Raw genomic sequence first — 144,179 nt, forward strand, 5'->3', positions numbered from 1 at the left:
TCAATGCAACGCTTTTGATATGGTCTTTTGTTTGGTGAGTCAAAGCGCTGTCACCAGTCCCTGTTGTTTTAGATTCTCTCTGTAAATGGCAAAGGTCATGGTCAATTGGGTGACCCTGGTTCCCTGCCAGCTGGTCCGTAATTCACGCACAGGACTGATATGTTGGTTCGGGATTGAGGAGGATTCCCAACGATTTAAGTGGCCTCCCTTTGAAAACAAGAATGCCACCAGGCTTTGTCCCATAAATCATGTTCCAAAATAACTATATACATGTACATATAAAATATTAATAAGATATGCATTCCTTCAGGCAGACAGTAGGCATGTGAATTCCATTGTTTTTCTTACAGAGTAAGCAGCTTATTAAGTACTGCAAGTACTTTAAAGATCAAACAGATCTCTTTTTTATATTATTTTGCTGTGCACACTACACGAGCCATGTATTGGATGGACATTGTGTATTCTTGTCTTCCGGCTGCCTGCCTACAGCCAAATAAAACTCATTTATTTGATATGCCCCAGTAACTAATTAAATATTAATAACATAAATTACACAACTGTATAATTCATTGGGATAATATGTGAAGCGGATTTGATGGTTGATTGGATGCTCATCGAGAGTTTAGGAATACATCCCTGGATTTCCATGAAAACAGACACGCAGCCGATAATATACTGCTGTAAAACGTCTGATGGAATCAGTGACTGTATACCAAAGAGAATTCTACAGCGGAGGGATGTACACTCGACTATGCTTTCCATTGATAATTCATGAAAGATTTTTTTAAAGGGTTTTATATTGTGAAATGTGGTTGCCATGGTGCTATTAGTACAAAGCCATGAGTTTTTTTTTCTTTCTTTTTTTCCATTGTCTCTCATTAAAATGTAAACTAGCACACAGGTCTCACAGCTATGAAGAGCTCAGAAGAGCTCTCTATTTGCCATTATGTCCCCTGGATGAGACAGGGCTGAGATCAGCGCGAAAGGTGGCTGGCCCCGGATGATGTGGCTTGTCATGACTTCCTGACTTCCCGTCTCTCTCTCTGGCAACGCGTTTCCTGGATGGCTGTGAACTCGGAGCACGAAAGGTGGATGAGCAATCTATCCGACACGGAGCTCTCTCGGAAGAGGACAAAGAGAAAGGGTCTGGAAAATTGGAGAGTGACACATTGACTTGTAGAAGAGGCACATGAGGATGACGAGGCTCCAGCCCCCACACACACCCATTCTGCTCATATTGCAGTTCTTTTTTAGAGCCACTCTTTACATGCCCTGTTCTATTCGGCATGGTCTACAGATTATATAATATATATTTTTCATATCTATATCAGAGCACATGTTTCCCTCCTGTTTTGTCAGCTGGGCCAAGGCATGGTAGTGTATTTCCTTTGAATAATAATAATAGTAAGTACACACACACGCACGCACACACACGTGTGCCTTAACATGCCTTAAGATACAGCACACGGCAAAAATATTTGACTGCTGAAGCGAAGCAGCCCTGCCGCTAAATATTTGAATACGCTCTGTAAGTATGTCACGACTGAAAGAGAAGTGTGTGTGTGTGTGTGTGTGTGCGTGAGTGCGGCAAACCGCAGAGAAGAGACCCCACCGGGCGAGGCAGGCGTGTCACTGCGACGCTAACGCACCCAGGAGGGGGGCCGATCGGACCGAAGGCAGGCTGAGGCGAGGAGCTAATGCCGCTGTAGCCCCCCCCCGCCGCGCCGAGAGAACGCAGCTCATCGGCTAAGCGGCCAGGTCTGATTATGCCCGGACGGTAAGCGATGTAACCCTCTAACGAGGTGACGGAGCGGCAGGCTTTGTTCCCTGCGAGGGCCCCCCCCCCGGCGCACAGATCATATGCAGATGATGAACACCAGAGGCTGGCGAGAGGAGCTCACACAGCCAAGCTGTCCCGTCACATTAGACGCATGGACGCCCCGTGTGCAGAATCAACCCCATCAAAGGGCCGACCTGAAAGAACGCGCCGTACATGTTTGGGAAATTTAAGAGGATTTGGAAACAGAATACATTTCTTGGCTTCTTGGTGTCAGGGTGGGAGTTAGGGTGTCTAAAATTCAAATGGGGGAAAAAAAAATGAGACTTTTCTATAATATTTAATAATATACATAATTGTCCGTTTTTTGAAGGTTTTTTGTTGACCTCTTTTGATGAAGCACTGCTGAATATTTTGTACTTTCATGCTGTTGATACACCGCAGATTACTGTCATGCCCCTAAGAAATCAGCTTCCATGTCACAGCAAGTTACTTTTTGTCAAGAAAGCCTTCGAAACACACACACACATGCATGCATGCACTTGCACACACACACGCACACATACAGTACACACTTGTAGTATATATACATCTATACAGTATTTAGATGCACAGAAATGTGTATATTTTAGTGTACTTCATGAAATCATGAAATAAATAAGTAAGACATTAATAAATAATAAAATCACGGGGCTAAAAAAAAAAGTTAATCCCGGTGGTTGGTTAGAGGGGATATGATGTCTGAATCTTAAGAGTGTGGGCCCTCATGGTAATTTAAATGACAATTTAATGACCTCCTTGCGTGATGGATTCATAGAGCAAGCTGGTATCTTCCATAATTACCACATGGCATGTTATATTTGAGAGACACTAATGGTGGGGACCAGTTTCTTTCAGAGAAGATCTTTGACACTGCACTTGCAAAGTGCTATCATTTGATTTTAAGTGGAAGCGCAGTTGTGAAAATGGATCCCATAGCAGAGGTAATAGTCTTAATTGGCAGAAAAAATAAGGATAAAAGCAATAATGAAGATCCGATAAAGACTGTTTGTTTTAAACACAACAGACGCTACTGAAAATATCAGGGTCGGGACGACCACTTCATCAGTTTGACGTAATAAGTACACCTTATTCATAATTCCTCTTTTTTTCTTGGGCAAGTACAAGCTTTTCAGGGCTTCCCGGCTCCTGACTTTGCCTGCTGCCTGAGATGCACGTCTCAAGCCATGGTTTCAACACTGAAAAGCTCTCTGCTTCTACCACCAGACTGACACAGTGATACCATTGAACCATTGAGCCCTGTTTCCAGATGAAGCACAGCTGACAGACACAGAGTGTGAACACATCCCCAAAAACTGTACTTCAGAAACACTTTTCATATTCTGAGCTGGTGCAGGCAGTGGAAGAACTGGCACATTTAGATCAACGTTTGGGTTTTTACATTGCAAATACTGTATGTAATATGATACACCTGACCCAAATTTTTCTAAACATCATCATCAGCATCATCAGCATCATCATACTCATCATCAGCATCATCATCACAATCATCACGAATCATCCATAAAAAGCCCATGTTATATATTCATCAACCAATTATCTTTGCAAAATTAATGACAAACAGGGATTTATCATGACTAAAGTATAAGAAACAAAGTTTCATAGAGCTATGCTGATTCTCACGTCTTTTTGCCCATGTTCATGAACATTCTCTTCTGGAAAAATCTGGAAACATGGTGGGAGAAATGAAAATGGCCTGCTTCATAGATTCATTTCTTTTTTGGAATCCAGTGCAGAGGAGAAACACAGAGCACAAGTGAATCCAACCCTGTTGGCTTCATGCACACTGGAATGGCAATGTCCCAGATATAATTTGATTTGATTCATTTGACACTAAGCGCAAACAATTGTATGAAACAAATATAAAAGCAATGTAAGGACTGAAACAAGAATTTTATATATTCAAAAAAAGAACTGCAATGAAGTCAATCAAAAATATAATAAAGCAATTTGCACCTGTTGCAGCATCTTCCAGTTACAATAATTTAAATAATGTCCATACAAGTCATACAGAATGAGCAGTGTGCTGTTATTGTTTCGAGTTATTTTTCCGCATACATTACTGTAAATACAGAAGCAAGTACACAGAAATAAGTCCACACAGTACAAAGCATATACAAATGGCTCCTAGATGACACAGACATACAGACACACACAGACACACACACACACACACACACACACACACGCACACAAATACACACAGTACAAAGCATAGATAAATAGCTCGTAAATGACAAGGACACACAGACACACACAGACACACACGCACGCACACATGCACACAATCACAGTACAAAGCATAGATAATGGCTCCTAAATGACACAGACAAACACACACACACACACACACACACACACACACTTGTTTTTTCACAGAAGTTCTGCGCTCATGAATGCGGTGAGGAGCACTCGAAATGGGTGGGCTGGTGGCCCAGTAAGATTAAAGCAAAGTGCTGCCCACACGTTTGATTAAAGCGCCACTCTCAGATGCAGAAATAACAAACGGCTAACAGCTTCTCGCGGCTCCGCTGCGACGCGCTAGGCCTGCGTGTGAAGCGCCCGTTCGGGCCCCGCCCCGGATCGGCGGGCGGCCTCCCATTGTGCGCGGGCCACAGGCTGTATCTAACGCGTGAGCTCACAGGAGAGGAATCTGGAGAGGGTCAGATCTGCTTACGCCCCGCCGCCGTAAATCAGAACCCACTCTGTGAGTACCCCCCCTTGTGCCCTCGGCTTAAACGGCTCGAATTGATCATACTTTCTGTGCCACTTATCGGAAAGGGTCCACTGAGCTCGAATGAATCTCAGCCTTATTGAGGGCAAAGGAGGCAGCGGCGTATTTGCCTAATAGTGACGGAAAGGCTGGGGTTTTATTCCCGGGTTACGTCTTGTGGTCTTTTTCAGAAGAGTGGAGACTGAAGGTCAGGGCCAATTTTGCACTTTGTAAGGGCAGATTTTCTTTGTTTGCTCTGTGTGTAATTATGAGGGATTTTGACTTTCTGCAGGGTTTAAGCAATGATGTATTTTGGTGAGGTTTGAAGGAAAGGAAAGACATAAGAAAAGGGTGTGCTTTCTCAGAGCATGTATAAGCAGAGTTACTGCTCTCATTGTTTTAAGTGTTGCGCCAACCACTTCAGGAGAGCACTCTGTATGACACCAATGCATTCTAAAGCTAGGATATACCTCCATATTTATCTGCAGGCTCTGCCTGTTGTCCCATGTTTTATTAATGCACTGTACATTTTCCATAGTGGGGCCATGTAGGAAACAGGTGCCTGTTTGTCAGCGAGTGCTGTAATTGGATCCTATTGGTTTCACATCTGTGGGAGTGGATGTCGCTCAGAAGCACATGGGAATTGTGTGCAGTCTAGTTCGGAGTTAAAAAAAATAAAATTGTTGGATAGCTCACGATTTTGGTCCCAAGGGCAGATCAGGAACCAAACAAGAAGAGTGCTGAAAACAAGCCTGACACGTGTCCTGTGTCCTTCCACAGCATGCAACGCATGAATACACTATATCTTCACCATCCTCACTGCTGTATGGTTGCTGGGCTGCTTCTGAGAAGGGCAATAAATAAATGAAAAAGACCACTTACACATTCTTTGGGTACTAATTTATTCACTCACGTCATTTCGTCAAACGCGGCCCTCAATTTGACCGAGAGGATTTATTTTTTTACTTTCCCTTCGTTTTATGTGGAAACTATTTCCTGAAAAGACAGGCAGCCAGCAAATTCAAGTCTGAATATTTCATTTCAAAAGAAGTGGAGTGGCCATGAATGAATGCATGTAAAAGATGTTGGAAAAGGGATACAAGATTTCACCATGTAGAGTATGTTTAATCGCTTGAAACGTTCTTGAAGGGCCACGGGATAAAGGTTTTGCTTTTACGAATTCCACTTGTTACATTTAATGTCATACGACAATTGTAAGCATGGTTTTTGCATTGACTTCACGTGAATGGGACATACGTAGTTAATGATAAATATCATGATTTACATTTGAAAGAAGAAACATTGCCTTGATCTTTGCTTCGTTAAGACACTGACCTTCTTCAGTATTTTGGCTTATTAAAGATTGTTAACGAGTGTAAAACTAATTTATCAAAGCTTCAGCATGCCTCTGGTTTCATATGTTGTGGAAACTGCTGGTGTGGACTTGTATATAATGCTTCTGAGAAAAGCTACTTAGAATCCGCCAAAAAGTGTTTTTGAGATTAAAAAAAATGCATGATAAAAGCTTTGAAAGTGGTTGTTATCACAGTTTCTCACCCATTTTTATTGCGAAGTGTAATAGCAATTTGTACAAGTAGTTCGCAGTGATCATTTACTGCACTGAGAGGTCTGCAAATGAAAGGTTGCGATGACATTTAGCATAATTTGGCCAAGTTCTGCATTACTGAATGGCTGTAGGCAATTACAAATATCTTATGAAGTAATATCTAAAATGTAGGGATTTATCAATCACTCCTCTCAGTAGGGAGTTGTATTACTGGACTACCTGCACATTTACTGATATCAGGTTCTGTATCTTCCACTTGGGTACAATGTAAGTGCTAAAATGGGAATGGGAATCAGCCTTACAGTTACATACAAACCCAGTTTTCCTGACCATAATGCAGCCTTTGTGCCATGCATGAGTTCATATCGCAATGTTTAATACAGTATGTTTTGTGCATAATTTTTTTTTGCATTACCTTAAATAGATTTTAGGTGTATCATCAGAATGCTATCAAAAGATCGGCACTGAACCTTTGTGATTTTGGATTTTCTTTTGCTTTATCTGCCTTCTCTGACTGCCTTTTTGCCTGTTTTCCCATACTTGAGCATTGCCTTTTTGATCTCCCAGTCATTAATAAAGACTTTTAATTGGAAGACTTTCGAGTTCGCGATTGGTTCCTAGTTTCTGCACTCTGACAAAATATGTGATTAGAATGTTCTTGGAAGTGAATATTCTAATGCTGATGTAACAATCGCTACTGGTTAGCATATATCCTGATACGCCATCTTCTCCATCAAAAGCCAAAAAAAGCCAAACAAATCTTTGATTATCATCAATGAAGCAAGCAAAGCCACCAAAATCAACCACAAGTTCAGAACTCAGATCCTATACAGTTAGTATACTACATCTGGACACCAATTTAAAGTTCCACTGGCCAAGGAAAAAGTTTTTCAAAATATATTTTTTTCCCTAAGAAGTGTCCATCATAAACAAATAATATATTTGTACACCTAATTATAATGATGTATTTATGACCGTTAGTCTGTGGTGTGTTAAATGTTGTTTTACCCAAGGTAATGAGCCTGCCTCAAGGACAATCCTGGTAAGGCTTTATTTTACAGCCCGTTAATGACCTACTACTTACTATGTAAATACCAGGTACTTATTAAGTAACTATTTTCATTTCAGAGGTAAGTACTATAGTAATGGTGAAGATTTTAAAAATATGACTCAAGATGTCCTTTTTGGGAGAAGGAAGTTGGATTTCTACATATTATCTATAGATTACATTGCATTAATGGCATTTGGCAGAAGCTCTTATCCAGAGCGACATACAGTTGATCAGACTAAGCTGGAGACAATCCTCCCCTGGAGCAATGCAGGGCCTTGCTCAAGGGCCCAACGGCTGTGCGGATCTTATTGTGGCTACATTGGGATTAGAACCACGGACCTTGCATGTCCCAGTCATTTACCTTAACCACTACACTACGGGCTGCCCTGTAGATGTGTATACAGTGGTTATGGTACAATGACATCTGAATGAAAGTACATCAGTCATAGGACATTCATATATTCTTTTCTGCACATGGGTGCAAATACACTTCTGTTCAAGACTCCCGGTGTGATTCAAAACAAACTAAGCTTGTGATTATGGTGTCATTTGTAAACTGTTTAAAAACCATGTTTCTTCATAACATTAAAGGATTCTGTAAAAGCAAACATTTGATCTGTTTCCTTTGTTGATCTCATTTTACAGTTGTCTGTACGTGAGAGTCAACCAAAAGTTGACTTAATATTAACATGAATGAAAGTAGTCAAATTAAAGAATTTCCTGCTACAGTGTGCAATCTTTTACCAACAGCGGGATCCAAAGTCTGAGACCACATTGAAAATGTGTCCTGTAATGATGAAAATAAAAAAGGAAAACAAATAAAATATAAAAGAACCATGCCCTGTGTGTGTGTGTGGGTATGTGTGTATGTGTGTGTGGGTGTGTGGGTATGTGTGTATGTGTGTGTGAGTGTGTGTGTGTGTGTGTGTGTGGGTATGTGTGGGTATGTGTGTGCATGTGTGTGTGTGTGTGTGTGTGTGGGTATGTGTGTGCGCGTGTGTGTGTGTGTTATCATCACTGACATTGTTTTAATCACCGCAGCAATACTGGAATCATCTGCCAATCCGCCCGTTTCCTTTAAATTCAGCGTGTTTGACTACAGCGGATCGCAGAAATCGCAGAGCTGGAGCAGCACGGGGGATGAGAGCCCTGTCCAACGTCAGCCGGAGCGGGCGGTCCTTTAGTCCTCACACGCAACTTCAGCCATCCCGCAGCAGCCTGTCCGCAGACTCATTCACGGCCGATGATGCCGCGCCTGCCCCACATCGCCCCCCGTAACTGTGAGCACCCAGGTGGCACTGAGCCCCCCCCCCGGGTCCTCCCGGGCTTGTCGGACGGCGCGCACCGTGGAGTTATCGAACCCTCTGAGACACGGGCCCCGGCAGGATCGGCAGGTCTGCCTTTTTCTCCTCAGTCAGAAAGATATTTTATCACACGGCGCTCTGGACAGAGTTACTAATGCGGTTTTTAATGAAATTCAGGGAAATGGATGGATATGTTCCCATAAAAGGCTCATTTGATCTGGATTCTAAATCACTTAATGGGCACGGGCAAAGAGAGGGAGAGCTATGTGCTTTGCATTAATTGAAGCTTTTCAGTATCTTAGCGGGACGATGAAACGGAATAACATTGGCGTGCTTGCATTCCATTTAAATGTACGTGCTGTCACGGTCATCCGGTTTCCAGCGGTAACGTCGATACTTCTGGTCACTGTACAATGATGTGGAAATGTTCAAAAGTGGAAAAGTCTTAATCCTTATACATGTCAGAATCGAACATCAGAAAAAGGCACAATATGTTGACAATATTGTGTGAGTGCGTGTGTGTGTGTGTGTGTGTGTGTGTGTGAGTATGTACGCATGTGTACGCATGTGTGAGTGTGTGTCAAGATTCAGTAACAGTAACATGTAACAGATCCCACTTCACTGTCAACTATCTCTGCTCTCGGGGACCTTATGGGTCAATGCAACTTGTGCGTCTGAGGCGACGACATGAAGCACTACTGAAACATGGCCACACTGTGCATTTCCCATGAGCCACCAGGGTCCTCTCAGGTTCAGTAAGCACATGTCCATACTCCCATGGGGCCGGGGGGGTGGAGGAAGGAACATGCAGAAGGACACACGTGATCTCACGAAAACACACACACTGTATGTGCTCCCAAACACACACACACACACACACACACACACACACAACTGCATGCGCTCCCATGCACACACACACACACACACACACAGACAACTGCATGCGCTCCCAAACACACACACGCACACGCACATGCATTCACACACAGACTGCCCATCTTTTGGCTTTAAAAAGCAAAGCATCCACACTGATCACTTACATGTATATGCAATGCCTGACTGCCTGCCTGAATACAAATGTACATAGAAACAGATCTCTGTGCTCATTATGCACTTCCACAAGATGCAAGTTCTTTCTCAAATAATTATACATATACACACACACCCATGCTCACTCTCTCTCTCTCACACACACACACACACACACACACACACACACTCTCACACACAAGTATACACATCCAAAGAAACAGACACACGTGTCTTTTGGATTCAAAAGCAAGTCACGCACAGTCACATAGGATATCATGTGGAGACACATACACTGTACATAAAAAACGCATGTATATGCACATGAACACACCCACACACCCACACATTTGCTATTGTATACGGATGACATATTTACACGCTCACATTGTTACTCAAATGTGAAGAGATACATACCATTGGACAAACTAGCACACACACCTTATATAAGCAATACACCCGCATATAAATTTAGATATATGCGCATGCACATACCCACACATTTACAGAAATTGTAAGACGCTGTGTGTGTGCACGTACACTACCTGCACAAACCTACATGTATTCACACACACACACACACACACACACACTCCTCCACACCTCCACATAAACACAGTCCATCCATAAGTCCAGATTCAGAAAGTAAAAGTCCTCCCCGGTATTTCTGTTCCATCACCTGCATTTTCTAATTAGCACACTTCTTCAGGTGGGAGGTGGAACTCATTAGCGAAAGCAGCTGGCTGAGTTGATGTGCGGAAGCAACACATGGCAAGACTTTTACTTTCTGACCCCTGGACTATCAGTAAGTATGAGGACTGACAGCTTCATCAGAAGAACAAGGTAAAGAACCTGTGATTAAGGGAATAATTACCAATTACCAAGGAAGTGATTGATCGCAGCCGCGCAGCACGTTTGCTTATTACATCGCCTCTTTTGCACATTTTGCTCAGGCGCTGTGGTGTTTTTATCATGGGGGCAGCCTGTAGCGTAGCAGCTAAGCTACATGACTGGGGCCTGGAAGGCTGGTGGTTCAAAACTCAGTGTAGCCACTACATTCCTACAGCCGTTGGGCCCTTGAGCAAGGCCCTTAACCCCGCATTGCTCTGTGGGGGATTGTCCCCTGTTTCATCTAATCAACTGTAAATCGCTTTGGATATTATTATTATTATTATTATTATTATTATTATTATTATTATGTGCACTTGCCCCTTTCTAAAAGGATAGTCGCTCCCCGCCCCGCTCCTTTGGGTATGTGGGAATACACAGGTGATGTGGGGGGGGGGTCTCTGTGGGGGAGTTGTGAAGGGGATTAGCTGAGGGACAATCTCCACTGGGATTCATAATCGCATGCTGTCAACGCTATCCTCCGAACCAAGCCCCCCCCCCCACACACACACACAAACCCGCCGAAACCACCACAGATGGCATTGGTGCCGTCCGCTCTATAAGCAAACCGTGTACTGCTGGTTTCTATGGCTACCAAGGGAATTGAGAGTACTGTTTGTTTATAGGAGATTAAAGTAGGCAGAGCCAAAACTGAATGGGGGGATTATATAAAGGGGGGAAAAGAGCCCCTCGCTGAATTATTACCAGCCATCGGGGGCTAATTCAAACCAAGAGACTCACCGAACCCTTGAGTCCTGCCAAAACATATTGGACAGTCAAACGCCAATGAGTGAGGAAGCATCAATTACCAGAAAATCATAATTAGCTTTCCATGTCACGTCTCTCTCCCGCTACAATGTGGTAATGATTGTCAGATTGTTTCTTGCGAGCACCAGGAACATCTCTAATTGGATTTGATGGGTGTAGTTGAAGAGCTAATCACAGCTGGATTTTTGGGAGGAAAAGAAAAGCAATCTCGCAGAGGGCAAACCACACTGACGCATAAAAGTAAAAAAAAAAAAAAGAAAGAGAGAATAAAACAAAAATGTCACATTTTTTCTGATTTTTTATTTTTTTTTAAGAGAGAAAAGAGGAAGTCCACTCTGCACCGACAGTGTGTGAGAAAGAGCTGGGTAATGCACTTCAGAGTGCGAGTCAGTCTGTAATGTTCTTTACAGGAGCTGACCTGGGGTCGAGCGGTTCAGGGAGGGCAACACTAAGTCAGAAATTAATAAGGCACTGAGAGCCGGCTTTTCTCTTTGGCCTTTTCATACCATGAGAAAAAAAAGCAGAAGACCAGCTGCACATTTTCCACCGGCGAGAGAATATAAAAGCGTTTGAGGGCTGAGAATCTTCATTTTGCCACCGTTCTATTTGCCTTTAGGCTAATGGCATCACGAGGTAACAAGCCCCATTAATTCTCGCTGTGAATATTTTTGTTTGTCCGTAATAAAGCAATAATAATGCTGTATTGTGCCCACCTCCGTGGTGATGTTGTGCTCATATTTAACAGAGGAGGCCGAGCGGATTTATCAGCCTTGGCACACATTCATCACTCGCGCTGTCCCTCAGACTCAGTCAAACTGGACACTGCTGTCTGTGGTGTCAGTTCTGCCTGGAGAACATTAAACAGGAGATTAAGCGCATTAGCGTATTATAATATTAAAAGAAAACCGCACCCTGCATTATCTGCAAACAAATACTGTGGAGGAAATGAACGAGAGCCGTTATCTCTTCACACGCTGTTCATTTCCTTTTCGCAATCCCCTAAAATTGGGTCGCTACAGCTCATTCTGAACTTCCTTTCTTTTTTGTTTTCTTTTGCGTGGGTTATTAACACACAGCTCAAACGCGCAGACTCTTAGATGCAGTTTGTTGCCAGTTTGTGTTTACTTTATAACTGAAATGTTTTGTTTTGAATTTTTAAGGCCTTGGCAACTCGGGCGAAAATATTCACTTTCAAAGCGAGCTACCGTTTACGAGAAAGTCATATTCTTGCAATTAGAAATTTTAAGTACCATTTAAATGATTGCGAAACTTCAGTGAAATTACATATTGAGCAGTGAATCATACATTGGCCCGATCCACCTGCCATTTTTTGCTCTCCCCTCCAAAATCCAGTACAGTGGAGTCAGCCCGGCTCGCCCTTAACAATCAATGGGCTCTTCTGTTGCCTTAATCTGGAGGAAAACATGGGTTTAAACGAGCCAAGTTGAGATCAAGGTAACAATTTGCTCTGAGAGCCCCCCTGTGACTATCGCAGGCCTCTAACAGTGTCTCAGAGCTGTTAAAAAATGCGGATCGGTAAACCTCTCTGCTGTAACGCCGGTATAGCGGCGAGACCGTCTCCATTTGGATGCGTAAACAGAGTATAAAAAAAACAACAAAAACAGAACAAAAGAGCATGAAACAGCCTTGGAGGGGGAGCCTGGGACACTTAAACCCTCCAAACTACAGTTCTTAATCCAGCCTGTTATCGGGGGCGGATGACAGCCAAGCCGTTTACCTCGGAGTGGAGAGATGGCTGGGTTGGACACGGTGTACAGGTTCTGAGCTATTGTTTGGGCCCGGCAGGGTCCTGCCTGGTTTTCTGGCCATTTAGCTTCGTTTATCTCCGTATCGCACAGCCTCACACTTTGTACTTTTTGCCTCGGATAACTGTTCTGTCAAGATTTACAAAAAAGGGGAAAACTTCAAACAACAACACAAAAACTATACGTTTGTGGGGCACCGGGACTGAAGAACCAATCGCAATCAGGAAAAGCTCCGAATAGGAGTCTTTATTCTGTCCAGAGCAGGTTGAACAAGCAGGGGTCAATCGGCAACAGACAGAGATAGCCGGGATATTCCGTAGTGGGGTTGATGTCACAGGACATAGTTCAAGCAGGCCGATAAGGCAAGGGTACATGGGGAAACCCAGAAATCATAATTCAGTCGACAACAGCAGATCAAAACAAAGACAAAATTCAAGAAACTAAACAAAAAATGGGTCAAAACACAGATTAGGCAGTCAGAAAAATCCTGGAGAGAATGGTAGAAACAGATTACAATCTGGCAAAGAGCTGACAAAAACATACAGGTATAAATACATACAGGTAAACTGAGATGACGAACAGGTGTGAGTGCAGACAACAAATAACGTGACACAGGCAAAACAAACAAATGAAAGGACTACGGAAAGTGAGAGCGGACAAAAAACACCACATGAGACACAAAACGGAAAACGGCAAAACAGAACACACACAGAGAACGACAACATTTTTACACGGAGAGATCAGCAGGAAAGTTTCTCTTTGGCAATTTTACTTCTTTTTTGTTCCTTTTTCATTTAACCTTCAGCGGGCTCGATATGACAGGTGAGCGGTCCGTCAGCGTTACACAATAAGGGGGCTCGCTGACAGGAGACGTGGTGCCGATCCGTGGCTAATTGGCTGTGTTGTAGAAAGCTGCCCTGTCAGTGCTGAAATGTGGGGCAGAATCCGCCGGGGCCCGGTTACGTTCCTGATTGGCTTGGTGTCTAGTCTCCGCCGCTCCCGCCTCTCCAGCGGAGCTGCTGCGCTGTTGTATCAACGTCCCTGGTGCAAAGTGAACGCTTGTCGAAATGTTACGGGTCTAATGCAGATCACAGATCAGCCGGTGGCACGAATCTTTGGAAATGCTTTGTTGATTTTTGTTTTTGTTTGTTTATTTATTTATTGACTGCGACGGGGGGGGGAGGGGGAGGAACCACCTTTAAAAAGGTCCTGTTGTGCAAGCCCATTAGTTTAAGGCACCGCTTTTCAAATCCAGACCGTGCCAACGCCAACTGCGACTGATAGCTCCAAAGGTTGATGTCAGATTTCTGACGGTGCCGCCCAGGGTACAGGACAGCTCTGTAGTTTAGGGGTCTGCATTTCATCCGCGTTTCATTCGTGCTTCATCGCTCTGTAGCGACCCCCACTGGTTGATTGGCTGCATGTGGACTGCCTGCAAAAGCTGCATATGGAATATCTTCTACACTCGTCTACACAAGCTTGGCTGATGGCTGTGGTGTGAAACGGACAGCACATGTTTCGGCAGAGATGTCTACACTCTGCATATGTCTACACTCGCTCGAATCAGCGGGGGGGCGGGGGGGGGGGTTTGAGTATGAACAGGGCTGCAAATAGCAAACAGTCAATTGGAGCGTCCATATTTGAATGGGAATCGGACACATTCGACCCCCACGTTAGGCGCCGCCGTTTTAAGGAATCAAAATAAACAAAGAAGAAAATGTACTGCAGGTTGTGTTCCTCAACCAGCCACTGCCTGACACCGAGAGTGGGTGTTCTGGGCCCATCATAATGACATTTCTCCACCGGACACACTCCAGGTTTGAGAGGAAGCCAAGCGAAGCGGCCACAGCCAAAAAGAACAGCGTCGGGCACGTCTACCAGAGGCAGAAAGTCCAGGGGTCAGAATGTAAGAGTCCCGCCATGTATTTCTAACACCCCTGAACTCAGCCAGCTGATTTCACTAATGAATCATTCCTCAGCTCAGCTGTGGAATGAAATGAGAAAATTAATTAAATAATTGATTAATGTTCCATTAGGCCTGCAAAAGCGTAAAGTGTAAATAAAAACAAACTTTGATTTAGGACCCAGAACCTGGTATTTGCAATAATGTCGAATGGTTAATATTGACCCTGTCCCTACTAAAATGGGCGCGTGGACCGAAATTTGGAACGAAACAGCTCAAATCATAAAGCGTATTCCCCTCTCTCTCTCTCTCTCTGTCTTTTTTCACTTATCCAGATCTGCGGAATTGCCAATCTGTGGGGAGAGCGTTTGCCGAGTCAGCCAATGGCCTCGCTCGGTGGCATTAGCAGGGCTGCTGGGAAACGGGGGGGGGGGAGGCAGGGCCGGGCTCTCGCCTAGGCCTGATTTATCTGAGGGCTCGGGCGGGTGATGGAAAAATCAGCGCGGAACCGCTGAAAGCATACAGCGGCGCGCGCGGTGATTCATTATCTCTGAGCCGCCCCCCGAATCCAGGGGCTCTCCCCGGGCCTGTTTTTCACCGGGCCCGCGGAATCGGCGGCCTGCGATCGCCTGAGAGAGCGGGCTTAAGGGGCGGCCGTCCCAAAACGACGTGCGGCCGGAGTCACTGCGGCTCTCCAGTAAAGAGGCCCGGCATGTCGAGAAAGAACGGAAAATGAATACCGGCGATGGAGTCACACCTGCGGAAAAGGGTGCAGGGAGCGAAAAAACAAAAACAAAAAATCGAGTGAGTAGCAGCTTTGCGGGCAAACATGTGTTGTTAATGAAAGAGATCAGAGGAGAGGGGCCAGACTGGTCAAAGCTGAGAGGGCAGGTGACAGTAACACAAATAACCACACATTACAACAGTGGTATGCAGAAGAACATCTCTAAGCACACGACACATCAAATCTCAAAGGATAGGCTACAGAAAAATTAATATATCTAATAAATACCTAATAAAGTGCACACTGAGTGTATATTTGCTGTATCTTTTTATCTCTGGAGTCCTCTCTAAGGGTTCTTGTGGAGCAGCCTCGAATTATAAGCTGTTTACGATAAATGCACAGGACTCCCATCGAATTCTCTCCGTACTGTAGCTCAGTTCAGGTAGTGAGGTAGCAATTTATTTATTTTTCTAGAGGGCTACACAAGGGGGAGTGCAGTTAGAATAATCAATACAAGCCCCAGTTCTTTTCACTTCAAAATTTGTGTTTTGCGAAAGAAGCTGCTCTTCTACCGCCACATAATCCCTGTCAAACCACTCCTACCCCCCTGCCACACACACACACGTGTATGCATGCACACACACACACACACACACACACACACACACATACACACATACATGCAAGTATACACGCACACACACACACAAGCACACACACCCCTTTCCCTCCAGAGACCCACCCGATGGATTTCTGCTAACGAGGAAAGGAAGTTTTGGCAGTGTGTTATCAGGAGAAGGTGGCAGTTTGATGTGGATTGATGTGAGCAGGAGTAAGTAAGCTCTGCGGTGGGTTCCTCAGAAGCCCTGGGGTGCCGCGGCGCTGCGTCACTCCGTCTTTCTGGCTCATTGAAATTCGCTCCACTTTAATGTGTCCCTGCGCCTTATTTGCTCCTTCCCTCAAATTAAAATAATGGATCATTAGAGGGTGCATGGAATTTCAAAACTGGGCCAGGACACTTACTGGAGTGCTCAAGCCTCTTCTCTTTTTTAGAGGGGCGTAATGGGCCTTTTTAATGGCCACCGGAAGACAAGGTCTCGGTTTGATGTCTTATCTGACGCATGCCTCCGCGTGCGTCACCCTGTCCCCCATACCAGGGACATTTCTTTGTGTCTCTTGGCCTGTAAAAGAATCCGGTCCCCTTGTTCAATGTTCCCCAATTACAGCGAGAGCCAGCCTGTCAGGAACTTAGCTTAAGTGATCTTAAAGAATAATGTGAAATGGTTGCATGGATACTGTTTAAAAATAAACAACCTCTCGCAATAATTTATTGAAAAGGATCAACGCAGAGAGACTAATAGACCCTTGACAGTCTGGCTTTCTTTCCGAACAATGCAGTCATAAGTCAAGCACGCTCTGCAGCCCTGGAATCAAGGTAAGGTGGCCGGGCGATGTCCTGTTCTTTCCTGTTCTCTGAGTGGATAAGTGCTAAATGCCCCAAGCCATTTATATAACTCTTATCACTTTGTAGGGCAGCATGGTGGTGCAATGGTCATAGTCACCTCACAGCAAGAAGGTCCCTGGTTTGCTTGTTTGGATGTTCTTCCTGTGTTTGAGTGGGTTTCCTCCAGGTACTCCGGTTTCCTCCCACAGACCCAAGACATCCAAAGGTCTGAGACAATGTTAAAAATCCGGGATGCAATTTTCATGTAATCCTGGAAATAAACAGAAAGTTTTAGGATTTTGAAAATTTGTAAAGGAAAAAAGGCAAATTAAATTAAAGAAATTGAAATTAAAGCGTTTTCAAGAACTACTTGAGGACCAAAGAAGAGCAAGAAGTGCTGCACAATCCGCAATCGCCTGACCTCAACCCCATTGAACATTTTGGAGGCACTTGAAGACTGACAAAAGTCAGGCATTCAGGAACATCACAAGATTCTCTTAGTTTTGGACATACCAAATACTAAGAAGTTCTGAAATTCACGTACATTTTTCAAAGATTCAATGTTTTACTCAAACCTTTGATAATATAATTTGTATTGAAAAATATTGTATTGAAGTACAAAAGAATTCTAAATAGAAGCATTTTCACGAATGGTCTTTGACGTCACTGTACAAGTTGAATGGTCGGTGATTGGTGCATGTGTGCTTGCTACGGATTGGCGAACTGTCCCGGCTGTATTCCTGCCTGAACTTGGTCAAATACATACAGTAATTTTGGATTCAAATCCTTCTTTACAGTCTGGTGTATTGGAACCTATGAAATACTCCCTAAAAGTGCAAACCCCGCCTTCTGGTCCTCATGGTTGGCTCAATTGCACCAGGCAAGATCTATCCAACACTTAAAGTATTCAAATCCAAAACAATTAAATTTTTCACCCATGTCTGATTCATGCCTCTCGACTGATGCATGCTGGGATGGACTCCAGGCCTCCACAGCCATTATCAGGAATACGGATGGATAGAACTGCACTCTGAGTCGGAGAACAGATTAACTGTGCACTACATGAAGACAAAGTGATTTATTTTCATGCTAAAATGCTCAAATGTTTGCTTTATTTACATGCTGTCGTCTTGTTTTTTTTTTTGCCGAACGGTCTTTGTATTCATTTACCAAATGGCTGAGCTCACGGCGGATGACCTGCCCGTGGCGATGGCACGGATGGCGGGAATGGGCCCGGGACCGCCAGGGACCGCCGCCCCGCAGGTTTCACCCGCGCTGGCGAGCTTTCTCATCCGATGTGTTTCACCATGTCCACTGAACATCATCTCCGCCTCCTTTTGAAGTGCCTGCTCAAATCACTTCGCCCATTTCCTCCAGTGCCTCGGGCGTTTCATCTTCAGCCGGTCCGATGGCGCAGGAATTCAGAACAAAACACTTCAGCGCTGTTTAAAGCAGCAGGCTACACCCCGCACAACTGCGATGAAAGGGAACCTGACGTGCATCCCCGTACGACCCTGTCATTTTTACACCGGGTTTGTTTCAGTAATAAACACATGCATATCGGGAGTAACAGATTAATATTCTATGGGGTTTGGTCCATTTTTCGCCGACATCCGCCTTGGAAATAAGACACTGTAAAGTATTTTGAAGAGGAACAATAGGATCAAAAACTATTAGAGATATCTCGCCGAGGAACATCTCAGGAGACAAATAAAGCTAAAATAAACCAAACTGTAGCAAACAACAAACTGCGGAATAGGGATTTGCATTGATTCATGTATTTATTTATTTATGTATCTATCCATCCATCCATCCATTATCTAACCTGCTTATTCCTGGTCAGGGCTGGTGGGGGGTGGGAGGAGATGTGTGTTCTGGAGCCTATCCCAGCATGATATTTATGGGTGATATTTCATTATTTACTTATTTAATGCATACTCTACACTGTGACTGTGACTATGCTTTAAGTGTATTTCAAAGATTTCAATGGTATGATTGGAAAGATCACCATTGTATGGCCGTTTTGTTCCGTTTGCGAGTGGAAGAACAACAGTAGGTAAGAGTAACAGCACTGCACAAAATGGCGTGCGTCGAGATGTCAGGCAATGAATACCCTCCCACGAGGATTTAAAGTGACTTCAGTTGTAATGAAATAATGAATTATTTTAATTCTATAATAAAACCTCACAGGACTTCATGGGTGTCTTCACCTGAGAGCCTTCTACACCAATTTCACAATTAGCCAAACAAATGACTTTGCAGGAAGATGGTAATGAAATGTAGATCCTGTCACCTAAAGTTACTGCGGCTGTACTTTCTCCATTTCTCTTGCTTTAGCAGTATGCTAATTAGTTCAAGTCACTCTAATCTACATCCCCCCACCTTAGTCTGTTTAAGTTCTCATTGAAAGGAATGTATTGTGGTCGATATGCATACATCTCTACAGATCATACATTTTTTGCTTATGCGTATATGCGTAGATTATGTATAAATCATACCCTGGCAAGCATATTACAAACTTACAGTACAGTACTATTGAAAGTCAAGCAAATTACAAACTTACGGTGCAGCACTATTTAAAGTCAAGCATATTACAGATGTACAGTGCAGCACTATGTAAAGCCAAGCATATTACAAACAAACGTACTATTTAAAGTCTAGATAGCTGGGCATATAGCATGGGTGGCTCACCCTTGTCTAATGATATTTTCAGGTGCTGCTATAACATAATTACACCACTACACACATACTGACATACTGTATGCATTCATTCATCTGCTTGGAAATGCAGAATAAAAATATGTGCTCTGGTTCTTTTTAATCACGAATGCCTACCCTTTCCTTCCTTCCTCGCATCGTTAAAGGCCTTTATGATCGGTGAAAGCAAACCCTGCAAAATGGAGAAAGAGATTTTATGTTCTGAGATTCCACATGCAGGTTATTTTAAAACGTGGCAGCATAATCCATAATTGATCTCAATAAATCTTAATAATGGCCTTTTGCTTTGTGAGTGAGCTGACATTTGCATGCACAATTCAAATGCGAGGCGACATTGGCAGAGCTGGTAAGAGCTGTTGTCTGGCAGTCGGAGGGTTGCCGGTTCGATCCCACCCTTGGTGTGGCGAAGTGGCCCTGATCAAGACACCAAACCCCTAACCTGATGAGCTGTGTGCACGGTGTGTGAGTGAATGGGTGAATGAGAGGCATCATTTGTACAGCGCTTTGGATAAATGAATTCAGATTATGCTGATGCACAATGATCCTGATTCCTGCCTTAAAATGACAGATTGACTTAATAAACAAAGACTAAAATGTCCCCATATTCACTCTACACTTTCCTTTTTACTTTTTCTGCTGTAGCCTTTCGTTTTACCTTGAGAGGCAAACACAGTGTACCTTTTGAATATATATTTTTCCTAATTCATGCATTTAACAAGAGGCAGAAACACATCAAAGTGATTTTTAGTTTTATTTCTTTATAAATCTTTATATTTCCCCAGGCCTGAATTTTGAATGCAGAACATCATGTGTCGAACTCCAAAGTGGTGAAGTCAGATGGAGAAGCCAGCCAGTGAAGGTCAATTGTATAATCATTATTAAGAAACATTACCTGTCAGGTTCCAGTGCCACCAGTGCACCACTGAAGATGTGTTTGTTAGTATTAGTAGTACAATTGTCAGTGATGATGATTATGGTGATGATGATGATGATGATGACAATAATGAAAACGATAATGATGATGATGGTGATGATGATGAAAACAACGATGATGAAATTAAAAGTATTATTTGCATTAGTATGATTTGCAAACATATTTCATTAACAAATTTGCGTGTGTAGATGAGAATGTCTCCGCAAGTCAACCTTATTGCTCTTAGACCCGAGAGAATAAGCAGGTGTACTGCAATTAGAATTTTCTAGAAGTGTGCACCTGTTAGCCGGATTTGGTGCCAGGGTGCACTTGCTGACATTTTGGTCAACTGGAGAAAAATACACTCACTGAGCACTTTATTAGGCACATTTTTATTTTATTACGCCTATTAATTAATGTGATTATCAGGCAATTGTGTGGCAGCAGTGCAATGCATACATGCGTATGTAGATATGAGTCAGGAGCTTCAGAATGGGGATCTTAGTGGCTTTCACCACAGAATGATTATTGGTGGAGGACAGGGTTGTTTGAGTATCTCAGAAACGGCTGACCTCCTGGGATTTCCATGTGCACTAGTCTCTAGAGTTTGCAAAGAATGGTGCAAAAAAACCCAGAAAGAAATCCAGTGAGCAGCAGTTCTGCAGACAGTGTTGTTGTTAATGAGAGCCGTCAGAGGAGAATGGCCAGACTGGTCAAAGCTGACAGGAAGGTGGCAGTAACGCAAATAACCACACATTACAACAGTGGTATGCAGAAGAGCATCTCTGAACACACAACACATCATAACTCTAAGTGGATAGGCTACAGCAGTAGAAGTCTAAAATATAAGTCTAATAAATACCTAATAAAGTGCTCGGTGAGTGTATATGGAGTGCATCTAAATTTCTTAATTGTCTTTCCAACCTGTGTTAAATCCGGTGTCATGGCTGAAAGGAAAGCGTCTATATCATATCCAGAGCAGTCCCACATGTTTGTGGTGAAAACTGTGTGAAATGCCAATGGTAGGTGCTTTTTGCCCAATGCTGAGAAACACCACAAGAGTTAGAAATTAGCAATGTTAAAACCACCATCAAGGTGCATGTTACCTGGCAATGTTTGTCAATGTATGATGCTTTTTAAAATGATACTGCAAATAAAATAAATACATTGGATTCTAATGTTTCTTCCGAGTGCCTAATATACTTCATTTTTGAAAAGAAAATGATCTTGAACTCCTTCGACTTCAGATGGTACAATTCATCACCTTTCAATTCAACTATTTCTAATCTGTCTTTTAGCGCATTCTTTACATTCTATGCATGCATTTTATGTGTGTGTGTATGTGTGCGTCTATGTGTGTCAGTGTATGCGTGCATGAATGTGCGTATGAATGTGTGTATGTGCAGGTGTTTGTGTGTGTGTGTGTGTGTGTGTGTATGTGTGGTAGAGTGAGTCAGTGAAATGTGTGTGGTTGAGTGTGTGTGGTAGAGTGAGTCAGTGGAAAGGTGTATGTTTGTGTGTGTGGGCTTGTGTGTGTGCGTTTGTGCGTGTGTTTGTGTGTGTGTGTGGTCGAGTGAGTCAGTGAAATGTGTGTGGTTGAGTGTGTGTGGTAGAGTGAGTCAGTGGAAAGGTGTATGTTTGTGTGTGTGGGCTTGTGTGTGTGCGTTTGTACATGTGTTTGTGTGTGTGTGTGGTCGAGTGAGTCAGTGAAATGTCTGTGTGTGTTTGTGTGTGTGTGTGTGTGGTATAGTGAGAGACAAGGTGTGTGTGTGTATGTGTATGTGTGTGTGTGTTTGTTTTTGTGTGTGTGTATGTGTTTGTGTGTGTGTGTGCTATAGTGAGAGAAAAGGTGTGTGTGTTTGTGTGTGTGGTATAGTGAGTGAAAAGGTGTGTGTGTGTATGTGTATGTGTGTGTGTGTTTGTTTTTGTGTGTGTGTATGTGTTTGTGTGTGTGTGTGGTATAGTGAGAGAAAGGGTGTGTGTGAGTGTATGTGTGTGTGTGTGTGTGTGTGTGTGTGGTATAGTGAGAGAAAAGGTGTGTGTGTGTATGTGTATGTGTGTGTGTGTTTGTTTTTGTGTGTGTGTATGTGTTTGTGTGTGTGTGTGTGTGCTATAGTGAGAGAAAAGGTGTGTGTGTTTGTGTGTGTGGTATAGTGAGTGAAAAGGTGTGTGTGTGTATGTGTATGTGTGTGAGTGTTTGTTTTTGTGTGTGTGTATGTGTTTGTGTGTGTGTGTGTGGTATAGTGAGAGAAAGGGTGTGTGTGAGTGTATGTGTGTTTGTGTGTGTGTGTGTGCTATAGTGAGAGAAAAGGTGTGTGTGTTTGTGTGGTATAGTGAGTGAAAAGGTGTGTGTGTGTATGTGTATGTGTGTGTGTGTTTGTTTTTGTGTGTGTGTATGTGTTTGTGTGTGTGTGTGTGTGTGTGTGGTATAGTGAGAGAAAGGGTGTGTGTGAGTGTATGTGTGTGTGTGTGTGTGTGTGTGCGTGCGTGTGTGGTATAGTGAGTGAAAAAGTGTGTGTGTGTGTTTCTTTGTGTGTGTATGTGTATGTTTGTGTGTGTGTTTGTTTTTGTGTGTGTGTATGTGTATGTTTGTGTGTGTGTTTGTTTTTGTGTGTGTGTATGTGTTTGCGTGCGTGTGTGTGTGGTATAGTGAGAGAAAAGGTGTGTGTGAGTGTGTGTGTGTGTGTGTGTGTGTATATGTGTGTGTGCATGTGTGTGTGTGGTATAGTGAGAGAAAAGGTGTGTGTGCGTGTGTGTGTGTGTATATGTGTGTGTGTGTGTGTGTGTGTGCGTGCGTGTGTGGTATAGTGAGAGAAAAGGTGTGTGTGTGTGTGTGAAAGCCAGCCGGGCTCCTTCCTCAGCACGGCCCCTGCCTTTCCCCCGTGGTCGGGCCGCAGCCTGCTGTCAGCGTCACGGCCGTGATGAAAGCCAGGAGCCTCAGATGCGAGCTGAGCGGAGGTCCAGATGGCCAGGTACGCCTCCGCGGGCCCTCAGATCCCGCGCGCGCGTGGCGGGAGGAGAGGAGGCCACGGCCCCGGCCCTCGCCCGGACTCGCCCTCCTCAGCGGGGGCTTTCTGATCGAAGGCGCAGCTGAATCTGCGCGAGGACCCGGATCCGTTCGAGTAAATGAACTGCACTCTCAAACCCAGCGCCAGATTGGGGCCTCTGAATTACATTTTGATTGACTGTGCGAATGTGAACTCCCTGCACCTGCCCAGCGTGAAGTCCATTCGTCGCATGTCGAAATGGCTCCATTTCTCTGTACGTGATGAATCTCGAGAGATGTTCGACACTTACTAGATTTATTTTATAATTCTTTATGACTTCAAAAGGAGCACGCATATTTAATCCCGGCAACCGATATTTAAGACACTTGCAATCAACTCCTCTACCTTTGAAGCTATTACGATCCTCGAATTGGGGGCAAAAAGGCTAAATAAAGAAAATCTGTTTGTACGGAAAACTATGGCACTCTGACAGATTAGTTTTGATGTGGGTGAAAAGTCATTTAACATCATCCAGCGGCCATGAAAATCTGTTTCATATCGTTGATGATTGCAACCATAGGCCCAGGCCACCATTAAATACAGTTCCCTGTTTTTATTGAATCGAGACTTTTACCGAATCAATTTCTTTTTTGAAAAAAGCAATAGGGGACACATTGGGGATTACTGCACGTGCCTGGGAGCCAGGACGATCACATGTGTGTGCGTGTGTCTCTAATCTCTTCCCCAAGAAGAGCTCTGTGCCTTCCTGCACATGATACCTGGGACATGCGCTACATGGACAGCTCACCTCCCTGGAGCCTGATGTTCCCGCAGATCCGCGGATTGAAGTCATGCTGCAATGAAAAATTGATATCCACTAAGGTTGTAAGTATTTGTAGAATGCATTCTTGCTTCCTTTTACAAAAAAAATACAGCGCGCTATACAAACAGAACTCAAGGTTAACCTGTTTTTTCAAAGGAAAATCTTGAATTTCTCTCTCAACAATTTTTATTCATTGAGAAAAAAATAAAAGAAATGAAAAATATCCTCAATACCCCATACATATAATAGTATTTAAATAGTTAGTAGTTATTCTAGTTAGTATTCATAGAATAAAAGAAAATAAATTATATTTTATACTAAACTAAGCAGCCATGCCTTTATATTCCACACAAACAGATAACCCCCATTCATTCTATTGCACTTGGACAATGCTTCCTTTTCAAAGGACTTTTACCTGTCTCCTCCAAACCACCTTTCAGAAAGTTCTCATGCAATAATCCAAGCATAAATTGAAGTGACCCGAAGAACTACTGAAAGATTTCAAATTCCAATTTTCTGAATTCAAAAAGAGAGAATGTGTCATGACAATAGACATTTGGACTTCTTTGAGTCCGCTTGGTATTAATGAAAGAATCCTCAAACCCCTGCCAGTGTAGAGACACTGAGAAAAGAGGTTTGTGTGGAAATGTTTTTCCTCTGACCAAGGCTAGATTCCTCCCATTCTTTTTAACCTTTAGATTATCAAAGAGCTCAAAATATACAATAAATAAATAAATAAATAAATAAATAAAGGTTGAGTGTGTTTTAATGGAGATGCACTATTTTAGTTCAGACATACTGTATCTATGGTTTACTTTATTTTATTTTATTTGTTTATTTTTCAGGGACAATGTACAAAAGACATTCATCTCAATGATTAGTACCAGATTCTGCTTTGTACCAGATTTGAGTTAGTGTCAATCTGCAGCCGCAGGGCAGGTGGATATATTTTAAAAAAAACTTCAAGTACAAATACAAATGCAGCATAATAAAATAACAGGGTCACATTCAGGCCCACATTCCCAAGCCTGAACAATATCACATAACCTGTAAACAGCGTACACAGACAAGAGTGAGTGCCCATACACACGCGCACACACACACACACACACAGGCACGCACATCTGTACAGTATGTGGAGGGAATCATGCATTCAAGGTGTCAATGAGGTCGATGTAGACATGATGTAGACATGATTGGTTACTTAGAATACATTTAGACAGCTCTCTGTCGGGATGACACGCCCTGTCCCACTTGTGAATGGCTTTTCTTTAACCCCCCAATTAGGGATCTTAATGTATCTGATCTCCCTGTGGCCGCTCATTCAAAAACATATTCAGAGCACACTTTCCTCACATTAAAAACCGAGATGAGTTCTGTTGCACAGAAAACCCATCAATGCCTTTGTCTACTCAAAACTGGATTATTACAGTGCTTTAACATCTGACTTTGGCCACTCTCGTGAGTGCTACAGCGAGGACCTGGGGGAAAAACAAATCCGGCAAACAAAAAGCTGACAGATAGTCAACTGTCCGATTCTGTCCTCTTTGACTTCTTCCAAATTCTTGGCCGGCTTCAGAATTCTTCTCCTGACACACAAATCATGGCATAGGCTGGTTCTGTTTTACCTGAGTGAGCTCATTACTCCCCATTATTCAGTGTAATCCTGATATAGCCTTACAGCCCAAGGCAGCTGGCTGCCTGCTCATCCACAAAATGTTTAAAAACATTTAAACAGGGGGCCGGGAATTTGACTACAGGGTCCCGACGTCAGGAAAATACTTACCATCTCATCATCTGAGGTATTTAAATCCAGATTAAGAGCTAATTTATCTGGGCCTTTATGGTTAAAGCTCCCTGCCCCATGCTTTGGGGCTGTGGCCTTGCTGCTGTAGTGTACAGTTGTTCCCGGGGTTCATTTGTGTTGCTTTTGGAGGGGCTGAGTTACTCTACTGTAAGTGCAGCGTTTACTTCATCAGAAATCTCACAGCAGATCTATACTTTCCTCCACGTTCAGCCTCTGGTCAGCAGGCAACCACAGGTTGCTCCTCACTCCTACTGTGTGTTCTTCTCAGCGGGTGGTAATTGCCAGTATGGTAGATTACCTTCATCTGTTACAACTCACAACAAGTTTGTTTTCAGGTTATCACAGTTGTATCACCTGCCCAAGTTGGCCAAGTGCATTTTGTCCATTAGGAATCTGGTGCAAACAAACGTCTACGTACATTAGTAGATCATTTTGCTTTTTCTGCATTTCTTATTGATTCTTTTTTTAACAGTGAAACATGATCTCAGCTATTTCAGGAGAACATTTCTTTCAACAGAACAGACCAGTGTGCGATTTAAATGTCTGAAACCAAGAAAAAAAAGAGACATTTTCAAAATAGGTACATCATGATGATTAGTATGTGTTGCATTACTAATACATTTCATGCGCCTACACATTTCCTGATTAGCAAAACAACAAATAGACAGGAATAATGTATTTATTGATTTGATATGCTCACGGTAATAACAGTAAACAGGCTCCTCGTTTAGACTAAACAGAGATTAAATGCTGATTTATAATTAGGATCGCCTGATTGTGAGAAAGGAAATGGGAGGCATTTGCATATTTTGCATGGCTGAGGGCTCGTGCCTCCTCTCTCTGGTCCTTGGGTCCAGTCAGCTCATCACAGCCAGACAGCCACTGTAGCCCGCAGCGATCCACGTGAGCCAATGGCTCCAGCAGAGGGTAATTGAAAGGCGGTAGCCAGGAAACGTGACCCGTAAGCCCGTTTTTACAGAGACAACTCCACAACTGTGCCATTGTATAATTAATCACCATACACTGCCTGGACTTTATTTGTGGAGACTCAAGTTGTGTTGGGTACAAAGAGACAATGTACAGTAGGAAGAAATAATTGGAAATGACCCCAGCCGTCAAAGGCAATTTCTGCTAAAAGATATGCAGATTAGACTGAAAGAAATGAAGAGGAATACGACAGAATGAATTTTGTAGTTTCTTACTGCTTTCAACCAAGTTCTGCCGTGTAGTTTGTGGTTATCTGCGTTTCAATGCAGTCAGTTTAACATGGGTGAATTCTGGGTAAGTTGTTATTCTTCCATGAACAATGAATGACAAAATGTAAATGGTGACCTGCTATTTTTAATACTATTGTTACTACTACAACCGCTGCTATAATAATACCATAGTAACGCTATTACTCCTCTGTGGAAAATGGTAAAACCCACAAAATGTTACTTGTGAATTACTTGTAGAAGAAAAAAAAATCCCCAGTTTGGGTAAAGAACACAGCTACAGATCTGAATTTGGGAACCAGGAGTTTGTGTGAACAGGTGGCATGGAGTCGCCAGTGGGACATCATGAATGATTCTGCGGTTTTTGAAGACTGAAGGTCACCCATGCCAGAGAGGAATAGAGACGACTATTCCCAGCAGGTGGAGCCTCCCCTGGATCTTGTTACTATTGAGCGGTCTCCGTCAGTGCAATAATAATGAGAGAAATATTGTTTTCATTTTGCAGAGGAAGTGGCATCATCCATCTTAAATGGCCAATCAGCAGGCAGAGCAGCTTTTAAAACCTCATCGCCCCAGTGCATATTCATCTCACCTTTCGCTTGCCCCCGCAGGTGCCTTAACTCTGTCTGACAGGTGAGTTAGGTATCCATTTCCATTGAACTTCTCTGCCAGAGGGCAGACATGCAATATTTATTTATTGTTTTTAACAGGTGTGGTTCCTGGAAGGACGGCCAATGCCATGCCAACTCAAAGAAGCAGGAACTCGATGAAGATTTAAAATGATTTTCTGGCTGAGGAAAAACAGGTAGCTTGTCCTATATTGATGAAGAAGTTTCTGAAATATCTTTGGAAATATCTTATTATTATTACTTATTAGTTGTTAGATATTTCCAAGAGCACCCCACCCCAGAACTGGCCTTGAGCCAGAAAATTAGGTTTTCCTTTCATCTTAAAACCAACCTCCTGTTCAGACCCAAAACCCAGGTGAGGGAAATCGTTGTTTAGTCAATTAGTTGATGACTCAACTGTAACATCAACTGCTTCAGTGGTTCAAATGATTAATTGCAGTGCTGAGTAACAACAGAAACCAGCACGTCCTGCAGCTCTCCAGGATAAGGGTTGGATAGCGCCATCCATTATCTGAACCCGCTTATCCTGAACAGGGTCGCAGGGGGGCTGGAGCCTATCCCAGCATACATTGGGCGAAAGGCAGGAATACACCCTGGACAGGTCGCCAGTCCATCGCAGGGCACACACACCATTCACTCACACACTCATACCTATGGGCAATTTAGACTCTCCAATCAGCCTAACCTGCATGTCTTTGGACTGTGGGAGGAAACCGGAGTACCCGGAGGAAACCCACGCAGAGAGGCCCCAGCTGACGGGGATTTGAACCCAGGACCTCCTTGCTGTGAGGCGGCAGTGCTACCCACTGCACCATCCGTGCCTCCTAGCATAGACAATAACGGAAAAAATTGGAATATCATTAAATATTTACAGATGTAGATTACACACAATTGTGAATCTATAAATTATTCATACGTCTAAAATGGGACAAAGTAGCATTAGCAATACAAGTAATTTCACAATGGCCATTGTCCTTGGGACGGTACAAATTTGTCCCAAGGCTATATGTTTATTGTGGTGATTTGCTTTCTATAGAACACAGCATGATAAATATTTAAATTAATATAATTGGTATGCTTAGTCATAATCTTATAGTCATAATTATATAAATAAATATTTCATGACAAGCCCACGTTGAGTTTTATCATCCCTGCACATTTTTTGTCTTTATTAAGGTTTTTAATCCGGTATTTATGTGTGAAATCAAATCATTTCCTGGCCCAATACAGCTTGGTCCATAGCAAATATTTAGGTCATTAGTTTTGAGAGAATGGGAGAAAATGTCCTCTATTTATACTTGCTCCCTGCATCTTTTCAATACTGAACATTAATACCATATTAATGCCTCATTTTCAAATGGAAAAACTACAAAAATGGTGGCCAATGTAGCGGGATGTGCTGGCTGAGTAGACTCTCAAGATCTCAACTGACATTAGCGTGGATTAGTTGAGTTTTTCAGCAGGAGTGCATGATTGCTTTTCTTTCTTCCCAAATGCAGTCCTCATTTTTTGGAAGGAAAATATCAGATGCTACTAGGGGAGAATAATGTGTTTCTGTCGAGGGGGAAGCGAGATATAACATCAGAGTCCTTAAAACAGCCTTGTAAACAGAAGTTTGTCAGCGGTTCGCTCTCAGAGGTCAAAAAGCTCCACCTGTATAATGCAGGGGGGGGCGTGAGTGGCCGAGGATTGCTGTGCCTGGCAGCTTCGGAGCGGACGCCGGTGTTTGCCTGTAAACAACACCTCCGTGGTGGAGTGCAGCCAGACACGCCGTTCGCGCTCCCCTTCATCTCCAGTGGCTGGAGAAAAAAAAAACGGGACATGTTTTCATCTTTTATTTTGAGAGATCGTTGTCTGAGATGTGTTTTACAATGAAATCCGTCCGACGCGCAGCGCTGACGGAGTGGTTGCTCCGCTCCGCACCGCCGTCGAGTGCCCCTCATTGAGCTGTCACACCCAGCTCGGCTCTCACCCTGATATTTCCCTCTCCATCCTCTTCTGGATGCCCCGTTCTATTCGTGAGTCCCGTTCCATTGCAGCCTGATCCATCACGTTAAACACACGGTCTCACCGCATCCCGCCTTCCCCTTTTTCTCTCTCTCTCTCTCTCTCTCTTTAAATTTTTGAATGCTGCAATCTCCTCTATCAATTCCAGGGAGTGCAGGCGAAAAAGCTGCCTCTTCTTATCACACCGCGGTTGTGTCCGTGAGACTCGCACAGACATGAGTTGGAGGAAGACAATTAAAGTGCGGGTTAACAGGTGGACTTGCGGCAATTGACCAGCAGGGGTCACTGGTTCACAGTGGCTTCCTGGCTGACTGATACTCCCGGATTGAACAATTTTGCACCTGACAAAGAACTCAAAGAACTCAAAAGGGTTCCTCTTTTGTTAAGAGTGTAGAAGAGCACCCAGCAGCTCACTGGCGGACATTTTCCTCAGCAGTACACCAGGTGAGCTTATCCCTCAGCCCTTATCTGGGTGAAGTACTGTATGTCACCTGCCCAGCTCAAGCAGATACACTGCAGGTGCCTAACTGGCCAGTGGCGTTTACTGGCAGCCAGTTAGGTCTTTAAACCTGCCAAATAATTACCTCCAGCACAGCCATTTCTATGCCGAACTACGAGTCGCCAGCCTCAACTGCCAATGCCACCTTATGGACCTGGTACCAGACTGTGGGGCCCATCCACACACTGGAGATGGCCCCAACTGGAACAGCCTCACACCGGCCCATATCCAGCCTTGCTCCAGTTATTCTGACACAGCACCACTGTGTGGGAGAAACGCATTCCACCGGCAGAGTGTGATAAAGCAGGAAAATTACACACTGTGCGGACGTGTGTCATGTAAAACATCAATTTCATGCTAATGAGCCCAGCAGTCCAGCATATAGACACTGCTGTGGGCTGAGGATGAAAGAGTCCCATCAGGGCTGCAATGAAAAGGCACGGTGGGTGATATTAGAAGCAGGGGAGCGGACGTCTTTTCACAGAGCTGCTCTGTGATCAAGCGCACACACACACACACACACACACACAGACACACACTCCCCCCCACCACCAGCCCCCCCAACACTCGGAACAGATAGCCGGGCTCCCTGGCTTTCATAGATCGCTCGCTCTCTCTCGCGCACTTATTCAAATGGCCCGCTTCCCCAACGGCTCTCTTTGAAGAACTGCTCAAATTAGAGCGCAGAAGAGCGCGGCCAGCCGAGGCTACAATTGATCCATCCTCGGCAAAATGAACTGTCCGCATTATCTCCGCATCCCCCCGGTATTATTTATACACTGAGGGCCGGACAGGCGGAGGGCCCTTCAGAGACGCGGGGCCTGAGCGGGTGACAGAGCTTATTTCGATAGCTAAGAGCCCCGGCATCCATCTTCTCAGGTGCGGCGGAGGTCGTGGGCTGCATAGTTAATGTCTAGTTTACATTTTATTTAGATAATGACATTATTCTCTCTGACACCCACCGTGGGGGAGGCGGGTGGATCGGAGACAGCGCCACGGGAGCCTTCATGGTGACGTGTGGCCCCACACGCTAGCAGCACGCGCTCTTGCACAAATAACCGCCCCGCCGTCGGATGTTTCTTTTCCCAGAAAATGGAACACGGAACCGCGCCTCCTGGATCACACCAGATTCCAGCTCTTATGGCGCATGATAAATCATACATTTGTTACCCTTACAGACAAAATCTTGAAATATAATACGAGAAAACTCATACACACCCACACACACATAGTAAATTAAAGTGTGCTCTGTACAGAGCAGTCCATAATAATTTGGACGGTGACACAATATTGGTTGTTTTGTCTCTTTGCAAGTACAGACTTTAAACAGTTGCAGGGGTATCAGCATGAGGTGGGTGCTTTGGGGTGCTGAAACAGAACGTTGGAATAGAACTTTGTTTTGGAAGTGAGGATGACTTACTGCGGGTGGCACGGATGGTGCAGTGGGTAGCACTGCCGCCTCACAGCAAGGAGGTCCTGGGTTCGAATCCCCGTCAGCCCGGGGGCTCTCTGTGCGGAGTTTGCATGTTCTCCCCGTGTCTGTGTGGGTTTCCTCCGGGTACTCCGGTTTCCTCCAACAGTCCAAGGACATGCAGGTTAGGCTGATTGGAGAGTCTAAATTGCCCATAGGTACGAGTGTGTGAGTGTGTGAGTGAATGGTGTGTGTGCCCTGCGATGGACTGGCGACCTGTCCAGGGTGTATTCCTGCCTTTCGCCCAATGTATGCTAGGATAGGCTCCAGCCCCCCTGTGACCCTGTTCAGGATAAGCGGGTTAGGATGCGGGTTACTGCAGTGTACACTATGTGATTTAGTGTATGGTCACTCATCCAATCGCAATCAAGTATTCGCCCCAACCCTGGAATATGCACATACAGTAAGCATTATCATTTGTTTCTGCAAATAAGATACCACACAAGCACTGAGATGAAGGCAGCCTGATGGCACCGTGGCGCTCTGGTGACAGAGGACACATTTAATTCAGCAGAAACTGCGAGACGTACAGGCCTCAGAAGGAGAGCACTTTAGCAGTCTTCTGATTTCCATGCTTCCACACTTTCGTGAAGGAGCGTGTTGAACTATTCCGCGGAATTAAGACACAGATGACATCCCTTTGGGGATAATCCATATTTGCAATATTGAAGTGCGACACGGGAATATGAAATGTTTTTTTTTTCTCTCTCACTCTCTCTCTCTCTCTCTCTCTCTCTCTCTTTCATTTCAAGAAGTATTTCTCTGAGACAGCCTGTGAAGCAAAATTTTGTCATCCATAAAAAGTGAAAAGAGGGGTTATTGTACATGTAATGTGATATATCATTGTGCATGGGTGGCGTGGTGTGGGGCTGAAATGAGGGGATATTAAAGTATTTGCCTTTAGGCCATGCCTGGGTTCAGCTCCCGCACTGCTCCTGGGTGCAGGGCTACGCATTCCCGCATCAAATCCTTTTCTTCTCTCCCATGTAACACATAATGGCTTTTATCGACACACAGGGAATAATACACACTTCTTCCTGTTACTTCTGGGAATTCACACTCAATCCCTCCTTGTTATATTTGTCCCCCTGTCCATGTTATTGCATACTATAGCCTCCAAAGATCCAGCCATTTTTGGCCCCTGGAGGGGGGACATGAGTCTCTCTACTTAATCACAAGAACCATGTAGCCTGCTACACTGAAACCTGCTGTTCTATACCGAGGAGATAAACAAATAAAATAAGCAATATTTTTGAAAATATTTTGTTTTATCACCAAAGACACATATATTAAATAAAAGATTTTTTATACTTTTATGCACAGAGTCTCAAAACATATACAGTATGTTCGTCAACAAGCATACAGCTAATGCCCGCTCTCAATTTGTTCAACTTTTTGACTGTTGATTTACATTGAGGAGTTTCCCCTTCATTTCATTTCAAAGGCTTACTTCTCAGTCAAGAAAAACCTTCATTTAGATTGTTCTTGCCGTTGTTGATGTTGCTGTTGTTGTCATCATTATTGTGTTCTTGTGTTTGCATGGCATTCTGATCTCAGTTTTCAGGAAAATGGCAGGATTACTTCAGAAGGTGTTCAAAAATAACTAAAGACGGCGGGCCACATCAGTGGCGTATTCCACGTAGACCAGTGTGAGAAGAACCAGGGGATGTTTTCACATCCCTGACAGAGGATATTTCCGACTGTGATTGTAGTGCTACTCAAATTAACAGACATTCTGTGGTCTGGACCCGAAACCACACCGCGATAAGCAATCCCACAAGCCTCCACGTGACATCACAGACAGTAAACCACATGTGACTCTCACCAATCATACAGCACTTTCTCCTTGTTTAAATACAATACACAGTTACACAGTCAATGGTGGAGTGGCAGTTGAAATTCTGAAAGGAATCCCAAGTTTTATTTTTGTTTGACTGGGCATGGCAAGATATTTGTCTTCAGTTTTTATTTTTTTATTTTTTTTTAAATCAGCTTGAAAGCTCTGAAGAGCATTTAATTAACAATGAATGAGTCTGATTTGTTAAATGAATTGCAGCTGCTGCATTGTAACAACGAGTTTAATTTGTTAAAAGAAATGCCCGTGGCTGCACTGTGATGCAATGATCTTTATTACCTATTCCACCGACCCATCAGCAGAATTACATTGTACAGAGGCCTGTGTGCGACTTAACGGAACGACGCGTGGGACAGGAATTACTGTGGGGTGCAGAAGTTTGGGCACCCCTGCTTTAAATGTCTGTTACAATGAATCGAAAAGCAAACCTGAACTCTAAATGGTACAGTGTCAAACATGAGAACTTTCTGCAAATCTAAAAGAAAGATTGCTTTTATTTACATTTTTTTACTGTTTATGAATGCTAAAAAAAAGGATAAGGGCATTTGAAGAAATGTGTCATGTTTAATGTTGTACCATTTAGAGGTCAGGTTCACTTCTGTTCACTTAGATATTAATTGTAAAAAGCGTTTTGACCAGGGGTGCCCAGATTTTTGCACACGACTGTATCTGTAGATGACCTCACGTGACACATATTATCTAAGAATAAGAGACTAGATACGCAGTACATATCTGCACTGTCCAGTATTCTATGTCTTTTTTTAGGTGAGAGTAATTATAGATTATCCCTGTTTTTTTTTTTGTTTGTTGGTTTGTTTGTTTGTTTTGTGTGAATGCAAAATGACTTTGGTGGTTGTACTTATGTGACGGCGGCACCGAGGCGATAAGCACATTGAGCTCTGGAGTGCAATAACTGCAGCGCCGGAGACGGATGCCAGCTTTTATCCAGCTATGCAAAGCTGCAGAAGAATGCAGTGTTGACAGAGGAATATTATCATTATCTCACGCGTCTTTAAACCAGCGAGGGAGATGTATCACGAGATATGAAACCCAGAAGAGAAGAGTCTTAAAAATGGAGACAAAACGTCTGATTAGCAAACACTGCCACCCCGGGCTCCCCCTTGGCCAGGGAAGCTGATGAATGGATACGATGTTGTAAGATGTGTAAATATTGAAGGGGGGAAAAAATGCAGTGATAATATCATACACTAGTTCTAAAGCTGTAGTCCCAGCAGTAGCAGCAGAAATAATAATAAAGAAATTAATTAGCAGTAGACTCCTAGTCGGGCTTGAAGTCATTTCTAGTTATGGGTGGATATAAAAAAAATATTCTGCCCACCCATCCCCCTCCCCCAAAAAAAAGAAAAAAACCAGGGCCTGTTCCAGAAAGCAGAATTACTGAGATGGATTGCAGCGCAAATTAAAACCCAGAACAGCTCTTTTTTGCTTCAGTCCATGTTCCGGATTTGGGCGGGGACCAGGTTTTACCCAGGGCAGCTATCCACACTGCTGAATGCCCATATCTGTGGGCTTGGCATTCCAAACTTTTTACTCTCCCAAAATAAATAAAAAATACCATCAGTTGATCAATGTCATTTTCAACCTCCCATGAGCAAACACAGAGCCTAAATTTAGCCCCAGTCTACAGTGCCGGTATCTGCTATAGAGGCAGAAACAGAGAAAAAGAATTGGTGTGGGTCAAGCCTCCGCTGGGGCAAACTGCAATAAAGGTATTGTACCTCTATATGAAGTGAGTCAGGATCACTATCTCCTGATGCATTTGGGTGCAATGTCAGTTTGTGTGTGTGTGTGTGTGTGTTTAATGGCAGATCTCTTTCTCACCAAAGTTTTATAGAACCATTAATCCTGAAAAAAGTAGGTTTCCGGCCTTTGTGCCAGGGGTTTGACCCAATAACAGGTTCAGAAACAGGAGAATGACAGGTTATAGCTCTTCCCCGGATGACTGAAACAGTCAGATATGGTCTTTGAACAGGGATAGACACTTTCGCTGCCTTGACATTCTATCTCCTTACTATTGATGTCTCACAACGACCCCCTTGACATATCGCTCACAGCTAGATTCTTTACTGCGGGAGTAACACGAAAATAAATCTCTCGTTTTTGGCCGGTCTGTACATCGAATTGGATTCCCAAAAAGGCAACAATGATTCCTTCATTTTTAAGCCGTAAAAGCCTCTGTTGATCTGCTGAGAAAGCTCTTGTGTCATGTCTGACACATTCGTTTAATCACTGCGTTATCTTCCCTTACCTGCAAACCTTTTGTTGTGGATTAGTGTATTTCTGCAGAGATCCATACCCAGCACTTCAAACACAAACTCGGGGCTTACAGTGGCTGCAACTGTAGCAACATTGCTGCTGGAAAATGGGAAAAAAAATTCTCATTTACGGGCAGACCAACCCCCCCCCAAATACACTCGCATGCACACATTCTCTCAACCCGTCTATACACCGTAAACATCCGCCCATATGTACTGTGCACACAAGCTCGACCTTTGAGAGGAATGTGCGATGACATATTGGAATTTCTCCTGATATTGTGGCCGTCTTTACTTTCCAATATCTGGGCATTCAATACAAGAATGACACAAGGTTCTACTGTGTACCCCACAATAACACAGCCCTGACTGAGGTCCTGTAGTCTCCTGCCGCGGCACATTCGGTGTCTGTCTAAGTTTCATAAAGAAGGATGTTGCTTTTGTCGAAAAAAATAATGACAACAGTGCGAGCACTGTAGTCACGGAAGAATTGTGCCCGAATCCTACACCTACGAAGGGTCCTACACGGTTTAACTGCATCCAAGGATGATTGCAGGAGTCCTCCAGAGCGAGGGACAAATTGCATTTTCAGTCCTTGGAGCCTTCTGGTGCCCTGCGATTGGCGGCCCTTTGCCGGGATGTGAGCTGACAGGAGCTCAGTGAGGGTGGGGTTAATATGGATTTCCTGGAGGCGTTGGTGGGTGGCACGGTGGTGCAGTGAGTAGCACTGTCACCTCAAAGCATAGTCTCAGGCTCAAGTCCCTACGGACCCCCTTCTGTGTGGAGTTTCTTTGTGGCTTTCCTCCGGATACATTGGTTTCCTCCCAACAGTCCAAAGACACGCAGTAGATGAATTGGAGATTCAGTATGAGTGTGTGAATGTATGGTGTGTGTGTGTGCATGTGTGTGTGCGTGTGTGTGTGTGTGTGTGAGTTGAATGGTGTGTGTGAGTTGAATGGTGTGTGTGTGTAAGTGTGTGAGTGAACGGTGTGAGTGTGTGAGTGAATGGTGTGTGTGTGTGTGTGTGTGTGAGTGTTTGAGTTCAATGGAGTGTGTGTGTGTGAGTGAACGGTGTGTGTGAACGGTGTGTGTGCCCTATGATGGGCAGTGACCTGACCAAGTTGTTTGCCAGCTTCTTCCCCATGCATGATGGCCTAATAGATAATGCATTGATCGGTGCGTTAGTCTGAATTAGTCACTCAATTATCCAGGCAGGTTCTGGAGGGGGGAACTTGGGTCTGTAGAAAACATATGTGCTGGGTGAAGCTTGTTTGATATAAATTTCCATTAATGGAAATACGCAAATATGTAAATGGCTTCACAAATGTTCTCTAGAAGAACTGGTGGATACGTCCTCTTGTTGCTCTCTTGTCAGATGTTTCTCTCCGTGAATTCGGCAGAAAGCATTTCCACCTTCTATGTGAATGGACAGAAAGATCAGATAACACACAGACATGCAGGCATGTACACACACACACACACACACTCAAGCAGAGGCAGAATTGACCCATCTTAAAAGGATCCGGGAAGTAAGTGCACTCCAGAGAGAATGATGAGGGAACTGATTATTATTTTGGATCTGATCTCCTGATGGAAAACATCTAATGAAATTACCATGAACCCAGGACAAAACAAATTAAGTCTCCCACAATTACACTATGTGCTTGAAAACACTTCTGGCAGTGGAATTACTCTCTGAAAACCCCCCACTACAACTGCCCGCTGTGAAAGACAACCTTCAGTGAATATTCACAGACCTGAAGGTCATGAGCAGCTTTGGCTTCAGGCATTTAACCATTAAGAAAAAAACTTTAATACCAGGAGGTCATTTTGATGGAGAACATTCCACGCATTCAGGAAACACATTCCTCTCTGCTCTGTTTTAATAATTTAGTGTGGTGAAACGCTGTGGTGGGTCCTTTCATTGCGCGATTGAAAACACCTTTTCCGAACACTACCGGAGATGGGAATCTGGTTTGGAGTAATGAAAAACAAAAAGGAAGCAGTTTGAAAGTCTTGATTATGGCAGCAACAGGCAATTTTTAATTAAAATACATTCTCTGTTGTGTGGCACAAGGACTGAACAGGAAGAATGAAGAGAATCTCTTTCACTTTTCTGTTTCAGTTAATGTTGAAATTTTCTCATCTGACAATATCACAAATAAACAACAGGGGTTCGTTCAGTCTAAGTATAAGCTTCTGTTCTGGGTGGAATTGCATTTTCTGCTGCTTGAAGTCTTTTCAGGCTTGGAGACAGTACATTTAAACGGTAGCAGCCATCCTTGCATATATTTAGCTGTTGCTGAAACACAGCAGAAAATGCCTACACTGAAGAATATAAACTATCAAACACTGTCATTCTTAAAACTGCACAAAAACAAACACAAAAGTAGGATGTATTTTATCATAAAAGTCACAGTAATGTGTTTAAAAAATAGCAAAAATAAAACAAAAACAAAACAGGAAAAGAAAAACAATCCAGAAACAGTCACTAGCTCCAAAATTAGCATTTTATTCAGATTGTTGGGGTCAGAGATGTATAATTTGTATTCTGGTACATAATATCATCCACAAAGCTTCTGACAAAACCTTTCTGCTCTTAAAGCTGATCAGTGATTAGTGCTTTTGGTGTCAGGACACCCCCTTTTTGGTAATATTCAAACAGTTGTGCTGATGAGATACCTCTCTTGCTTCCTCATTCTCATTTCTCTTTTACAAAAAGGCTCTCGTACCTTCTACACATTAAATGTCATCCAGTTGTGTAAATGTAGATTTTCATTTGTAAATAAATTTTGGAAATACCTTTTTTTATAATGAAAAGATAAAAACATGCAAAAAACTTTAATCTGTAGTCCAAATTATACATATACAATTTCTGAACTTTTTGCACTTTTCAGAGACTACGCCAAAAAACATTATGTACACGCATTTTCTTTACAGTGAAGTTAAAACGAAAGCTCCAGAGGATGGCTAAGGCAAATAAAGTGTAGATGAATTAGAACAAAATAAAGGGTTTTTTTTTGTAAAATACTAAACCACTCCAGAGAAACAAAACTTATTCCGCTACAAAATGATGGTTCATGACTCCCTTTATTTGCAACCAGCTGCATTAAGTTTGAAATTTTTAGTGAAAAAAAAAGAAAAGAAAAACTACATAAAAGTCTAGCACACTGTACATTGCTGTTTTTAAGTGTTTCTGCCCATTCAGGCTAACATAAGATACCTTCATTTTCTTCATTTTTCTTTTTCTAATTCACTTAATTATTATTTTTTTTTAACAAACAGCAATATGGTGCAACCAAAGGAAAAGCATGGAGAAGCATACCATATTTTAACATACTTTCTTAATTTCGAAATCACTCCAAAAGTCAGTTCCATTAAAGCCTTGAACATAAAACTAATTATTCAGATCCAAAAATGTACAAAAAGGCACATATAATCCCAGTGCTTCTGTACTGTGAAATTCAAGTGTAACTGAGCGCTCTGAATACCAGCGACCCAAATGGTGTCAATTTACCAATGTTCCCACTGAGCTGGAATTGGATTGCGGCCTATGGCGAAGCTGTCAGCGAGCATAAATGCTAGCAGGCTACACCATTAGGCCCGTTATCTCGTGTTGTTTTCGAAACTGTCGGCGGCGGAGGTGGTGGTGGTGGTCGTGTCGAACTTCTGGTCGCTGTTTGTTCTCTCTCTCACACTCTCTTCGGGAATATCGTTTCGTTATTTTTTTTAGTTTTTTTTTTTAGAAGCTGTCCTTGTCCCATAAAAAAGTGCCACTCCGATGGATATTTTCCCTTCCCTGCGTCCCCTCCCCTCCCCTCCCTCCCTCCCTCCCTCCCTCCCTCCCGTTAGTCGTCACTCCCGCCGTACATGTCTGCCAGCTTCCTGAAGCGCGGGCCCCAGTCGTTGAGGTAATCGTAGTCCTGGTCGCCCCCGCTGCTGGAGGAGTTGAGCGAGCTCAGGGAGCCGGCGGTGGAGCCGCTGCCCTCGTAGTCGAACACCAGCAGGGAGTCGTAGGGGGGAGCCGTGGGGTCGTTGTCCGCCGCCTTCAGTCCCTGCGCGCACAGGAAAAAAACAACAAAGAAGAAGAGAAGATTAAGGAACGCTCCATTGACAGATGCTGCCTCTCCTATACAGATGGCTCCGGCGTGTTATTACATCTTTCGGGTTATTTTTACACCACGTTCCTTATGGGTGAAATATAGATCTAGATCTGCCCCCGCATCCCACTCCCCTTCCGACGAATACCGCATGCTGGGAAATATCTCCACGCCGTGAAAAAGGCAATGATTTCAACAGCACGGTGTAAGTAATCCACGGTTAGAGTGCCAGGCCGACTAAGCGCAGTGTCTCTGACTGCGCACTTTAACTGCAAATTGGCTAGAGTGCTGTCCACCTGCGTGTAACGTAGATCCCTGATTGGAGGAAATATGTCCAGTGTAGGCCCATACCGCCAGACCCCCCCCCGCATCCAGACTTCAGACGACCCGGTGACCAAACACATCAACTGCAGGAATACTGGAAAGGAGCTGTTTTTCCTCTCCATGTCCTGTCCTCCTGGCTGTAGTCGCCGCTTTGCAGCGCTCTCACGGAGGAGCCCGGGGGGACTGAGAGAAGTGTTCCGCTGACCTCCAGCGGACGCTGACGAGGCTGTGATGTGGAGCGGATCGGCGCCCCCCCGCCGCCGCCGCCTCGCCCGCGGGATGTCAGAGGACCGCGCCGACCCGGGCCGCTACGAGCCGCGGGACGCACGGACCCCGAGACAGACAGACGGCCCTGCCGACACCGCCTCCGGGCGGCGTGATACGCCGGGCGTCTCACAGCCAGCAGGGAGGCTCACACCCTGGAGCGGGAGGCTTCGCTGAACGCAGGCCGATATCCAGGAGCGCTTTCCACCTACGCGTCGCCGCGTTGGCATAGGTGAGCTTGCGCACTCTCAACTGCATTCTCGCCGTCATTCACCGCGCCGTGACAAGCTGTTCCAGATGGTTATTGATTTTTACGAGGGCAGCAACCGCTCATAATAGATTTCTGAAGTAAAGGCAGATTTCTGAACCACGGCTGTGAATAATGTCTGCTCAGGGCACGCACTGTTTCCAAGGACACCGCTTCAACGAATGTTCCATGTTCTCACTATTGGTGTTGAGCGTTGCCCACACAAACATCCTCAGCTGAGGACAGAAGAGAAATAATAAGACACTAGCAACAAACAAAGAAAGAAAAAAAGAACAAGGGCCTTCAAAACAAGAACCGTTTACAAAGTAATTTATTTGAACGTCATTTTGATAGTCTTCATATGCAACTGCTCTGTAATAATTATGAAATAGGAAAATGGCCTCGGTGAAATTATTTTCCTACAGCTAACCCTCATTACGTGTTTGCTTCAGGCAGCGGGGCTAATGTCTCCATCCACAATGTAACTGTCAAATCATCCATTATGACTCAAGCCATGGTCGCTCCTGCAGTTAAATCGTCCTCCATTGTTAAATGTGGCTCAACATCGCTCCGCTGGTCAAACATGGGCTCTCCGAACGAGGTTTGTTTCACACACCCTCCAGAGTTAAACAAGCGCGTAGGACGGAGTTCTCTCAACACGGCGCTGACGTCCGTCAATGAGCCCAACATATAATAAAAGCCTTGATCACAATGCTATTGACAGCAAGTAGCTCCACTGCAATTTAGCCCAGCAACAGACACATTACTCAATGGAATTAAGTGCACGGAAATACTTACTGTATACCGATATACAGTACAACAAAGGAACTGGTGTCATTCAGCACAAAGACAGCCTAAATAATTAAAGGCGCCTTGTGAAGGATGATGGAAGGCAGTAGGGAACTGTAAATTCCCCCACTCACCTTGGAGAAGACTAAAAGGTGGGGACTGGGAACACAACTGTAAATAACTGCTTAAACTTCAGACCTGAATTATTACAGCAAAGGCACATCTTTCAAATGCTTCATGGGGATACATGGAATAAGCCTGAGTAACTGCGCTGGGGTGAGTACACATGGAGTCACCATAGGCACTGACAGGCAGACCGGATATCATGTCCCCTGTGGTGTGTGTGTGTGTGTGTGTGTGTGTGTGTGTGTGTCAGGGGGTGGATACAGGGGTCCTAGGGGGCAAAAAAGTTTAGAACCCCTGCCCTAATGCATCCAATAATAAAATGCTAATAGTAACAGGGAAAAGGGTTTCCATGGCAATTAAGTAGTTGGCATTAGGCTTCAATTAAATTAGATTCATAATTCAGGTTCATTTCATTAAATGCAATTGGGTTCCAACTCCAAACAGACCACTGTTCCAGAGTTAATCATGTTTAAATTGCTGTTGACCAAATGTTTTAAAATTAATTCAGACTTGACCACAAGCCCACATCAAAGTATCCAAATAGATTGGATTTCCAAATGTGTGAAATTTGAATACATTGCGGTGTTTTCCTTAATTAATGCAAAACTGATTATAGTTATTTATTCTGGACGCAATCCTGAATGTGGATTAGATGCCTGCTGTTTCGAAAATTCACCACCTTCTCATACAACATCCTATATAGCGTTAAATGTTCCAGCGACTTTACAATATTTTTAGTTGCCCCAACCAAATGGACCAGTTTCAATGGACCATTCCAACAGCAGACATACTCATATAACTGACTGGGTCCTCATCAGAATCACATGAGCCTTCTGAAAATCAGCTCCTAAAATCTACTAATGATGCTAATGAGTATTACTAATTATACTAATAATGGGCACATATGTGATTAAACATGATTACTACACTACATCGTATATTGTGTCTTACAACAGGAATATTATTTTCACAATAAAAGTCTTAAAATGAAGACATCCTACGCACAAATATGTAGGGCGTGTCACAATCAAGGAGCCTTACTTGGTAAATAAGCAAGATAAACTCAGAAAACGCAGTCACGTATGGACGGTTAAATAAGATATAATGTTTAGTTTAAATCATGGATAATTACTTTAAGTTTTCCTGACAAGGATAGCGTTTAATTCATGACCAATTTAATTTAACTGTGTTCCCCGCTAATCTAATTTGAGTTCAGTGTGGCCCTATTTGAGATATTAAATTCCCCTGCCGATGGTTTAACTAGAAAGGAAATGGACGAGCAACTGAAAGAATCCATTGTAGAAGGCATACAAGACGACAAATTAAACATATCAGCTACTAAATAAACTCATTCAAAGTTTTGCTGTTCTGTTGCATAGCACTGCTTCATGATTTGATTCTATGGGCCAGTTGTTCTTTTTCCTTGGCTGTCTGCGTACTGTTTCCTGGGTACAAATTTGCAGCGATGCCTTGATTTGTTTTCACCCCTTCTCTTCCCGTCTTGAGGAAGAGACCAGACAGACTGAAAACCAGTACACAACAGTACATGGTACAAAAAAGTAGCTAAAAACATACAGTACAAACGCTTGTCGCTGGGGCATACAATTGCACCGCTAGCCACAATAATTTCGTACCTTTTTTTGCTTGGAAAACAAACATCATTTGTACCTTGCTGCGGCACTTTCAGGGTACACTTGGGAAATTTGATCCTTGAAGAACAGAAATGGCGCTCTGCGGTGGAGTGTAGCGGAGGAATGGGGGCGCGCGCCGGTTTACCTCGTTGATGAAGTCGCCGATGTCCCCCGGGTGGGGCGCGGCCGATCTCAGGGGGTACTGCGGCTCGGGGTGGATGGGTCGCTCGTCCATACGCCGGATTCCCACGGGCTTGATGGCGTCGGGCTCCACCGTGTCGGGCTGCTGGAGCTGGCTCAGGTCGTAATCCTGCGGGACAGATGGGAGTCAATCCCAGGCCACCTGGCCCCCGCGGGCGGGAAGCTTACGGGCGGGGGCGCGGGGGCACGCGCCCCGCCCAACGCGGTCGTACGGGCCCAGGTCGGATAAACAACAACAAACAACAACAGAGCACCCGTTTCAGAGGACTCGCTCATCTCCCCAGCAGACCTGGTCTCGCTGGCTGCGGAGGCGCTGATAATGGCCCGCACGTACCGGACTAAACGGATTGAGCGCCACCGGCCCGTTTTTCTAAAAACAAAAACAGAACAAAGAAAGAGTGGCGTGAAAAGTAAAGAGAAGAAAGGGCTCCTTTTGTCAGAACAAGATTGTTCCAATCCTTGTTTTGTTTGTTAAAAGTCAAAGGACAATTTCATCCAACAATGCAGCCGGGATTCAAGCGGCGAAGGTTTGGAGCAGAGAAAAATGCTGTGGTAAAAGGCGCCATTGTTCGGCGACAGCAGAGCCCTCGACAGGCAGCGGCGGATACAGGGAAGCTGATGGAATCCTATTTACATTTTCCAGGCAACCTGTAATTCGCGCATATTCTGTAACATGACAGCTTCAGAAAGAATGCCAGGGGTAGAAATGTGCCTCCTCTTTAAATGGTAGGGCTGAACACAGAAAACTGAGGGGGGGGGGGGGGGGGGGTGACAATGGATTCTAAACTGAAATATAATCGCTGAACAAAAGACGTGTTTAGCAGAGGCAGAGAATCATCGCCATTCATAACAATGTGTGATTTATGGCTCCTTTTTATGAGATCTTCCAAAACAACGTACAACGTCAATCCCCCTTCCTCCCGCACCTTCTGACTCCCCCACCCGCCCCCAATCCACTACGCCGAGTCACACACACGCACAAACACACACACACATACACACACACATACACACACACACATACACAAACACACACACACACACACACACAGACACACATACACACACACACACACAAACACACACACAAAGACGCTCACTGATAAACATACCCACATACATGTACGGACATAAAAACATACACATACACACATACAGACATGCACACATACATGGACACACAGACACACAGACACACAAACAAAGACGCTCACAGATAAAACACATACACACATACATGTACACACATTAAGGCATAAACATACACACACACACACACACACAAACACCGCAGAACTGTCTGTTGCTATTGAGTTTCACAGACACTGTTGCCCCCGGGCTGGGAGAAGATGGACAAGAAGATGGACACATTCTTCACAGCAGTACTGGCCTTACAGTGTGCTATTGGCTGTGAGCTAATAGGGCCGCGCAGTTTGGACACGGAGCCACGAAGACTCGCAGACTCCCAGAACATCCAGAGGGAGGACCACCGAGGCCCAGGGGTCAGGCCCTGGAGAGAGCCATGTGTTCCAGCCCAACAGCCGCTCAGGCTAAGCTGCAGTCAACTGGCTGGCCCAGGGGATCGGGGGAGGGGGTGCGACCTTTTCGGTTTCATAACTCCGAGGAAAGTATTCTTCTGGAAAACATCCCCCCCCACCCCGCCCCATTCACGCTTTTCCTTTTTTTTTTTTTGTATGGATGATTAATTTACAATCAATTCAGTCTGACCTCTTTTTCCATTATTTCGAGAAGCGAATTTCACAAAATGTCATTCGCCCCCCCGCCCCCCCCGCCCCCAACCAATTTTCTATTATCTTTTGGTAGTTTACATAACAAAAGAATCCAGCAGTCACATTTATATTTTCTTCCTTGCGCAGTGTCAGGACCACACACACACACACACACACACACACACACACACACCTCGCTCCCCAGTTCTATTCCTCAATTATCTTTTGTTCGTTTACATGACGGGCGGATTCACGACACCGCGCGCGAATCTGAAAAACACGTCACTTGAATTCATTAGCGGGAGATAAGGGAGGCGGGCTCCGGATCGGACCGGACCGGAACCGGACCTTTGCATAAGCTGACCCCGCCGCCAGACGATTGCAAATGAAAGACTTTGCGATGTATGCAAAGCGCACGGAAACCCGCACGGCGAACCCGAGCCACAGGCTCATTTACATATTAACTGATTGTCCCCGCCCTTTGTATCCATGTTTCCACAGCACAGCCCTTTCACCCGGCCAATAAAGAGGCTGGAAATCCCTCACCCGCAACTACAAGCACAGCAGACCCCGGAGAGAGAGAGGCTGTAAAATCTACACCAGACTGGCGAGGGGGGATAAATCACAAGCAATATCATGTTGTAAAATATCATTCCCTGACTGTGTGAATAATGAATTTGCTCTTTTTTTTGGGAGGGAGTTAATATTACCATAAGGTCATATCTCCAGTATGGCCATTAGACAGTTTCGATCTTAACATCGAGGTTACGACCTCAAAGCGGAAATAAATAAAAATGCATAAAAAAGTCTAAAATAGGTGCATCGGGGAGAAAAGGGAGTCCTGCTGGGTATGAGCGGAAATGAAATGGCGGAGAGCTCCAGGAGGAGGTAGGCAATAGGCAGGCGGGCCACAGCGGGAGCGATAAGGCCTCATAAGGGCCGCTCCGTGCCTCTATGACTCAGCGCTGTTCATTCGGCCGCGCACCTCAAAGATCCACCATCCCAGACGCCACAATTTCCTGCGACGGTGTAAAATGCGGCCCGTCCCGAAATGAAAGAGCTCGCTCGCGGTAAATCTTCCTCGCGTCAACGGCTATTGATGATAAACGGCTATCACGGGCTCTCGCGGATCCATTTTAAATCACCGTGGCGACCGGGGTCCTCCCCCCATCTCTCTCTCTCTCTCTCTCTCTCTCCCTTTCTCTCTCTCGCTCCCTCTCCCTCTCTCACTCTCTCTTTCTCACTCTCTCACTCCTCCCTCTCTCTCTCTCTCCCTCGCTCCCTCTCCCCTCTCTCTCCCCCTCTCTCTCTCACCCTCTCCCTCCCTCTCTCCCCCCTCTCTCTTTCTCTCTCTCCCCTCTCTCCCTCCCTCTCTCCCCCCTCTCTCTCTTTCTCTCTCTCCCCTCTCTCCCTCTCTCTCTCCCTCTCTCTCTCTCTCTCTCCCTCCCTCCCTCTCTCTCTCCCCCTCTCTCCCTCCCTCTCCCTCTCTCCCTCCCTCCCCCCCTCTCTCTCTCTCCCTCTCTCCCCCCCCTCTCCCTCTCTCTCTCTCCCTCTCTCAGGGAGGCAGTAACCGGTCAGCCTCCATCTCTCCGCGGCGGCAGAAAGGCCCCTCGCTTTCATCCCCGCTTATGCCCCGTGAAATGTCCGTCTAAATCAAAATGTAATTGGTAAACGGCAACATTTGGATTGCGTTAGCAGCGCAATTAACAACATTACAGGCTAATTTAAGACTATAAAGAGGAATTGTCCCAGCTTGGTGCAATGGCAGTGCTCGATCAACACTTGGGGCCTCTGGCAAGAAAAGTCCATTTGCAATATTGCTTTGCCTTGCTTTGCGAAATCATTCCCCGATATTAACTCCTGAGAAAATGGAAGAGCTTGATTAGCGTGAAGGCGGCGGGGGGATGCTGGGATACCTGGTCCTCCTCTCCGCCCCCCTCCTCGTCGTACTTCAGGATGTTGTCTCGCACGTCGTCCTCGGGGTCGATCAGCAGCTGCTTGGCCTGGCGCTCCTTATCCCTCCTCTTCATCCACACCACGAACAGCAGCACCAGGACTGAGGGAGGGAGAGGGAGGGGGAGAGGGAGGGGGGAGAGAAAGAGAGAGAGAGGGAGGGGGGAGAGAGAGAGGGAGAGAGGGAGGGAGAGAGGGAGAGAAAGAGAGAGACAGAGAGAGGGAGAGGGGAGAGAGAGGGAGAGAGAGAAAGGGGGGAGAGAGAGGGAGAGGGGAGAGGGAGAGAGAGAGGGGGGGAGAGAGGGAGAGAGGGAGAGAGAGGAGAGAGAGAGGGAGAGAGAGTGAGAGAGGGAGAGAGAGACAGAGAGGGGGAGAGAGAGGGAGGGAGAGGGAGAGGGGAGAGAGAGAGTGAGAGAGAGACGGAGAGACGGAGAGGGAGAGAGGGAGGGAGAGGGAGAGAGGGAGAGGGGGAGGGGTAGAGGGAGGGGTAGAGGGAGAGAGAGAGAGGGAGAGGGGGAGAGGAAGAGGGGGAGAGAGTGAGAAAGAGAGAGAGGGAGAGAGGGAGGGGGAGAGCGAGGGAGAGAGGGGAGAGAGAGAGAGGGAGAGGGAGAGAGAGAGAAAGGGGGGGAGAGAGAGAGGCAGAGAGAGATTGAGAGAGAGGGGGAGAGAGAGGGAGAGGGAGAGAGCGGGGGCATGGGGAGAGAGAGGGGGAGAGAGAGAGGCAGAGAGAAAGAGTGGGAGGGAGGGAGAGAGGGGAGAGAGATAAGAGAGAGAGAGGGGAGAGAAGAGAGAGGAGAGAGCAAAGAAAGATGGGGGATGATGGTACAAGAGAGAGGGATGAAAGCAGAGACAGAGAGAGGGGGGAGAGAAGAGAGATAGATAGAGTGGGAGGGAGGGAGAAGAGAGAGGAGATGATGGTATAAGAGAGAAGGATGAAAGCAGAGAGACGGAAGAGGGAACAATGTGAAAAAGACAGGTACGAAAGCAGACAGAGAGGGAGAAGGAGAAGAATGGCGAAAGAGCGGGGAGGATATCAGAAACAGACAGACAAGACACGTTATTACAGGAAACGCACGGGAGTGTCCTTAACCGAACGTTGACTTCGAATTCAGAGAAAAGGGACCGACGAAGCCGGGTGTGTGACTGTGCGACTGCGCGACGGCGTTCCTCGGCGACGCGCGCCCTTACTCAGGAGGATGATGATGCAGAGCAGGATGGCGATGATGGCGCCCGTGCCCAGCCCGGCGGCGATGATGCGCTGCACGTGGGTGCACTCCCCGCTGCGGTCGCACTGGCACACCTTCACCCGCAGGTACGAGGTGTTGGACAGCGGCGGGTTCCCGGAGTCCGTGATCACCACCGGGATGTCGTAGATCCCGCTCTCCAGGAAGCTGATCTTCAGCCCCAGCTGGGCGTAGTCGCCTGGGGAGACCGGGCGCGGAGAGTGTCGGTTACGTGTCGATACTACGCATCAATTGTGCCGGGCGAGGGGGAGGACTCGGGTCACGTGACACGCTGACTCACGTGACCGCACATTGACGCACATCGACCGCACATAAACACAGGTAGTTAATGGCCATTCGATGCCAAAGGACAGAATTATAAACTGCCATTTCAGGACGATACTGAGAGATATATTACACGCTTAATGGGTACTTCATTCCAGAAACAGCATAACCGCAAATAGCATAACCGCCAAATTAAAATTAAATAAATTTTATTTCCCCACGCAGAGGAAGCAGTTATTAAAAAGGAACTCAGGTGACCACCGCTCACCCCTGTCCAATCACAAGCTACTCCATACTTCCATGTCCTTTCCTCTTCTGCAGTCTTTTTTTATCACTTCATGAAACCAAAAAAATAATAAAGCTAAGAACACTTATAAACATCAAGCCATTAGCATAATCAATTCTCAGTTGCGTCAGTAAATAAACCAAACAAACAAATAACAAAAAATGGCTCAACTCATAGGCATGACTCATTAATGCATGCAAATCGCTTAATCTATTCTAATCCTTTAAAACGTCTTTTTCCCCCGGAAGCAGGCCTTCCCTTCTCGCGGCGCAGCGGTGGTGAATCCAGTTCCGTCAAGTAAAAGTCCTCCACAATATTTTATTCAAATCACCAAATCTTCTGTAAGGAGGTAGAACTAATTGGTGAGATCACCTGGCAGGACTTTCACTTTCCACCTCGGGTAACAAGCATTTAACAATCGTTTTAGCCTTCAAATCGTATTTTTATCTCAAGTAGAAAATATTAGCTTGTTTTAAGTTACTGTTTGCTTGACAAGTGAAGATTTCTAACCCCATTGGCAAATCTTGAAATGTGTCAAACCGTATCACCTCATGGGCAATATTTTTGTCCTATTTAGCAATCAAGTAATAGAAATAAGATTTGAACACTACAATGAGGTTACATGAACTGGCATTAACCAATGTATCTGTTAACATGAATGAATGATATATAAATGCATCAAACACGGAATTAACTTGTTATTAGTCAGTAGTTAGCAAATACATAAAGAAATGTATTGGTTACATTAATATTTATACATTTGCAAACCATATCACTAACTTATAATTAACTAACCATTAACAAATACAGTAACTTTCTTCATTCCAGAATTCATGATGTACACATACATCAGTGGCGGCCTGTAGCGTAGTGGTTAAGGTAAATGACTGGGGCACGCAAAGTCGGTGGTTGTAATCCCAGTGTAGCCACAATAAGATCTATGATTAATGCTTCATGCAACCTGACAGTGAAAGTGTTTTAGTTTCAGCGGCGGGGCCAGTGGCTGAACGTACTGCTGATGCGGGTGAGGCTCCAGTTCTTGCGGACGGCCGAGGGCAGCTCGAAGGCGAACGGGCCGGCGTTGCGGCTCAGGTCCTGGTCCTGGGCGGTGATGTTGATGGCGTTGGGTTCGGGCTTCTCGCAGATCTTGGTCTCCTGCGGCTGGATGTGGGGCGCGTTGTCGTTGATGTCCATCAGGAAGATCTGCATAGTGCCCGTCCCACTGGCGGGGGGGATCCCTGCGGGGGGGATGGGGGGGTCAGCGCACCGCAGGTGGCTAAAGTGTGTGAACGTGACGGCGAGAAGCTCTGGGAACTCTGCTTCGAGAGAACAGCGCGGGAAAATGGCTCATTACTTCTGCATTATGTATTTTATAATCAGGCTCCGCGCTTAGCCTGCGCTGCTAAAAATGCAGCACTCACAGAGGCTCCTAATGAGCTGTCAGCACGCTGCTGTTACCTCCGCTGTACCGCCCGTACAAACCGAAGGGTCTGTTTAATGTGCTCCTGTTGTGCGCGTGAGCCACACCTCAATACGCCGCGCAGGTAAGTAAATAAATAAGTAAATAAAGAAATAAAAACAGATCATTGAGGCTTCGTAGCGAGATTGTGACGGATCTGAGTGGAATAGCAGTCTCAGGGTCTCAGCAGGCGGATATGAAGGTGTGCGCAGCGGTGAGGGAGCTACGCGCCGCGAATATTAAAACGGCTTCAATAAGCGGACCGGCAACGCGCAGCCCAGGCCCGTGCGCTCACCAGATAAGCGTGTTTTTCAAACGAAGCCCACAGCTCAAAGGAGCCAGTCGTCCCATTCTCAACCGCTAACGACTTTAAACAGCCTATAGGAAATTTAACCCGCAGTTCTTCTCGTACATAATGACTGCAAACTGAAGGCACCTTCATAAGACAGCACAGAAACACGCGTACCTTAAATACAGAATACAGTGATTCATTGACTTTATCCTATTGGGGTTTTTAGTTTAAACACAACACGTACCGTTGTCCGAGGCCAGGAAGGTAACGTTGTACATATCGTTGTTCACGTACGGCGACTCTCGGTCCAGCACGGCGATTGTCGTTATTCGGCCATTTATCGGGTCGATTTTCAGCCAGTTTGCAGGATCGTAAAGCTTCGAGTATCTAAATATAAACATACACAGGAAGGGGAAAAAAAACAAGTGTCATAAAATCCCACATATACCATGCAAATGCTCCCGGACTGAACCTAAGCAGAAAATAAAAAGTGATTTCAACACTTGATTTGAACACCCACCAGTAGGTTTTTTTAAATATTTTTTGAACTGGATTTCTTTTTTTAATTACTGAACTGGAAGAGGCTTCTGGTCAAAATAAAAACAATGTATGCATGTTCAACACGTAGCGATCTACACTGTTGTGTAACCCGTCACCACTCGTGACAGTTTGATATCTTCACTTAAGCTGCCCAGGTGTCATACTGGTCCAGTTATCCCACAGATTCCATAGATGCTAGATACCTACACTGTAACAAAAGTCTGTCTTAACAAGTGTGTTTTTAGTCCTGTAATGAGAGTTCACTTATTTCAATGATAAGTGAAATTGCGTTACCCCATTGGCAAATCTTAAAAACACTTATTGTCAACTTATTTGGTAAAAAAGTCTTATTTATTTTAAGTTTAAATATAAGCATAAACTATAACTCCACCATCATAGTACTGAAATCTCCGTCTCCCTGCCACTGAAGAAAAAACACTTTAAAACAAGGTTACATGAATTGGCATGAACTAATGTACTGTGGTTGTTAACATTAATTATTGATGTACAAACACATGAATTATGCATGAAATTAACTTTTCACTAGTTAATGTATTTGCGAACTACTAACTAATATACATTAGAAACATGAATATTTATATATTAGCAATACATAGGATTGTTAATTGGCATTAACTAATATAGTTCACATTAATGATGTACACAATAAACAAAGCTGTACAGATTAACTTCTCAGTCGTTAAATAATTAACAACTACATTATTTAATGCTAATTCATGTAACATTATTGTAAAGTGTTACCAACATTCATATCTATTGCAATTTAAGCATGTTTATTAAGGGGCGTGGCCAGGGGCAATGGATTTCCGGTACTTTTACAGAGCAGCAGCATTTATAACCATTGCGGGCGCAGAAAAAAGGGCTTGAAATGTACGTACGCCACTTTGAAAGCATAAATTGGGATTTATAAAATAGAAAAACTTGACGCGGAAATTGTCGTACATTTACGTAAACTTTGATCCAAGTGTACGCACATTATGGAGGCAGAGGGAAATAGCGACCCTGCAGGCAAAGTAGTCAAATATGTTCTCATGGCTATTTCACTTAATTATTTTGACTGCTAATAATATCACTTGTCAGAAGAAAATCCATGCCTGAGTAATTATTTTGTAACTAATAAAGCACATAACCTAAAATAAAAGAATTTTCAATTTATTTTCATAATGGACTTGGGGCATCAATTCTGTTGTAGGACATTGCCAATGGCAGGCTTCGGATGGAGATGGAGAGGGTGTTCAGGGACCACATGAATTTTCTGGCCCATGATGATGGCAAATGGCTGGCATTTATATAGCGCCTTTATCCAAAGCGCTGTTCAATTGATGCTTCTCATTCATCCATTCACTCACACACAAACGGTGATTGGCTGCCATGCAAGGCGCCAACCAGCCAGTCAGGAGCATTTTGGGGTTAGGTGTCTTGCTCAGGGACACATCGACACAGCCCGGGCGGGGATCGAACCGCCGACCCTCCGATTGCCAGACGACTGCTCTTACCGCCTAAGCCAATGTCACTCCATGATGACTGGCTTATGAGCCAATTTTGATTCCCAAGAGCAAGCGGCCAACCTCCAGCCAATGCCAATAAATGTACAGATTTTCCAGGGTTTCTGGCAACTGGAGCGTTCCAGAGGGAATTGGTGGACACAGGTCGGGGATCTCACAACCCTCACTGAGCCTCGTGATGCCATCCGTGTGGGAATGACCCAGCGATACATACGGTTTCCTTACATCGTGGGTGAACAGACCAACATCAAAGTGCAATTCGCAGCGACGTCCGCTTCCCCAAATGTAATTGGTGCGGTCGACTGCACTCACATTGCAATAAGGGCACCACACAAGGACGAATTCGCTTTTGTGAATCGAAAGCATTTTCATTCCATCAATGTCCAAATTACCTGTGATGCAAATCTGATTCTGATGAATGTAGTTGCTGGATGGCCCGGCTCAGCCCCTGATTAATTCATACAGAGACACAGCAGGGTAGGGCGCAGACTTGAGGCTGGAGCTGTGTCTGATGGTTGGCTGCTTGGTAAGATAAAAGCTTATAGGAGTCTGTGCTTTTAGGAGTCTGTGCTGGCTCCTCACCCCATTCCCCAACCCGCAGAGCGCAGAGGAGAGGCACTACGACAACGTCCACAGTCGGGCACGTTCCCCCGTGGAGCTCACCATGGGGCAGCTGAAAGGGCCATGGCCATGCCCGGATGCAACAGGCGGCAGGATTTTGTACCACCCGGCAAAAGTCTGCCGCATTGTCAGGGCATGTGCTGTCCTGCACAACATCGCGCAGAGAAATGGACTCCCCCATCAAATTTGCCCGATGACCCTCACCCTCACCCTCACCCTCCCTCACCCTGCTCTGCAACCGCGTGTAGACGGGATGCATGGCCTGTGAAATAAAGGCCAGGCTGCCATGCATGGTATTGTGAGTGAGTGTGAAAATAAACCACATCGGGGTTTTGAGAGAATGCTGGATCGATTTATTTTCATCTCACGTAGCGTTAACAATTCGGTTAGCTCCAAAAGTAAGTAGCTCATTCAACAGGAATAATAGTCTTCCAACACGTCATGACATGCCGCGACTCTTAAAGAAACAGTGGCCACAGGTTTAAGCGAATTACACCATTCTTAACATCGTGTGCTCACTCGCCACGGTATAAAATGTTTATTTTCTTTACGAGCTCTTTGAGAGTGGATCTAATTTCGGACAACGCTGATCTTATTTCCCTCAGTTCCAGTGTGATGTTGGCGATGGCCGTGAGCGTGTCAGTTTGCGTCTGCAACGCAGCAGCATCAGTCAGGACGCGTGGCGCACAAGGCTGGCTCAAGGGACGGGAGGCATTGGAGTCGCTGGGAAAACAAATGTCAAACGTTTAGGTTTGGTGCACTACACACGAAGCCTTGGACTGTTTACCTCTTCAACCATGTCCGTGTCTCCCTCCGTCTCAGTTACCACACCGGCGACTGGTGATTCCCCAATAACTGAGGCCCTGCGCTCGTCAAAGAGAGAGAGGGCTGGTGTCCCCGTGCCTACACCAGTGGCACTATGCAGGGCGATGCGTTTTTTAGCGGTAACTTTGAGGTCGGACCACTTCTCCTTCACCTCGACGTGGATCGGCTTTCAGAGCCGGCAGCACTGACTGCTGCTACAACATGTTGCCACTGCATGAATTTAATTTAGTTTGAAATGCCAGCGCTATGGCTACCAAACAAAACTTTCATCCTGGCCTCAATCTCCCCCACAAGCGTTTCAATCACACAGTCTGAGAAATTTCTCTTTTCACCTTTCTGCTTTGTGCCATTTTAGCATAGACTTTGCTCACATAGGGATTATCAAGGACATTTAAATGCTCGTCAATATTAATTCAGGGCGTTTCTTTAACCATTTGTGGGTAATTGTGGGAGTGAACTAGGCAGTGTGTATCAAAGGATTTATCAAAGGAAATTACGCACTGGCAGGCATAGGCAAGGTGCTATAGATCGCAATATTATTTGGAGTACGTACTACATTTAGTGTGGATTCGACGCAGAGTTTTATAAATGAGGCCCCAGAGGAGGAAATGCATCACTAAGAAGCAGCAGAGCTCACCGTCTGGGTGGTCTACAGGATCTGTGGTCGTACTTTCAGTCGTCTACAGCCGACAAGATCTGGAGGTCACGTCAGAGTGAGTTGAGTTTACCTTATTGTTTGATCCATGAAGCGGTCAGGATCTTGGGCAGTGTAGGCTGTCAAAATGGTTTGAGGCGCCACCCCCTCTTCCATCCTGAGAGTTTTGGGGTTGGGGTGGAAATCGGGACTCTCGTTCACATCGATAACTTTAATGGAGACGGTCGCAGTTGACTGAGGAGGGAGATGAATTCCTCTGACCAGGGGCAGTTCGTTCTCCGCCACCACAGTTAGCTCAAATGTCCTACTCATCTCATAGTCAATAGGCTGTAAAAAGAGAAGAGGAGGAACAATATCACGCTTCAGAAGGGGAACAAATCGGTCAATACCGTCATGTTAGAACTATCTACCAAACACAACGTCTCCCAGTAGACTGGCAGTGATGTTTTACTGAGAAAATATGGTGTAGGGTAGTAAATATTGGTCAACAGCCATACATTACAAATCTGTACCATACACATGCACCACAGCCTGGCGGTAGAGTTTTACTGGGTAAATATTACATTCAATTGTGATCGCTTCGCAGAAGCCTTTATCTGGAGTGACTTACAGGAATGGAGAACACCAGTGTTAATCTCAGGAATTCTAAACTGCCATATCACCATGAAGGTACAGATGCCCATTTATGGTCATAAATGTTGTCACAGCAAGCACTCTAAAAATATGGTGCATGCAATAATTTAGTGTCTAAAAAACAGCACTTTTCTCAAATGTTTGCATTATACTGTCTTATAATACTGTATGTCATTACAGAACATGTGAAAACTGCCTTTTAATTAGCCATTAGAGAATATAATAAAACAAGCGCGTCTTTAAGAAAGAGGAGAGAAACAGGTAACTCAAGACATCACGACGTGTGGGAAAGGAGGCCCGCGCCTTACCTTGACAACGGTAACGAGGCCCTCGTTAGTGCTGGGGTCGGTAGGGACGCTGAACATGCCCAAGGCATCCCCTCCAGTAATCTTATACACTGCATTCCACATCATAGTGTTGGGCTGGTCCTTATCAGTCACCGTCAAGTTGGCAACGATCACATTTATCCTATTCTCTGCCACCTCCCCATAGAACTGCATGAATACAAGAGAAGAAAAATAAAACCCCACACTCACAGTCACCACACACACACACACACACACACACACACACACATACACACTTACAGTTAGTACACACACACACACACACATACACTTACAGTCAGCACACACACACACACACACACATACACACTCACGCACACTCACAGTCACCACACACACACATACACACACAAAGACGCTCACTGATAAACATATACACACATACATGTACGGACATAAAAACATACACATACACACGCACACACACACACACACACACAGACATGCACACATACACACACACACATACACACTCAGTCACCACACACACACACACAGACACTCACTCACCACATACACACACACACTCACAGTCACCACACACACACACACACATGCATGTACACACACAAACACACAAGCAATTACAAACCATGACAGCTATCAGATAGGCCTCTTGAATATTTCCTCTCATTTAAAAGCTTTGCTGCAACACTGCGGTGGCCCATTACAGCAGGAGTAATGGCGTTTTTAAAATAGCAGAGTTATTTTGGTTTGACTCAAAGCCCTGAGCCATGACAATGGATGAGCCTCACAGCATCCTGAATGAGCGCCACGGTGCAGGTGTGCAAAGTGTGCCACGTCAGACCCCGCGAAAAACCTCTCTCACACCGCCCCCACGCCCCGGCCAATGGGAAACGGGGGACACGCAACACGAGGGGCCTCTCTTTGCGTTACGATAATGCCGTACATCCACGCACAACGGTATGGTGGATAAAATCTTTTTTAATGCGCAATTCTGTTCACCGCCGCATGCCTTGAATAGTCGATGTGTCCCTGTGCGGGGTGCGTGTACATTAAATCAATGATGAAGTGATGTAGCGTACGCGTATTCACTCCGGCAGACTGCGCTGATGCAGTCCTAACGCCGAGGGTTTACAAACGCTCATTAAAAAAAAAACAGCAGCAAAACATGTTTAATTAGGAAGGCACCCGTCATAATGACAGCTTTCATCCGTCTGTTTTCAGTGCGAGTGCGCGACGCTTGCCGAAGCAGGGAGATGCTGATTCTCAAGCACCCAGGAGTGTCATTAATATAAAAAAACCCAAAAAAGGCGCTCCTGAAAGCCGTACTTACGGTGTCGGTGGTGAACTCTGGAGGGTTGTCATTGACATCTGTGACTCGGATGACAGCAGTGGCGGTGTTGGAGAGCCCATATGTTGGGTTTCCCTCCATGTCAGTCGCCTGAATTATTAAAGTGTACCGCTGTACTTTCTATGAAAAAAAAAAAACATGGAGAAAAATCACTTACAGCATTAACAGTAAAGACAACATGAAGTCTTCAACAGGCACGCACCCACCCCCGTGCACACCCACGGTGAAATTCCGTAACCCCCACACACACACACACACACACACCATCCACACCGCTCCACTGAACGCCTGCGATGTGGATGGTACCAACAAAAGAAAAAGAAGGAAAAAAAAACGATGAATAGTTCAGCTTAATAACACCTTATCTCTCCGCCGCGTGACTGTTAGGGCTTTTGACCCAGCGCTCTGTGGCTTAGGTCACCGGCAGACAGACAGACAGACGTGCCCGTATTACCACAGGGACATAGCGTGTGAGGGTCACGGTTCTTAATATCCTGGGACCCACTGGGCGTCCGACCCTCTTACAGATGCCTCCTTTTCAGTTGAAAGACGGGAATTTCGGTACCATAATGGGAAGCAGACGAAATTCCGTAACCCCCACACACACACACACACACACACACCGCTCCTGGCTCACGCAACGGGGTGCAGCCTAATTATCAGAACCAGAGTCACATACACATCTGCCTCACCCCAAGTTACCCCCACGGTTCATCCGCTTCAACGTTTCACTCCGCCTTGATGAAATGAAATTAATTGAATAATGAAATTTTCAAAAATGTAATGCCTGGCAGACAAATTCAAGGCTGAGATCCCGGGCGACTCACAGAAGGGAAAAATAAATAAATCAATTAATAACATTCGATTGTTGAACCGATCTGACATCGTTCTCTGACACCGATCTGGAGGAAAATAAACGAGGTGCGGTAGGGCAACGTCTTCATTTACCGGGAGAAACGGGAGGAACCGTGAAAAACTCTCACAAAAAGGCGCGCACACCACCGTTTCTGATTCCGACAGAAGAGGAGCTACCGGGGTGACAGCGAGAAACGGTGAATACATCTTAAAAGAGAATTTTTATGATTCAACGCAAGCAGAAGTAGACTGAGTAAAAAAATAAAAACGTCAAAACCAGACCTCCTGCGCCACCCGTATTCATTACCGGCGGCTGATCTCATTGGGCGGAATCGCGGCGAGGCTGCTGAACGCTGGGTGGACTCCGGGCTGAGAGGCGGTGAAATGCTATAAAACCCCCCCCCCCCATTCATCTCCCGTTGATTAATAGCGCGCTCACCTCGCGGTCCAGCCCGGCGGCCACGGTTATGATGCCTCCGGTCTTGTTGTTTATGGTGAACATGTTCGACGTCGGGCTCTCGGGATTCTGGGACAGGATCCTGTACCGCAGAATCCCGTTGGAGGTGGCGGGGTCGTCCTTGTCCAGCGACGTGACGGTCATTACGTACGATCCTGAGGGAGGCGGGGGGGAAAAAAAGGTGTTACACGCACACAGACACGCGCACACGCACAGTATTATTTAAAGATGACATGTTTTAACAGGGGTTAACTACGGCGCTAAACTGCTGGATTCCGCGTTCCATACTTGGGAGATTGTGTTTATTTTGTCTATTAATCGGTAACTGGAACAGACGGGCCAAGAAGAGTCCCGTCAATTTAATTGACAAAGACGAGACTCTGGGAACTTCTTCATTGGTTTACCACCATATGGTGGATGGCGAGTCGATACGAGACAAATGGAAGCCAATATTACGTGATACATTATTCAAGTGACATTTAAAGGTCATCAATTAACGCGCTGAGCAGGGCCTTTTTTTTTCACCTGGCTTCGATCCCTCTGGAACCGACCCGTTCCAGGTCTGATGGATGAACTCGGGCCGGTTGTCGTTCATGTCGATGACGTTCACCACGATGTCGATGGGGTTCTCCACCTGGTTTCCGTTCAGATCCACAGCGTGGGCCCGTAGCTGGAGAAGGAAGTTACCCCCGAAATGTTACCCCGATGTTCCCCCGAAAACTCAGCGAGGACACTTCAGCGTGCCACTGAATATGAGCTCTCTCTCTGGTTGGCACCAAAGCCACCAAAGCGTGAACTTGGCTACTTCAGTTTTTCTTTCTTGATTCATCGTCATATTTCAGCCATAGTACCTATTGTTGCAATCAGTGTGCGCTTTGGGCCAATATTATCACCGTTACACAAAAGACTATCAGTTTGGCTTGATGCGAAAATTCAATAATAATAATTTGCAATGGTTGGATCATATAAATTTAGACTTTTTTTTTTACAAAGGTCAGATATAATTAATGGCCTAATTCAGTCGACTGTAAACTAAAAAGTCATAGGAAAAAAACAAAATCTCTGTTTTCTGTTACATAGTGCTTGTAGTTTTTGTCATATTTCAGTCAGGAAAGAGATGTTAAATGTTGTCTTAACAAAAATGAAATATGATAGGGTAGCAGGATTAAGTGCTTTGCGATACAGACTTTGGCTGTGTCCTGCCTCGCTGGTGTGTGTATGCACTTTCTGTTACACAGGGGGAAGTAAAAATCTGGAAAGGTCACAAACTGAAACGAAAATTGCTGCCAAGTTTTCGTAAAATGCATTTTATATATTTTTAACTGCGTGCACACTACAATATGGAGGAAACAGAGAAAATCCAGCAAGAGGCCAGAACAATAATAAATAATGAATGTACAGTAAGAGTGAATGTATCCAAAAATACACACCCATACCCACACCCAACACATACCGGAACACAGGCAGCCAGGCAGCCTACAGGTGGACACACACACAGACACACACACACACACACATACGGCGCACTCCTGCAGACTGGTCACTCCACTTACATGGAAGTTGGATATCTGCTCGCGGTCCAGAGGCTTAGTCACAGACAGCTGTCCTGAAATGGGATTAATGATGAAAATGCCGGTGGGAGGCTGGTCAGCACCGGGCCCTGTCACGCTGTAGCGAAGGAGGCGGTTCTTATCGCGGTCCGACCTGATCTAATGACACGGGGACACAGCGGAGGAACGGGTTTTAAACGGCGCCGACGTCACCTCTCAAACGCCAGGATGCATCAGAAAAATGACATTCTCAGAGGAGACAGAGGACGAATGAGGATAAGGAGAACAAACTAGTCACCCCGTTACTCAATTAATTACTGAGGACACGATACATTAGGAAAGACAGATCTCCTCTTTCACACGAGGCAGGGATCGCTCCCTCTGAGGGGGTTAATTGTGTTTTCTCTACACTCCTCGCTACGCTAATCTGGACATGCTATCGCTGGGCCTCTTCCAGCTCGCATACGCCGTTATTATCTCCCTGCAAAGCCACCCATTAAACCAGCATCATCTCCATAATTCAGCGGATTAAACGCTATGTATACAGATGGTATACAGATGACTCTGACACACAAACACGGAGAGCGTTTAATGAGAAGTTATCTTCCCGGTAACCCACTGACTGAGTGACTGACTGGGAAGTCCCTGGGGAGAGGGAAGGGAGGGGGGGGGGGGGGGGGTGGATTAGGGAAAGGCGCTCAGCTCGCCCGTGACTCAGCATGGGTGGGACGCCAGGGGGGGTGGTGGGGGGCGGGGGCTTGTGCGGACAGCATTCCTTACCCTGACCAGCTCCTGCGGGAAGGGGCCTCGGGAGTTTTCGGGCACGTTGATGGCGGGAATGACCCAGTCTCTCCTGACGCGCTTCAGCAGGGAGCCGCCATCGCTGTGGTGTGGCGGGAACAGGATCTCCTCGACCTGCTGAGGGCCCTCAGACTCCTTCCCCTGCAACAACATTTACATTTAGGTTACATTTCCCTCTCTCTCTCTCTCTCTCTCTCTCTCTCTCTTTCACGCACACACACACATCTGTACCTTTGAAACAGGCCAACTGTTTTGTCATATAGGGAAGAAATTGATTGCAGGGATGATTACACTTGATTACAAGGTGTTTCTTCATCTCTGGCTTTCAGGTGGCTTCCCCCACTCGCTCGGCTAGGTGAATTATAGGCTCTTTTTAGCCTTCCCAGTTACGCACGGGACAAAAAGCACAACGCAGATAAATATGCTAACATAATCGAGAACGGCAAATCTTTCCCTGGCTGTTATTCATTGTGCGTATTCCATGACAGCCTTTATACCGGGAGCAGAGATTTTCAATGCCTTTGTACTCTTAGTCCTAAGAAGTGGTTATTGGAATCCCTCGCTATAAGTCACGGGATTTTCTCATCTGATGCGCTGTTACATGGCTCCTCAAAAGGCCCCTTTATGCTCTGTTGGACACAATGAGTACAATTATAAACAAAGGCAGGCATACCTGCAAGGCAAACATTAAACACACAGATGGATGAAACCCTTTTTTTTTTTTCTTCCCTTTACTTTGTTTGGGGAAAACTGAAGTTAAACCAGAAAAGTCAGAGTAACCTTGAGAAGCTTCTCTCCTTCTAAAAAAAAGGGATGGAGCCTGATGTTGAGAAAGTGATGGATGACTTGCAGTATGAGCCGAACAACTGTCTGTTTGTTACGGGGCTCCCACCCTCCGCCCCCCCCCCCCCCCCTTCTCCCTTCTCCTTGTTTCTATGAACTGCCGGTTTGTAAAAAAACCCGGTTTGGTAATTTGAATAATACCACACTAAAAATAAAATGATTTGGAAAAAATCTGAGAGAAGAAAAGAAATTCATTACCGCTCGTGCCCCGGCCTACCCTCGCCATCACAACTTCGGGATTGTTGGAGCGCTAATGCTAATCATGTTTGAAATCCGATTATAAATTTAATACATTTAAATTCAGGGAAGCAGCTCCAACGGCTACCGCGAACATGACTCAGAAATATTTATTACCCTATTAAAATGGGGGAGAATTAATGCAGTAATTATTTGGGACCTGTGTCAGGAGTGATGAATGCGGGGGACGGCTTGCTTAGCGGAACAGGCATTCATCTCGGGAGCTGGGGGTGGGCGTGGAGGCTGCTTACCGTCTCTTTCCTCCGAGTGGAGCTCCAGGTGCCGGCAAAGTCACGTGACCTCCCCCCCCCCCCTGGTGTAAAGTCCTGCTATGACCAGCTTTAAATACCCGCTACCAGCTGTTTCAGGATATAGCTCGAGCTGGTCAAACCATGTTGAGCGTGGAGCTGGTCAAACTGGTCAACCAGCGACCGGCTGTTTCAAAACGGAGCAGTTTTTTTCAGCAGGACAGAGCAGGGGTGTCAAACCCAGTGTCTGCTGGTATTTGTGGTTTCCTTTCAATCAGCAGCCAATTAAGGCCTTGAGGACAAGCCGTGTGGTCTCTTAATAAATGACTTAAATTAATGACTTGCGCTGAAACGCACTGAAAACCAGAGCACATTGCGGCCCTCCTAGACTGGAGTTTGACATCCCTTCTGCAGAGCGAAGTTTATTTAGGGACGTTTTTTTTTTTGCACTGGGTATAAAAAGAACAGTTCCTCTCAGTTTTAAGGTACAGGATAATTGGTGCCCCACTTACAAAAAACTCTTTTGAATCATCGAGACAGAACATGTCAACAAAATGTGACTACTGGAAGTCAGTCATGCAGAGAAGTTGTCCTCAGTTTTACCTCTAAACCACAAACTGCTGGTTTACCTCGGAAGGGTCATTCACACAGACTGAATGCAACTCTTCAAACGTAAGGTAGGGCAGACAACTGCAATCTTATTTCTCTAAGTAAACTTCCATTATCGATAATACAAGGTGTGTCACGACTAATCAAACAACACAAATGCCTGAATGCATGTTTTCAAGGGACTGAAATGCTAGGCATGGTAAACGCAAACAAACAAAAATAAATATGCCCATTCCGCTTATAAAAGTAGCAATTTCAAAATGCAAATCCTGCCTTTCTTATGACAATCAGAGGAATACTTTGACACGAGCCGCTAAAATTAGCCTTGGTACAGTATGCAATTTCCAAAGTTAATTGTTCTAATGGCAGCTATGAAAATCTTTCCTTGCATGCTGGGAATTCATGGTTGTTATGAAGAGGCAAATATTTTGAAGGCAGTCGCGATTGCAGACTGAAGACAATGTAGAAACTGGAAGCTCCAAAAAAAAAAAAAGCAAAGTCGTCTCAGCAATTAACTCCTTGGCTGTCAATTTATTTCCACCGCTACACTTTTTTCCCGATGTAAGAATGAAGTCAATATCCCCTTCATTCAAACGGCACATTTTCTGGGGCTTTCAGTAATAGGCCTGCTGGCGCATGGACAATGCAGAAGGCAGACTTCAAGATTTAGCGTACCATGACAGATCCGCGGTGGCGTTTGACTTCTTCATTACGGAGACAGACGTTAAGTCACACACCCGGGCCTCTCTCCTTGCATTACAATTCACCCGCTGCAGGCTTCGCCGCGACCTCTGAGAAACTTTTAACGACATCTCGGAGAGATTTTTATCGCGGCGAAAACACACAGTTTAAACGGAGAACGCTGGGGCACAGGCTCGTTCGGTTTGGATTTGTACGGTCCTGTAACAGTCACTTGAGAGACGGAAAGCGCTCAGTCTCGCTGTGTTTCTCAAACACTCCACGCTAAGCCCTCCTGCTCACATATTCAACACAGTTTCACATTCTTTTATGACAAGTAAAGATTTTTTACCTTCTTTATGTGTCCCCTACTCGGTAATGGGAAAAACAAGAATCAATTTGAAGCTTCTTTGTCTTGCAGACTACAAAATGGAGGACTACCAAGATTTGAAAGGCAGCCAGTGAAGTCCATTACCGCTATCAGTAGATTATCATGCGTATGCTTTCCAGTCCAAGCCAGGTGTCCTTTACAATCGAAATGTTTGGCTGGGGAAGGGAGGGGGTGAAGGTGAGTTTGTCTGTAATCTTATAGTGATTCACTGTATTCTTATAGTGGTTCACTGTATTCTTATAGTGATTCACTGTATTCTTATAGTGATTCACTGTATTCTTATAGTGGTTCACTGTATTCTTTAAGCTTCTGTAAGAGTTTCTCTCCATCTCCCTATCTCCCACTTGATAGCAACCACCAACCTCCCCCCCCACCCCCATACACACACTCACGCATATACAATGACACACACCCACACACTCGCACACATGCAATCACACACACACACACGTATACCCACACACCCACCCACACACACACGTATACCCACACACGCACACATGCACACACACACACACACAGCTCCACAGCTATCCAGTTATGCTTGTTTGTCAGGTCCAGTACAGACGCACATAATAGAACATTATCTCCCAGTGTGCAAAGTGATATGAACGTCTGCATTGAAGAGGGGCAGAGAGTCTGATGGAGCAATAATGACGGTTGATGTAACCATACTGTTTATAAAGAAATCAATAGCCAGAACTGATGTGTGCGGTTTCAACAGATCGTTACGTGCACTCAGCACACTGTCTAATTAAAGGCGTGTTAAAGATGACGCCGGACTTTGGAAAACGGGAGCGAGACAGCGGCCGTGAGAAATGGAAATCGCGCGGTGAAAACCCGCTTAAGTCCGGCACGTCTCTCGCTCCGCACGCCCACCACCTGGAACGTCGGCGGCGAGCGATCGAACTCGAACGCTCGGCGAACGAGCGCGGCGTATCAATTTCACGTCCGCTCATATCTCTCCGCGCACTCTATCTGAGCTCCCCGCAGGCCGCGCACGCGATAAATCCTCGCACGCGTGACCATTAACGTGGAGCATGACGGACCCAGAAGCATTCCACCCGCGTCAGCACGGAGGAAAGATACTAATGTACACTCTCGAAAACACTCCGGTGTCTCCTGCGCTTCAAATATTTATGATAATGGCCCGCATGATTGTCTTGTATAAATGCAACGACTGTCTGCCGCGCATTGGCGGCGAGTGGCGGATCCTCCTTCGGAATATCACGACAGTGATGAATGCTCTCATTAAAACCACATATCTAGCGCAGACAGAAGACTAAATGAGCAGCGAGAGACGGGCCTCCTTTCTGCAGGGCCACTGCGGCGTGTCTTCAGGAGCCTTTGTGTTTAAAGTTGACCGATGGCCGACTCACGTGCCACTTGTTATATTAACTGGGCCCTATAAGCTCTTTTTTCTTTGTTTCTCTCGGAGACGTAATTGGATTTAGGGCAGTCGGCATTAGGACGGAGGTTATCAAGCAGATGGTTACTCTAACTGTGGAATGTAGAGGGATTACGTATGCGGGCAACTCATTACTGTATTAATAAGCACTTGAATGTATGATATGCGGTTGTTAAAAGTGCTTGAGCTGGCTTTAGTGATTATTCAGTGGTATATTTGGCTTCTGTGTAAAACTGAATGTAATGAAAGTGGCCTCTGATAATGGCCACTGCAGAGTGAATTAGTATCAGAGGTGAGCTTCCTTAAACTCCTACACACTAAAATACATGCTAATTAAACACCACCATTTCTCTGTTATCTGAAGAAGTCCCCCTCCAAATGCGACTGTGACTTAAAGGCCACGTGACATCGCGATTGCAGGCGGTGACGTAAGCACACAGAGAACAGGAAGCAGGGGCGGAGTCACAGCCCGCGCCCCGCGTGATTGGCACGCCGTCAAACCTCGGGAGCGACGCTGTTTCACGAGCGCGTCTGACAGAGCAACGAGCCGGCGGGAAACGCCGCGATGTTATGTCACCTCATCAGTCACGAGCCGCCAGGCGTCTCCTAACGAGCTCCACACTGCACGCACGCGCGGGACTGAAGGTTAATTGACACACTAAATTTCAATTAGGGCACCTGCGATAGCACATCCGTCCAATGGAAACAGTCGCTGTAATTCTGAGCACAAACAAACCCCTAGACACAAACAAACAAGCGACACTCAGTGGCAGTGCGCAGTGAAGGTAAATGACACGAGTCGGATAACGGGCCCGTGCAGCAGAGGTGGAGTCGCCGTCTCTCGCTCTCAGGCCTACCTGCGGTGCTTTGCTGGGTACCGGGGTCAGACTGACGCGCGTTTTCCAGTGCTCCCGAGAGTCCTCATCCTTGGCCCTGACCACCAGCAGCAGCGTCTGCTCGCCGGGGACCCGGAACGTTCTGGCGGCGTAGAGCACTCCATCATCCCCTATCCTGAAGTCTGCCGGGTCACTGCTCCGGTACTGCAGTCGGGCGCCATTGCCGCAGTCAACAAATCTCACTGGAGGAGGGGAAACAGAGAGAGGGACAAACCGGACGCGATTCAGAGTCGGGCTCAGGCGGACTGCGAGAATACAATATCGCAAACGGAGAGAGAGAGAGAGAGAGAAGGAGAGATAGAGAGATAGAGGGTTTGTGTTTGTCGTTAATATACCTCAATGCTTTTGCAACACAAGTTCGCTTGTCGTGCACATTTCTATTTGAAATTGAGTGACAGTAAGACAAGAGACAAAAATATGTAATCTTCATGAATCTGCCAAAATGAAATGTGGTGCCCCCGAAGGACACCTTTTGGACGTGATATTGCAAGAACCAAAAGAAAATAGAAACGTGTCATGTTCCAAAAATGCGCGGGCTGTGAACCTGAGAGTAAGACTGACGTATGAATCTAACGTGCTGATTCACTGACCTTCATAGTTTATGGATGGGCTGCTAGGGCAGGCACAGTGAATGGGCATGAGTCACACTGATGATACAGATCTGTGAATCAGCTCGGGACTTTTCCACAGCATCACTCTCTCAAACATTAGCCAATATCTAACCGGAGCCAGGCAAATAAAGCATCAGAACATGTTCTAAAAATAACCACATGAAAAGCTTTGGACTTGGGCAGGCAAAGACCTCTAAACTGTGCACTGTAACCTCAGGCCAGGAACTCATCTATTAACATATCAACGGTAACTGAAATAACCACACGTTAGAACAGTGGTATGCAGAAAAGCATCTCTGAACACACGACATATGGGGCCTTGAAGTGGATGTGCTACAGCAGCAGAGGACCAATAAAGGTCTAAAAATAAGTCTAGTTAAAAAAAACCTAATAAAGTGCTCACTGAGTTTATATATGTCAGCAGGGATCTGAAGGACAGAGGGACATCCTTGGAGATTCCCTGCGCCCACCTAGAATGCGTGTGGGAAGAGCTTTCTGGAGCCAGGAACGTTGTCCTTGGAACTGGAATCGGCATTCCGTTCCAAGGACAACGTTCCTGGCTCACGTGTTTGAGGAGCATCAGAACTGGTTCTGACAAACACTACTGCAGGCTCAAACTTATTTTTATATGTCTCATGTTTACACCTCAGTTTCATCTTATTCAGATTTCTATTTGAAGTTATTTCCTTCTGAGAAGGTCACTCACTTAGACCCTTTCATGAAGAGCACTTTATTCGATATAGCTGTATTGTACTTTATTTTACTGAATTTTATGATAAAAACAAACCCATTTTCCAATGCCGAGCAAAAATACTGTAAGTGTCTTCTGGAACCTCGCCAGGACACATGTTGTGCAGACATGCAAAAGAGCCAGAGACAAAAGTTCAAGGCAAGCAATCAGTCAGCGATGTTTTATACCACCATAAATATACTCGGCTAGGCATTGAAGCATTTTATCAAAGAAACATAAAAAAATACAAAAATAAGAAAGTGGATGAGGAAAAAAATGTATAAAGTGAATGCAAATCTGCTAAGGCGATCATTTTCAGCTCAAAACAAGCCTCTAAACTCCAATTAACTTAATTGTATTAACTTTGTTCTGCAAGCACTGAACAGAAATCTAATTTCAGTTTTAAGGTACATATCCCCCTTATCACGGTGATTCACAAAAGCCTGAAAGCCTCATCTCGCATGCTATTAAAAACCCTGCTTCGTTTAAACAGGGAGACAATTAAATGGTCTAATCCACAGCAAAAGTTTGCCTAATTTATTCCTGAATAATTTTTGCTATGACAATAGAGGGACATGTCGCATACAGTTTACACAATTAGGAGCGCTCTTTAAATTAACCTTTTAGACTTAAAAGTAGACTAAAACAGGCTGTATGCTATGGCCGCATACGAGTCCACACTTACAAGCCCAGCATCAATGGCTCTTGTAATTAACAAACCATTTTTGAGAAAACAACAAAAAGCGACAAACATTTATTTAGCTTTTTCTGTTCTGCTGAAATGATGCTTCTAAAGACGGATTGGGCCCCATTACGATGCAGATTGAGACTGGCAGAAGCAATATGTAGGTGAAGTCCTGAATGTTTGTTTCTTAATTAAAGAGACACATTTTAATTACTGCTGTTGCCTCAATTAAATGACTCCTTGATATTGCACCTTTTTCCCTCTTAAATAAATCCCCCCCGTGATTACAGAGCTGCTCTTGTGAGAAATATCTTTGGCATTCGGAGTGAAGTTAAGTGGTTTGTTATTATGTCAAAATTAATTATGCAACAATTTATTTGTCATTGCCTGTTTGAGCATTCAAAGCAAGGAGAAGAAAATACATTGGTACATTTTATTTTTCATGACAAAGAGGCTTACATTCCAGCTCTGAGTAATGTCTTGTAATGTCTGAGTAATGACTGTTTTTTCTCTCTGTGTCACCTACCGAAGTTCAATACTTTCAATGCTCCCACTCAGTAGCTATTCACACTATGCCGTTATCTCAATACGAGGGCAATATGAGTAGCCATACATCATGAGCCGTACGCACAGACATCCATTATTCAAAGATGTGTTTGTGGTCTGTGGTGTAGATAATTTGTGCTGTTTTGCGTTTTTTTTTTTTCTTCTGTTCTTCGGTCGTGCCTGTTGTGTATTGTCTGTATGCAAAACATCAATAAAAATTATGACCACAAAAAACAAGGCTGTGCAACCCCCCCCCAACACACACACACACACACACACACTCACGCAAACATAGGAATCCTTCACACATTACATAAATGTCTGCTTTAAGGCCATTGCTTTCTTTTAAGAGTTTACAGAATAATTAATATTTCGCTTGGGCAAATTGCCTGGCTCTCTTACCAGACTGGATTTACCTAAGACCAGGCACTGGCATGATTCAGTGTCATTCTAATAATGTAATGTACAAAAGATGTCAAACAAACACATCTCAACTGTCTATTACTTTCCCTCCTGTACCGGCGTTTACTGCAGCACAACGTGAAAATTCAATTTGTTCATTCCGCTCAGCAAAGAAAGAGGGTCATCATGTGGGATGGCGAGAAGAAAGAGGTGGTGCAGGTCCCGCATGTCCGAGACAGCCACTGATTGCTTTTTTCTGCACAATCACATATCAGATATTACAATAAACAACACTCTGGCCTGCATGCCCCGCACATCACCTGTGTATGACACTTCCGATATTGCCTCCACAGAATCTAATGCAGTGGGAATGTTTACATTGATGACATGAAATGTAAGAATAACAATGGCCAAAAAATATAAGATCCTCCATTCGTGAAGAAGTCTGGGTTAGTAAACATTCTGGAGTAGTCTGGGTTGATATTCCGGGGTAGTCTGGGTTGATATTCCGGGGTAGTCTGGGTTGATATTCTGGGGTAGTTTGGGTTGGTGAAGGTAAAACAATAAAAGTAGACAAGGATGCTGCACTACTGTTGGCAAGCCCTCAACACAGCTTTTAGGGCAAGGGTTTCAAAACAAAACAACCCCCCCCCCCCCCCCCCCCCCCCCCCCCCCCCCCTCCTTACCCCACCCCACCTCTACCCCCGCCCATTCCTCGTTAGCTTGGCTGCCTAAAAACGTGGATGTGACCCAAGCAATCCGGGAGGAGACGATGTAATGATATCAGTATGCGCTTTCTGTCATACATCAGTGCACAGCTTTAAGTCTCAAAGAAGTGTCAATTGAGAAGGCCTTTTCAGTATGCTACAGCGGTTTAGTCCTGCCTTTCAGACGAAGCCCTTTTGCATTCTCCTGTGCTGGTGAAATGCGCGCTCTTAACACCTCCAGAAGAGCCTTGGGCTGCTAATGCAATGGCGAGGGACGTATAAATTCCAACTAGGCAGTACAAATTCCAATAAGGATGAATGGATCTGTTCGAAGTGTGCTAATTTAATTCTAGCACACACACCCATCGCGCGAGGGGCCAAGAGAGGCTCAACGGATGGGAAAAAAAAAAGAAAAGGGAAAAACCGAGCCACTCTCTCAGGATGCGCCCGATGTTTAACTCTCCACAGGAGAAGAGCCGCTTCAAAACACCTTCCCTGTTTTTTTTCAGCCGTCTTATTCTTTTTCGCTCCCGAGCTTTGCCACGTTAGATGTGTAGCAACGGGCCAAAGGTCTTTTAGGTTTGGGTAGAAATGCCGGGGCAGCGGGAATATGGTCGGTCAGCACTAATGCAGATTTAATGCAGAGCCAGAATTACTCTCCGATTCAACGGTCGCATTCACAGCTAAAGCTGCCTTCACATGACAGCGTCAAAACGCTTGGCACGCCGTCAGGCCATTAAATTCCTATGGAGGGAGCGTTGAAGCCCGGATTGGCAGCAACGCTAAGCCCGGCGTAGCGCACAGCTCAAAATAAAGCCAAGTGGAGCGCCATCAGGGTTCAAATTGTTTAAAATGTAACCTTTGTATGAAGCAGGCATACGCTACCTAGCAACGCAGCCGTTTCAGGTAGGCTACATGGCTAACTGAGTTAGCCCGGTTAGTTTCTTGATGTTTTGGGATGAACTCAATATCATTGTTTTCACAAAGCCAGTACACAATTTAGCCTTTTATAACCGCAGACAACCTACTACTGTCACATACTGTTGTGGCTTGTTACAGTTTGACGAGCTAACGGCTTCCTGGACGGATAACGGCAGGAAGGCGCTCGATTCTCCTCGTGTGCAGTCAACGCCTTAAAAGGTTGACGCCGATCACGTGAAAGCAGCTTAACCCCCCCGCAGCTTACCAACACGCAGCCTAACATCTCAAGCGGCCTTTATCTGCACCTGACACGTGATGTGACGTGGCCAAACTCAAAACACAAACGTGGCAAGCAGAGTGTGTGAGAGAGAGAAAGAGAGAGAGAGAGAGAGGGAGAGAGAGAGGGAGAGAAAGAGATGGAGAGAGGCAGAGAGGGAGAGAAAATCAGTTCGCTTAATTGTCAGGGACCAACCGAACACGCAGGAGAGCCTCCTCCTCTGTAAAAGAGCAGTGGTAAGAGCAGCTTTGCTTAATTGCTTGTAAAAGTTAAAGCGAAATGTTGCCCACACACTGTTTGTGCGGCAGTGCTTTGGTAAAGAAGAGGGATGCTGTGACTATGAAAACGCTCTTCATGAAGCACATCCTGCCTGCCTGGCTTAATCGTCTGTGACTGCTAAAAAAAAAGAAAGAAGAGGAAAAAAAAAAAAAAGTCAACCCGCATTAGCATTCAAAATGGGGAGGTGCGTGTGATCACCGTGGAAATTATTCACAGAGAAAGCGTACGTTACTTTGTGCAGCTAAATCACGCTGCTTACCATGTGTCTGTGAAGTAAAAAAAAAAAACAAGTGATTTTCAGCACGGGCAATTGTTCAACAATGCACAAGGCCTCCGAAGAACTCAGAGCACATTTCCATTGAGCGAAACCGGACCCAGCACATTTCATACTCAATATACCCAATATATTCTGTTTCCACTCCATTCAATTCCACTGTCAAGGACCTTCTGTGGAAAAGCTGACTTCACATTATTTAAGATTCCTCATTTGAGAACAGGGAGAGGAGGCCTCAGTTGTGTTAATATTTTACGGTTCCACTATTAGTTTCCACTAGAAGTTTCTACACATTTCCACTTCACAGGGAAGAAGAAGAAAAGGAAAAAAACAGGACACAGAAATCGATCACGCGCCCGCGGCAGCCTCCGAGCTGTTGGCTGAATGATTATTCTTTACCGGCGCTTTGTCTTCTGGTGGCAGAACAGCGGCCCTGTGGCTCTCTGGATATCATGTCCAGTCCTTCTCCAAAGTTAACCACGCGCTAAGCTGCGGGGACTGGGCCCCTGCCCCAGACCTGTGGGGCAGTAAGTGGTGCTGGACGAGTGGGAGAAATAACACTGAAATAACACTCATTATCTCACGCAAAACTATTACTGCGCCGGGCTGGGAGACGCGGGGAAGAACAGACCCTGCTTCAGCCTCACCTTATCACGGCTAATCTGACAGCCCGGTCCTCTACAATAAAGTAACCCCCCAAAAATAGATATTTCAGATGATGAACTTCAAAGGGCAAGTCCGAGGGACACACGCTAATGACAGCGCATATATTTAATCGCACGGCTGCTTTTTCTACGCGGCGCTAAAAAGGTTGTATTGCCATGTAAAATACTGTGGGATACTGCCGCCGTTATAACTTCATATATTTCCTTCAAAGCCATATACACCCTCTCCGTATACTCCCTCTCCTCTCCATATTCTGTATGAATATGTATCATTGATATATTCATTTCCATTGAAGACTGCAAAATGGCAAATTTAACCGAAACTGATTTTTGCCCTTTCTCCCTGCAAATATTATTCTACTCTGCAATCTGACATTTTTTTTGTTGTTGTGGATAAGTATGTGAGCTCAGAGATCAATGCAAATGTACTAACTTTTAGAAATAGCAAACAGGCTGGAACACCATCCCTCGCAATGGGAAGACTGAACACTTAGCACAATGTAAACAGTTTACAGTTAGTGGAGAGAGTGTGACACCGGAGCCCTCCCTACCAGACACGATCCTTGAAGGCATTCTCTAATGTGCGCTACTTCAAAGGCTATAGACGGCTGCTGCATTTACGCATTTGCCTTAGCTTCGTGAAGCCGAGTCTCTGCATGCACCTGAAGCCAAACTTTTTCATTCGCGGCGTGCCAATTTCTCAAAAGACAGAGTGAGCAACCGGGAAGTTATGCATTTTTAAACAAGTGAGAAAAACCAGGCAAACATGTTTACCACACGTACGACGGCATCTGTCAAACAGGCAAGCCAACCCCCCGCTCATTATAACCATACAAACAGACATTGACTGTACTTGCTTCATTGTGAGTATTGCAGAAAGGCAAAAATGCATTCAGTTGCTTATTAAAGCTCTGTTCATTGCAGTGTGGTTTGAAAACATAGATTATTGTGAATTCTAAACAAACACACACATACACACACATATACTGTATGTATGCAGACAAACGCATTATTGCGATTTAAGGTGAACACCTGGTCGATATAGACGTGTGGTATACTGATGCCATATAATCATAACTGCAAACCCAACACGCTCTTGATTTGTATTGACACACTTGATTCATCTGTATGATAGAAATGCAATTGCTGAATATTTTCCCCTTTAATAGCATCCATTCTACCTCTCAGCTGCATGGAGCTGATGTCACCGGCCCCCAGTACTGCATGTGATCCTCTGTACAATTATTTGATTAGCATCATGGGCATGTGCCCAACCACATAGCCCAGAATGCACTGCATTTGGCAGACATCAATATCAAGGTACGACAATCAGCTGGCTGTTGGTTGCTGGTACTGAGGCACTGAATACGAATATCTCTGCCTACTCCCCAGTGCCTTATCAACCTGTCAGAAATCAATTCTGGACTTTACTGAGCCCAGCTCTAGGAATTAGACAAGTGTTTTCTCTTTAATTCCTTGCTTAAAGCACCTTTCTCGTATGGTGGGCTGACATTAAACAGGTCACATATGAAGTACTGTGCATCCATCCAAGCGAAATAAACGCCTACCACTGGTGTGTTACAAATACAAACACACATACACAGAACCTCATACGAATTCACAGGTGATATTCACATTAAAAAACATTTAGAGAAATAAAATTGCGATCGCTAAGCAGAACAAAAAAAGGTATTTTTTTAATGGCATGTCTTCGGGTTTGTACGGTTTCCAGTCATTAAAAAAAAAATCCTTAAATCCTAGCACAGTTTTATGCAAATCAGGTCTATTTATACTAGCACGTACTTGACTCAAAATGCAAGTTCAGCAAAAATTATAAGTGCAAGAAGAAGAAGAAGAAGAAGAAGAAGAAGAAAGGGAAGAAAAGGAGGATGAAACTACTGTAAAGTTGCTTTCAGCTTTCGCTAACAGATGACATATCCACACAAGCATTCGCTGGCGGCTGGATTACGGTATCAGGGGATCATGACCACAGGACCCCAGGCAGATAACACTAAGCCACAGCTGGCCGGCTTCATCAATAGACAGTCCCTGAGATTCACGTTTTCCCAGCAGTTCTGACAAAGCTTCATGCTAACGACAAGACGTTCATTAACCTCCCCAAATTCCACAGTCTTGGCAACAACATGTTTTGGGTGTTATCTCTTAGCTGTAGTTACATATCAACTGCAGATACTGAGTGCTTCAGGGTGGTGAGGGGGACCTGACTACAGATGCCTTTTTAAAAAAATGAAGGCGTCTCCAGGTAGACAACAGCTTTCAAATGCTGTCTGCTCTAGCCTGACCCAGCTGTTGGCAGTGCATTACACGTTCGATGCGGGACCCATCTGCAGTCTAATAGCTCTTTCACAAGAATCCCATGCATAGCCTTTTAAAATGCCTATTTCACTTACCAGGCTGGTGCCTGACTGGATATTACAAAAATGTCTCGTACCTGTTTTCAATACAGGGGAAGAAAAAATCATTTCAGCGGTGTAGCCTTTGTCTCAATGCTTCCCAGCTGGCTGTCTTTCAGACATAAATCAAAGCCCAAAAAAAGAAAAAACAAAAAGCGAACTCCTTGCCTTTAAAATGGCCTCATTCGCCCTCATCTTAAAGGCAGCACACTTTTAATCACAACTTTCCAATGTATAATTAATCGCTGTACCCATCTTGTCTTGCCTGGTTTATACATAACCCTCAGGGGAACGGATGAAAAAACAATCTGTCTACCGCTAAAAGCCTCCAGGTGCACGACCCAAAATATCTTTTGAAAATTAATGGCGTATAATAAGCCACTTCACGCGCACGCATTTACATCTCACCTTTACGCGCCGTGCGAGAGGGCCTCGCGCTGCGACCTCGATCTGAGCGAGGGGGGGAGACCTGACTTCCCTCCGCAGATTACGATCGTTCCCCAAAGTCCCGTTACCTGGAGGCGGCTCGGCCGCGGGATCCATGGCGACCGCGACCACGCTCGCTGGCGAGGATTACATTAGCACCCGGGCTCCCGCGCAGAGAGAGAGATAAATGAGATGCATCCTTCATTCTAACAGCTAATAAAAAGATCCGCTCGATAGCGCGGGCTACCTCAGGTAGAGTAATCCCCGCTCATTTCCTCGCCTCACCTATCCCCACCTTCCCTGGATGTGGTTTATTGCTAAAAACGCGCTTCCGTTTCCCTCCCGCAGTTTTGACAGGCTGTTCTAACAAGTATCGCGCACACACACACACATACGGTGTTGTTAAGCAACAGAGGCTGGCTTTTACGACAAGAAAAGTATCTTAAGTGTCCCTGTTAAAAAGGCGGCTGTGCCTATACGTTACGGTCGGATGAAGAGGTTTTCTCAGGCCCTTTTATGGCAAACCATGATCAACTGCAGCGGAGAACAAACACAAACAAACCTGGAGTGTGGCAGTTGGGGCGAGGACAACTATTCAAGGAGGTCGGGAAGTAGCAGTGACAGACAACACACTTTTCACCGGCCACAATAAGAGCGTAAAAAACCCACCACAATAAGAGCGTGTGTGGCCTCCGCTCCATTCAAGAGCCGGCAGAGCGCAATGTTGGGTCAGGCCGCCCAGCGAAATTTCCCAGAAGCCGGCTCTCTCTCTCCACCGCTGCGCTAAGTCAAGAGGCCCTAATTACAGTCACATGACGAGGAGGAGCAGAGCGGTAATTCCCTGCTGTATTCCTCCGGGAATTACGGATCACTTCTCTCCCCCCACTCCCGCCTCTGATAGGCTCACGTTGACCAGGGCTCCCTCCTCTCCGATCCTTACAAGGAATGATACAAATTTTATTGAATTTTTTCAGATTGATGATTTTAATCGGGGGTTACATGCGCCCAGACTGTGCTCTGTCTTCTTCTGGGTCCCTCTGAGGAACGATGGGTTTTTTTAGGTTGATGAATTTTAGATGAGGGCATCAGCCACTGTTTGAGCGTATTGAGTGCTACCTCCCAGTCCTTTTCTCTCAAAGGCTTGTGGGTATGTATCTCATAATAAATGTCCGCTCCTTAACCAGAGTCAATATCGATCGATTGCTTTAAACGACATTCGTACCCATTTCTTCTGATAGATTTCCAATTTTTTTTTGTGACTTTCAGCATACCAGACTAGTTATTAAACCCCTTTCATGTAATTCAAAATGAGAATTAACTGAAGCTTTGATCTGAAAATGCCAGCTTAAAGCCATTTTGTTCTAAGCCCTTGATAAATTCTGCCGAGTCTGCCTCCTCAAAGCCAGATAATGATGAGAAATTTCCGCGGGGTTCACGGAGAGAGCTACACACGTCGACGGCAGGGACTCGTTTCGCGCTGGCTGGTCACAGTGACAGCAGCCAGCTTTGTGGCCGTGCCCACCAAAATGCAAAACTCCCTCCACAAGTGGCAGGTCACCGCAAAAACTCCCCCCGGGAGAAACTATGCTCCTTCAAAAGCCTTCTCACAAGACCAGGAGCGTGTCAGCGGTATACCGGGTCACACCCTGACTTCAAAACCCCGACGTACACCAGGGAATCTTACAAGACGACTGTGTTTGGGAGACAACACTCTCAGCCTCTTTAGTTTCAGCAAACACCATCCATCAAATCCTCTCAAACGGGATCATTTAACAAGTGGGCCTCAAACAAGCCAAATCAGGAGGAGCGGAAAGCTGCATAACTGACATGAAAAAACTGACATGAAAAAACATGCATTATGACTAAAGAACACTGCATTCACTGCATCTCTCCCTGGGAGTCATTAAGTCATCAGAATAATGATAAACATGTCATATACAGATCAGCCATAGTGTATGGCACAACTAATCTGCTACATCCACCTGGGATCTTTAATCACATCTGGGTTACAGACATATGACACATCATAGCTCATATCCAATAGACAGAAACATAAATAACTCGAGACGGAAGAGCTTTCTGACCCATTTCTTTCATCCTCCAATAACAGTATTTAACAGCCTGCCAGTGGCAGACGCTTCACCCTGAATTGTATACCCACAGCTTTCCATAATCAAGTTCAACCTCATGAAGAGTCGGTGTTCTGGCATGTTTTTGGTCTAAATTCTGAGTCAATGTTCTCGAAATAGCGATTGTTATATCCACATTACACCTCATTACACCTTACATGTTAAAGACTTCAGCCATTTGTGTCACCAGTCTATTTATTGTCCTGTGTTAGGCTATATTCTGTGCCACAAATGTTAGGCTGGTGGTAAACTTCTGTACTAACTCACTCGCAACGCATTCATTTGCACACAAAACTACCCCTTTAGACACACATGTACGCCTGCTGGCGCACACACGCACATACACACACACACACACACACACACACACACAGGGAAAAACTATGTCTAGCTACTGTTCATCTGTCTACTGTGTAAACATATGCATACACACTCACACGTATGTGCACTTATATATGCGCACACACACAAACTTGTACACACACACACATAGGGACAATCACGAACACGACTGCCAGGAAAAATATATTTCACGTGTTAAAAACTTTAAGAGGCTCTGCCAAGTTCAGGTAGTGCACTAGTTTGGCAGAGAGGGTCTGTCTTACAGAAGGTGACCAGCGTTATTTACAGTACTGTCAGGAACAGAACGGGCTTCTTTGACCGTACATCAGTGGAGTTTACTTTCTGTTTTTAAAGGCCTGGAGAACAACAGTATATCACGTTTGTCTTCACTTCACTGACTATTTGAAATACTGTAAGCATATGAAAGCTCCCTTTGATGGAAAAAGCGATGAAATACACTTTAAAGGATGACCCCCCCCACCAAAATCAGCCATGAAGCTATACCAATGGCGAATGAGAATTCTCCCCAGTGCTCTGTACCCTCTGGGTTCAGCTTGCTCCAGAGAGCTGCTTTTCCATTTGAATAGCAATCAGCAGGAGAATGAGCTGTGTGAAAAATGAAAACTGCAAATAGATGCTGACATGCTCACAAAGGCATTTGGGTTCAGTGGGTCCATTCGTCATAACAACAACAGAACCAGCATATAGCGCACAGTGTATATATGTGTGGAGCTACACAGTATATAGATACTATATTCCAAATAAATGTTAAATAGATTTTTTTTTTTGAACATTTCACGGTCTGAACTGAGAACATTTGCTAATTGTATGCACAGAACATGCCTTAGACTTGGCTAAAATCCAAATCCGGGCTCTTCCTAGATCCTGCTATCTAATCATCCCTGGTCCAATTAATAGGCTTAATAAATCCTCTGAACTGATGGTGAGGTAAGCATTCTAGCTGCCTGTTTTTTTTTTTGTTTTTACTAGGGGCTGCGTATTACTAAGTGGTGAAAACGCATTAAGAACGATACCATAACTCAATGTTGGAATGGTTATTATTAATGTTCACACTGACTGTGTTGTTGTGACTGGGTATTGTATATAAAAAAAAAACATAAACAGTGTAATACCATAAGCCTCCCCCCTCCAAAGGCAGAATTACACAAACGAGTCACGTGTGACCATTTTGCTTCTGGGAATCCCAGGCCTGTTCTTAAACACCTTATAAGCACAGGAAGAGAGGAACTCCTGCACCTTGTACGTGCTTGCTAAACCACCGGCAGGAACCGGCTTCTGGGAAACAGGGCAACGTCAGGGGGGGGAGGGGGGCGATTAAAATACTCTGGGGAGGGCTGAACCGGAGTGCTTTAACACCCCTGCACACAGTCCCCTACCTAATCACCCAGTCCCGCTGAGCCAGACACACAGGGAGGAGGAGGGGGACTGGAGCTACAGGGGAGAAGACAAAGGAGACCCCCCCCCCCCCACCCCTCCACTCACTCCCCACCCCCCCACCCCCCAGCTCCCACCACCACCCAAGAGAAACGCCGTTCATTTGTTAGATTTTAATTTAGATCAAATGAACACGGCGGGGATCAGTCGTCATTAATTTCAGACAACTTGTCAGATTTGTTCCATTATAGCGCACACACGCTCCGCTCTCTGCTACGTGTTTAGCCCGAATCCTCCACTGGAAATGATTACGGGAATAATGTATGCAGGGCATCCCCTGATATAGATGTATCACTGGCCATGCGAACAGCACAATTCCAGATGTCAGAACCACCGGTATATCATGCGTAGCGGTTTTAAAGACTGCTTTCTAGACGTGACTGCTGTGTTCATTTCCCTGCTGATGTGCCGCGTCTCAAATAAAGGGCTCTTTAGGCATTAAATCTTGGGCTTATTCCATATTCCAAAATAACACGCTCGTGTGTTTCGTGCTTCTTGTAACATGTTGAATTTTGCCTTCTGAGAAGGTGGACATGCACTGAATAGCTTAACTGGGGATCTTTAAAAGAATAGACTTAACATTCATAAGGGCCTATATTCTGCTGGTCATCGTGGAATTATTTAAGTTAAAACAGCTTACAAATAATTGAAAACAAAGACTATACAAAACACGACTTGTTGGGGCTTTATGCATTGTCAAAATAACATTTCAATTGAAAATTTTTCTGCATTGTGCCCTGATGGTGTACTCAAAATGGTGCAAAACAAAAGATCTTTCTCAGCAATTTTGATTTATAAGGCAATGATGTTCATCGAAAAGTGGCAAAAGCTATTAAAAAGCTTTCAACATGGTGGCTGTACCTCAGGTGTGAAACTGTTTAACTGCACTCTCAATAAATGTGTGCAGCGTGCACTCCACTGCTGTCTGGCTTACAGAAAAATCTATGAAATATGGCCACACATTGTGTTGTACTAATGAATCAACAGCCAGAAGCAGACTCTTGTTTTGCATGTCTTACATGGCTCAAATACATCCAATCGATGGTGTCTAAAAAGGAATTGGTCAGGGTTACAGTATCAAATTACAAAGCTAGGACCATCTGCCAGGGGGTTTGTGTGTGTGTGTGTGTGTGTGTTTGTGTCCGTACATGCGTGTGTGTGAGTGTTTGTTGAGTGCTCATATTACAGTATATCTGCATACATGTGTACATGTATGTATGGTGTGAGTGTTGGCATGTGTGCGGTGTCCTTGTGCGTGTGTGTGTGTGTGTGTGTGTGTGTGCTGTGTTTGAACTCATCAGACATGTTTTAACCTCTTCACCTGTCGGTTTCATATGTCCAGTGAGCTCCATGCTGTGTGGGTATAGGAGTTACAGAATGCTCTCTGCACTGTGAGCATATGGCAAGAGTCTAACAGCAGTGACACTGCTTCAAGCATATACGGTGACTTGTGAGACACAACCCACAGAATACACTGATAGGACATTTCATTTTTTGCTTTGGCAAAACCAATGTATTTCTTACCAAGAAAGCAACCATTAATCTTATCCTTGCAGTGTATTGAACTATTATAACAAAAGATAAAATATACGAACATAACAACACACATAATGTTCTAATTTAATGAAGGAACAGCACACTGGGCAAAATTTTACGTACGAATGGACAATACCATCTAATTAGGGCTGTAATTCTGAATGAACCTACTGTTGGATAAAGAATGCATGCTTAAATGAAGTTGACAAATAAATCATGCGGAAGATAAGGGAAAGAGAAGTCTGACCCCATAGAGAAGACTAATGAGACCAAACTATTCTTTAATGGCTTGTTTTCAGGGACAGAACCGGGATTGACAAAGGGAAAACCACTGGAACCAGAGTTAAACTACCCCTCTGGAGCAGCCCCTGCTGTTCAAAGAATTCTCCTTGCCAATCAGTTGAATTAAAGGCACAAAAAAAAAAAACTTTTTAGTAGTTTTTGCACAGTTTTTGCATTTTCTTTCAAACTATCTGTTCCAAAAAAGCAACAGCAAGTCAATGGAGCTAAGAACGGCAATGGTGTCTGTTCGAGCACGAAACCCTGGAACTGGCTTCTGAGAGCATGAAAACTTCTCCCACACTTCAAAGGCTTTTAAAGCTGGACTAACCTGCCTAATCCCAAACGTCTGAAATTGTCAGAAGAACAATAATCATTGTTCTAAAGAGGGCTTATACTTCCTGCTGATAAACACATCACACTGATAAACACAGGAGATGGCTGCTTTGCATCAATACAGATCAAGTGCGGGCTTGCAGCACAATTAGAGGAAATTAAACGCGGGCTGGATCTATAGCCGAAAGCCTTTCAATCAGCACGTGCACATGCACGCACACGCCATGCACCGCACAAACAAACAGACGCAATGCAATTTAGCCCAGGGTACGATGAAATAAATAAATAAATGAAGGTAAAGATAAATAAATCACATGAACACAGCGTGATCAGCGGACCAATGAATAAATAAAGAGCGTGGCATCCAAAATCCATTTGTAATTTATATTTCCATTCCAGATGTGTTTGTTTTGTGTCATTTTGAACACGCTAGCTCGGCTGCACTGATTAGCCTGCTTTTAACTGACTGGCCTGTCCCCTCCCCCAGCCAGTCCGGTCCGGGTTCTGCAAGGATCAACTGGGCGCAATGTAATACCAAAGGTGTGTGTGTGTGTTTGTGTGTGTGTGTGTAGGGAGGTGTTCGCAGATCTGTGCTACCAATTAAAGCCTGTATGTGCGAGCACACTGAATCACATTCTTTTAAATCGATGGCATTGACTTCTGTAATTGCGCTTGTGGTCAGAGACCGCATAAGCAAATACATAAATAAATAAATAAATGAATGAGCAAGCAGGCGGGCGGGCGGATGAAAGGCGTAGACAATGGACGTTCTGCATCCCACAAGCAGGCGTTGGCTGTTAATGACACGCCGCTCCGGTCGGGGAGATAAGGGCACGGTCGGACGAAATGAAAGCCGGAGAGATCCTGGAGCGGGTGCGTTTGTTGACCGGGCGCCGGAATGCCAGACACCTCTGAAGTTGATCGCGCCGTAAATTAGAGCCTGGCCGCGGGGTGTAGCTTTCCATTAGACCGCTCGCTATCTGCCGCTCGCTTTATTTAAAAATGACACACCTCAGCCCAGGACATGTACACACGAGCGTGCCTGGGGTTTTCGCCATGAAAACCAGACTTAGAAGATACAGAAGGGAAAGCGAGGTGACCCTTCACCACAGCTTAGCTAAGAGGGAAAATAAATATAAATGTTGTGGGATAACTCTTTTTTTTTTTTAAGTAAAAATAAATAAATCATTATATTAAAGAACGCACAGGCGGCTATCCCATAATAAATACAAATAAATGTATATTCAAGAACTCTGTGTCTGTTTTTATCTTCGTAAGGGTATCATGTAAAGTCAAAGAGTAACCTACAATGCAACCAGTGGTAAAATCTGCAAATATCAATATTTACTTGGAAGCTACTGAATATACACATTCAAGTACATATTAAAGGACTCAAATTAACTGAATATACATATAGTAGCCTAAAATTTGCTGTATGTTGTTGCATGCTGTATAATTGGAATGACCAGTCTACCCATCGAGATTTCTTCCCGATGCCCAAGGCACGTACAGCACACAGGTGGGATGTTGCCACAGAAACTGGGGGTAAAATAACTCACTCAAATTGTCTCTGCCCAGTGTCCACTGAACCACAAGCTGTCCGGTGTGACCGCACGTCAAATCATCGTTAAGTGAATTAATCGAAGCCTGCACCTAAGCAGAAGCGCTATACGTGTGTATCACTTCACTATAGGGGGCATGTGATTGGAGCTTAATTGGCAGTGAGTCAAATGGCCCCACGGTAGATATAATATGACACAATGATGTTCTGTGCAATGGCCCTGCTCATTCACCTGCTCATTCAGTCTTTTACTCTGTAATGTAGGACAATCTTTAGTAAATAGTAAAACTGTACATACTGTATGCTCTTTAATCGGATTGAGGGGGTTCAGCACAAGAGTCAGCCAGGGGTTTATCAGTGTCACAATGAAAAACAGATTAGGGGACTGGGGGAGTGTGTACATGTTGGGTGCGAACAGGAGTACATCTGTTTTCAGTTTGTTTCAAGCAAAACTCAAACCACAAGCATTACCGCATTGTAAATTGACTTTAGATTGCACTCATAATTTTAAAAAAATATTTGCAAACCCTGTTTGACAGAGGCTTTGTGGTAAAGTCTTGCAAACATATGACATATCAAGTGTTGGGAGAAAACTGTTAACATAATAATATGTTAACAGCTGGTCTGTACACACCAATCCACACACACACACACACACACACACACACACATATATATATAGAGTGGGATTAACTACCTACTGTGAAGTCATACAACCATTTTGAACAAATCCCAATACTTCAGTGAAAGAGCCGCCTTACCCTGCTGATGCCGGGCAGTGATGACAGCATGTACAAATCCCTTTATTCCCATTCAATCCCAATCAAACTGGAACAGCACAACACCTACACGTACCTCCAGTCTCTCTATTCCACCATTTCTGAATTTGACCCTGCTGTAAAGTCCCGCTTTGCCTGTTTGAGCACCTAGGAATTTGAGCTGGTCGTAAGCTGGTCTAGCTGGGTATGAGCTGGACATCGAGCATGGCCAAACTGATCTTAAAGCTGGTTATGAGCTCCTTAGCCAGCTACTGCTGGTAGCCTGTTTCAAAACATAGCTTGATCAAACCATGTCAAGCTGGCAGCTGATATGAACTGGTCAACCAGCTACCAGCAGTGAGCTGTTTTTTTCCCACTAGGGTAGTCATACAGAAAGTTTCTTCACGTATAGCATCATGAACGTAAGAGTGTGCTTTTTGTGATGAATTCTGGAGGCACATACGTTACATTACATGACATTTCGCCATTTAACAGACACTCTGATCCAGACACACATTATACTCCACATACATCCCATTAACACAACTGGATACGTTCACTAAAGCAATTCAGGTGAAGTACCTTGCTTAAGGGCACACAACTAGAACAGGCCCAGTTCCAAAGCATTGCGCAACATTGCCAAGTAGCATTGATCAGCACAAGCCTTGTGGAAAAACCTGGAAAAGGGCAGCATAAAGCCCTACTCAGTATTTGTGGTTGCTAATCAACACATATTACACTGATGGCAACTAAGTGGATCATGGTTCCCGTAGTTTTCAACGTCATGCACTGGTGTCTTGATAACATGATATGATAACAGCCTTCTCAGCCTTTGTTACTACCGCAGTTCCCACAAGGCTACTGTGGCAATGTCAAGTACGTCCGAGGTAGTTAGGCATGGTTTATCTGGAAAAACGTTAGCTATCTCTTCCTTTCGATATTCTTTTGATACCTTGCGAGTGATATGATAAGTTCATTTCCATGGTGATGAGCTACAAAAGGACTACAAAAACTCTAAGATATCAAAACAATGAAGAAGAATGAAATGGAGAAGATGGAAGATGAACAAGGAAGTAGTGACAGTCCAATACTCATTTTAAATACTTATCTTTGGTTGGGCTTTCAAACTGTGCCTGTGCCAACTGTCTACAGCAACCATGTCAGGCACCACATAACTTCAGATAGTGGGACATCCATGCAACCAGCAACTAGGCCCCCTTCCCCCCAATAACCACAGTCTGCAGGCACAATCAGCACATGCGACCTGTCCTAGATCAGTGTCGGTGCCAGCTAACCAGGTGGGCAGGGGAGAGAAATGAAACGATACGACAGGCAACATGCGCGGGTAGAAACCGCACGCTTGTTTGCGCTCAGCTAAATTCACACGGGGACTCGCAGCAACGACCAGAAAACAGATTAATTTGGCATTCCATTCAGGGGTTAAAATAAGCCATGCGAGGGGCACAGGAAGGCCGAGGTTTAATTTAATTTGAGGGAAAGCAAACTGTGGTAACTCTACACACATCACTGTTTTGTGTTCAGCCCTCGTTGGAGACGTGCACAAAGGAGACTGGTTCAAAGCCGCACCACACCCCACACAAAGTCCACAGGCACCATTAGGGGAGGATAATATTTATTTAGAGGGCCTTTTTTTTTCTGAAGGCTTGATGAAAGCTCAGAGCCATAACCACAGGTGCAGAAACCCACTGCCTGTTCTGTTCAGCCAGCAGTCAACAGGGAGAGCAAGACAAAAAAAAAAAACCAGCCTTCCTGAGCCCAAACCGGTGACGGAGGGAGAAACAGACAGGAGGATTAGAAGTGTGTCAGGTGGCGTCCCATTTTCACAGTCCCCCCGCTAGGCCCGCAGATATAAGAATAGCAATTTGCCTCTCAAGTAGATATTATTTCTTTAGAGACGTCGGGGCTGCAGTAACCTGCTCGTCAGTGGAAGGTTTGTAAAAACACCTGGGCACGCGGGTTCAATTACACTCGCTGATCAGTGCGGGTCTTAACCGTTCAGCCGTCCCAGCCCCGGTTAAAGGGGTCCTGGCAGGAACAGTGCGTTTCCCTGCTCTCAGCTCTCTTCCCCTCAAACTGCATGCTAGTGCTGCACCCTGTGAGTTTCAGTGTTTTAGTTTGAGTTATTTTAACTCCTTTGTCCAGCTTAAGAATTCTTTTTTTTTCCCAGAACCTAGAAGCTTTTTTTAATTGTGATTTTAATCACTACTAGTAACTGAAAGCAAAGCCATTATAGAAGATAGAAGTTACGGAAGTTAAGAGTTAAATATCCATATCCTTCTGCAGTCCATGCACCACACACGTTGTCAGCCTGGGATAAGGAGTTAATGAGATCACACTGTTCATGTTTCCAAAAGTAAACGTGGCGAGATAAAGACACGCTGGATTCTCTCTGCCCCAGTCAACGGTCTTCAGTAACCTTTCACATTGACAGCGAGGCTGAAATGGAAGACGCTTTTGTGTGGCTGCATAATTTAAATGAGTATGGCTGAGTTTCACTGTGAAGAAATAAACTTTTAAATCAGATTTCGCACCTTGCAGTAATTTGTTGACTTTTGTTATGCTTCAGTGTGCATATTTGCAATGTGATCATCTTAAACCATATTTCTAAGAACGCTGCGAGGCTCTTCTTCTATATTCAGCCTATGCAACTCGAGTAACTTTTCGTGTGGCATATATCGAGATTTTAGTACATCCCCTCCAGTTTTAATTTTCCTGAGATATTTGGACATATGCACACATACTATACACTGCCTTAATCATAAAACTACTGAACTGCATCAGGTACAATAATGCATCATAAAAAAAAAACAGGTAAGGTCGGGTTATTTTAGGTTAGGTTCTGTTTAATGTGGCCTCAGTATTGTCCAAACTCAGATAAAGAAATAAACTAATGTGATGGATAAACAGATCTCAAGGGCAGAATTTCAGCCGATGTCGAGCACCTAAACATGGGGCTTTTTAAAAAAAAATAGTTGTGGCTGCCTGCGTTCCCTTCTTTACAAAAGACAGAAAGCAGTGTGGGGAAAGCCACAATGCTGCTGAGCAGGACAAAGACGTTGACGGTGCGTACTGCCAGCACATGCTTACAATGTTCCATTACACAAATTGAATAGGCTATCATAAGCCTGAAAATGTATTCATTATTGAATAAGCTATTGATTTCTGTTGCTACTCTGCAAAAAAAAAACCTGAAAAACTAAATAAATAATAGCAAGCCGTAGCCTTCCACGGCGGTAATTCTTTTCCCTTCCCTGCATTTGCCTTTCAGCAAATGTCAAGACCAGGTTTGAAAATACAGGCTGGCACAACATACTTCACGGGGAAAAGAGGAGAATTAATATGAATCCAAGCAAATGGCATCCATTTAAGGGCTGAGCAAGCCATGGCATTTTCAATGTACCTTAATAGGCACACTTTATTGCTCCACTGAAAACGGCCAATTCCCAGCAGAGCGGCCCCGGCAGCACATAAAAATGGCAGATTGAGTCAAAAGAAAATGTTTTGTCAGTTTTTGCCCCAATCAGTGCAGCCAGTCATGGGCGAAATCGTCGCTTGAACAGGGACCGCGTGACAGGTCCGTCTGCGCTTTCAAGTGGGCAGAACCGTCAGGAAATTAAACAGGTATGTCTTTTCATTTCAAAGTACTTTTACCCACCCGACGCTGTCGGATGCTCGCAGACCCGGAGAGCAGAGAAAACTGAACAAAAACAAAAACAATCCGTTACGTTCTCACCCGATTCTACATCATAATACCCCTAAAGTAAACCAGCCAGGACAACAGTAACATAATCCTGTGCACCTCTACGTTTTGACAAGGTCCTAAAGCATGCTGTACGGTTTCTTTAAACTGGTACAGCTAATATATAGGCCACACAACGCTATTGGGTTTCATCAGGGAAAGCTTACACCTGCAGTGGGTGGGGTGACCGATAGTCTAGGGAAGGGTGGTGTCCGTGTCCCTCCAGGTAGGGCCCCACATCCAGTTACACACACATCCCCTGCAGCTCCGCATGCACTCATACACCTTTTGGGGCCTGGGGGGAGAGGGGGGCGTCTCTGGTTACTAACTATATGCATGAAAAACAAGGTACAGACAGTGACCAAGCAACCAACATGGGCAGTTTACCGTGCTTCCACTGAGACCCTCTGCAACCACAGAGGGGGAACAAACAGACCACGTAAGTTTGAACTAAATGTGGACACTGTAGAGTGAGGGATAGAGGCAATACATGGCCCGTATTTCCACAGCAAAAACAAAACGAAAAAGTCTGAACAAGCATTTTAGCCTAATATTTAGACTTTAAATCTAATTTCCATTACTTTTTCTGCTAAATAACACAAAAGTGAGACGGCGTGACTCATTTCAAGATTTGGCAATGGGGTAAGAAAATTGTACTTGTCAAGTAAACAGCGCTTTAAAATAAGCAAATATTTTCTACTTGAGAAAAAGGTTGTCTCATTACAAGACTGAAACACTTGTTGTTTGTGCAGTGAAGGGCTGTGTGTTTGGGTGCTGGGGGGGTATTTAACTCCTGGGAAGTTAAATACCCCCACCCCCCCCACCCCCACCCTCAGGTTCCGTTGTTCCACTGTTCTCACCTCACCTTTGAGAACAGTATCTTTTGGTCAGCGCTGAAACGTGACGCTCTGTCTTTCGGTCAGAAGTGAAACATGACACGGCCCTACGCTATTGATTTTCAAGCAGAGGGAGACAAGAGAGTTATGAGAAGAGGTTTCTCTCACACAGAAAGGGCTTCAGAATAGATGTTTATGGAAAGAGAGACAAGGCTCTCTTCAGAGAAGCTGATCTGGGAGGGGGGGGCGGGGGGGCTGAAGAACTGAAGAACACTCGAGCAAAGACAAGAGCCTACTAAATTCAAATAAAAAATATTATTTTCTGTCCCATGAATGAAAGCCTTTTGAAACTAACCCTGAAGTTAAGGGTGACATAAAAAAGCAGCACCATTTGAAAGTTTTTTTTAAAATTCTTTTTGAAAGGCAGAGAAAGCGGAGTGCCTCCCTGCCCATTGCGTGACCTCCTGGTAACGCGTTTCCACTGCTGTGGCGACTTTCATAATAAGATTTCCACTGATAGAGTTGTTGACCCACATAATAGAAACCATAAAACGCTCCAAACGCAAGCTGGGCAATGGCAAAGCTGTTGAATACACTAGAGAGGCTGAGTGATCTTTTCTTTCATTTTTTATCACCTGAAGTAAGCCAAGCAGAAAAGAGGACCTTCAACAAATCGCATGTTAATTTCACATTTATGATCATATTCAGTTCACAGAATTAATTTTTTTTAACGTGCCGACGGGGGATTTATTAGGCCTTTCTGCTATCACCAGCCAGAGTAAATACTCACCGTGCCTGTATGTGTGTATGTGTGTGTGTGGGTCTGTCAGTTGCTCTGTGTGTGTGTGTGTGTGCATATGAGTGTGTGCGTGCGTGTGGGTCTGTCAGTTTGTCTGTATGTGTGTACGTGCGTCTGCTTGTATGCTTATGTGTATATTTACAGTATGTTTCTGTGTGTGCATGCATGTGTCTATGTGTGTGTGTGTGTGTTTGCATGTGTGTGTGTTTCTGCAATTTGTGCGTTTTCCGACGCCTCCTAAGTCATTCACACGACGAGCCCCGTAGAGTGCGTGTTGCCGAGCAGCGGGAGGGCAGGCTGTGATTGGACATCGGCAGGTGGAGGAGGTGCATTAAGGAGAGGAGGCGACAGCTGTGGCGGCAGGAGGCGCGCAGGAGACGACGGCCCACACGTCTTTGTGCCTCCTTCAGCCCAGAGCCTGCGCGGCTGAACTCCGCAACAGATGCGCCCGGATTTACCGCCCCGGCAGTCAGGGGTGAGGGGCCTTCAGCCCCCCGGGGCCTGACGTCAGACAGGGAGAGGACACTCGCGCCAGTAAATCAACTGTCCGCGCGCCGTCTGCCCAAAATCCCGGTGGAAAAAAAAAAAAATCAGCATTTTCCTCAGCCTGTCTGAGAAAACTCTGATCCAGACTAACTCGGGGATCAGAGACTCGGAGGTGTGGATTCCCACTGTCTGCAGCATAACGTTTTTTTTTGCTTTTTCCCCCAGCGCTCTTAAATACACCGGGGCTTGGGCTGAAAGACATCCATCACCAGAGACGGTGCGCCGGAGTTAAGGACCCGGGCTCGTTTCTCGTCGGCGTCGAGCGCGGCCCCGGGCCGCTAATGGAGAAAACACGCGGCGGCTGAGTGACGCGCGGACCGACTCGCGGTCCTCCGAGCAAACGATACGCCGAGTCTCAGCGGCTGCGGAGAAAAACCGCCGTCTGCCCGCCTCATCCAAAAGGCAGAGCGCCCCTGTTATACGCATTAGGGGCCGTTACGGTCTTCCCCCGACGCCGGGCCTTCGCGACAGCCAGCGTCTCGCTCGCGTTTTTATTAGCTTCCCCCCACAGCTCTCAGTCACCCCAAGGACCCCTGGAGCTCTCCGATTTGGAAACAGAGGAACGAATTTGGAGGCTTCAGCTGAAAAAATAAATAAAAGGAATGAAGAATTAGAATCATGGTGCAATGTATTGGAAATGAACCTGCGGTCTGCCAAAGAGAGTTCCAATGTCCTGCTGTCACCGGCTTTATTTGCACTGCTGCACTTGCTTGCTAATGTTATGATTTCCAGAGGGTACGACCCTTCACGCGGGCCTTCAAAAATAATAGCAACGGAATTCAAAATAAGCACCATCTCGAAAATATTTTAGATTAAAGCAATGCGTATTTTTTTGTCAAAACAAGATAATCGTGTTTATATTCCATTACCCAGCCTTGGGGCTCAACAGAACCATCTCTGAGGTAAACAAGGAAAGATAAAAACTAGCAAATGAAGCACTGAGCGCTGCGTTTAGCATTCGACAAAACCTCCCGTATTTAAAAAACCCCCAAACGGCGGTTTGCGCTGATCTGCCTTGGGGTGCCAGCCAACACAAGCACCGGCACAGAGAACACAAGCACCAGTTGCTGAGAGCAGTTCTGGTTGCCCCTGGCAACCCACGGCTCCCAAAATGCGTGCCCTTCTCCTTTGGCCAGGGGGGTCACGTTCCTCCCCCTCCTCTCCTTTCATGACAAACACAACAATGTTAACTGTGTCAAATCCATCGGCAACGCCCAGGGGAGTCAATATGGAGCCAGAAACACTACCCCCATCTGCACCCCCCCCCCCCCCCCCCCCCCAACCCTGACCGTTACAAACCGCTCACAGGCACCGGAACACAAGGAAAGTCAGGCACCAACTTTCCCACCACACAAGTTCAACCCTCCAGCTCAGCCAGCCTAGCACACACGTTTTTACAGTCATCGACCCGGGCCTGCAGATACGCAACCACAACATGACTCCCTTTACCTCCTCCTCTCCCTCAGCAGGAGATTCACACCCCCTCCACGTATCCGAGAGGCAGATAATGTCTGTTTTCACTACCTTCGACGGAAAAGAAAGAGGGAAGACAAAAGAGAAGCGGGAGGGGGGTAAAAGAAAGGAACAGATCCAGATGTGGTTGGCATTTACATAGAGGAAGAGTTTGTATAGAGTAAGAGAGCATAAGAGTGGTTTGAGTAGCCTCAAGTATAAGCTTTTGGCCACAGAAAATAAGAAATGTGTGTAATCATGCTAATCTGCGTACTGTATGTGAACACTTAACGACAGCACTTGAATTCCGGTGAAAGAAGTCAGAGGGCCACATAACAATGGAAGCCCCTTTAATTTAACAAACTGGAGAAAACTCAATCTTCAGAGTAAAAGTCTGACAAGAGAAATAAACAGTAATGTTACTGGTTAGACTTTAACTCAGTCTTCAGAGTAAAAGTCTGACTAGAGAAATAAACAATAATGTTACTGGTTAGACTTTAACTCAGTCTTCAGAGTAAAAGTCTGACTAGAGAAATAAACAATAATGTTACTGGTTAGACTTTAACTCAGTCTTCAGAGTAAAAGTCGGACTAGAGAAATAAACATTAATGTTACTGGTTAGACTTTAACTCAGTCTTCAGAGTAAAAGTCTGACTAGAGAAATAAACAATAATGTTACTGGTTAGACTTTAACTCAGTCTTCTGAGTAAAAGTCTGACTAGAGAAATAAACAATAATGTTACTGGTTAGACTTTAACTCAGTCTTCATAGTAAAAGTCTGACTAGAGAAATAAACATTAATGTTACTGGTTAGACTTTAACTCAGTATTCAGAGTAAAAGTCTGACTAGAGAAATAAACATTAATGTTACTGGTTAGACTTTAACTCAGTATTCAGAGTAAAAGTCTGACTAGAGAAATAAACATTAATGTTACTGGTTAGACTTTAACTCAGTCTTCTGAGTAAAAGTCTGACTAGAGAAATAAACATTAATGTTACCGGTTAGACTAGGAGGCCCTTTCAAATTGGAGAGCATCTGAGAATCTTCCGTCATGCACCTCGGATAGCGGGAAGCAGGAGGCCGCTGACAATTATCACCTGCATTTCTGACTGCTGGCTGGTCTGACGCCACTTAACAAACCAATGGGGAGTGTGAACTCTGCAGTGCCAAGGCCTCGCTCCACACACACACACACAGACACACACAGACAGTTTAACCAGATCCAGTCACTTGCACACTTACACAAAGCAATGTCCCAAATTGGCTCACACCTGTCAGTGTCTAAATGAAGTATACTGAAATGATACAGAATTTTTATTTATCATTTTTTTATTGTCAAGAAATTTCAGCACATAATATTATAAAAATGGTAACTGTTGAAATGATTGTCACTTTCAGACATCATCATACATGACACTGCTGCGAAATATAATTATCACCTGTATATTAACTAAAGTATATATCCGTTCTCCTAAATATACGTTCTCCTAAATCCAGTTCCTTGACTGATACCAACTCAAAATGTCCTCCGGAATACCCCCATATAGTATTCCAGTAATAAAACCAAAAAAACATGACTCAAGGTAAAAGAATCAGTAGGTTAATATAGGGCATGGTTGAAAAACAGCTGAAGCCATAGCTTTGGAGGTTAGCTGATTTGTGCTATTATGCTAACAGCAGCAGTGGACAGGTAAGGTTACTCTGAACAAGGAACCTTTTATACTTCCAGCGGACTGCGACATGGGGACCTGTCATAGCCAGGGACCGCACCTCCTGGGTGGGGAGGGAAGGTGCGCGGGTGTCCCTGCCTGAACACATAAACAACTTTACCCGCTTATCATTAAAAATCTTAAAAGCGACAGTAGCCCCTTCACATCTGCAGGACGTTATATACGCTGTTGAGGTTATGTTCCACTAATACTTAACACATGCTCTCATTAGCTGTGCTTGAAACCAAACTCCGAGAGCCAGGATTTTTTTTCTCTTCACGTTTTTTTTTTCCATTTTCTTTTTTTCCCCTTTTTAACCACAACCGATCCCTCGCCGCAAACGGAAGGGTTACAGAGAGACTTCAGCAAGCCCAAAAGAGAGAGAGAAAAAAGCTGGGCCACAGCTGTTGTGTTTCTGAACAGATGAAACATACTTCCTCAGACGAGACACATGCCGCTCTTCCCTTATCCCGATAGAATGGCACTGAAGTTCATCACACAGCTGTCCTGGGACACGCTTCAAACTTCTGCTGCATGAGGCACACGCTGAAACGGCATTCCACACACACACACACACACACACACACACACACGCCGGGAAAAACCATTCAACTGTCCACCGCCACATGGACAGGCTTAGCCCTGACTGAGATACCCTCCCCCCATCCTCCAGTCCACTTACAGCCAGAGAGAGCTCAAAAAAAAAAAAAAAAAGCCCTCCGTTAAGTGCTGTCTGCACACCCACTCAACGAGCCCACAAATCGGTGATGCGATTACGCGTCCGAGGCGTCAGAGGACCGGCCCAATAAAGGGCAGGGGTAATGAGGGTGACGGAGACGGGAGACCCCGGCCCGGGCCTTGGCGGGCACAGGGGGACCGGCGCGAAACCACATTACAGGAGTCGGCCATGTCCGCCGTGTAATGCCTCCCCTCACAGACCCTCTTTGGCATCCCTTTGTTTGGCTTCTGAAAGGCCGGAGATGCTGCCATAAGAGATTAAGGAAACCGCCTGATCCTTTTCAAACGGCAGCAATCTCCTTCTCCCCAAAGGTTATATTATATTCAGGAGGAGGAGGAGGAGATAGAGGAGGAGGAGATAGAGAAGGAGGAGGAGGAGGAGGAGATAGAGGAGGAGAAAGAGGAGGAGGAGGAGGAGGAGATGGAGGAGGAGAGGATGAGAGGCAGAGTCGTGGGCACAGTCCTGATCTCATCCTCCGCTTGCGAAGCTCATCTAAGTGCACCTCGACATGTTCTGGAGTGGTTTTGTGTCACATTGAGCAAATCTCAAAAACACTGTTGGACTCAACTTGAACTGTGTGACATCACATCCAGGAAAAAGCAATAAGCAACAACAACAACAACAAAAAAAAAAACTGCAAAGAAAAACATATCTTAAAAAGCATAACATATCTGGAAAAAGAACAGGGTGCTTTCTGTTCATGAAAACAGCACGCATTCAGAAATGTCCTTGACTGTCTTGCGAGAAGCAGAGAGCAAGGGAGGACATTTCAGGATGCACGCTCACCTTTTTTGGGGGTTTCTGCTCCCAACTCCTCATCCCCTCATGACTTGCTTGGCATTAGGAGACATCTAATGAAAAAATTAAGTGTGGCAATAACTGTATTACCGAAGCCCTAAAATTCAACCATTTCTTACTTTATTCCGAATGTGAATGTCACCCAAATACATCCGTGACTCACTCCGTTTCCAGAGGTAAAATCAGTCAGAACGGCAGACACAAGGATGAAAGTATCATGCGGATGAAGCAGAATAATTCCATACCTTTTGCCAATCTGTTTAAATCGAATTTCCGCCGAGATTTACAGCAGCAGATGAGAGACACTGCATTTACGTGAACTGATTACAAAGTAAATCCCCCTGTATACTCCTGTGAGTGCATTTCTGCAACATTCATCATTAAAGCCTCCATCTTGTGTTCCTACTACCTACTCGCATCAGGGTGAAATGTGCACTGTGAGAAATGAAGCCAAACCACTCCTGATTCTTAAGATGTGTATGTATGTGTGTGTATATGTGTGTGCGCTCAGAAAGAGAAGGTCAAGTTCAGTTGCTCTGGAATTATTCAGAAACATCTCTGAAGATTATAAACACTCAAATCAAATTGACTCTTCACAGTTTGAAGGGTCCATAAGCACACAAAATTCCCTTCTTTCCTTCTAGGCCAGCTTTATGGAAATTCCTTTTTGTTTTTTAAAGTGGATAAACATAATAACCCTGAAATACTTCACAGAAGGTGAGGAACATAAAAAAGTTGAGGCCATGCATATTTGGCGGGGCTATTTTAGTGCGCCGTGTCGAGGAGGTATTCAGGACACGCAGTCTTATCTCAGCTGACAGTATTCCATCAACTGGCACCCACTTCCAAACATATGGCTCAGAAAGTCTGTTTAATATCTGCGCTCGACAGTGTGTGGCCCTGGAGCAGCTCAGCAGACCAAAATAAACTGTGAATACCTCCTTACTGCACAGTGGCTTAGTAATGAACGGCTGAAAAATTCAACAAGGCCCCACGAAGCAGGCGGCACCGCAGCCAGACGGGCACGTGGGAGGACTCCGGACAGTCCCGTCTGTTCAAACCCCCCCCCCCCCGCATCCTCCAGATATGCAAGACATTCCTCAGAAGTTAACAGGACGGTGATACCTCAGCTGAAGCCCCACTTCGAACCCCACCCTACTGACCATTCTGCGCCGAAAAAAGTGAAACACCGGATCAACTTAAACATTCCTACAAATTCTTTGAAGTGTAGTCACGTCTTAAAAACATTTTTTGGACTCATCTATATGAAATTTAATCAAAATGTTTTAATTTATTATATTTAACTTGGCTGAATCAAATTCATTTTCAGAAGACTACTTGAAGAAGCATTTTGAAGAACTTTTAAGTTGATCCAACATTTCACGTTTTTAAGGGCATAGAGAAAATTCACATATAAAATTCGCCTCAATTGATCCAACATTTCACGTTTTTAAGGGCATAGAGAAAATTCACATATAAAATTTGCCTCAATTGAAATTTATAAAAACTATGTTCCTTCATTACATTTAGCTTAGTTTAGACTTTTAAGTTGATCCAACATTTCACATTTTTAAGGGCATAGAGAATATTTTTTTCTTCAAGAAGTCACATATAAAATGTATTTGCCACAATGGGTTGATATTGGCTCAGGCGGTAAGAGCAGTTGTCTGGCAGTTGGAGGGTTGCTGGTTCAATCCCACCCTGGGCTGTGTTGAAGTGTCCCTGAGCAAGACGTCTAACCCCCAAATGCTCCTGACAAGCTGGTTGATACCATGCATGGCAGACAATCGCTGTTGGTGTGTGCGTGTGTTAATGGGGAATGAGAAGCAGCTATTGTACAGCACTTTGGATGCCAGCCATTTACCATTTAACTAAGTTAAATTGTATTAAATTGTAATTTTTTTTAAAGTACCTTAATTACATTTAACTACATTTAACTGTCACATTGAGTCACATTTAAGTTGATCCAACGTTTCACATTTTTAAGTGCATAGACAAAAGTTTATGAAACCTTTAAAAGGACTGTAATACCCAACAGCTAGACAATCCTCCATTCACGTGGCTCCAAAAAAAAGACGACATAGCCTACAAAAGCCGGTGTGTTATTTGATTTCTTTTCCATTTTACAGCATAAATATTTCAAAATAAAAGCTTTTTTCACTCCGGGCAACCGCTGTGTTGAGAACTAAGCTTCGCTCGAACATATGTGTACACATGCGTCCGAAATCAGAACATCAACAAAGCCTGCCTTTTTCCAAGCCTTCACGGGCCAGGCCACCGTGTGTGCCATACAAGCGTTTTTAAACAGAGGAACGGCCGACCGCGGGCCCACATCAAAGGTACGACGGCGAACGCCGGCGGTGTGGCTACGCGGAAACGCCGTGCCGCAGCGTGGGCCCGTCTGCGCTGGGGAGGCACTTCCTGCTGAACGGGGGAGACGTTTATGCGGTCGGCTTCGCCTAACCCGGACGGCACGGCCCCACCGTTAGACTAAACAGATTCCTCAGCACTTTTCCAACCCCGGCTGGCATTCCTTAAATAGTTTCTGGAGATTGACTGGTGCTGGCATTTCTCTCCCCCCTCCCCCCCACCCCCCCCCCCCTCTTTTTTAATCATCATCATAATTAAAGACAGACCCAGCGCAGCACAGCCCGAGCAGACGGCCTTTCTGCCTCTCTCTCTCTCTCCGGAGCTCTGTGGAGCTCCAGCCCCGCACTAAGGCTGAACTGTGGCTGCCTTTGGGCTGTGGTTGTGAACAAGCCAAATTTTATTTCATGAGCATATCATCGGCTAAGCCAGTGTATCACGGAGACCGAGAGCGTAGACGGCCCGCAACCTCAAAGCCATTCCGGCTGTGTCTGTGCAGCTGGGCACGCTGCAAATTGATGTAAACGCGTTCATTTGGGCAATTTTGGGCAGACGACGGGTTTAGCTTGCCCAAGACCAAACCAGCAAACATCGAAAACACAAAACTGAATCAATGAATGTTTATAAAAGGAGATGGAGAGAGAGTGAGAGAGACAGAAAGAAAGAGAGGGAGAGAGGGAGAGAGAGACAGAGAGTGAGAGAGAGAGGGAAAGATAGATAGAGAGAGGGAGAGAAAGAACGAAAGAGGAAGAGAGAGAGATAGTGAGAGATAGAGAGATAGAGAGATAGTGAGAGATAGAGAGAGATAGAGAGAGCGAGATAGTGAGAGAGAGATACTGAGAGATAGAGAGAGACAGTGAGAGAGAGAGAGAGAGAGAGAGAGAGCCTACACAGCACCACCGAGGAACACTACACTAAGCGCCCTGGTTCGGCAGACTTCAGCAGATCAGTACTACAAAATAAAGATGCATCCCGTGTTCGCCACAAATCTCCCCCTGCTGTTAACACAATGCTCCCTGTGTCGAGTTTATCCCCGAACACCCCCCTGCCCCCCCTCGCATACCAAAGCCAGACATCCCATTTGACCTCCTGTCTCCGTTTGCCTAGTGGTTCAAAATGTTTTTCTGTGATTCTACGCAACATGTATGCGGCAAGAGTCCCTTATATTCATTGCCTCTAATGTGACACTTAATCTGCGGCCATGAAATGGCTGCTTGAATTATGCCAAGTGACGGAAATTTAACCACAGACCTGCTCGAGTTTTTCTTAGAAAATAATTTCCCTATTTTCTGCTGAGTACACGGCAATGTACACAGAGGATTTATATAGCATGTGCCCTTCAGTCCAGTAGTAAATATTAATGCAATCTGAAATGACATAGGCCCACTCGAAATAGCTCAAATAGGAAATTAGGCAGGAACGGCGGCCATCTTAAATGTCTGCATGATGTAAATACACAGTAATAATGCGAAAATCTCGTATCCCTTATCTTCTTGCTAATCTTCTTTCAGGAGGAGACAATCAGAGCAATCTATTAAAAACAAAGCCACACTTATCCTGTGGGTTCCGCCATCTTTCTCCCGAAGACGGGGAACTTGCAGATAGGTGCTGTAAGCACTCGCATCATTATAGGATCCTGTGTTATTTTTTTATCTAGTGACAAACACAGATTACACTCTTTGTATACAATCTATTTATAGCACTGGGCATCACTCAAGCAGTTCAGGTTAAGCACCTTCTCTCAAGGGCACGATGGCAGCACCCCAGCTGATCCAACCCACAACCTCGATGCTGCAAATCCCGCTCCCTAACCATTATACTACGGTGCCAACCAGGGATGTAGCACTGGAATTCTGGGCCCTGCACAAATGCAGTCTTTGTGGCCCCCCTTAAAAGTTGTAGATCAAAGCAAACTTTTTAGTCCCGGCCTATTGACCCCCCCCCCCATACCACCACCCCTCACCCCAGCTTGGGGCCCTGAGTAGCCAGTTCCACCATTCCCCCAACTGTGATATCCCTGGTGCCGACCAAACGCTCACTAACCCTGACTGGCTCGTGTTCTCAACTCAAGTTACATCAAATGCATCGTGTTCCGTCTTCAGACATATCAGCCTCTGGCTCCTGTCGGTGTGAACTTGCAAATATGTGATCAGAATGTTCTAGAATTGAGCATTCTAATGCTGATGTAACGATCAGTACCGGTACACTGAGTTCTTGAAGACTGACTTGGAATTTAGAAAGAGAGAAAAAAAAAAAAAGAACAGTCCGAAAAACCTTCTCTTCAGAGTGCCCGCAGGCACAGGGCCGGTTGATGAAGATTGAAGATGCCATGGAGGAACCGGTGAACCCGGCACAAAACCAACTTCAGCCATATCTGCAGCTCCAGTTCATTAAAGAGCCGTAAAACAGCAAGAACGGTAAATCAAAGCCCACCGATCCTTCAGAGCAACGCGAAAATTGGCAACAAGAAAATAAAAGGAAATTGAACTTTGGCGCCTGAATCGATCGATGGCCGGCTGTCCTAATTAATCATCGAGCTCGTTACAAGATATTTCATCGGACGAGTTCTGACACCGCCAAGTCGTGGAGTGAGCTGCGGAGTTTTCGGACGCCTCCGCACACATCACAAAGAAAAGAGAGTCGACGTGATTATGAGGTTGCAGCGGTTCCGTGACCTCAACAATACTGAAACCCTATAGGTGGATCAGGCGGTCGCCATGGCTTCCAGGAAGGCCATTAGGGTGAAGGCTCTCAGGTGCCTGCACTGGGGGGACAGGGAGGGGTCTGACAGAACAGAGGCCAACAGTGCCACCGCACGTACCCATAATGCTGCTGTGCTGTAACTGGATCCCGGGACAAGGCATGCAACACTACAGGTAGCGAGCATGAGAGAGCTGTTCTGTGCATACAGGGGACAGGCCAGGTTTAAATTTCTGCTCCGGCTCGCAACACTACTCCGGCTGTGTCTTGTGTTGTTTCGACAGATCCGTCTGATAACGTTAGCCCTGCTGTGCAAGCACACAGGCCTTTCTGCTTCTATAGTTCCACAGACTTGTTCAGCTGCAAAAGTACAGCTCCCTGAAATTTGCTCTCTTTGCCTTTCCCCACAACTCATTAAAATTCTTATTCCAGCTCCAAACGATACAACCACACATTATCACAGTGGAAACGGCACCAATGTTTTCTCGCCCTCGCTGTGACAGACTGCAGCATTTGTGTAGCCTCAATATTAAGATCTGACCTTTAATGGAAATGAAATAAAACACAAAGCAAGCAATTCTGCAGGAGTGGAAGAAAGCTCGAGAAAACTTCCAGCGGCAAGCGCCTCGACGCGGAAAGCGCGCTTGCGCTTGACCCGATTCATTACCGCCTCGCCGAACGGCATTGGCGAACGCGAGCAGGAGCTGCCGCAGCTGAAATCCCGAGGTTCAGCGGAAGCCCGAACGCAGCCAGCATAATGAGAAACGGCGAAAACAAGCAGGGGAAATAATGCGGGCGGGAGACACAATCGCGGCTTTGAACGCCGGCCCGCCCCGCCGCCCCGGACAAGACCCCCTTTGTAGGGACCCGAACCGTAAGAAGAAATATGAAGTTCCTCTGGCGCGTTGACCAAACAAACGTCCCCGCTCAGGCTGCATCCCGGGCGCCCTGGAAAACAGGGCCGCTTGTTTAACGGAATAAACATTTCAATCTGCGGCGTTGATACGCTGTCTCCCGGCTACAGCGCTATGCCTCGTCGCTGTGCCGCAGCGACTGAAACAGGCCATGCTGTCGGCTCACATCGACTCCGGTACTGGGTCAGAGCTGTCTGTACGAATCCAGTATACATTCTTTTTTTTTTTTTAAAGATATCTTCCAGTTCACCTGAATCTAAAATAACAGGGCTCATTTTTTTTTTAGGTTTTAAGTTCCGTTGAGGGTCTCGTCCCGGAATGGCGGCTCAAATTACCAGTATTTAAGTATAAGTCAAATGAGTATGTTAGTATCAGTCAAATTAGTACTGTAGTGTCAGTCAAAGTAGTGTTGTCTTTTGAGTCAGAGTGGAAAACATCCACCCACCACACCCTCATAGTTTCTCACACTGCTTTTGTACAAGAGGGAAATAATTCTAGATGGATTTTCCATATTCTTCTTAGCGAGGATAACCCATAATATTTTAATAGTATGCACAGTAAATAATTATCAATAATTGTCTCTGGGCAAGAACAGGACCATGATTCCTTTCAAACAACTGTAATTTTTGCGTTACATTGTGTTTCGTGATAAGTTGTGCAACCAGGGCAACTAACAATTCCAATACTCTAATTATGTGCCTCGTAAAAATAATTTAGATTCAAACTCGGGAACCAATTCAGCCAATGTGTAATAACAAACGCTGATGTTTGTTATGTTTCAGTTTACCTTGCAAAGCATTTACAGCAGTACAAACTGCAGGAAATATTATTCTTTGGATCGTACTAGTTTCTTAATAATTGCTGACAAGGTTTATTTTCCTCCACTCCCCCGGCCCCCCAACCCCCCCCCCACTCCATTTCGTTTGAGTGCTGATGCCAAGACCGAAGAGCCCAATGCAGAAAGCCTGCAGACTCACTGTCTCCACTCCACTTTCAACAACAAACATGCAAGCTCAAAAGGCCCAGGCTTACTGGCGTAGACACGCACACACACACACACACACACACACACACACGTACACATACACACACACACACACACACGTACACACACGTACACACACACATACACACATACACACCCACACACACCCACACGTACACATACACACACACACGTACACATACACACACACACACACACACACGTACACACACACACATACACACCCACACACGCCCACACGTACACACACACACACACACATCCAAACACAGCGAGCTGGAGTGCATCTTACATATTCAGAGAGAGGAGGTATTCTGCTTTATCAAAGATTCAGCAAAAGATCCAAAGATGCTGGAAATGTCAATAAAGTCAAACGGGTTAAAGGGATTTGGGAGTGGGGCCGGGGGGCGCGTAGCAGCTCTGACTGTCAATAAAAACTGAGAGGAGAGGTGGTGTGAGCCCTGCCTCCTGGTACCAGCTGTCCACTCCCCGACTCGCTCGCCAGGTCCAGCCCACGGGTACTGAGGCTGTCTGTGTCTAACAGGCTAATTATATGTCAAGGACAGGCACACACAGAAACACACACACATATCCTCTCTCTTACATACACACACACACACACAAGGACATACACACAGACACAGAGACAGACACACACACACGCATGCGTCTACACACACACCCACACACACCCTTATCAAATTGCAATCTCACTTTCAAACCCAAACAGCCACTCACATCACCTATACTCACCACCCCCCAGTTTGAAGTCCAGGGGAGGAAGGGAGCTCTGATAGGGAGAGCGCAGGCACATACATACTAAACTAACTTGGCTCTCCGCTCCCGTCTCATTTCTCAAAACTGAACTGGGACACAATGCAGACAACGATACGGACGAGTGAAAGGTCAAACATGAATAAAATATGTCCTCTCCTCCATCACATGACCCCGCTACTCTCCAGAAATCCCCTCCGCCACAAATTCAGCACAGACGAGTGCATTTTGGGTCCCTCAGCAGCGCTATTAGACTGTCATTACGGTATGCTCGCATGAGAGTGTGTGCGGGGAGACCCCGGCCTAGTGTGTGTGTGTAGAGCCTGCCCACTTCAAAGGACGCTGATAGATCAAAGGTCACCGCTGCGACGGTAGAGTGAATGAGCCACTGTCATGCTTAATGACCACCTCAACGCTACTTGCCCGTATCAATAATAACATCAGTGAATACATACTTCAAAAGCTCATGATACCAGGACCAATTGGACGGAGAGCAGTATTGAGCTCCATTGCTATTTGCCTGTATAAATACATCATTGAATAGATACTTCTAAAGCTTGTGATACCAGGACCAGTTGGAACAGAAGAACAGTATTGAGCGATGATTATTTACAAAGAGAGCCGTCTTGTCTCAGGTAATCCTTCTACCCACCCCCACCCCCCCCTCCCGGCCCGCTGAAGCAACAAAACCCTGTTTTCAATCTCCATTTTGTGAAGAGCGCGATACTTTTCGTTCAGAGCCTTTGTTTGGATTTGTTCGCTGCGATACGGCGAGCGCAAACTCAGAGATGATCCCGGGAAGAAAACAAACCGAGGTGGACGTGCAGCAATAAAATTTACTGTGCTTCATAACAATAAAAGATAGTCCGAGCCCTCAATCCCCAATAGCAATGCTTAGCCGGGAATTGGAGCGCAGACTTCATTACGCTGTATTGATCAGGCCAAACAAAGACCCTGGATTTATTGATCAACTCAAACACCAAAAAAAGAGCGGAAAAAAACCTTTGGCTGTAACGCAAACGCTGGTTAGGAGCTCTACGCTGGTGCAACAAACACGATATTAATGAAAAAGATTTGTTTGACAAAAAGAGAATTTTGTTTTGTTTCCACAGGACAGGACAAAAACCATCATAACCCCTATGTTGCAGTTTGCTCTTCAACTCTCAGACTTTCAGCGGTGTTAAGACTTTTTTTTTCATGGCTTATAGCTGTTCTGTTTACACCAGAGCATTGGGCCTGTCAAGATATCTGGCTACGGCATTCAATTTGCAACCCAGTGGCTCACTTTCATTTTAATTATGGACCTTTTTAGTCCAAGCCTTTAATTATTCAATTAATTCCTTCTGCCGCAATTAAATAATTAAGAACCCATGTGTAAATATGTCCTTATTATGCTTTTAGGACAAGAGGCTAATGCATGGTATCTGAATAAGAAACCAGCTGCACTCTTTTAAAAGCATAAATTATTAAAAGCCGGAACAAAATTAGCATTTTAATTTGAAACACATTAATGTTTATTTCTTAAAAATACATTTATTTTCTTCAAGCGTTCGGGAATACTTGACATAGAGTGACTTCAATATATTATAATATATTGGCCCAAAAACGTCTCTCCATAAGCCTGTTTTTGTGAGAGTGTGGGTGGAGGAGGGGGGGGGGTGTGCGTGCCTACAGGAAGCTTGGCAGACCTCTTTATCGTGCCCAACATGTCTGCCTCTCAGCGAGTCTCCTCGCAGAGAGAAACTCAGGCCAAGCTCCCACTTACACTGATAAAACAAGACAAAGGAGAAGTTGAGGGGGCCAGGGAGACGCGCCTGTCAGAAGGCATTTGAGAGGGGAGGCGGGCGGCAGCTGCATCCATGCAAATAGCCACATCGCCGCGGTTACCCCGACCGCGCTGACCATGTGCGTCTAACTAGACCACTTTAACTACGGAGAGCCACTGGTGCCTTCATTCAACATATCTCACCCACCCACACACGTGTGAACGTACACACACACACACACACGCAGCACTATTCTTCAACATATACACGCGAAACTCCCACTGAACTGAAAGTCTGTATGCTCACCTGAAGATAGGTTGCTAAGACACACACATACACACACACACACACACACACACATTTAGAGAAAATGTTTTGTGGTTGGAAGCTTTCCTAAATTATGGGCCTGATTATTTTATTCACTATGGAAAGCGAGGAATTAAAATTCCACAATAATAAGCTAATCAAATGAGCTGGCGAGAGTAGAATGACTGATTCCCTTTCGATGTTCAGAGTGAAACAGCTTGCCATTTTAACACCTGCCTGTAGACCAAACCACACTCGTGCGTATTTGGAATTTCGATTGTAGGTAATATTGCTTTCACACCATATCTGTTACTCTCTATATGTGGTTTACCAATCACCAGATGAGTAGCTAACATCATTCATGTTCACTCAGTTAAAAAAAAAAGTGAAGAAACAGTTTGTGAAGAAAGTTTAGGACAAATATGGATTGAATCCCAGCCTTATTTTCCTATAGGTGGACTATTGCATTGCGTGGCAACTAAAACACTGTGTACTTTGTTCAATAATATGTCTAATACAGTAGTAATCATTTTTGCAGCATCAAAGTTAAAGCCAAGGGAAATCTTCCGCAGTTGACTTTGAACTATGTCCCAAATGGTCCCCTATATGCACCTGTATCAGAGACACAGCAGGGTGGTGACCAGGCAAGAACGCCTATGTCACAGAGTAGTGACATCGCTGTAGTTACTCCTTATCACCTTAATTAACAACGGAGCCGCAGTGGAACAAGACTGTAACGGTGGAGAGAACGGCTATGTTCAGTCAGGCATTTTGGCTTTTCATTAACCCAGTTTCATGGCACAAGCTTTCACGCCCCAGCGTTCCCGGGGAAAAACCAATAGACTCGCGACTGCTGCCACAAAAACCTCACCGAGAACACTCATTTTGAATATAAAAACCTTGCAGGTGCTACCTTTTGTGATTCAACGTGAAGCAGATGGCGAAGGCTTCGTATGAAACTTGTGAACAAAAAAAAGTGATTTTTCCATGAAGAGAACAGAAGTGTGCAAATTGCAATTTTTCGTAATCGCATGTAAATTTCCCAGCACTAATCTCCAACTGAAAAGTTATAGACTTTTGAGAACACGGCAAACACTTTGCATAATCACCATCATGTACAGTATAATGAATTTCAACATGGTTGAAGTCTACTATACCAACCCATCCAGTCAACAACATATTCAACCATCCAATCACCAAAGACTCGATCGAGGTATTCGGCTGGCACTGGAACACTTCGGTAGTCACTGGAACAATATTAGTGGACCTTCACTACTTATGCTGGCCTACTAGTTTTACTATTACTATCCAGTGAGCAAAAGCTGGAAACTAGACGTCTACAGGGGTGGATATCTGGTTTGAGATGTGCTGACATAAATGGACTAGGTTAACCCGAAAATAGCATACCCTGATTTAGCTACCTCCTAGTCAGCTAGAAAACCGTCACAATCCTGTAGCCAGGATTTCACTTGAACACCTTCACAGCGTTTAACCAATTTTTTCACCACGAAAATGTTCACTGGGTATTAACAACAACAGCGGTAACAACGATACCGACAACAACTACAATAATTCATATTACTATATTGTAGTAAAAGCCATTTGCCCAGAGGGTGAAAGAGCCCTAGGCCAATTTTGCTAAGCTGGATCAACAGTGGCTGTATAAACACGCACTGTGGAAATGCTGGAACAGAGCATAGCCAGTCCCCTCCAGGTCCATAGTCTGATTTCCAATGAAAAGGGCACAACCTCCTTTCCGTATTGCACATCTTCCCCACCAGAGAATATGCAGTTCAGTGCAAATGAACTGGGGCAGTGACACCAATTTTGTTGCTTTCGCTCTGCACTCCATTGCATTTGACATACAAAAACAATTAATATGAGGTTAAAGTGCAAACTGCGGCATTTAATTTCAGAGAATTTACATTCCTATCGGATGATCTGTGGAGGAAGGACAGCCCCTGAGACATTGTTGGGAAGTAAGAACCTACTGTGGAGCTGAGAAATAACATCCAGGTCGCCCACGGACGACCACAGAGGAGGATGACCAAAGAATACTTTCAATTGTGAAGAAAAAAAACCCTTGACTGTCGAACAGATCAAGACCACTCTCCAGGATGTGGACATAGACGGCCATAAAGAGAAGACTGAGCCAGAGGAGTCTCAAGAGGGTTCACTGTGGAATGCAAAAACACTGGCAGGCCTCGAGAACAGAACGGCCAGGTTAGAGTTCGCAAAAAAAAAAAAAAAAAGAAGGGAATTCTGGAACAAAGTCAATCCATTTTTATTTCAAATCCAATGTGCTGGAGTACAGCGCAAAAAAACCAACAAAAGATAGCATCCCTGTCCCAACACTTTTGGCTGTGCTATTCATATTCCGTTATAAAGAAACACTGCCTTCCACACCACCTCCAGCAGAGAAATGCAGCTCCCCAGCTACAACAGAACCTCCCACACTGGATCCATTTTGTGTCAAGCACCTGGCACAGTTCTGCCTTATTAAACGGAAATCCATGCAGTGCTGATGGACTGACCCGAGGACCTGACCTGAGGTTGTTTGACCTGCGTGACTCTGGTATGGATAGCTTATGCAATATATATAATCTGTAACTGTTGCTTTAGAGGGAGGAAACCGTAGTGCACATGTACGATGTGCAGATATCTACTGAACATTCTGCACAGAATTACTAATCAAATGTATCTGAAATAAATAGCCCAAATGCTAAAAAAAAATAAAATAAAAAAAAAACAACAGCTCAAGACCAATTATTTCTTGTATTTACCAGGCACTGGATACCAAAACATTTTTTTAGGAAGCACTATTTTTCTTCGGGGCAAGAAGGGGAGAGTTTTTGTTCTTGATTTATTTCCCTTGGTTATGGTCTCATGAGGGTCAGTTTTCAACACTGCCCTCGGCGTCCAGGTAACAGGTTCATCGCATGGCGCATCGCCAAGGAGACCTCGAATCAACCTACAGCGAAAGCCTGCCATGAGCCCAGATCTCTCCACCGGAGGCCATTTCACATTTCAATCGACCAATTATCAACCGCCCGAAAACATTTTAAAAATACAAAAAATAAACGAACGGGGGTAAACCCGAAATGACACATCCCAAAACCACGAATCATTCTGGCTCGTGGCGACTGGCACGAAAATGAATATGTTAATGTGAACAGCCCTCTTATATGGTTATTACATCATGTACTGCCTCAGCAGATGCTCCAGTCCTCTGACACTCACAAGGCTAACGTGCCTCCGTTTACACAGCTGGATATGCGCTGAACACAGTCCGGTTATGCGCCTTGCTCCTGGGCATGACAGCACAGCCCAACTTGGGAATTGAACCAGCAACCTCTGCCTCTTAATATTCTGCAGGTTGCATCCAGACTTCCAGCTGCTGTTTGTGAAGACGGCTGAGTGAAAACATAAGAAAGATCTGGGCCTATTTGGACGCGAAGAAATCTGTTCAGAGCTGCGTGACCAAAAAAAGAAAAGCTTTTCTGACCTACCTAAGCATGACGTCTTATACTATTAAATCCGCAATACCCACAAATGGCCAATTACCATCTCATCATCTTCAAACACCTTGAGTTCAATATCAAGTGAATCATAATAATAATATTTAAAGCTAATGGCAATGCCTCACAAGAAGGTGATGGCACTAGGCTACAGCACACAACGTCTAAAAAGCCATTAAAAATAAAAGTAACAATAATGAATTTGATTAAATAAATCACATAAATGCTCTTTGTTGTCATCTCTGAGGACACAGAAAGCCTCCATTAACAGATGAGATTTCATCAGCATGACTCCTCACAGACACAGTGTGACAGAGCACCCAGGGAAGGAGCCCACCAGATAACGTGAGGAATGCCTCCAGGGTCACAAAAGCAGAGAGAAACAAAAGCTGAGATGGCTCCCAATACCAATGACCTCACCACAACTCAAAAGGAGGACGGAAATGAATCACCACAGAAGATCAAAAGGTCCCAGATACAGGTAGCCATCAACTGATCCCTGACTCACTGTCCTGTCAGGATGTGAATTGTAGGCCCCCGGTGTAAAATTCGATGCCCACATTTGTCTTTTTCTCTCTTTTTTTTCCGCTGGTGGTTGCTTGAGGCTCCAGCCAAAAAATCTCCTCTGCATGTTGTCGATAGCTTTGTTTCAGATGTGGCTACAAAGACTAACAGGAAGCAGGAGCCGATTCGTCAAAAGCAGACATCGCCCTAGCAGAGAGGATAATGGCACTGACTATAAATCCATGGAGAACGGGCCTAAGCTCTGTTTAAGTTTGTCTGTTTCGCCTTGCTTGTGCTTCGCCAGGTAATTGCCAGCTTGTTGAGCCTGCTTTCATCTGCCTTTAAGGATGAAAGGAAGATGAAAATTATGTGTGCAATCTCACAATCATTATACTGCATAATTACATTTACTTAACTGGGGGCCCACAACAAACCCAGACAGTTTTTGCTTTGTTTCAATATCCAAGCGGATAAGGTGACATGCACCAACATGGCCTGAACTCCTGGTCAAATTTAAAAAATCTTCATCGCAGAGGAAATGGTCTGTTCTGTTTCCCTTTGCTTAAGGATGTGAGTGAGGATTCCCCAGCCATTAAAAGCCAGGGCATGTGATATGTGATTTACCCTGGATGGTGCCCAAAGATAGCAGCGGTTTAAAACGCAGCAGCGAGCCTGGGGTTGAAAGCAGTGCGAGCATGTAGCCCGCCTGGTTCATCAGCATCTGCTAATTTCACGAGTAACATTTTTTGGAAATGTAATAAAAAGAGCTAGGATGAAAACAAGCTTAACGGTGATGAAATAGATCTGCACACTTTCTAAACGGAACACTCCCCTTTTCCACGCGCAACACGAAACTTTAAAGTTTAAAGTGGCCTCAACACAACATTGTTTTCCAAAACTACCACTATGCAAAAACAAAGCACACGAAAATGCTGGCAGCCTTGTGGATTCTTATTAATGTTCTATGCAGTTTTTTTTTTTATAATCACACTAAAAGGAAAACATCTGTGGTTTAAAATATTTATCCCAATACCCTTGCATATAAGCAGGCCCTGTTTTAAAGTCTCTTTTTAAATAATCAATTGAAACTCATTTGAGAACATTATGTTGGCACACCAACAAAACAGCACAGTTTGTTCCTTAATATCCCCACCCACTGAATAAAAGCGAGACACCACAGCAATGCAGGCAGCAGCAGAAACACTGAATAAAAAATGTACCATTTAGAAGGGCTTGCCCCTCAGTGAGGCTCTGGGAGATTTCGGCGTGGTACACTTCTTCCGAAAATCCAGGCTCACACCGCTGGGCTCCACCACCCTCAGCGGAGACCTGGGAAAAATAACAAGTCATAAATTGTTTTGCTTTTTTATTTATTTATTTTCAAAATGCGATTGGCCGTGCCCCTTCCCCATCCCCGGGTCAGAGCCGAACTCCCCGTGGCTGTACAACAGCATCTGTTGTCTTTAAGTGGGCTGCAATTAGGATGATGAGGCCAAAGGGTTAAGTATTTGCCAAGGAGCGTGGATAAGCTAGAACAGACCCTATTTGTTCGGAGAGCGCAGACTGTAACGCAAGCACAGACCTTCTGATCGCCGGGTATGAGCAATAAAGCATCGCTTTGAAGTCAAGTGGAATGGAACACAGTGGAAAACAGTTAACTGATGGCACCTGTGTGGCTAATGTAATTAACCTATCACGTCTTCAGTGATATTATTACTGTATTACCTCTCTCTCTCGCCCTCTCTCTGCCTCTCTCTCTCCCTCTCTCTGCCTCTCTCTCTCCCTCTCTCTCACTCGAAAATATGCTGATTCCACACAGACAGCTGATGACTGATCATTGTCTTTGCACATTTGTGTGAAATCCATATACACTTGCACGCTTTCGAGGCCCCTCTACTTAATTAAATGAAATTAAAATTAAAATAATAGTTTATCAATGACTATTTATAGAAATTTAGAAGTAATTATTAATCATTATTTATTGTAACTTCTTACACACTATACTATTTGTCCTTGCCCAGGAATTACTCTTTCAAGAGCCACTTAAAGAGGAGAATATTCTAGAACTATATGCTTCCTCTTTTAATGATTTAAGTACTAAAATCAGATCAACAAGGGCTACCCACACAAAGAAAGCCCCACCCATTTACAGCCAAGTGTCTTGACTATTTCAAGTGCCCCTCAGTGGAAAAGGGTTATTTCAACTCAAGTCCTAGACTTGAAAAATGCAAGGGTTACTATGGTGTTACACAGTAAGAATGCGAGGCTACTATTTGTAAATTAGGATTAGAGTTTTTTTTTTTTCATTAGTTAACAAGTTAACATTGGTTTAGGCTAATTAAACGCGATAACGAAACACAAATAAATGACAACATCAAACTGGCAAACAATAAAAACTGGTCTTAAAATATAGAAGCTACTAAATTACGCATATGCCGCCACAAGTGAACATAGCGTCATGCTAAGTCTTAGCTTGGTGAGAGAAATGCAATGTGTATATGGAATGAGGTTATAGCGTGGCCACTGAATTTCTGTGAACCTGACGGACTCGGGCGCGGATATAGCCTAAATCTGATCACATTTCCACTGAGCTCCATTGGCATGCAATCCCAACCCCCTTAATCGTATTTATTTTGTGGAACCCGCAAAGAATGCGGTCCCGAGTTTAAACGCAATATTGCAACATGGGTATCAGCTAACATAGTTCATTTTGCACTCCACGGTATCGCTACACTGGGTTACGATAGTCTGTTCATTTCTGAAGCCAAAAAAAAAAAAAAAACGTCGTCAAAGGGGTTAAGAGTTGAATGCGACACACACTGTTCATAAAATGCGAAGCTGTAGTTAAACAAACCTGGGGAACTAGCGGAGGCGTGAGAGGGAAATCATACAAGGAATGTAATACCTAAACATTTATTAATGTGGATACAGAGAGTGCCACTGTGTGCTCAATCACTAGCTATCCGCATTGTACCTAAATCAAATGAATACCATGGACATTTAGAATGCTGGCAGTTTCTTCATCTTGCACTGTCAATAACTCATAGAATGCATCGATAAATTAAAAATAATGGTGCATCAAATATTCACTATAATTAATGGGCTACGTGTCCAATTTTCTCTCGATCGTGAAATGAGACTGGGTTCAAATAAAACTTGATTACATGCTGTGGGGGGTTTTAAATGTTATATTGCTACTGGGAAATTGTCCACTTAGTTATATGCTGATTAGGCTACACTGATTTAAAATTGAATTCGACTCAATTTCAGGTAAACACTGCTCGTTTTGCTTGTTTATTGCATTACAAAAACGGAAGAGAGACACAGTGGGCGATTTACTTACAGACAAAAAAAGATTTTAAAAAAATCCCCGGGGGTCGTGGCATCCCGGAGAGAGAAATTAATCAAATTCTTATTTAAACCTCCCCGTCATTGCTTGTGGCAAAAACATGCACAACTTGGGCACAGTCGGCAGAACTTTAAAACACTGCGTTTTCAAGATGGCAATTTTAATTTAGACTGCGAAGCACCCACAACGAACAGCACAGTGGGTACTTGGGTAACCACACGGGACGCTTGCAACACGACCAATAACCTAGGCTATTTGTAGCTACCATGGACAGTAACTCCTATATATCTTCTTCAACAACCGATAATCCAGAAATGCACATCGATGTTAAACGAGTATGCTAGAGGGGAGAGAATATGCCCCGTTTTCGATCAATGCATCGTATGTTATTAGTCGTGAACAACAAAAATGTTACAGCTCCCGGATTCATGGCATGGGAAATCCACTAGCAACGGAGGAGCAAAGTACAGCCGACCTTTATGCACTTACTCCAACCAGTTTGCCTGTTTTGTTTTCATTCAAATGTGTTATTTTAAAACACCCAGAATACATCAAAGTGATGTATCAGTCAGCAATAAACTTCAAAACTGACTGCGTAGCATTCATTGCAACGTTGCAATATTTGTGAACGCGTATCTACTGAGACTCAAACAGGAGTCAACTGACCGTCGGGGCATTACACCCGACAGATTCTCGGCAGTGTCGTCACCGAAAACAAGCACTAGAACACAGCCTGGCGCAACTAAACATTGTAAAGAAACAAATATTACCTGTAAAGCTGCTAGGAGCGTCAACAGCACGCCTCCTTTAAGGTACATGTTTTTTTGGTTCCCCTTTTGCAATCGGTGATAAATGTCTCCTTCCCCTCTGTAGACCGATGTGTAATAGTGTTCCTTAATACAAAGGCGGCACCGGCAGCAAAATGAAGCAGCAGCCTCCTCGCCACTCTCCGTACTGTAGTGAGATTGCAATATGGTACTGAAGCTGCAACTCCCTCTCCCAGCCGAACCAATGCCGACTGCCGTTCGCAGACACCTCACTGTCTCTCCCTGCTGGTCACATCTTCCATAACGCTTAATTCAAAATAATGGATTCTTCCTCCCCCTCCCCTCGAACCTCCGGAAGCTGGGCTGGAAAGACAGACCCCTCCTTTTTCGCTACAACAAAAGGCAAACCTCCATTCTCTATCCCCACCCACAAAACCCCCTCGCTCGCGCGGACAGTTCATCCAGGCGGGGCCGGGACGTTGGCGAATTTGAAAACACGCCTTTGCGCTCGTGTGCACTTTTTGAAACCAAGGCTCTCTTTTATTTGAACAGTAAAAATACAGAAAGTGCGAATACTTGGCCTGACAAGCATGTCGCATAGAATGCAAACATGATTTTTAATTCGGTGTTAACATTTATATAAAGTGTTGCCAGTGAATACAAAGTATGTTTTTTGGCCCATGGCCATGACCGAAAATAGATAATTAAATCTATTTCGATGTAGATTTTTAAGTGCAACAGAGGTAGAACTCGGATGTTAAAAAGAAGGGACACAGCTTTAGTTCCTGCCCAAGCTTCTCGATTCCCTTAGCATCCCAACAGAGTAATCCTGACTTGATTGGGAGGAAAAAGCAAAGAAGACAGCTGAGCATGGAATCCTTCGTCAAGTGGATGCTGATTTAAAATATAACATATATATATATATATATATATATATATATATATTTTTTTTTTTAGGACAAGAGCATCAAGTGAGCTGAAATGCAGGATATACTGTCCAGTATCAGTTGGTAGATAATTCCAGGGCCTTAATTTGAAGGAAAAGTGGACGATCACTCCAAGACCAGGGGCCTGTATGTCAAAGCAGGACTACTGAGTTAGCTGCGCAGATAAAAAGGTACAGTAGAAGGTAAAGTAGTAAAAGCCTTTATTTCAACATGGCGAGAATAAAAAAAAAAGGAGCACTGAACCAATGCGCTGTGACCTCACACGGTCTTCATCACTTATTTGTTATTATTATTTCATTTTTTTTAGGAAACGCACTGTTAGGCACTGAGCTGAAAAAGCCTTCAGTGATGTTGCTAGGAGAGGTCAGCCCAATGCTGCTGATTGGGCCCTATCATTGGAGTACCTCCAGGCCATTCCAGGAAACAGTCCCCTTCACTTCCTCCTCTTGGCCTGCGCTTAATCCCCCAGCTACCTCTGTCTAATTGCATGTCAGTCAGAGAGCTGCCTGGATGACGCGGGACGTGGGGAGGGGGGGGGGGGGGTGCACTGTCCATGAGGAAAGATTCGGAGAGATTCAAGGAGTTTTGGGCAAGAACCAGCCTTCATGCCATTGTTGAGTCATTGCCTCGGAGCAATCGTAGAAGCGGAGAGAGTAATTGCCAGGTGAATATTCTAGAAATTATATTTTTATCCTTTCCCTCCGTTCTCGCCAAAATTTGGAGTGTTCAGTCGCATCGTAATTCATACGCGGTCATACGCTCATGCTGGCAATCTGCACGGCTGCTTATTGAGAGCATTAAAAAGCACACAAAGCAGTCTCCTTCAAAGTACACAACACTGCCGCTGCCTCCCTTTTTAACACATCGGCCCTCAAATCAAGCCTACACAGACACGAGTTTGAGGAGGACACCTCAGACAAGCAGCAGGGGTCGTTAGGGATCAGGGAGATGCCGATTCTGTCTGACGGAACTGTCCCTAATCCTGGGGATGGCTGGATCAAATACGCAATTGTTTTGGATTCTAACGCTTTCATACGCTTTTTTGAGCTTGTCTGGTGTATTGGAACCAATTAAATACTTGCAAACCTCGCCTTCTGGTCCTCTTGGCTGGTTCAATTGCACTAGGCAAGATCAATTGAGCACAGAAAAGTATTTGAATTCAAAACAATGACATATTTCACCCCTGTATCTGACAACCAATTCTGCATTGCTTTGTGGGGCTACTGGCTACAGTTAGCACTGACACAATCGGAATTCAATTCCGGACCGGGGGGGGAAATTTGTGCTTCCGAAACATATCTTAAAAGATATGAATCCCAGAAGCCTCGTGAGCCTTTCATCTCTAATTGTAAGCACCGCGGTATGGACAATAAAAAAGAAAACACATGCAAACAGTTCCAAAGCACTTTAACTGTTGCTTAAATTTTAAGCATCCGCAGTTGTTAGTTAATTTTTTGTCTTGGACCGTTCACTTTGAAAACGTCGGACACAAAGAACATTCAGCCAACGCTGACCGTCCATTAGCGGCGAATGGATTTCTGTTAAAATTGATGAAATGTTGTCCGGGCAGCCACAGGAGCCATAACTTTTGATTTTACTCGTGCTAATACTCTTATGCACGTTAATCTTTATAATCCGCTGTAGAATGCTGAAAATGTTTTTAATTGCCCGGTGACACTTTAAAATTACATTTAAAGATTAAAATCTGCGATGAATGGAATGCTGCTCTTATTTAAGTGGGCTGGCTTCCCTAATAGCCAAGAGGCTTTGGACATATCAGGGAAGTGGTGCCCAGCTCCTTGGAGCTCTAGCGATATGTCTGGTGTGATTAGCATTACCTTGCAGACAGATACGTACACGTCTAATGGAGCCCAATTTGTAGCAGGGAAGAAGTGCACCCTTATCATATCCTGTAGTCCACTGCAGGCGCAGGAATTAGTCATAGCGCTTCTTAAGAATTATAATTATGAACTTTAAAGGAAAAAATTAATCCAAAAATGCTGAATAAAAGTTTTTTTCAGTGTCCAGAAAAGTTGATAAGGCAAAAACCCAAAGTAAAGATGTCCTGCTTGATGTGAGAGAGCACTGAAGGTATTTATATCACACAGAATATAATCAAATACATATTTTATATTTTATTTGATATATTTTTCACAGTACTAGTCCGTATTGGTATGGACTTATTGAATTCTATGTATTGTAGTTTGTGTTTCACAGACAAAGATTAGGCTTAGTCCTGGACGTGGAATTTAGTTTTGTATAGGGAATCTCCATTCAAAATATAATTTTGTCTATGACAAGGCTTAATCTGAGACTGTGAACCTGGCCCCGATAAGTTTTAGCTAGCAGTCTCACACTTAATTTGGCACACACAGACTTCTGGAGAAATCCACAAGAAATAATCATTCTTTAAGTACCAAATTGGGATTTTAATGAATCTCTTTGATGTTATTAAAAAATATATTAGCCACTTGGGCAACTACCCAAAATACGCTTCATGGGAAATTTAGCTCATTTCTTTACCTCTTTGGTACTGCTGACCACATCTTTTATTAAAAGATGAATGAAAAGAAAAACGCTATATACTGTCTGATGGAAACATATGAGGCAAGGGAATATTATCAAGAAGGGAACTTTCGGCCATTATTTCCAGAACATACAATCTATTGCGTTTTTACACTCTGCATAGCTGCATAGCTTCAAACTGAATACAAAGCTGAAGTCATTTTTAGACAACTCTTTACCCAGACAACTTCATTACATTACATTATTGGCATTTGGCAGACGCTCTTATCCAGAGCGACGTACAGTTGATCAGACTAAGCAGGAGACAATCCTCCCCTGGAGCAATGCAGGGTTAAGGGCCTTGCTCAAGGGCTCTACGGCTGTGCGGATCTTATTGTGGCTACACCGGGATTAGAACCACCGACCTTCCATGTCATTTACCTTAACCACTACACTACAGGCCGGCTCGACTTCACCAGAACTCGCCCGAATAAGGAATGCAGGAGCATGCGGGAAGCTCAGAACAAAACACACACGTTTTGAAAACGTTGTCCTGGAAAGGAGCGCTTATCGCCTCATTGTCCAGGCTGTGGAGCACCTTTGTAGCCCTCTTGTATTTTGCAGGCTTTAAGCGCACCGGGCATCCTCCTTTCTGCCGAAGTAAAGTTTGCGAGACATCAGAAAGCACGCCGCACGGTTCTCCGGCCAGCCTTAATTAAGTGGAGTGAGAGAGGCGCGCCGTATACTTTGTGAGGTCTCGCAAACTTTACTCCGGCCTTGTTTTTCGGTTTTGAAGCTTTCCATTTGTCCCCAAATTGCGGAGGATTACCGGTACTCTCACAGTGCTGCTGGGCACCGCGGCTCTGTCCTCCCCTCCTGGGGATGAGTCCCCTGCTGCTTCAGCTCCACTCCATTTGTGGCCGTCGGCCGGCTACCACTTAGAGCACCGGTGTGTCGGGGCATTTCTCCCTGCGCGTTTGGGCAGTGCCGGTGCATGTCTACCGCTAGTCTAGCTCTGCGCCCTCCTGGCATCCGTGACTATGTGTGCGGGCCCTGGAGATCCGTACAGACACCCACTCTTTATTTGGAAAAAGTTACATGAGACACACAACACAGGTCATCCGCGGCAGACTCCTGGGTTTTTGTGAAACGGACTGACAGGCCAGATTCTCCCGGCGTATCCTCCAGGTGCCTGGTGCAATCAATCCGAGTGGGGGAAATGCAGTAATAGTAAGCTGACCTGAGTATCCTCATCCTGATCTTGGTAGGTGTTACATTGATATGAACAAGACACAAGTGACCTCAGCTATTGGACACAGCTACTGCACTGATGTTGTCCATTAAACCCTGCAGGGAATCAACAGTCGTATCATTCTAGTTACTACACAATGAAATATCCACTGTTAATTCATCTCTATAGGAGTACATTAGAGTCCAATAGGGTGCATGTGTCCTCTGTAAGAGTTAATTTAACCCTTGATTTGTCTTAAGGGTCAAAAATGACCCTCCACTATGTTTAACAGCCGAGAAAACCCCCTAAATGATCTTTTTTCAACTTGAAATTTCATGACAAAGTTTGTGATGAGTGACAGGTTGCAAAATAGATTTATAAAATCAGAATACAGAATGTTAAGACTGCACAAGGGTCTGTGTGGTCAAGAAACAGACAGGCCAGTGTTCAACAGAATGCAGAATCTATCATGGAATACTTCTATGGCACTGCAATTGTTTCCACAAGCAAGATGGAAACCCTTGCAAGCTCACATGTTAACAGTGCAGTTGAAATCATGACTTTGGAAGGGATGTACTGTAAGCTTAGTGGGTGTTCCAGGTGTAAAATCTTCTGCCAATTGACAGATGTTTCACGTTTCACCAACGCTTCCAAAACCACTCTTCGAGGCACTGTACAGTAGATACTTTCAAATCACGCTCAAATGTGTCCAAAATTTAACAATGTCTGCTGGTTAAGATAATAGGACTGTGTGCCAAGCATTATGCAGCACTGGTCTAGTTTTATGGTGTGTGAACCTTTTATATACAGTACTGTATGTGTGAGTGAGTATGCGTGTGTGTGTGTGTGTGTGTGTGTGTGTGTGTGTGTGTGTGTGTGTGCGCGTGTGTGCAAGAGAGAGATAGGGATAGAAAGAGAGATATGAGAACATAATTTAATATTATGAGGAGATACGCAGACACTGTGTGGAATGGGTACAGTTTCTTTGTTTTAAAACATTAATTTAAAAACTGGCCTCTATCTCTGATTGCATGTTTATGATAGTGGCACTTTTCCACTGTCAGTCTATGCCAGAATGACATAAAAAAAAAAACATTTTTTTTTTTTTGCAGTGGGCCTGTTAGTTGAACCATGAAGTGATGCAAGAGAAGCGAAACCAAGCCAAGCGATTGTCTGGAGGAGAGAACACCACATTCTGCCAGCAGGGGTCCTGTTCAAAAGCACAATTGACTATAATGGAATGAGACTTTATTATTATTATTTTATATACACTGTGAAATTTGCCCAGTGATGTTGAAGCCCAGTCCAAGGGAGCTTGGGCCATTGCTACATTCTCGACATCTGATATGCAGTATGTGTTATTTACGGTACTAACATTTTGCCTTTAGCGTCGTCTGTTATCACAATGTTTCACATTGGCATTCCAGACTGCCGCCTGTTGATGAAGTTGTCAAGAACGATAATGGACGGATTATATGTAGATTATGTGCAATATTGAATACATTAAATAAGGAAGTTTCTGATCTTGTTTTTGGTAAATGGTTGGCATTTATATAGCGCTTTTATCCAAAGCACTGTACAATTAATGCTTCTCATTCACCCATTCATACACACACTCGCACACCAACGGCGACTGGCTGCCATGCAAGGCGCCGACCAGCTCGTCAGGAGCATTTAGGGGTTAGGTGTCTTGCTCAGGGACACTTCGACACAGCGCGGGCGGGGGATCGAACCGGCAACCCTCCGACTGCCAGACGACTGCTCTTACTGCCTGAGCCATGTCGCAGTTACCCATGCGGGGTATTCAGGAGGCACAGTATGGGGAACATGCGCTGCATCATAGTAATACTCTAGATATCACACCACTCTAGATCGACCAGATGGGCGACCTGCTATTCTTAAAGCGCCGTCTCCCTTTGTTAGAGCTGAAACATGGCAGAATTTACACCTTGTCTTAAGCTAATCGCCGTGAGCGCCACTGGTTCCGGTTGCTAACCAAAGCCTCCTGTCGTTAAGGAGGACGGAACACAGACGGAACGTGAGAGAGTCGGCCATCTGGTTCGTCTGGAATAATATCTGCGGAGCTGTCTTCCCGCCCCCGACGTCGGGCGACCCTCCTGGTAATCCACTTTCCGCGCGCCGCTCCCAGGCTCCTCTCTGATGTGGCAATAGAGGCTTGATTTGTGGCTCTCGGCCCACGGTCTGCAGTAGCCCGGGTCCATCTCCTCCCTGACAGTCATGGTTTATGTGGAAGCCTTTTCATGCATCACACGGAGAACCCGACGTCCTCTCCAGGGGAGCCTTATCCCTTACCGCCAGGCAGTTGATCTGTTTTAGCGAAAAGATCGACAGCGTCTCCATCCCCCCCCCCCCCCCCCCCATCCATTTTGCAGTGACTCGTCATGTCTCATTGTGTGGCTGAACAATTACTTTTACAGCAATTTTTTCCTGTTCTGCTGTTATTGCTTACTGGATTTTTCCCCGTACTGAAGCATTAAGATCAGCAAAAAGCATAACCAATAGAGTCGAATGTGCAAACGCGATAGCTGACTGACAGTTCAATATACACACGCCACTCATCCCTCTAATGTCATATTTTTAAAGATGTGTTCTTTCTTTTGTCTGTCAAACCCTGCTTCTCGTGAGTCGAAAAGACGAACAACGCAATGATTTTTCTCCCTGCACTGCCCAGAAACAGCAGGGCAAGAGATCAGATCTCATTTGAATACAGTTAATCTAATCAACAAGTCTTCGCTCGGAGGAGACGGGTGTTTGGCATCGCTCAGCTCGCTGTGTGGGGGCGGGGTTTTACTGCTCCCTGCTTGATTGACACCTGCAGGCGCTCAACCCCGCTCGGTTCAGCTGTTCTCTCCCTGACAGCAGGCCTTTGTTGTCTTCCTGCAGAGCTGGGGCGTTTATGGGGAGGCTCCGTGGTCAGAAACACGGGGCGCGCTGTGAAATTAGACCCGGAGAGAGGCATGAAAAGGAAGAATAGTGTCAGCTGTAGCCTTATAACCTCCAGACGCCCGGCAAGTCATGCATGTCCCCTGTAAGAGATGCAAGTCTCTGGTCTTAATCTCAAGGACCGTATATTCTACTGCGATAGAAATAAAATAAAATATTTTCAATGCAACATGTTTTTTTTTTGTCATCCAAGACCCTTGTGTTATGTCAGAGAAAATACTAGAACCTTTTTTTTCTGCTGGATATCAGGAGGATTTGGAAAACCTTCCTGGGGGACTGCAGTATGGAGGGGTCTTGCCCCTGACGAAGAGCTGTGATGGTGGCCAGTCTGCGCTGTGAGTCAGACCCTGTGCTGTTGTACTGCAGTGACCTTGGGACCATATAGACTGGCGAGGCAAGTGTCTGGAATCAATCCTCATTGTGGGGCCTTGGCCATTTCTGACACGGTCAATTTGAAATATCGCCAAGTGACAAAACTGCAAAAAAGGGAGAGCGAGCGAGAGAGAAGCAGCAAGTAAATCAATATCTTTCTTAGGTGTAAATAAATCAATGAATAGCCCCTTCATTAGAGATGAATTAACTCAGTGGACCTCCCTAAGTGCTGTCATTTAATCATACCGTGCCATATTGGCCTAACAGGAACGGTGACCGTTTAACATCACACGCACCCTCAAATCCATTCTGCTGTGGATAATTGCCTTGTAATCTATTCACATGTTCAGACGTGTCAAAGGACACATAGTAATAAATTAGTCAATTGAGAACAATATCCCAGCATTCAAATCTCCCATTAATTCCAGGCACAGCAGGCTGTAATGCATTCAACAGTGTCCTAAGAGGCTGATGTAGTTCAGTGATTACTTGCTTCCTGTGCCAAAACCGTTCTCATGGAATCTCTGGAATTGAACAACTGAGGCATAGTCTTGTCTTTATTCCCTGTCTTCTCAATTTACAGAGGGATCCCTGTGACATTTGCCTTCCTGGTTAATACACAACAATACAATGGAAATGGTTGTTCTTTTTGTTTGTCCCAAGAAAGAAAAATGTGTTTCCTGCAATCTCAACACAATTTTTGTGCGGCGTTATAAATGTCATGCAAATTGAATACAAAGCCTCAAAACACAATGGGTCTCATTCACGAACAGTGTGCTATCGAATTTGACCTTTTACTGCGCTTAGGAAAATAGTGCTGTATATAAAAAAAAAAGACCAAAAATCTACCTGTTTGGAAACATGAAAAGGTGCTCACAGATGAATTAATACATTGATATTAAATGTGCAATTGACTTTAACTGCTTTAAATTGTCTGAATAACCTCAAATTCCTCACTAGTTTAATTTGGAAATAAGTTTAATTTTTATTTAGATTTTTAGTTTTTTGTATTTTGCGCCTCTAACTGACAAAGAACTGGCAATCATCTTCTCTTACACCTAGGATACACACAAAGTCTTCTGCACCTCTTTCATGAATTCCATATTGTTTTTGTTGGAAATTTTATTGAGAGCAAAAGTAAGAAGAATTGAAGAGAAGTTTCATGTGGCCTAAAGTTTTTTGCTGGGTCTTTTTTTCCTGAAATGAAGGCCTCCTGTATTTTATACAGCCAAATTCGCACATGAAATAAATGACAGTTTATGACAAAACAACATTCAACAAAGTATAAGGATAATAACCACTGTCTAATCGTCCCCACTGGGACTGATTTTATTAAGTCTTAAAAACCTGTTTATCTGTCAATCCTGATAGTAAAATGTTACCTCACACATGGCCCTAATAAACCCACGACTTAACAAGTGTCTCCGTTGCCAATTTCATGTAAGTAATATCGTTCAGCATAATAACATTGAGCAGTCATCAGTGAAGTGGACTTGACAACACAAAATACAAAGCTACAAGCTGTCTGACCTTTGTCAATCCATTCCTAAGAAGTGGCTTCTGAAGCTGTCTAAATCGATAGCTTTAAGTATTTTTCAGACTTTTTTATTCTTATAACAGACTTGGCAGCGATAAGACTTGACTGCCAATCCCCAGGTGAGTTGTTGGGAGGTTAGAAATAAGCGTGGGTGTCCCATAAGTTTATTAAAAAGTTATTGGACATGCGGTTAACTCAAGAAAAGGGACTGATCAGACATACCATATCATGACACGGTTCAAGGATTTGAAGGGGTGGGGGGGGGGGGGGGGGAATCTGCCTGTGCTAAACATGCTAAACATGTAATAGGAGGGAGTGGCATGTCAATGTGCTGTCAAACATCACTTCATTACCCCCCCCCCCCCACACACACACACACACACACACAACACTCCACCTGCATTCTGCATTCACGAGCTTTGCACATGACCCAATGGAACAGCAATGACTTACTGAGTACTGTGAGCCCATTGTAAATAAACATAAATGAAATGCACGCTCACACACATAGACACACACACACACACACACACACATGCACATACACTGTGCCACCATCCAGGACTTTGTTGGTTGTACGAACACAAGAAATGTGTAATATGAAATCCAAAGTACTGTTTTCTTTGACTTTACCTTCAGTAGCGAGTCATGTTTGCCACCTTCATTTTCCCTTTATCTCAGTCCTGTTTGGTGGTGCCCCTGTGAATAATTCCAGCGTCTTTTAGCTTTGTTTTTTATACCTTTAAGAATACCAGCGGGTGACCAAAAATAATAGTAAAAATAACACTACAATTTTCCAGTTCTGTCGTACACCTGGGGATCACCACTTCGGCAGCTGTGTTTTGGAATAACAAAGACGTTTCCCCACCCACAGCTGTGGATTAGAGCCAATGAGCCGGCCCGCCCCGTGCACTAGGCCACAAAGAACGTATATGAATATTTTAGCGTCTATCTTACACCACAGCATCGGGACTTTTCTCTGGTTTTGAGAGGAAGAAGGGCATAGGCCCGTTGTTGTTCTGAGTTTAATATCCAGTCCAAGATACAGTCTGCACCCAGTTTTCTCAGGGCTATTAAACCAGTGAATTTATAGAGCTTTCCCCTGCGAGCAGTGGCTGATGGCAAAGCTTTTTCGCCGACACTTTTTAATCTTTCCACAGGGCCCTGGAATGCAGCATTGACGGTCGGTGCTCAAATCTTACTTGTTGGTACGTATTTGAAGTGGCATTTTGTACCAGGAACATCTCTTTTAATGCTCCCAAGTGCTCAATATGTGGAGCGAAAAGGCGGTGACATCATACGATGAATACCCCCTCCCCCCACCCCCCCTTTGCTGCCCCCACCCGCCCTGCCCAGCCCCCCTGTAGGCTCGCTGACACAATAAAAGATGGGCAGAGCTGGTGCTGAAGCCCCATAACGTCATGCATTTTCTGCATACGGCACGGAAACCTGGGTTAATTGTGTCAGATGAGTGAACTAGTTACATCATTTAATGGCACCGGTGGGGGAAGCAACAGCCATCCTTGCGCTCAACAGAACCGAGAGGAGGACACCTATTTGTGGAGAACGGGGCTAAAGAGCAGCACAGCGAGCAGCCGCAGGAGTCACCCAGAATGCACGTGAGGGAGTCCCGCGCCCACATCTCCCCGTTTTGGGTCACATGGACGTGGCCTTAGCAGCAGGAATGAATGGCGCATAGCACGCGTAAAAGGTGCGCTTTAAGGGTCAAAGCGGCGTCGTTCATCCACTGCTCATTCTGTCCAGTGGAGCCAGAGGACCCCAATTCCCATCCTGCAATTCACACCACATGACCACTGCACTGCCACGACCTCTCCGTCAAACCCAACCGAACACGCACAGTGGTTCAGCCAGAAATACACACTCTGCACGGCTCTCCGATCACCTGCAATGTGTCCATTTCCAGTTTTTCTTATATGCCTTTTTTTAAAATATCCAAAAACTATACAGTATATTGTTATTACTTATGAGTTTACTTTGCGATATGAGCTCCAGCAGACCTATGCATCCACATATTCACGTGACCCTTAGTTACCTCAGTACTTATCATTGTCTCATCATTATAGTGTAGTAGCAATTAATCACACGGAGGCAAAGTAATCCAGAAGAATACAGTCTTTATCACAATCCATAAGGCCTGGAGTTGGTCTCCAGAGCACCTGACTTCCACAATTACATCAATAGTTCTATATGCAGCATCATAAGAGGTCTTGACCAATTACAAAGAAGATTTAAACCCTACATCCCTGTTTACATCAGACTCTACGATCACACCATCATCTCATGTCTTCAGACTATGCCCTGTCAACATGGCAGTCTGTCCATGCCCAGGTCATATCGCTCTCACAAAGAAATATCAGCCTGGCATCCGCTTTGTTGACTTGTACTTTGCCCATCTCTGAGCTCTAGAAAACAGACTGCTCATGGCCTATTACAATATGCTAAGTCATTCAACAAGAATATATCAGACAGAATTGGAATATCTCTGTTCATGAATATATATCTTACTACTAATTATATATTTCCACCATAAGAGCAATCTTATGTTGATAAAGAAAGTCATGCTATTTGATACAGTAACTGGGTGACATGTTCATACAGTAAAAAGTATATGAATAGTAAATGATTTAGCTCCAATTTAGAAAATGCTCATTTGAAAGAAAAATAGATGAGTGAAAGGAATGAATAAACCTGACAAATTGGCATTTTACTGAAGACTGAGCATCACTTAGATTTTAACAGGTGGCTAAATTATTTTCTAAGAGATCTATTTCCAGGCACATACCATATGCATCGGCAAACCCATAGCACCCTTGAGTAACTACACAATGAAAGAAGGCTAACAAACTAAGCTGACTTAAATACAATGAGCATTGTTATTTTTTGACATAGTAAAAACTCATTCACCGGATAGGCCATTCACAAAGTGAAAAATCTAATTTTCTCTTAAATCATTTTGAACAGTAATGAGCATTATATTCTCAGGTTAAACCAGTGTCAAATTAGTACAGCTGAAACAATGCTTCTGCTGTCTCTCTGTGGTATTGGGGTTGAGGGGGAGTGGTATTGCTGAAGGCTACTTTATCTTCTGTTTTTGCTAACGGCATTAAGAATGTGAAGCATCTTATCAAAACCTCTCAGAATTCGTATCTTTTAAACATGGCTGGTCGTCTGACTTCACAAATAGAACAGCTGTCTGTGGAATTAGCTAAATATTTTTTGACAGTTTTGTGCTTGCGTTTGCGTGTGTGTGTGTGTGTGTGTACCAGTTCATATACTCCCGGTTTATTTGTGGTTCTTAGAACATTCCTGGAACATAGGAAATTCATTCGAGCACACTGAGACCTTTATATGCTGAAATACAGGAGACACAGGAGCGCAGACATGACTGTTCCTCCGCAGCAAGACACTCTGAAGAGCAAAGGCATGGAAGAACGACGAGCTGAAAACAATGAAGATATTCAGGCCCTCTTCGGGAAACAGCTGGGCTGTCAGACTCTTTCCCCCTTGTGCACACTGGTGCAAAGACCTTTGTACAAATAGAAAAGATTTTTGTATAAATAGAATGGCTTTATAGGAACAAAAAAAGAGTGATGCCACTCTTCCAAATCGTATTTCTCGTTTTTGTCTATGCAGTGGTTGGGTTAAATATGTGTACGTCAAATGAAATCTCAAAGTCTTTTCTAACTTTTTTTGTTAAAAATAAATTTCACTCAGAAGAAAAAAGGCTTAAGATGAAGAGAGAAGGCATAGCTCAAATAGGTGTTTGTCTTCTTCAATGACAGCTGTGCTGCTTCCCACTGTGGAACTGATCTGATGTAAATGTGCCCCCACTGACCCCATCCTAACACCCTGCTGCGATGATGCTTTCGACAATCACTCAGACAGTAATGATAGAACACGAATCAATTTTACATGTACACAAATAACATACGAGTCACTGGCAGTGGTAGGTGTTGCCTGTCGACAGAAAGGCTATTGCAATTAAGAGACATCAAAAATGGCTCTAATGCACAGTGCATCTGACTAGGCAGCCATTCAAATCAACTTAAATAGTGTGCAGCAATTTAAGTTCAAGTTCAAGTTGTGAAAGTCAAATTTAATATGTATCTAATATCATCTGATTTAATATAACGTGATATAATTCAGAATATATCTGATCAAATTTATGCCACATAATTAAGGTAATGTAAGACACTATTTTAGCGGGTGGACGGACCCCACACTGGTACTGAATCTAATACAGGCAGAGCTGATTTGATCTCTGGCTCAACACACGCAAGCAGCATGCTATGGTCGATAGGGTACTTAATGGGATGCGCACATTGTGACTGCACCAGCTACTCATGCTCTCTCCTCCTCTTCAATAAGATAAAACGAAGTGTGCGTGGCTCTCGATAGCTGCTACTTTATCTGACCTGTGTTTTCTAGTTCTTCCAAAGACCTTCGGTATACACTTATTGCGCATTGCTTTGAATAGAATTGTCTGTCAAGTAAAATGTAATGTAAATCTTGACCATCTCCAAGGAGCCACTTGTTCCCAAAACAAGGATTGTGCTCATATTTCTCTGTTTTATATGCGACTTGGCAACCAACCGGCAGTACAGTCAATGCAAATAATTTACAATCTGTCTCATTATTCAGGCATCAATTCACACTTGAACGATCAATATAAAATATGAATACATCAATTAATATAAAACATTTTGTGCAAACACTGACAGCCGAATGAAATACAGACATTTTTAACAAAGCACATTGTCTTTTTCATTAATCTGAGCGATTAGCTAGTTGACAGATGCACATTTGTTCAAGCGCAGAACATCTTCTTGCTAATTCTAAATATTTTATTGCCCCAAAAATCATCTATCAGCATTTCCAATCTCAGTACCTAAGAAGTAATTATTCTGTCATCACTGAAATGTGAGAAAGCATGGTATATTCTGTGTGGGAAGGGCTTGCTTTGCTTTCACAGTGATACTATGGTGTAATCACAAAAGCACTAAGCCTGACAGGGCTTCCGAAGGTGTAAGAAGATCAATAGATATTAGTCGCCCATATGTGGATACTGCTGATTTAAACATGTGAAGCATAACACATGCTATGCTCGGGTTGGTCCAATAAGCCTATTCCGCCAAATTGCCCTGAATCTCTCTTTTTTCCATACATTGCATTACATGTTATTTGCCTGACGCTTTGATCAAAAGCGACTTACTGTACGGTTGATTAGACTAAGCAGGGAACAATCCCCCCTGGAGCAACGTGAGGTTAAGGGCCTTGCTCAAGGGCCCGACAGCCGTGCAGATCTTATTGTGGCTACACCAGGGATTGAACCACTAACCTTGCGAGTCCCAGTCATGTACCTTACCTTACCATGTACTACCTTAACCACTATGGTGCAGGCTGCTCCATAGGGGTGAGATGTTTGTAACGTTTTCAGTGTTACTCATAGACAACAAGGAAACTATATGCCCCCAGAATTAATTAAAGAGATATGTTTATAGGGCTTTGCTTTGCTTTAATTTTAAGTCTGGCTCCGTGGGTAGCTTGAAATGAATACAGGATGTATTCATTTAAAATGACCTTTTTTTCATCTGATCATTCATGCAAAGCAATTTGATTGCACACTCTCTCAGGAGGAGCTGTTTCTGCCTCCATGTGAAAAGGTGAAAATCCCAGAGATGACAATACTTTTACTGTGCTTTCATTAGCACAGACAATAGCTCTAACAACTTGCTTATTCTGTAGAACCTGGTACCTTGTGATTATTATTATTATTATTATTATTATTATTATTTATTTTTCTTTCTTTTTTTCTTTCTTTACTGTGTAGATTTAGTCTCAATCCAGAGAGCAATCTGAGTCCCCTTTCCACTGGACACTGAAAAGCCCATGTGATAAACTGGAGCTAAGATGCAACTCTGTAGAATTGAAATATTATCTTGAGGCCTAGCTCATGTTTTTTTAGTTGTTGAAATTGCAGTCCTTCAGTATATAGGTAGACCCAACCTCTCTGGTGACTTAATGTCTGACAGAATGAATCTTTGCAAAACCAAGGAGGATTCAACACTTACTATTTTTGGGCACAAAATGGTGGTCGCCCTTTCTTCATAATGGGTCAGTCGTTGCTAATTCATTATAAAGGACAAAGGAGACATGAGTGCTATTTTTGTTTCCCTGACTATGCTGTATATCCTAAATGACTCTTCACCGGAGAACCATGTAATATTAAATAGCACTAAATAATGACCTTGGAATAAATTAAGCTCTTGTATGCCATTTCATTTTGGATTAGTACTTAAACAGGGATTTCTGAGGTTTCTATCCAATATTCATTCTAATTGTTAACCCCTTAAGTATCGCCCCTTTTCTTGACACAAGCTTAAAAATTACGTACCTAAAATAAAATGGTAACTATTCTTGAACCCTTTTCACTCCAGGCATAATTCTGGACTCTTCTGAAAGGTCACCCTTTGGGGTAATATTTAGAGCAATAGCCAACATTGCTCTAAATATTACTTAGGCAAAGTTACAGAAGCCCAAACAGAGTGGGCTTTTCTCACAATATATTTTCTGTGTTTGAGCCACAGGCACAACACTATAGAGCACTAAATAGTGTTCTATATAGGCAGAATGCCTATGCTTAGCATCTTTAAATAGGTTACACAGCTGGAACCGTGAGTTTTAACGCTTTAAATGTATATTAATGTATTTTTGGTAAATTGGACAGTTGGGGGTTGAAGAAACAAACAGTTGTAAATTGTAAGTGAAGCAATTGTTTTTTCTTTTCTCCTTTTAAAAGGGCTGCCGCGGTTATTATTGATATCATGATGGTTGGATTCTGGAAGCAAGCACAGACGACCCAGCTCTCGTTCCTCTTCTCTTATTTCATACGCTCTGTTAGATCTGGAGACACATGCTTGGTTGGGCTTTCACCATAGTTGTCAAATTGATATGTTTCACAATGAGATATACAAGCATTAACACTTCATATGAAAAGTTAATGTGGGCAGATAATTAACTTGCTCAGTCAAGTTGGAGCTCATTTGGCTCCTGAGCTCCTGAAACATTTTCATCCGCAAATATTTCGCTTTTCAGGCTATATTGAAAAGCGTATGTATATATGACAGGTCGTCACGTGCTCAAGACGCTGTTATTATTAGTTAATTCAATGCAAATCCTCATTTTCCAGATGATTATGTGAACGGTGAATAGGATGCGACACAGCTGCAGGGTAATTAACCATGCAGGGAGAACACATGATTGTGATGTATTGTTTGTGACATTGTCATTTACTTTGAAGCTAATAAAAAAAGGGAGGGTTTTGACCTTGGTCGCAGCATTCATTTAGCAAAGGCTAGAGTGTCGGGAGTGAAGTTGCTGACAAAATGGAAGGAGAGTGATGTTTACATAATTTCCACATTTGTCTTTATATATTAATTATATATCAGCCTTCTGAAGCATGGTAAATTAAAGAAAAATGCTACAGAGTGCAAATGATTTCATCCAGCATCACCTTGATCTCATGAGAGATAATTGGCAAGTGTTGTGGAGATGGTGATAATTAGAGCAACTACTCGCTGGAGAAGGTGCTATTTTCACTTTGTCTGTGAAGACTACATCATCTGCCTGCAGATCCACCAGAACTTCAGCACATAATTACTTACTTTGCTGCATACATGTCTTACATTGTTAGTTACTGACAATCTAGTGGTTCCCAATTTACCTTTTAACTGCAAGACGGAGTGTGGGGTTGGATCTGAGAATACTTCAGGAAATAGTCTCCGGGAAGAAGTTACATACAGGTCAATGTGTTCGCAGCTGACTATTCTGCCACTGACCGTTTGTTGTTTGTATTGATTTAGCTTTGCATAGCACTGTGGCAATGGTAGCATTATGGCTACTATGAATAGAAGTTCTATATATTGACATTCCATAATACAAATAATAGCACGATACATTATTTTAGATAATTTTTTTGTGGTTAATGTATACACTTTATTCAGTATCTTGCAGACATTAGAGACAACTGCACATAAATATGCAGTATTTAGGCAATTCATTTGTTTCTTTGTATTTGCACGCAAGTGGTTGAAATATAATCAGTTGGCAACAGATGTTTCCGGTGCTGTTTCATAAAAGCATTGTACACATAATATTTGTCATGGTTTGGATTTATGTGATTTATGGTGTCTGGTAACACCAAGTTTTTTTCTGATCCGTGAACAGAAATTGTACTAGAACAGATTCCATGATGTCAAAGGAAATAAATGGTTCACTTATATTTTAAGTTTAAATCCCACCAAATCCTATCTGCTACACTACAATGAACCTACAGTGCGGAGCGAAAAAATGATCTGAAATACGAAGGAAACTTCAAGTTATAAATGTGTTTACTTTGAGGAAAATAAAATTATGTAGATTAGTCTCATTTTATATGTTTGACATGCACGAATAGCCCATTCCAAATACATTAAACGCCTCTGATTCCATTTTAATTATCTGCAAGCTGTCAGCTGTCTTGTGAGACTGACAGTCTGTTCTTTAAATGGGATTTTATCAAGTAAATCCGACAATTAGGAATTACAAATATGAATAATAAGTATAGTCTTTTGATTTAAGGGTGACAAGTCAGTAAAACCAAAAGGCATGGCAACAGCATAATTACCATTGTCAGTGAGCATCCATTTTGTCCCTGTGGAAATGCAGTGATCGCTAATCCCACACACCTGAGGACGTCTCCAGATGTCTCAATCTGGGAATGTCTCTGTGTTTTATATGAAAGAGAGGTAGCATACATTTGTGTCCTTTGAGAAGAAAAAACTCCCCTTTAACCTGATAGGGATCCTGTCTTTGTAGTCATCAATCTCAGAACTGCCAAGTGCTGGATAATTATACTAACCCCTCATATTCAATCTGATATACACTCAGTGAGCACTTTATTAGGTATTTATTAGACTTATTGTTTAGACTTATAAAGTCTTCTGCTGTTGTAGCCTATCCACTAAGAGGTTTGACTCATTGTGTGTTCAGAGATGCTTGTCTGCATACCACTGCTGTAATGTGTGGTTATTTGTGTTACTGTCACCATCCTGTCAGCTTTGACCAGTCTGGCCATTCTCTGTTGACCTCTCTCAACAAGGCGTTTCAATCTGTGGAACTGCCGCTCACTGGATGTTTTTTGTTTTCCAGTAAACCCTAGAGACTGTTGTGCGTCACAAAACCTAGGAGATCAACAGTTACAGAAATACTCAAACCAGCCTGTCGAAAATAATGCCACGGCTGAAATCACTGAGATCACATTTTTTCCCCGTTCTGATGTGAACATTAACTGAAGCTCTTGGCCCATATCTGCATGGTTTTAGGCATTGCACTGCCGCCACACGATTGGCTGATTAGATAATCACATGAATAAGTAGGTGTACAGGTGTTCTTAATAAAGTGCTCAGTAAGTGTATAATAAAATGTCCAGCTTAAGTAAACTCTAACAGAGTTTATATGATCACAGTGGACTCATTTGAACTCTGTAGGAGTTGATGGAACACATTTTATTGTGTATTGGGTCTAAAGAGCTTTCCAAAGTCGAATTTTGTTTTCCCCTTGTGTGGTTAATTAAGGCGATGGATCTATTCACTTCTGAACCCCATACCTTTACATTGTTCAAATGACTCTGAAGGCCAGGACACAGAAAAGGCTGGATTTGCATAATAATGAATCTGTCAGGGAGCGAAAGCACGCTTAAAGCCATCAAATATGCACATCGCAACAAAACAAAGCACGGATATGAAAAAAACAATGTGAAAAATAGAAATGTGAAAGGCTATAAGGTTTTGAAAACAGGACTTGATTATGTGTACACAGTGTGTGTACAATGCGTTTAATATGGCACCGTGCTTCTGAGAGACATAATGCATTGCCTTCGGGTACCTTAGTGTCTGACCTCATGCATTCAAATCCAGTGTTCAGGTATGTCTAGGGTTGCCAGACATCTGGTTTTCAACTGAAATTTACAGTTTTGAAATTATTTGCACAAGTCCAGTTTTTCCCCTGACCGCTTCCAGCTGTGCGTGTTGTCTGATTTAGACTCATTCAAAATGGGGCAACCACGGGCGTGCTGCTTCCTGGTATGGAGATGGACCCCTGACCCCTGACCCCTGACCCCTGACTCTGCTCCACTAGGACGGCGACTCAGCATCAGGGAGGTACAGGGAGTGAGCCCTGCAGCAAGGCAGCCCCAATTACTGACACTGTGCAATAGCAACTTTTGCTTGATCTGGGTTCTCTGGTCCCCCTGACCAGATGTACGGTTCATTAAAAAAAATGTGAACAGAAAAACTATTGCTAAAAAACACAAGAGGACAGATGACGAATGATAACTCTAAAAACAATAAAAGGTTGTGCACAGTGTATGAATTGCCCCTCAGCTCTGCAGTGGATACACGTCACACCAAGCAGTTGTTTGATCTTTAGGTAATGTGACTTACGGTGCAGTCTGTAAGGATTTGGACAGTGGTACAATTTATCTTCTTTTGACTCAGCAGTCCAGCACATTAGATTTGAAATTAAATAATGAATATGAGGTTAATGAGGTGAAGACTGTCGCCTTTAATTTGAGGATATATACATCCAGACTAGCAAGTGATTGAACATAACTGACCTGAAACAGCTGAGAAACCAACAGTCCAATTACTTTTGGTCTTCTAAAATGGAAGGATTTTGGATAAAAATATATGTAATTCCTACATGGATCGGTGAAAATGGATGTAAAGGGTCAAGTATGCATTTTACCCACATATTCATGGTTTTATTTAAAATCCAAAGTGCTAGAACCGAAGTATAGAACCAAAAGAACAGAAATTGTACCACTGTCCAAATACATACGTACTGCACAATATTTGTTCTATGGTTAATTCAATTTTTTTATACCAGATAACATGTATATATATATAGCTTGTAATTTTCATTGGATTTTGGCCCTTTCTCTCTCTCTTCCCTGCTCCATGTTGTCTCTGTACTAATGGTGTACCTGATTTATCAGCCCTGGCATGAAGCTGGTCTAACTGCTGCTGACCCTGCAGAAAAGCCCGCTGCTGCCTAACAACACTCCACCTCTCTCGCTGGCCACAGTGCTCACCATAAATCAAGCCGAAAAAGTGTGTCAATCAACCGCGCCCGCTCTTCCCGATGACTTCGAACCGCCGCCCTGGCCGGCCGCGCGGCACCATGGGAGATTTCATTAGCTTGCGGAGCCAAAGATCGAAATCGCTAAACCAAGGGAACTAATCGCACTCTTATTGAAGCTCCAGAGGGTACGCTCTCTTTCTGTGGCGGACACTGACATGTTCATCGCCGTCTGTTAACTCTACGTAACCAAAAAAACAAAATGTTTTGAATGTGATACTTATTTCTTAGACAGTAGTAGTTTTGCGAAATTGAAATCACATATTGTGTGTCCTCAGTATCTTGCCTTAAGATTAAAGCACTATCCTTGTCAGAGCAGCCCGGCCACCATGTACCCCGCTCCCGCCGAATAGCGGAAGTTAACTGCCTTTCTGCACCTTCTCTGTACAAAGACGTCGGTGTGAAACGAGTCCCTTTGTGCTTTGTGCCCGTGTGGTAACACACAGAGCTGACCAGCCCAGGACATCTGCCCGACAGGGACGGTGCTGTGGTTTGAAGGCGTTTGTTGCTGTTATTCCTCTCTTGACTGTAAGAAGTCAGACATTACCTATTGTAACTTACAATTGCACCAAGAAGTCAACTACTTAGAATGCAGGAATATAAAAAATCGGTTAATTTGAGACGCACTTGTTCTATAACGTTACGATTCTTCTGACCCTTATCTGTGGGTAACATTAGTCATCTAGTCAGTGATGTTAGCGAGCATATTAATTATTTTAATGCCTTCATTAGTTGCTGCATTGTATTTTTAACTAGACAGCTTACTGCCCTTCATATTTGATTGCATATTAAAAATGCCAATTCTTCTTTGCTGTCAGCTCTGAAAACACTGTTGGGAACAGGAAGTGTGCGCAGAAGCAGGGCTGCCCAACCCGACTCTAAGAGGTGTACCATCCTGCAGGTTTTCATCTCAACCCTAATCTGGCACGCCTGATTCTACTAAATAGCAGCTCGTTGAGATTTGCAGCTGGCGAATGAGGTGTGCTTTGTTATGGTTGGAGTGAAAACCTACAGGATGGTAGATCTCCAGGAAACAGGGTTGGGCAGCGAAACACTAACCTTGAATTTACGTCTCAGCTTATTAATTATGAATGGCTCACCGGCATGTTGTTTATGTCTTTTAATATAACAGGCTGGTTATGCCTGTGTTCCGCACGCACTCCCTGGGGCTGTGAGAGCCTGCGGTTTGTCACACGACTTCTTCCTCTATTCTCCCACTTCGGTGTCATGAAACATAACTCCCTCCTCTAAAGTAGGTTCTCCCTCTAAAACAATTTCCCCTGTGTCATTATGACGACGCAATTTAAAGGGAGTTTGGTTTCATGCTAAAGATACCAATGTATAATAAATTTAGCTAACCTACATAACAGTCCAAACTGGATGTGCCGATTCATTATCTGTGCCTGCGCTCCATTTTAAAACAGTTAGCTACTTACTTATATATATATTATATATATATATATATATATATATATATATATATATATATATATATATATATATATATATATTTCTTTTAAGTGGAATATAATCTCTAATCATTAATTAAATATGTGTTTAATAATTTAACAGCACTAAACTTGCACCATTTGAAAAGCATGCGTGTATGCTGAATAAGAGTCTGCTGATAGAAAGTACACAACAAATTGTGACATTGCACCCAGCGAATGACAATGGTTTTGAATGGAAACGTATTTTAGAATGGTTTTGTTTTTTTTTAGAGTGGGAACTTATTTTTCAGGACACCGGCAGAGCTGCCGTGTCAGTGGGACACGGGGACGGAGGAGAGTGTCTTTCATCGAACCTGAAGAGGCATTTTTATAAAGCTGTCGGAGCTGCTAGTTACTGCTTTCATAGTGACTGCACACAGCTCATAACTCCGTACGTATTACGCCCCGTTTTCTTCTTTTCTTAGTGAATACCATTGAATCTATTAAAAGGAGCCGGAAGAGTGTTTTCATCTCGCAGACAAAAGAAAATATGAATGGTAAAAAAATGGGAGAAACTGACTTCCGTTCAGCCTCCAGTTTGATTTTTTTTTTTTTTTTTTGAGACAACGGATACGCTGTTTCCATAGCGAAGGCACAGGGTCCACCGCAGACTGTGTTCTTGGTTTGCCCTTGGTTGAGTGAAATGCAAGTTCCTGTGGACGTATCCTTAATTTTCCCAAGCTGCCCTGCCCGCTCTACCATGTAAATGGAATCAGGCTGCTGACAAAGTATTATTGTTGGCCGTTCAGATATCTGCACTGCTGACTTTCAAAAAAGGAAAATTAAACAGGGATTGTTTTTTTTTTCCTTCTAAAAATAGAAGCTGGTGTGATTTGCTGAGTAAAGCGGTTGGTTTAGGAGCAGAAGCTTACAGTCATGGCCTGCATTGATACAAGTTAGATTTCCAATATAAGCAAGTGATAGCAAGTACGTATTTGCATAATTTAAAATTTGCAGATTAAACAGAATAGTGCTGGTTGGCTTATTATGGCAGTGCACCATTACCCCACCGTTTGAGAATGCTGACAATTTTACTGACAAGGACTGAGCGTAATGATGCGTGGAATCACAAAGTGGTGGCTTTCTGTTCTGTTTATCTGCTTGCTTTGCCTGTGTAGGTCTCTGCCATTTCTATGTGACAGCTCAAAATATCATGTCAATGTAGGTAAATGTAAAAAAAAAAAAAAAAAGCATTTTTTATAGAGACATGATTATTCCATTTACTATCTTTTGACAGTCCGCTTTGTTGCATTATTGAGGAGATGGACGATTAGAACTTGCAAAGTGTAGTGCCTTATCCCTGTAAATTGCTTGAAAGTTAACACTAGCATTTATTAGGCACCAAATTTAAAGTGAACCTTTGTATTCAAAAAAGCAAGTGAAATAGTAGTATAATAAAAAAGTGTAATTTTTCCCTTTTTCCTTCAGAAAGTGGCAGAAACTACAAAAAAATAAAGCTGGGCTTTCATTGTGATGATTCCATTTTCTATCTCTTGACAGTTTACTTTGTTACACTACCTTGGAGCTGTAAGATTAGAACTTGCGAAATGTCATACCTTGTTGCTTTAAATTCCTTGAAAGTTAACACAAGCATTTAGTAGGCACCATATTTAAAATTAACCTAAGGGGGGGGGGGGGATTTGCATAATGTCACCTCCACAGTAAATAAAACCTCAAAGCTGAAAATGAGAATTCATTACACGAGCACACCCCCGAAATCAGATCAAAACCGCCATTCGCTTTTCACCAGACGTTAGGCAGAACAGAAGACGGGTAGGGGGGGTAGAGGTGGGGGTGCGCTGGGTGGGGGCGGGGGCCTGGTGTGTGCAGGTGGGGGGTCCCCTTGTACAAAGCCTGACGAAAAGCCTTAAAAAATGTGTCATGACAGAAAGCGGCTTGTGAATGCCATAACCTGAGCATTTCAGTGCCGGGGTTTGACAATGAGTGACTTTGAACTGGTGTCAGCCCCCATTAGCCGTTTACCTGGGAAGATGAGTGTCCCCCGGAAAATGAGGTGACAGTCAAGCTTTCCCCTTGAGTGGAAGAAATATTATTCCATTCTGATCCATTGAACACTCTGTGTGAGTCTAAAGGAATTCACCCCGCCATCCTGCACCGTACATGGAATCACAACACAGGGTCATTCCTCCTCCTCCATGTTCCACTGCCCAGGGTAATTACCTGTGCATCCAACAGATACCCCCACCTCCGCCTCCAACCCAACCCCCCCCCCCTCCCCTCCCCCCCGTCCCACACCGAGCAGATGCTGTTATACCGTCTCAATTATTACAATCTGCACTCACCACAAAAGTACTGCAGTATTCATCTGAGAAAATACTGAATCATTTATTGTTTTTGGCTGAGTTACTGTACAGTGTTCAATCAGCAATTTTTTTCTTTCAATCTTTTTATTTTATGAGGACTGAAGCAAAATGTACAAATATTATCGTGAAGGGACTGTGAAAATTCAGATGGAACCGTAAACAAATTATTTGAATGCCACTAATGAATTATTAAAGATTATTGGATTCATGGATTTATTCAATACTACTACTACTACTACTACTACTTCTATTACTACTACTACTATCACTACTACTACTACTACCACTAAGAATAATAGTAATAATAATAATAATAATAATAATAATAATAATAATAATAATATATTACCTTCCCAGTGTACTTCTTCTGCCCAAAAGCATACTTGATTCTGCACAGCCACACCCAGAGGGAGTATAGAGTATACATAGTATATTTCTACTGTTGGCAGAAAACAAATGTTAATGTACATACACCACTAAACATGAATATTTTCTTTGCTCTCCCGTGAGCAGCTAAGTTGGCTCGTAACTCTTTTTGTGTTCACTCAAGCTCGTGTACGTGACATGGCTTGGTCTGCATGGACCCATCTACCCACGTGTGTAAGTGAAAAACAGCATCTTGGCCATGTTAGGAGAGGAGAGGGCGCTCACAGGGGAGGGCGCACTCGGGGTGTGTGGTCATTCGGGGGCACGGACCTTGGCTTGGAGGGCAGCGTCAGCATGGGCGAGGGTGGGGAGGTGGAGCATGCCCCCTACCTTGGACCCAGGCCTGGCACAAGCCCAAACTTACCCAGCACCCCCGGCTAACGGTGGGCGGCATCCACAAACCCACACGTGGCAACCTCAGTGGAAAAAAGCCAAGACATTTCACCATCAATAAGCTCAAACAACCCTCAGAATACAGTTCGATATTCAGTAGGCAGCTACAGGTCGATATTCAAATAAAGTGCGCGTAACCATAAAAATACAAAATACTAAACAGAGAAAGGAGCAGTTCTCAACTTTTCACCTGCATCAAACACAGAGGGAGAATAAGTTGACAGACGCATGCTGCTGGATTTTCTTTTCTTTTGATTTTTGATTTTTTTTGTTAAATTTTGTCTTGAGCAAGCTACTTTACTTAAGCTAAATGTGTCATATTTATTGGACTACTTCATTAGTAATGTCTGGGCAGCCAATACATTTTGATGATGGTCCACTGACAGTCCACAAGGAAAGTCACCTAATGTGACCCTCTAGCCTCTTGTCCCTCTAAAATTGAAGGTTGGATTAATCTCTTCTAGCCTGCATTTCTGGGTACTACGAGGAATCATTGCTGTTTGATTTTGGCTGGCTGATGCTGATTATTGCCTGTAACCTGGTATTGCAGGTATCAGGAGTATAAGTACATTTGTTTGTTTCTTCACTCTTTAGTATGCAAATGTAATTTATGCTAGCTTGAAAATTCCTGAATTCCTCAGCGACTTTAGGTTTTCTAACATGCCTTAAAATCAAAAGAAATTTCACACTCTTTGGCGAGTAGAAAATAATTCTCATCACAATTATGACATTTTTTTTATGTTTGTTTGTTTGGAGCATCATACTCCCAGTTATTTTAAATAAGTAATGCTTCAGTCTATTACATGGGGATTAAATAGCAGTCGACGGCGGTGGTCTCTGATCGATTGCAAACAAACTTTTGTACTGCTATTCATTTTTAATGCGTTCTGTGGTTCAAATAAAGCTTTCACATATAATTACTGGCAGTACTTTCTGTATGTTTACAAACACTGATCCGAAACCAACCAGGCATTTAGTGTGGTAATCCACTAAATATTTTAAGTTTTTGGAGTGTATATGTTCTACAATTTATTGAACTGATCTTTTGGAAACTTTTTTGTGCGTTTTGCCACGTGGCCTTGCAAGTGTAATTAACAGGTGTTATTTGTAATGTTGTCTTAGAAAATGACAAACTATTAATAATGAACTGTAAAAATGATTGTGACCTAAGGGTTGATATTGTTATCACAAAAACTTTGGTAGCTTTTGCTGGTTTCATGTGGCAATGGCTAAAGTTTGAACACTAATCAAATTCTCAAATTTCCCTCATGCATGCCTTAGGCCCTATTAGTTGAAGATATATTCAAAATATCAAGCAAAATTGTGGTATTATAAAAAGTTTGTAATTTGAAAGATTTTTCCTTCAGACTGTGGCAGTAACTACAGAAAAATAAATCTGGGCTTTCATTCCTTCCCATTCCTAAAGTTGAATTATTTATCAGATGACACTGAAGCAGACTTGCAATACCGCAACCCGCTGCCTCACTGTATATTTAATTGGCAATCTATATTTGTCAAGATCAAAGTGTGACACCGGTAGAATGAATCACATCAGGGCAGGTAACATAACACATCTGATGATCAGGAACAAAAGCACACTGTGATCAGAAATCTCCCTGCTCAACAATGGTGTCTGTGATTATATTATCCCCATAACGCCCTAACTGTTAAATATGAAATATCAGGCTATTGTATCTTTCCTTTTTTATAAGCTCATGTTATTCAGAAAATATCCCAGAGCAAATGAAAGAGCCATCTTAATAGCGGCTATGCATTACACTCTTCAGTCCACGCTTTCTTATTATGTCACTGTGACAAATCTGAAAAAGTTGGAGCAAGCCAATTAGCTGGATCACAAGAACACACATCAGCTAGCGCGTACCCATGCAATAGCGCAGTAGCAACAATGGTGTCATGTTGAAGATAAGGAGTGCATGAATTTAAACAGAATTCTGAAATGTATTATTAATAAAGACTGCCAATCAGAACCAAGATACTTAGATTGTATATATGTTTATTTTATTTAGTCAAGCTATCATATTAAACTGACTCGGCCACTGTATTTGAACAGTGCAGTGGACAAAGTGTGATCATTAAAATTAATTACTCAATGTAAAATTGCTTTCCTGACCCGGCTGAGATTAACTCTGCCCTCACTTTTATCAATTTATTCATTTATTTTTGTATTTATGTATTTCAAAATGTAAAAGTGAGGAACTGTTGCAGTCTCTGTAAGGCCTGGGTTCTTCAGATCACAGACACAAATGCTGCATATGATTGGCAATAGGGAGATCTCTACTTTCCAAGTAATATATGATGTAAATATGAATCAGCATTACAGATAAGTTAAAGATTTGATCTCTGTGAGGTGGGGGTGGGCTGTACACAAACCTATAAAGAAGAAATATTTTCAAGTTTTTAAATCTTGAAAGGTTACACATTTTTCTGTAACTTCATACAGTAGATTACACTGAGTCTTACTGTATATGGGAGTCCTTTAATTCCCCCTGTGTTTGTATCCCTCGACATGCGTAGACATTAACCCCTTAAGTCTCACTGGCCCAGGGCTATGTTATATGTAACACTATTATACAGGTCTAGGATAATAGGATTAATTTTCACCAAAAATTATGTTTAAATTGGCACTCACTGAAATAATATAGAAGTCGCCACTATAAATTAAAACAAAAAGCAAAAACATATAATGTACTTTTTGAAAAAGCTGAAGTGGGACTCAATTTCGCATTTAGCTTCCTGAGTGCGAGTTAAAAGGCTGGAGTGTGTGATTTTATGATTTTGTGTGATTGTTGAGTGCCATTGATCTCTGCCAAGAGGCACCAAACAAACCTCCCACAGGGGCTGAAATACTCCTCTCCCTCCAAAACTGTGCCAGTTGAGCATAGCTCATATTCCACACAGCCACCACAGGGCTGAACTGGGAAACGAGGCTCTCCATCGTCCACAGGCTGGAGCGGTGTGTGCGGGGGGTTAATGTCAACACGCCGACGTCTCTGTGAGCTGGCTGGGGCTAGCGCACCTTTAAACCGCTGTACAAAGTTCCAGAAAAAATAATTTTGCGTCGATCCACATTCTAATTCAAAGTAGGCAAAAAAAATCAAAACTAACAACAAATACATAAGAAAACAGACTTTTGACCGCAGAAGCAATTTAACAGGATTGTTGATTTCTTAAGGTTCTCTAGTTGTTGCCTTGTCTCTGTTAAAGCCTTCTCCTCAGTAAGCAGAGGCTGCTTGTAATAATTATGTGCATGGTGCGGTGTGGTTTGTTTCTCAACCTCCAACTCACCCAAATGTTTTACATGAAAAAAAAATCTAATAATTAAAGCCATTATCCCAGGCATCATAAGATGGGAAACTGCAAAGAGAAGATTTCTATGAAATATAAAATATACAGATTGTACTTATTACGAGATTGTAAAAAAACCAAGAAAAAAACATACCTTGTTTAAATATTTATATGAAGAGATTTGCTTTTAGCAGGGCATTAGTGTATCTCCTAGATTACAGAAAGCATACTGGGAAATTATTCTTCAAATGATCGTATGAGCCACGAAGGATAAGGCCCAGTGCACGCAGAAATCAGTACACAGATTAGATATTCTGAACAGAAGCAGCGTTGCCCTACCCTGGGGGAGTTCATGGGTGTGTAACTGCAGTGGTGATCAATTGTTGACTCGAAAGAGGCAGAATAGAACATTAGATGGGAAAGGAGATGTTAGAAAGAAGGGAAACTATATACATTACATTACATTATTACATTAATTTGGCAGATGCTCTTATCCAGAGCGACGTACAGTTGAGTTTTAGACTAAGCAGGAGACGATCCTCCCCTGGAGCAATGCAGGGTTAAGGGCCTTGCTCAAGGGCCCAACAGCTGTGCAGATCTTATTGCGGCTACACCGGGATTAGAACCACCGACCTTGCGTGTCCCAGTCATTTACCTTAACCACTACGCTACAGGCCGCCCTACACTCACCGAGCACTTTAATAGGAACATTTTTACTTTATCTACTTATTCATGTGATTATCTAATCCGCCAATTGTGTGGCAGCAGTGCAATGCATACAATCATGTAGCTATGGGTCAGGAGCTTCAGTTAATGTTCACATCAATCATCAGAATTTGGAAAAAAATTTGATCTAAGTGACTTTGACCATGGAATGATTGTTGGTGGCAGACAGGGCGGTTTGAGTATCTCAGAAACTGCTGATCTCCTGGGATTTTCGTGCACACTAGTCTCTAGAGTTTGCAAAGAATAATGCAAAAAAAACAAGAGAGCAGCAGTTCTGTGGGCAAAAACGCATTGTTAATGAGAGAGGTCAGAGGAGAATGGCCAGACTGGTCAAAGCTGACAAGTAGGTGACGATAATGTAAATAACCACACATTACAACAGTGGTATGCAGAAGAGTATCTCTGAACACACAACACATCAAACCACTAGTGGATAGGCTACAACAGTAGAAGTCTAAAAAATAGTCTAATAAATACCTAATAAAGTGCTCACTGAGTGTATATTTTATATACAGAATATTATAATTTATACACTTATGAGACTTGTAAGTGTGCCGTTTAAATAATAATCATGGCCTGATCACTGTTGAGTGTTGAGTGTTGCTCTTTATCTAATGAGTCCACTGGCTACCTGGCTGATTAAACCCATTTTTGAAGAAGAAAAAACAAAACAAGCAAGTGTGCTTTCGTAGGCTGCTGCTACCTTTTTCATTTTAGGTGCTTAGCATAAATGCTTATCAAGAGCGACTTACAGAGCTAACATCTTTTCTAATGCAATTCATTTGTAAACAGCTGGACATTTTACTGAGGCAATTCAGGTTAAGTACCTCGCTCAAGGGTAACGTACAGAAGCCAGCGCCCCAACTGGGAGACTGTTCCGCAACCTTGGAGTTTCCGAGCCAGTTACCTAACAATTATGCTAAACTGCCGCCCCTGGGCTTCGGCCCGGTCTCCTTTTTGTGCCCAGGCTGGAGGAACGCTCCCTTCTGTTAGCTCTCTCTCCGGCCCGGCCTTGGCCCTGTTTGTGCAGCGCAACGTTAATATGCACACGAGGCAAGACTGCCGATTGGTCCGCAAGGCAATGCCTCCCTTGAACTCCGTTCGCTGTCAGAGCAACTGCGCCTCGGCTTTCTGTGCGCTGCATCAGCTCAACAGCTGAATTCAGCTGCGTAAATACTGGACATTATTTATAAATTTTTTCTTGTGAGGAACTTTTAACCAGCGCTCTCAAAAGTCCTTTGTGAAATGTGATAGTGTGGAAGTTGAATGTATTTGGTGGATAGGTGGAGTCACCCTTGATAGGTAAATAAAATGGTGGAATCTGCTGGGGTTCTATGGACAGTATGTGCAGTACTCTACGGTGGCATGTGACTTAAATCAATTACACTTACAGATACGTTTAGCTTCACTTTGAGTTTGAAGTTCTCTCAACAAACCACAATAAAACATGAACACTGAACATATAACTCAAAAAGGAAGGCAAAGCACATTGTGGACTGCCGGAATCCAGAGTGCATCTCTGATTTAGTACTTCAAAAAATATACCACAAATGACAATAAAAAGAACTTAAACAAAATAATTATTTATGATAGACGTGTCATTTGAAGTATGCTTTAGTGAGGCATAGTGCTTTCCAGTTTCACACATTTGTTAGACAAATGGCATTCCCCTCATCCTCCTGTCAGCTATTTCAAGGCACATACTGTGTCAATTTCCAGAACGCTCTATGCATTATAAATAGATAAATAGACTGGATTTATCCAAAGTGCTGTACAATTGATGCCTCTAATTCACCCATTCACACACACACTCACACACCAAAACCAATAGGCTGCCATTCAAGGTGCCAATCAGCTGGTCAGGAGCAATTGGGGGTTAGGTGTCATGCACAGGGACAGTTCAACACACACAGGGAGGGGAATCAAGCTGGAAACCCTCCAACTGCCAGACAACCGCCCTAAGCACCTGAGCTACTGTTGCCCCGAATACTGCCGTCATTTCTACCGACACTTACCCTTGTGATGTACAAACTAGTATCATTCTTCTCAAAAATGGTGGGAAACGTTTTTAAATAAGCAGCAGTAGCTAAACAAGTGGGCTTTACTCTTGGCAGGAAATGAAGTCCTCGTATTTGACAGCCCACTGTTGCTGAGCAGGTGGTTAAGGACATGACCATGTGAGGCTAAGTGAATAATAGAGTTCTGCTGTGAAAAATGATTGATTCACCGAATGCAGTCATACGTAAAGTAAAGGAAGTTAGCCACCGAGAGGGA

The 144,179-nt window shown here is 44.1% G+C and overlaps 1 protein-coding gene across 1 annotated transcript; it reads right to left on the reverse strand.

Moving 5' to 3' along the window:
* Window positions 1-40,044: 40,044 nt before the first annotated feature.
* LOC133127196 (cadherin-2-like) lies at window positions 40,045-112,761 on the reverse strand. Its single transcript, XM_061239895.1, has 16 exons — window positions 112,489-112,761; window positions 109,590-109,698; window positions 66,503-66,723; window positions 61,211-61,372; window positions 60,434-60,589; window positions 59,406-59,550; window positions 58,863-59,035; window positions 57,551-57,688; window positions 56,215-56,400; window positions 55,347-55,600; window positions 51,351-51,493; window positions 50,369-50,593; window positions 48,750-48,983; window positions 47,525-47,664; window positions 43,823-43,987; window positions 40,045-40,251 (listed from the first exon to the last, which is right to left on the reverse strand). Exons 1-16 carry the CDS (start codon window positions 112,534-112,536, stop codon window positions 40,045-40,047), a joined length of 2,706 nt encoding a protein of 901 aa, XP_061095879.1. The 5' UTR covers window positions 112,537-112,761.
* Window positions 112,762-144,179: the final 31,418 nt, after the last annotated feature.

Source organism: Conger conger, chromosome 4, assembly GCF_963514075.1.
Source record: "Conger conger chromosome 4, fConCon1.1, whole genome shotgun sequence".
In the NCBI taxonomy this organism is placed as follows: domain Eukaryota; kingdom Metazoa; phylum Chordata; class Actinopteri; order Anguilliformes; family Congridae; genus Conger; species Conger conger.

Coding starts and splice junctions, on each gene's coding strand:
- LOC133127196 (XM_061239895.1), bottom strand. CDS start 112,536: ATGTACCTTAAAGGAGGCGTGCTGTTGACGCTCCTAGCAGCTTTACAG. Junction 56,401..57,550: donor CAGAGTTCACCACCGACACC/GTAAGTACGGCT, acceptor GTATTCATGCAG/TTCTATGGGGAGGTGGCAGA. Junction 47,665..48,749: donor CTGCATCATCATCCTCCTGA/GTAAGGGCGCGC, acceptor TCCCTCCCTCAG/TCCTGGTGCTGCTGTTCGTG.